This window comes from Triturus cristatus, chromosome 2_1 (genome assembly GCF_964204655.1).
Source record: "Triturus cristatus chromosome 2_1, aTriCri1.1, whole genome shotgun sequence".
In the NCBI taxonomy this organism is placed as follows: domain Eukaryota; kingdom Metazoa; phylum Chordata; class Amphibia; order Caudata; family Salamandridae; genus Triturus; species Triturus cristatus.
The window spans coordinates 1,034,943,227-1,035,087,405 of NC_140581.1; the positions used below are offsets into that span (position 1 = coordinate 1,034,943,227).

General features: G+C 41.9%; 3 protein-coding genes across 3 annotated transcripts; all 3 read left to right on the top strand.

Moving 5' to 3' along the window:
• Positions 1-28,313: 28,313 nt before the first annotated feature.
• LOC146866284 (uncharacterized) lies at positions 28,314-37,961 on the top strand. The gene is made up of 4 exons (XM_085640824.1): positions 28,314-28,359; positions 30,705-30,774; positions 33,820-33,858; positions 37,737-37,961. The coding sequence occupies exons 2-4, from the start codon at positions 30,721-30,723 to the stop codon at positions 37,947-37,949; spliced, it is 306 nt and encodes a 101-aa protein (XP_085496950.1). The 5' UTR covers positions 28,314-28,359; positions 30,705-30,720; the 3' UTR covers positions 37,950-37,961.
• A 28,791-nt stretch (positions 37,962-66,752) lies between these two features.
• LOC146866285 (uncharacterized) lies at positions 66,753-84,239 on the top strand. The gene is made up of 5 exons (XM_085640826.1): positions 66,753-66,795; positions 68,847-68,916; positions 71,901-71,939; positions 81,421-81,645; positions 84,124-84,239. Exons 2-4 carry the CDS (start codon positions 68,863-68,865, stop codon positions 81,631-81,633), a joined length of 306 nt encoding a protein of 101 aa, XP_085496952.1. The 5' UTR covers positions 66,753-66,795; positions 68,847-68,862; the 3' UTR covers positions 81,634-81,645; positions 84,124-84,239.
• Positions 84,240-109,101: 24,862 nt separating this feature from the next.
• On the top strand, positions 109,102-119,442 carry LOC146866286 (uncharacterized). Its single transcript, XM_085640827.1, has 4 exons — positions 109,102-109,148; positions 112,140-112,209; positions 115,297-115,335; positions 119,218-119,442. The coding sequence occupies exons 2-4, from the start codon at positions 112,156-112,158 to the stop codon at positions 119,428-119,430; spliced, it is 306 nt and encodes a 101-aa protein (XP_085496953.1). The 5' UTR covers positions 109,102-109,148; positions 112,140-112,155; the 3' UTR covers positions 119,431-119,442.
• Positions 119,443-144,179: the final 24,737 nt, after the last annotated feature.

Below are 144,179 nucleotides of genomic sequence, written 5' to 3' on the forward strand. Positions count from 1 at the left end.
GGTGGCCAGGTCTCACCAAACAGACAAAAGAATTTGTCCTTAAGTGCGACATCTGTCAGCAGATGTAGGCTTCCACTGTAGCACGTCGACCACAAACACCACGACTGATTTCAGACAGACCTCTCGCATGTTTCAATTTGGACCACTACTGCCCCTTACAATCTGATGGGTCTTACAAGTACATCTTGGTGGTAGTGGATTCATGCTCTAGATTCCTGTGGGTTTGGCTGCAGTGCTCGGCTGACGCCCAAACTGCTATAAAGGATATGCGAGTCTTCATAGAGACATACGCAATTTGCACATTACATTGTTACCGTGCCACGAGTACAGCTCTCAGGCTTACAAGGAAGCCATGTAAAGTTTGGGTGTGACATTGCAGTTCCCCTCTCTATATCATCCCAAGGGAAATTTGATTGTGAGCAGGAAAAACTGGGACTTAAAGCAATCCTTAACAACAAGGGCATTAGGCTCTGGTGGCAGTTGGATCAATCACTTTCATTGTGGTCCAGAGGGCACTTAATATGTGGTCCAGAGGGCACTTAATAACATGCCAGAAGCTCCATGGGAGGTCTTGTTTGGGACAAGGATATGGGTACCTGACCTCAATGGTGGCAGCACAGTGGCGGATGAAAAAGCATTTGACATTAATGATCTGTTGGCTGTTTTACAAGAACTCAATGAATTCCGGGCACTACAAAGCAATGTTCAAGTAAAATGCACCACCACTGGGGAAGTTAAATCTGTTCTGGCAAGACCTACCTGGGTCCCAAAGATCGGAGACCTGGTCAGAGGAAAGATTGTGGCCAAAAAATAATTTGGGCCATCTTACAGAATGCCTGTACCTGTCCTGGCCATCGAAGGAACAAGAACAGTACTTCTTCCACCCCTTGGCAGCAAAAAAGAAAAGAGATTTGTCTCCATTGATCTGATCAAACCACACTATATGGCCGATACTGAATAGCAGGCCACGTGGGCTCCTGGGTAGCCACTGATCTCCTCTCTCTACCATACAAGAAGTTCAGACAGAAAGACTAATAATGTTTGAAGAATCTACACTAGGAAATAACGGAGTTGCCAACAATGGAATGGTACTCGTACCTGTCGAAATTGAACAACAACAAGGCACAAATAAGACACAGATCTCATTTTTGCCTAATGCTGACATCTATGTGAATATGTCTCAAAACAAGTCATCTGCCAGTTCAACAAAACCTGCTGAGCTACCAAAAATAGATCGAACAGCATCTGGCTTCTTCATCAACTTTGATACCTTCTCACTAGATCCGAGTGAAGCTGAGTCACCGCCAGCTTCTGTTTCCTACAAAGAAAAAATATATAACATCTACCTTTGGCTGAAAAAGACTTACTTTGTTTCTCCCTGGCTACAGCTCTCGATTGCAATTGGTCTACTGTTCCTAGTCCTCTGGATGGGTGTAGTTACTGTCTTTTTCCTGCTCCTGAATGGACATTATCTACCAGAACGCTCCGCAATACAATATGTGAACTTCGTCCTGAAACCACATGTGTCATCTCATCATAAACGAAGAGACCTGTCCTTTGTGAACATTACCGCAGTTCTGATTCCTGAAGGAATAGTTTGGGATAGGGTTTCATATGATATATTCGGTCCCACTGAACTTTTGACAATACCACATACATTTAATTTAAAAAAAAATTATACCATCACCTTCAGTACATTCGCTAAAGATTGGGACTTTGAAACTGTGAATAGCATGCTGTCTAATTTAGAACAATGTGCTGCTTTTTCAAAAAATGAATTGTATGATGAAACATCAGATTTTGACACCATGTATGTTACCAACACTATGGTCGTCTTTTCTTGCACAAGACAAACATTCCATACAATGTTTTTACTTACCATCAATGGAAACATTGCCCAACACCACCAAAAGGTAGTTCACTAACATTTGCACAAATGTTTGCATGTTTTTCTGGGTTTAACACTTCAGACCCGACCTCATATTATTATAAGGTTGAACCTACATATGCGAAAAAAAATATGTTCACCAACACAAAACAGACATACACTGCTTCCTTTATTTCCCAGCTGTCTTTATGAGATTTCGGCTTTCACATGGACACTGTAGACACAAAATCTGTCTGGGGGACTAAAGATTGGCAAGTCCAGGGAAATGAGGCATTATTTAGAGCATGTCTCATACCACAGCAAATTATCATCCTGTCTTGGATTAGCCAAGATTAAGGACTTGAACACACCTCGGATTCCCTCACCTACACACTTTGAAAGTTTGCAAAATTATACATCACGTAGTGAGGATACACTGAATGACATCATACATGAAGGTTCATACAATTCTTCAGACCCTATTTGGAATGGATGGTTGGTTGGGCCTATCAACACAAATGGGTGTCAATCAAGATTCAAGGGTATCACCGAAAAGTTTAATATCCATTGGCCTGACACACGCTATGTACAACGAGAAAATGTGGGGGTGGTGACATCCTAGATTGTTGGGAAGTTATGCCTAGACTGGCTAAGAAGCTCAAAACTGTCCCAGGTGAAACAACACTTCTTACTCTCAGATGACATGGATTTAAGTGATTTTTTCGCTTGGTCCCCGGAAGCTACGTTGTAAACGCTTCTTATATGCTACTTACAACAAAGTTTAGAAAGTCTCTCAACAGGAAGCTGCACAGAGGTTGAGTGAAATTGACAGGGTTAACCTAGAAAAGGCTATGGCAGTGGTCGACAATGGCATGACCACACTAACATCTAGGATTTATTCTCTGGCCAACATTGTGTCTTCTGCAATAGATATAATGGAACATGATCTGTCCATTCTATAACATGGGCAATCACAGTTGTGATCCACTCTATTATTAAGCTGGACACTACAATCATTGCGTTCTGGTCACATGCCCTGGCGATATATTAGCAGTACATATCTGTTTTTGGCCTATAATTTAACAACAAGGCAGACAATAATGGCACAGAGAAATGCGAAGTATACAATCCTGTACAATGAAAAATTGGACTCATCACCTTTCACGGCAGCTGAGTCACCATCCACAGAATGGTTAATTAATGGCCATATCAAATTGCCAGTAACAACAATCCAATTTCAATGTTGCCTAGAATACCACCAGGTAGGCAGGTCTGAAGTGTTAGGGAAGGAATACTTCAATGAATCTTGTGACTTACCATACAGATTTAGATGCAGGAATGGGGACAATGAAGTATTTAGCCATGAGGTTTTCCACTCCCACTGCTGATCTGCCTGATTTGATCCATTTCCCAGCCCCCCTGTCCCTCGCTCCCCCTCCCATTTTTTCCCTCTTTCCTCTCCTGGGGACTTGTTTCTTCTGTATTGGATTTTGGAACTGTAAATATTGTAATCCATGTGCCCTTTACCAAAGCGCTCCTTCTCCCCTTGTTGGGGAGAGATCCAGCATTTATTCCCTGAAGTCTCAGAGACCCCTCTGAGAGAGTCCACAGAGTCAAGGGAGTAACACACAGCGGAGGTATGGGACCGACACCATTTCCACTGGGATCACAGCACACCGGACGTTGGACACTGTTTTTCCATGTCTCCTGGTTAATGTTTCCTTCACCCTCCCCCACCTCTTTCATTCTTTGTCTTCCTCCCCTGCTCCTATCCTCCCTCCCCTGAATCTCCTCCCTTGCCTCGTTTTTAACGCATGCAACTGCGCCCCATCAACTGGTAGCCATGCACTAAAACTGTGTATCTTGTAACTATTGTTATCCATGTGCCCTTTACCAAAGCGCTCCATCTTACCTTGTTGGGGAGAGATCCAGCATTTATTCCCTGGAGTCTCAGAGACCCCTCTGAGAGAGTCCACAGCGTCAAGGGAGTCACTCACAGCAGAGGTGTGGGAATGGCACCCCTTGCCAAAGCTCTCCCTATCCCCTTGTTGGGGAAGGATCCAGTATTTATGCCCTGGAGTCTCAGTGACCCCCCTGAGAGAGTACACAGCGTATAGGGAGCCACACACAGAGGAGGTGTGGAACGACACCCGGTTAAGTTTCCTTCTCCCTCCGCCACCTCTTCCCCTCTTTCATTCTTGGTCTTCCTCTCCTGCTCCTATCTTCTCTCCTCTGAATCTCTCCCATTGCCTGCTTTTCCCCTTAAGTATTAGTTTTTAACTCATGCAACTGCGCTCCAGCAACTGGTAACTATGCTTGAAAACTGTGTATCTTGTAACGATGTAACTTGTAAATATGCTATGAAACAATGCTTGTCCTTATGTAAAGCGCTCTGATACCTCCGGGTCTAGCCAGCGCTATATAAAACTTTTCAAATAAATTAATAAAATTAATTTCTTAGCGGTTCAGACTGTGACAATTTGTTAAGTGGGTCTCTAATTTGTCAGGATATTATGTTTCACGGAGCTTCCGTTGCAAACCTATCTTGCCACTTGAAAGGATCCCTAGCTGCCTTTATTCATCCAGTGTTCAACCTGCTCTCGAATGGAAGTTACTTAATGCAGAATGATCAAGGTTGTTGTGGGATGCTACCCGGCATCGCATATCTGGTCACAGTAAGTTCCAGGGTTACTTGTTGAATGCAAGTATTGTTTCCACGACCCACACAGTCAGGGAGGCGCTGCTATGGCCTTCACTGAATTTTCCCTTTATACGGTTTGATTCTCTGAGTAGACTGAAAGCCATACTTTTACAGAAGGAGGTGGCCTTAACCTCAGCTCCAGAGACTTTTGAGCTCCAGGTTGCAAGGTCTTCAGCTGAGATACAGGCCCTAGTCCGAACTAACTTCCCGCTCCATTTCGGATAAATGGTACATTGTATCTTTAACATGTCTGATACAAGTGGGATAGTACACCTATTTAAGGCCATAGGTTCTGTCCTGTTAAGCACCTTTCAGACAGTTTTAGGAGTTATTCCATCTTTAATACACTCAGTATTTGGAAATATTTTTGAAGGGCTTCTGCTGATCCTACTTCTGGTATTGGGTATCCTGATTTTAATTTCTCTGGTACGTAATGGACATCCCCAATTCCAAGGAGATGGAAAAAGCACCCTTGGACTGACGTTGCCGTGAATGCATGGTACTTCATCTGGACATAGCTCTGCTCCAGGAGCTAAGCAAGCATTGGTTTCCATCATTCAGAAGAGTCTCGGTAGACTGTGCCTTGCCTGTACTCCGCTGCTTATTCTGCGGACATGAATGCGTGTTGGGCATCTTCCTGACTCTTCTTTTGATTATGCCTGCGGATTTGGATGCACTGCTGGACCAGCGAAAAGCCCATAGAGTGCAGTGGCCTCAGCGTATTCCAATCCTTGTGTCAGCATTCTTAGAGCCACCATGGGATGCTTCAGTTCCTGTTAGAATGGACACCGGATCTGTACCAGGCTTACAGGCATCAAGTGCTTCTTCAGCAACAGCTGTGGAAACAAGAGAAGAACGCCTTTGCCCCTTTGACCTGATCCAAGAGGTGCTACAGGGACCGTCGTCTGTGAAGGCAGGAAGCAGTGATGTTGCATCTACCACGGAGGACACATAAACATTTGTCTCTTTTGTCTGCTGGAAACAATTCAGCCTTTTTTTTTTTTAAAACAATTAAAACTGGAATTCGAAAACATCATTTTTGTTTTATTTTTCCTCTTCTGTCTCACTGAGCACTATGGCTTTCAGCATGCTAAGTTGGTCTTGCAGTATATTGACTATCTAGAGGACTCATAGGACCTTCTCTCTTTTTTTACGACTACAACATTTATATTTTTTAAACATATACCATGTTTTTTGGATGTTTTTATACTCATATTTTATCAATGTTTTTATGCTTTTTAAACAGGCATATTTTAGCATTTATTATTATGGTGTCCAGTCGTATGAGGAGTGGGTGTTATGAACCCCATTGTACCCCAATATAGGCCTAGGTAGTTACACAACCTTTTACCTACATCTGTCCTATCATTGTTCTAAATAACAGGTCTGGCGCTGACCTTTTACCTAGTTAGGTGCTACATGACTATTGTGTGATTTTCTATGAAAACTAGCCTAATGTATTATGCATGAGGATTCACAGCATCACAGTAGGATTACCAGCTTCTGCATAATAACTCTGTATAAGGGTCACCTCTATCATCATCCTTGCCCACATGCCCATAGTACGCTTCTAGATAGAACCCCTGAGGGTACCTTTTGGGTACATAAGCACTACATCGTCGCTGGGAAAACCAGAGGCGAAAAATACTTCCATGCTGACACTCTGATGCGAGATGCTGAGGTTCCTGCACACAGACACTCCAGCACACAGTGGTCTGACATCCCTTGCGGGGTGTTCATCTCAAGCAGGGTCCTTTATTCTCTCCCATGAGGTAATGGGGTTGGCTTTATCCTGGGGGGATTCTTGGCTACACACCTACATGCATGCTTGTACACTTAGGTACATCTAGTTAGAGTTTGCATCTCAGTAGTACATATTGTTACTGTCATGTATCCATATGCCTGCATATCTTCATTGTTTTAGCACTATGGTATAATTCTACATTTTCTTCACTCTGCTTGTGCTCATAATCGTATATATCTGTTTCTGTCTAATGGTTGTTGCAGCACACGTATTTTACACTAGAATGACGCTTGTTCAATAAATGCTTATTGAAAACATCACCACCGTTTATTTCGTGTATCTCTCTGAGACAAAGTAAGCACAAGTGACAGAGAGGAAAGTATCATACTGTTTGCATGATGCCTGAGGGGTCAGGGTTGTCATGTTCGATTGTTGCCAGAAGCTATTTGCTCCTTGGTAAAAGGGACTCATGGTGGGACTGTGAGCTAGCCGGACTAACAGACTAACAAATCCTATGAGGTGCCTGGCATCAGTTTGGACACCAATCCCTTAGTTTATGTTGTCTAAACGCGCAAATGCTATATAGATTTGTAGGAACTACACAACAGTTATGGTAAATAGTTAGATTGAGTCATATTTTTGAAAGGGAAAGAGCTTCAGGTAGGAGCTAAGTCAACGACACCTTGGCTAGTCACAGTCGATACAAGGATGCCATTGGCCACCACTTCAAATGCTGACCAGAGATCAAGAGTGGGAAACATTGATGAGTTGGTTTTATTGCGCAATGGTAAAGAATTAGGCAACATGCTAAAAGTGAGTGGGTCAGTAAATTCTGACATGTGCATAAACCCATGTGTATGCACTGATTGGAATTACGAGTTAAAAGGTATTCAACTTATCAGAAGATTTTAAAACTTCGGGCCTCCTTTATAAGCCCATTGCGATTCCAGTGAGTCACTTTTTTTTGATGCACGGCAGTGCAATGGGCTTGCCCATATTTACCAAGCCACGTAAAGTCACACTGTGTGACTTTTCATGGCTTTGTAAATGTGGGACCCTTTCACGCATTACTTTGCATGAAAGGGACATTGCATGGGTTTTGGTGTTCCCACGCAACACCCATGGAACCCGACACATTCCCAGATTTGCACAGTTTTTTAAAGATTGGAATGTGTCAGAATCCTACTCCTTCCCAGGGGGGGCTTAGGAGTGGTGCATCTAGGAGAAATACTTTTATTTCTCCTTGTTTTTTCCTCTTACTATGTGTGCTGAATTATGCAGCATGCATAGATAGAAAAAAATGCCATCACTGATTGCTTTTGTGCAGGAAGGTGCCGCTTCCTGCAAAACAACATTCATCCCCGCAACACAGGCACCCTTGCAACATGACAAAAGGGTGTCTCCATTGGCGCATGGCTGTTGCTGTGTGCCGGTGCAGGGAAGAAGGACAGGTATGCACCATACCTTGTAGATGCGTGCCATTCCTGCCCTTTTTTTTTGACACACGGCATCACAGAAAGAAGGCTTGCAGTGCTGCCGTGCGTCAAAATATAGTAAATGAGTCCCTTCATGTTTCGTAAAATTTTGGCAGGTCAAATCTGATGAAATTTAACAAGGGACATGTGTGTGGTATTCACCGTGCTATTCGGATTTTGGTGTGTTAAGCACCAAAATCTGCATGTTATTCCCCAATAGCTCGTAATAGGAGCTATTTATCGCACCCTATAAATAAAGTACGCCGTGGTAGCTTTATTTATCAGTTACACTTAATAGCACCTACACTCGTAATTAGGCCGTAGTGTCTTATTTTGTCATCAACTTTCTGGGAGGCTTTAAACATGTTACAATAATTAAATACCCAGTCCAATTAAATCTAATTATATTTAGGCAAATCAATATTTGTTGATTTCATATATTTTGCAAAGTTTTCCCATGATATTGAATTGCCAAGTTCCGTCACCCTTGGCTCAGGCAACAATTTTGATTCAGCTCTTAAAGGAAACTCTTTTGCAGTTTATGAATGGATAGAGACAGAGCTGTATAATACAAAGAAGTGACTGTGACTCTGTGGAGGCTTCTTTCTGAAGAATTTCCAGGAACCAAGAAGTATCCCTTGTCTAATATCTGCCCAGAGATATTATGTTCAGAATTAGCATTCAGACAACGCCTGAGTTAATGATTGAGGTCCTGCTTGAAGCTGAACATTCTCCCCACAAAGCCCCACCTACCTCCCTAAAGGCCAGAGATTTTGCAACAGTTTATTCTATTTGAGTAGACAACGAAACAAGACACAGACTCATCAAGAAAGGATTATTTCACGCCTACTTTTAGAGGTGTGTCACAAGGTGCCATAATCTGGGTAAGCCAGGCTCTTAAAGAAAACTAGAAATATCACACCCACCTCTACAGGTGTGTCCTAAGGTGCCCCACTCTTGGTAAAACCAGACTCTTGAAGGAAAACAATAAATGTAGAATACTTTTATTGACAATTAACATTGCACTCACAAAAGCACCTGACAATGAACCTTGTCAGTGCTCTAATAATGTACTGTTTGCTTGTTACTACATGGATTGCTTGATATGTGAAAAGGTGATCAGTAAATACATGTTTTAAGTAATAATATGAGTTCACTCTGGCTTTATGTGTTGTTTGCTCTGAGCAATGACTCGGGGGCAGATAATTGTGCATCCTACTGACCACGTTAATGCTCTGTAGCATGTTTTCTCACATCATTTTGCATGTTGAAGATTCAGTGTCCACCCCACTCTATTTAATTTCGAATTTTCGAATTCTGTAATATTGCCGATAACTTGTTTGACCCCATATAAAATAATTTACAATTACATCTGAAATCCTTCACTGTGTTTGTTTTATCATGAGCATGTGTGTTTCATTTATCATGTGCATGTGTTTTATCATGTGCATGATGTATTCATAACATTCTGTCTTGAAATCATGGTACAGTACCAAGACTGCTCACTTGGCTCACCTTACACATCATAGACAGTGCTCTTATGACAAGCAGGCCTTTTCCATATATGCACCCAGGATCAGGAACAACATCCATGTATCCATCATGACTGCCCCAATGTTGCTCCAATTTAGGATAGAGTTGAATATGCACCTCTTTAAAGAACACAGTATCCCAATGCAGTAACGGGCCACTCCTCCTAGAAACCAGCTACTATTCCCATCAGCCATTGACTTTAATCATGTCTTTGACCATGTATAGCACTCCACTGCCTTTTGACTGGCTTCATCTAATAGACATACCACATGCATCCATGCATAACTAATACATACTAGGACCAGGTAACATTTCTGAAATGTTGACATAATCTATTATAATTTTGCACATTTCATAATACTCTTGTGCTGGACCTGGGCCTCTATGCAGGGTCATTTCAGATATTTTTCTTCCTTCCCTGAACCCGTTTTTGTTGGCTTTAAGACTAGGTGCACCTTTCCATGCTACCAGTGACAAGGCTCTTCTACTCCCTCTTTCAAGCATGGCAAAATCGCCCAACACCTGATTAGAACTTTTCATTTTCTTGTTATTTCCTGTTAAAGGATTAAAGGACCTTACATATACTTAGGGCCTGTAAATTAAATGCTGCTAGTGGACAGCAGCACCATTTATGCCACCTACTAAAGTAGCCCAGTAAAAAATGTCGTAGGCGTGCCACTTCACCCTGTAGGGCAGTTTGAAACTGCCATTAAGACTGGCAAAATAAACCTTTGTCAGACCAAAACCTTCCTTTTTAATACACATAAGCCATCCATTAAAAAGGCTCTAAAGGCTCATGGAACAGGCTACATGGTATTCAAATAGTAGGTCATGCGTGCTTAGGTTTTACCTGCCTTGCCAAAGAAAAACTCAGAAAGTCAATCAATCATTCAATATAAACTGCATTCATTTTTTTACAGTTAAAACCATAAAAGTCACTGAATCAAAACAAACATCCATAAAAATTCCAACAAAATACAAGGAGTAGTGCAGTATGGTCAACATAGTCATATGATTACAAAGTTAAAAGGAAAGGCCCCACCAATAAGGTAAGTCACAGCTGAACCTGAGCCTGATAGCAGGCCTTAAAAAGCTAAGCGTGTGCAATACTGAATCACTTGAAAGCAGTTGTAAAAAAAAAAAAGCAGGTCTAACCTTCTTAAAACATACTTTCTTAAGAATAGGAACAATAAAAGACCTTCTGTGAACCTCATAAAAACTAGAAAACATAAAAAACTCAGAAAGTCATTTTTTAGCTGTAAATGTATCCCTCCAATATACCAACAGTGGATTACCTTATCACACTTAAAAAGTGATAACTTCAGTTTGGGAAAAGATAGGAAATGCTTCCTCCATTAAAATGAATTGTAATGTAAATTCATCTTTAATGGTAAAATTCGATCTTAAGTTAGTATTTTGCAAATGTCATTTTTAGAACATTGGCATTTTTCTTCTCAAAGCAACTATGCCTCTCTGCCAGTGCCCTGGGTCGAATGTCTCCTGTTGTGGGATGTTGTGGGTTCCAGACACTGGTACAAAGGAGGCCTAATAAGTAAGGGGAGTGAGTCTTCATGACAGGATCGCTGGGAGAAGCTATATTCTGCCCTGATTGCATTTCAAAGGGTTCTTCCTTCATCCCACAAAAAGGAACCTGAAACCACACCTCTGCTTGCCTATATCACCCTAGATGGTTTAAATTCAGGACTAGGGCAAGGGGATAAACTGACCAGAACCAGGTTTGGAGGTAGGTCAGAGAATTCCAACACATAAAGGCTGACACCTTCAGAACCTCTCATAAGAACAATCCTTGACCTGAAGAAGCTGTCCTTAAAATGAAGACCGGACTTGCTTACCTTGAACCCAGGGTCCCCAGAAGTGATTCCAAGGGTCAGTTGGCTGACCTCCTTTTTGAGCTGCTACAGGGGCATAACAAGCTTCCAGAGGCCTTCCTGCAACTGCTCAGATGACCAAGATCAACTGTACCTGCCTGAGTCCTGTTGCTGCCCTCTGCTGTAGCTGTGCATTGATCCCCAAGAAGTGCCCCAATGTCCTGGACCTTGGCTGGCATCAGAGTGTGCTCCTCCTGAAGAAAATGTAAAGATACTGAAGCTTTGGGCTCTTTGTGACTGCGAATCGGCCTCTTCGTGCCAAGAACTGACCACACACAACAACTGCCAATGCAATGCTCCTGAGGGACCTGTACTTCAGTGTGAAAACAACCGTTGGCTGTGACTTCCAATACAAAATCCTAACGAAACCTTCACTTTGAGCCTACATCATGTGACGACCACCAATTCATGGCTTCAGCGTTGACTAGCTCTTCTTATCAATACAGCAATTATTCGCTACAGCCGACCTACTCCGTGCGGCGATTACGACCTCCTTGCCGCCCCTCATCAATGGGAATGACAGCTTATCACGCAAACATAAGAAGGTAACCCTTCAGCAGGATCAACCTGGTCTCTGTTTCCTGGTACAGGGTGACCAGCTAACCACAGGTGGTATTTTGTGCTTTTTGGTGCTATTTTCACGAAAACTTTGAAAACGAATGTCTCCAGTTCTATTGATTGGATTTTTGACATTTTGGTGTCATTTTATTTTTTGAAATTGTACACCATTTTTCTAAATTGTTTTCGGATTTTTTGAGTTGTCTTTTTACCTTCTTACTGTTTAAATGCTGCGTAAATACTTAACACATTTCCTCTAAGTTAAGCCTGATTGCGTTTGTGCCAAGTTACTAGATGGTTAAGCACAGGTTTATTTAGTGACTTTTGTGGTTTATCTTGACAAGAATTGTGTTTATTATTTGTGTGGGGCTTCCACCCTCCTCAATTTCTCAAAGCTTTTTATGTGAATTTTGCAAAATTACACAAGTACACCATGCAGAACAGGAGCACAGGAACAACCAGAATGCCAGTGGCCTATATTGTGCATTTACAGGAAAGCAATTTACTCAAATTTTGCAAACATTTAATGTTGCAAATATACATACATAAATACACACATGTACATATATAGGAAGGCAGAAAATGCATGAAACACGTCTTTGTGGTCAGTTTCATTGACAAATGCAAAACATTAGGAAGAGAATAGTGCCAATCTATTCACTCTTCAAACAAAATAACTGACAGTAATAGCATTTTTTCTTTTTTCAATTTTAAAAACATTGCAAGTCTTTTTATTGGGCCCAATGTAGACTGATGCAACTTTCTAAACCTTAAAACTGCATTCCTTAATAGGGAATTATTTTGGACAGAATTCCTCTGATGTACACGGACAGAAAGAGGTTAGTCACTTGTCATCAGCATTTCACATTTACATGCCACATGGTGTCTGAAATATGCAAGTTTTATTCATATCCTTAATTTTTTTTCAGAATTCAGCACCTGATTTACAGAGAATCATGCAAGGTATGCAAATATTTGAAATAGTACATCTGCACACACAATTAAGACGTTAAGGTAAGTTGTAGTTAAGAGGTTTATTCAAAACACCTCATCCAATGGCATCTCACATCTAACTGTCATCGCCTCATCTAATCCATCACCCCCAATTCCATGATCTATGTTCCATGGAATCTATGGCGACAACCCAACCATGGCTAGAGGCCACGGGGAGCATGGGCAGAGGAAAAGAAAATCCTCACGTAAGTCCAGTACGGGTTTAGACAGGGCAGGGGAACCATAAAACAGTGTCTTAATTTGACACTGATGTTAGAAAAGCACACCATGGTAAAAAAGGTCCAAATATATATGGCTTTCATGGACCGGTCTAAGGATTTCAATTACGTGGCACATAGCAAACTTTGGTTTATTTTGAAGGACATGGGAGTGGACGACGCCATTATAAATTTTATAAGAGAGCTTTATTCGGACGCCACCGCCATGGTACGCTATGGGAGGCATGGCAAATGCACAAACCTATTTAAAATTGAAAGGGGCATCAGACAAGGATGCGTTTAGGCCTCTTTCTTGCTCTTCTTTCCACCGACAAATTTAATGATGCCCTGATTAACATCTTGAAAGACGCTCGACAAATATTGATGTCTCCCCTCCCTATCCTCCTCTACGCAGACGATGCAGTTCTATTGGCAAGCACTCCTCTGGCACTTCAAAATCTCATCATATAATACACAGCATTTATGCATGATGGGGACCTATACGTAAACAAACCCAACACTTATATTATGGCAATGGGTGGTGATAAAAATAAGACAATGAGATACCATTTAGATGGGGGAAAAATAGTGCAAGTCCAGTATTTTAACTATTTGGCGGTTGTTATTGACTATAAACAAAATTGGAAGGAGATGTTGCAAAGTCAAGCTAACTTAATGGCCCAAAGTATTGTTGATATATTTAGATTTTCCCCAAAAATGGTCTGTAAGCTGATAACAGAAATGTTTAAAATGTATTTGACTAAAACATTATGAACTGCCATATATGGGGCAGCAATCTGGGGAATAACTGACGTGACATCACTCCAAGTTTTAGTAGGTACATTTATCAAAAGGTTGTTGTCAGTCCCACTAGCATGTAATAATTTTGTTGTACATAAAGAAGCCAGTATGCCCTTCATTACTGATGTCATTAAATTTGTGTCACTCTCTGTTTGGTTATCAGTACAGAAAAGGGGCACTGTGGGTTTGAACCAGAAAATCTTGAAAGATATCCTGAACCTGGACCATGCTCATAAAATCCCCTGGCTATCATTTGTTAGACAAACCTTAACGTATATGACACCCCAACCCTTTGTGAACATTTTCCCAAATCTAGATTGAAGGACATTTTCTTAACGAAAGGTATTCTTGACAGGTGGGATACTCATAGAGAGAAACAATCTGTAAAGTTTTACGATAGTACTCTGCAGATACAAACATTTTCATTCTTATCTAGGGCTTGTTGAGAACAACCAGCATTGTTTCATTCTGACCAGATTTCGATTAAATCTAATTCCGTTAATGTTGGGCTAGAAGCAATCTATCGTCCTGTCCGTATGTAATAAGGCGACCAAATTGACCTTACATTTCTATTTTTCTGTCCTTTGTATATAATAGAGAGGAAGATTTGTATTGTCCCACTTTTAAGTAAATTCTCCTTGCGTGCTCTAGCCCCAGCTCTCTCTCTATTTTATCAATTAGAAACTCCACTGGTTTGTTATGCACTGGCTTCTTTTTTATTGGCTGCCTTGAAAACCCATAAGGTTTTTAGTATAACACCTATCGCACTTTAAGACCATTGCTTCAATCGATGTAGTTGGTTTTAATACTCATGATCGCTGCTATTTGACTCCATTTTAACTCACATAAACAGAGCGGCATACATTCTGGAACTGGCCCAGGGCACGTGCGCCGGCCCCATTTATTGGCATGGTCACCTGACAGGTGACACCTGGGATAGATGAGTGTGGGGTGGGTGTGGAAGCCATCCCTCAAGGAGGGGGGGGTGGAAACACAACATTTGTAGGAACACTTGATTGACCAGCCGGTCACAACATCCCTCCCAAACTTTATTAAAAATGGACAACAAGTCTAACCTGTGGGAGAGAACAAACTAGCATACAAAACTCTGCAGAGTCTATTCAGGCTGCTTGCAGGACAGGATAAGTGGCCAGGTGCAGCTTGTAGGAGCACCAGGCATCATGACTCGCCTCCGTTGTTTTAACCGGACTACTCTGGGCATGAATGGCAGTGTAGATGAAGTCCAAATTACACATTTGCCAGTCCAAGGTGTCACAGTCCACCTGGGCACTGTAGGTCCTGTCCCACTTGGTCTCACTGTGTGGTAGTCTATTTAAAATGTGCGCTGTGAGGGTGCCTTTGGAGCGATAGTTGAGTCTGCTGCTGATATGTCTGCTAAAACACACTAGCTCCATGGATAGCAAGCCTCGAAAGACAGATGGCATCACCGCAACTGTTGAAGAATTTTATCGGATGCCTCAGTGCTCCCAGCTGCCAGCTGGTGGAGCAACTTCAGGCTTCCCTCTCTTACCAGGATTCCCTTCTCACTGGAATCCCCTGAGGTCCTCTTCACCAGGCTTCCACAGGACTGTGTTTGGACTGTGCAGTATCCCTTCCATGCCACACTTTTGGGCCATGGAGGAATTGCCACCAGTCGCACCTTTAAATCACTCACTCCACCTCAAAGGTAGAGGTTTTAGGGTCGATGTACTCCTACCATCCAAACTATGGTACACAGACATTTCCAGGGCAGTCTTTGTGGTGACCCGGTCTCCATTTGTGCTTTTGTTAATTCCTGATACCTGCCGTGGAGTGGCTTCAGACACATCTCTCTTGGCGGGACTCCCATCTCATGGGAATCCTTGAGGCCCTTGCCCCTGGATTGCCACGGGACTGCATGAACTGTGCAGGCCTCACATAGGCATTGCCAAGGGGTTACTAAAGAACTCTCAACAGGGCCACATCCAAGCCTCATGTGCAATCCCAAGAGTGAATCATCCAATGGTCGAGATTGCTTTCACCAGCAGGCGTCAGGTTCACCAGTACTCACAGCTGGTTCCTGGGCAGCCAGCCTCCCACAAAGCCAAATCTTTCTAATTGACCTGTGGGTTTTTAATAGACATAGGGCTTCACTCTAGATGTCCAGTGCTCCTTGGACGTTCTTAGAGATCCACTTGATTGCAGTAACACTTGCAGTTCTTAGGGGCACATGCATCAGCCATTTTTGCGAGCGCAAACGGTGTGATTCGCAAAAATCGGCCGTTTGCGCCCGCAAAAAGAGCATTTCCGATGCATGAAGGGTCAAGGCACTCGCAATTTGAGAATTCACAATTAATTGCGAGTTCTCAAATTGCGATTGCATTTAAGGAATCGCAAATTGAGATTCCTTAAATGCAATGCATTAAAGTAAAATAATTAGCATGTTGAACTTCATGGTAATTTGCAAAAACCTTGAAAAATGAACGAAAGTGCATTTTTCAAAGTGGTAGGTTACACACACACATGTCCTTTGGACATGTGTGTGTGCAAACTTTGTACACAGATCGATTTCAGGGGTGCAACAGGGTGTCGTTTTGACACCCTTGCACCCTTGAAATTGCATTCTCAATTTGCGATTCTCTAATTGAGAATCGCAAATTGAGAACTTCCTCCCATTCATTCCTATGGGCCTCTAGGCCCATAGGAATGAATGGGGAGGTATTCCTTAATTGCGACTCGCAATGTGCGACTCGCAATTAAGAAATATTTAGAAATCGCTATTTTGTAAGCGATTTCTACATGCATAGGCTTTTGCGATTCCTTATTAGCGAATCCTTATTTTTCGCTAATAAGGAATCGCAAATGGCATTTTTGATGCATGTGCTAGCAAGTCTGTAATTTGCGGTGAGCCAGGTGCCTACTACACAACATTCTCTTCTTTTTTCGTCACGCTTTAGTGCTGTGGACTGGTGCTTCACTTTTCTTCTCCTCTTCCATCTTCTTTTCTTCCCTTCTTCTCCTCTTCCGTCAGACCAGGCTCTCCATGTGACATGCACTTTACTTTGTCCTGAGGGGTAGGACGTAACCAGGAAGGTCCGACTCTCTTCTCTTCTTTCTTCCCTGACCAGTCCTCTCGCTGTGATCTTCTTTTCACAGGGACCTCCCTGGTCACGTCCTGTCCTACCTGTAGGACTGGAAACCTCTTTGAGTCATGGACCTTTCACATATCTTCCTTTAATGGACCTGTCACAGGTCTCTTCATGCACCTCTCATAGGTCTCCTCTTCGTGGACCCCTCACAGGTCTCCTCTTTGTGGACTTCTCACAGGTCTCCTCTTCATGGAACTCTCACAGGTATCCTCTTTGTGGACCTCTCACAGGTCTCCTCTTTGTTTGAGGGTGCACCCCTTGCACTCGCTCCTGCCTCCACTTAGGCAGGATTTGCAGGGTCTGTCCCTGACGATATTGGTCCTCTTCCTCGCAGGGCTCTCACTCCTGTGCTGTCTGATTTCCAGACGTGGCTATCAATACCTCTCTGACTTTTCTTTCTCTTCTTGAGCGGTCTCTACTGGCATGTTCACCACAAGGGCCTGTCTCCGTTCCTTGCTGATGGGTGACCTCTGCACTCTGACCAAATGCACACTGTGCAGTTTGTGTGGACAAACACTAATCTCATGCTGCATTCACAGTTGTTTTACTCTCTTCAGCTGCCTTTCGGGTCACTCCCTTTTCTGTCACCGTACTCTTGGCAGATTTCCAGGTGGGGGCCACTTTGGGCTTCCTGGGGCTCCAACAGGCTCTTCCCCCAAACGATGAGCAGTTCACAGGGAGCATGCGGCTCTGTCTAGGCCAGTCTCTTTCTGTGGTGCCGCATGTACTTTCTTCTAAGTCCTTGGCTCGCCCTATGGGCTGTGTATCTCTTGGGAGAGGGGATGCCTCATTATCAGTGGTCCGCATCAGCGTACCTTAGTGCCGCAAGCCACTTCACTGTCGAAACTGCTCCCCTTTCACAGGCGCAGAAACCACCATTTGCCAGTGGGTGGCATTGCAGCACTATTCTCTCCCGGCCACGGAAGTGCTGGCAGAAGCTGGGAACCACGCTGGGGTTAGCGGTGCAGGTGCTGGGCCATTTGCAATGCCAGCACGGCCACAGTTTTCCTATGCTGCTGTTCCTGGTGAAGAAACCCAACCCCCCTGAATTTCCACTGATATGTAGTGCTACCTCATTGCCACAGCAGGCCATGGCAGACTGCTTCGTACTGCCGGCCGCCTCCTCACTTGTGGAATGCTGAAAATGCATGACTTGGCACCTAGCGTGCACTCCTCTCCAGGCCGCAGTTCATATTCACACTGTGAACCCCCTATCGGGCAACGCACCCTGTCTCTAGGACCTCAGGGCTGGGGCGCGGTGTGACTACCAGCCGCTAGTGGGGCTGTAGCCAGTTCAGGAAGCTACAGCAGCTTCCATCACTCTGCACGCCATGTGGCGCATCTCAGACTCCGGCAGCATGTTCCTTCCTCCATGGGGCTCCCACATCCACCATGCGTCCCCAGGACAAAGGAAGCAGGCAGCGGGAAGCTCACAGGTGCTTCTCCTATCAGACCACAGCAGGCTCTCTGGGGCTGCGGGCCATGCCCTACTACGCTGGCACAGTCTCCATCAGGGAAAGGTAGGTGATGTGCGCACAGGGCACAGCCGTTGGGCTGATCCACTCTACCCTCATCTGCCGGTCGTAACTCGGTGCACTGTATGCCTGGTGGTGCACTTCCTGCTTTGCTTCGGCACCAGCTCTACTCTCCCAGTTTACCTCGCCAGGCCAAGGTGGCATATCGATTACCATCTCTTACAAAGGAGTCCATTCTCCTTTCCTGTCACCTTGAGTCAGCTCGTTTCTGACCCAAGCATGTGTGGGCCTCGACATACCTCGCTGTACCAGGGCACGCCCGAGGTCGGCGCTGCCATCTCCATCTTGTCTACAATTCAGCGCCATCCTCTAGCCCCTCATGGGCATTGCAACTGCTGGGACGCCTCTTGTGGTGCAGGTCAACAGACTACAGGCATCTTGATCACAGTACTTGCTGGGACACTTCACTCCATCACTGTTGCCAGTTACTAGGAGCAGGCTCAGGGGTGACCTAGGCATGGGCTATCCTATCCCCCTCACCAAACTTCAGGGCTGCTGCTGCACGCCTTTCAAACCTGCTCTTCACCAATGTAAGAGTCGGGCCCTTGGCCCCCATGCAGTTATAATAAACACATAGGCACAGTGGGATACATTCTGGAACTGACCTGGGGCACGTGCGCCCAGCCCCTTTTATTGGCAGGGTCACTTGACCCTGACAACAGTGATGGATAGGTGTGGGGTGAGTGTGGAAGCCAGACCTCAAGGATAGGCTGGTGGAAACACAGCATTTGTAGAAACACTAGACCATGACCAGCCAGCCACTACAGCTGGTAGGGTTCCGTGGGTGGTGGCCGAGCATGGACTCAAATACTGCAGCTACCCCAATTGCTGATCTATTCACTGAGCGATCTAGTGCCTTTTGTGTGGTGGTGTGCAGGTTTGCTAGGTTTCCTAAGTGACAGTTAAGCTAGGGCCCAAAATCAACAGCTACCCACATTGGGAAAAAGGTACGTTTTCAGTGCAAAAATGTGACGTGTGTATGTTGTGTTTGGGGCCTTTTTCTATTCAGGGTACTTTGCCTAACCACGCAAGTGAGGTACCACTTTTATCAGGAGACATTTGGGAAATGCTGGGACTTAGGAAATATGTGGGTCACCTCAGATTCCAGAAGTTTTCCTCACAGAAATGTGAGAAAAATGTGTGTTATTAGTCAAAGTTTGAGGTTTTCAAGGGCTTCTAGGTAAAAATACCTGGTAGGAGCCATGCAAGTCATGCACCCAGGGACTCGCCTGGTTGTCTAGTTTTAAAAAATGTGCAGGTTTGACAGACTTCCCTAAGTATATCAAACCAATAATCCGCGGGTCTGACGAGCTCGAAACTGCTCTGATGCACAATCAGTACAAGCCTATATTTAGGGAGGAGTCCTTTTAAGAGGACGGAATCCCATCACGCACTGAGGTGGATCTCCTCTTGGTTGCAATCCCTAGTGCAACTAAAGGCTACAACCACCTCACTGTGAGGGAGGAGCTTAGGGATGTTTTATTGATCAATGAGTCGGATCTCCTCAAATCCACTGGATGCGAAGCATAATGAGTATTACGGATGATGGTTGCAGTGCAAGAAATAGTGATATGAAAAGTGATAGATAAAATTGGCAACCAAGAGGAAAAAGAGTTTATTAGTTAACTCTTGGTGTCAAGGTTAAAAAACAATGCATGTGCAGTTTAAGAAATAATGACTGCACTGGTCCGAAAAACCATGGATGTATGGGTGAACACCTCTGGTTGCAGCTTGTGTAAGGTCCAGGGTACCAACGGAGAGAGCGGTGCCTCACGTCCTTAGCTGTTGCCAGGTGAGGTGAGGTGTTCACCCATACATCCATGGGTGACACCAACATTCTTGTGAGGTCTTCCCATACAAGACACAGGTTTATGTAGGTTGTATTTTTTCCAACAGCAAAACACACAAAATGATGGACGGAATGTTGCACATTGACATTGTTCTGTATTCTGCCCATCAACTGTTGTTTTTGTATTTTTTCCAACCACATCACTATCATATGCACCACTTTTTGCAGTAGCAATCACTATCTAGGTCTTGAGGAATGCCACGATCAGAGCGTGTTCACCATGGCTAAAACATGTAGACCAGTTTTTCGGATCTCGGTGGGTCATGGGATTCCATCCTCTTAAAAGGACTCCTCCTTAAATATAGACTTGTACTGATTGTGCCTCAGAGCTATTTTGAACTCGGCAGACCCGCGGATTATCGGTTTGATATATTGTTGTTTGTGGGGAATAAATCTGAGCAGGTCTTTAAACTTTTCACTTAGACCCTCTATCTAGCGTTTTGTGTTGTTTAGACTTCCCTAAGTGCCACGTGTGCTAGGGCCCAAAATCCAAAGCTATCCACACTGCAAAAAAGGGATTCGTTTTCAGTGCAAAAATATAATGTGTCCATGTTGCTTTATGGCCCACCTCCTGTTATGACCATTACACCTAACCACCCAAGTTAGGTACCATTCTTATTGTAAGACATGTGGAAACCTAGAATATTAGAACATAAGTTATTATCAATTGGAATTCAATACATTTTTGGCTTCCAAATGTCAGCCAATGTGCAAGAAAGAAGACATTTTTAAAAATGTCCTCTGAATCACTTGCTAGTATGGATGCCCACAAATTCAGAGATGTACAAATACCTACTGCTCCTTAATCTCCATATCCGATGCCCATTTCAGAAATCAGAGGTTTTCTTGATACCCATTTTTCACTCATATTTCACCATGTGAATTAGTCTATACTTGGTACACAAGGAAAACCCATTGCATGGTGCAGCTCAATTGTTATCACTGGGTGCCTCTGGTTCTTGGACAAACTACAAACCCTATATATCCCCGCAACTGGAAGGGTCTAGAGGACATGTTGGTATATTGGTTTTGTAAATCGCCCATTTTGACAAACAGTCAGAGATTATCTTTTCTCCTACACATTTTCAATATTTCTTTATTTCAACAGTTAATTTCCTTGAGAAACCCTTAAAGGATCTACTCGCATGACCTCCTTGCTGAATTCAGAATTTTGTCTACATTTCAGAAAACTGTAACTGTCCTGGCTCACCCATAGGTTTCACACCGGTTTTCACCACAAACTGGAAGATGAAAGCGCACAAATTAGGAAAAATAGGCTACCGCTTAAAAAATTAGAAAACTGTGATAAAAATAGGTATTCTGATTAATCTCAGCATGTTCCTGAAAGCTGGGATGATTGTGATTTTAGCACAGCAAACCTTTGAGCAATGCAATTTTTAGGAAAAAAACAGACACTTTTTTATGGTGCATTTATTTCCTAGTTTTCCCACAAAAAGTCCACAGTTTACTATATTTTGCCTATTTTCCCGGTCCCCTTCAGGCAAGTTTAAAAACCCTGTGTACCTTTAGAATCCCTAGGATTCTAAACATATACAAATTTGGCATGGATATCTTGTGTGGAAAAGTTACGGAGGCCTAAGTGTGAAGTACCCCAAATAGCCCCAAAAAAGCTCGGTATTGGGATGAAAAAGCCTTAGCAGTTAAGGATTAAATTTTTGTGGTTTAAATTTGGTAAAATTTAATTTCCATTACTAGGCATTGGAAAGTGGAGCAAAATGAATTGAAAATGTGCTTGCTTCAGAGGTAGTCTCTGACTGTAATGGCAACCCCATCACCAATTCTTTCTTCCCGGTCTAGGTGAATAATAGAGGACGTCCACAATAGTTTCCAAAGTTTCATTTGGGCTTGCCTCTGGAGGTGTTATAGTGCCCAGTTTCTGTATGTTGATAGTGTTGGCTATTTCTACACTATGTTTGACAGCCACCCTGCAGTTGTACAGTAGGCATAAAAGAAAGAAGAAACTTTCATTCCAATGGATAGGAATGGGGTTGGGGTCCATTAGATTGAAATCAAATTGTTGTGCTCAATCTTCCTCAACTGAGGAAAAGTATAAATAATCCTTGGCGGAAACAAAAGGATCCTGTACATCAAGAGGGAGGCCAATATAGAATTTTAAGTGTGATTTGTTTAGGATACATCCATGGCCTAGCTGCTAGAGATGAGGTTAAAGGAGAATTGCTCCACATACCTGAAAATGGTGTTCAAGTTTCTAGGGAGACAGCAGCAATCTGATGACGTAGGGGTATTTTGAATGCCAAATCCGTGGTTCCCTGACTAACTTGAAGTTGGGGGTACCATTAAGTTTCATATAACAAAGCCTCATCTGACTCTGCAGTTGGAAACGTATGACTAATGTAATAAATGGGGTTGTTGGTTGACTAAGATGTGAGCCCTGGTCAAGCAGCAACCAAAATCCTTGTCAGGGTAAGGTACAGGCAAACCCCAAATGAACCTGTTCTCACCCGCTTTGTAGCTTCACACAGAGCAGTCAGGCTTAACTCACAGTCAATGGGTCCAATTCACAAAGGCAATCTGAGACAACAGTCTATGAATTTTGGTATTCGCGGAGGTAATTTGCGAGTTGTATCTTTACGCCCACAGTCTGGCCGGAATCTCGGACTTGGGCCATACTCTCCATACTAGGGCCGTACTCCTTGGCTCGGGCTGTACTCTCCGGATCTGGCCTGATGAAGTGTAAACAATGGGCCGGAATGCAATTTTTACAAAAAGGAACATTAGGAACGGGCAATAAATGGTAGAGACGGTCATGAAAATCAGTTTGACAGAGAAAAAGGTGTGGCCAGACACTACATCACATTCCAGAAAGGTTTGCTCCTTTGCATCCTGGTACATCCAGTCCACAATTTGCGCTCCCTGCAGTGTTGACAGCCTGAGCCGGAGAGTATGGCCGAAGCCGGAGAGAATGGCCAGGTTGCAGAGAGTACAGCCCAAGCCGGAGATTCCGGCCCGACTTCGGACATAAAGATACGACTCGGAAATGATCTCTGTGAATACCAAAAGTCTTAAAGTTAGACTTTTGTCTCAGATTGCCTTTGTGAATTGGGCCAATGTTATGTTATAAATGGTATGCTATAAATTGTATAGAGCACATAGCTGCCACAGCAACTGGGCTTCCGAGCACTAGTCCTGAAATCTAAATGTTCTGCAACAATGTTCGGGTAGGCAGAATGCCCCAAGGAAAATCCTAAGTGGAGAAAAGCCAGGTCTTCAGAAGCTTCCTGAAGGATGAGTGGTTCTGGGCGTTCCTGATAAGGAAAGGAAGCAAATTCCAGAGAACTCAAACTTTTGCACAAAAAGAGTGGCCTCCTGCTCTTACTCTCTTAACACAAGGAACAGTGGCCAGCTTAGGGTTGGCTGAGTAAAGGGGCCATGAAGGTCGATACAGGAATAGCAAACTGGACAAAATAGAGGGCTCCTGGGAAAGTAAGGTCTTATGGGTGATATTCAAGGTCTTGAGGTGCACACGCTTTTCCACATGGAGCTAGTGCATTTTGGAAAGGAGGCAAAAGCAGGGCAGAATTTTGGAAGGGAGAAAAGAATCCAAACCGCTGCATTTTGAGTCCACTTGAGTTTTGCAATCACTGACTTGTTCACTCCTCGGTATAGAATGTTGCAGTAGTCTAGCCAGGATAGGATTGCTGCCTGAAGGATGGTCTGTCGCATGCATGGATCAAAAACAGAAACATGTGCCTGCCAACGATTTCGCCTGCGTTTCCTAGTTGAAGGTGCAATCCACCCAGAGGCCTACATTTTAACAGTGTTCTTGGATTGGGGGAATGTGTAAAGTATTTGTGCAACACTTCAAACAGTAAAACAGTGAGAACGCGACAGCAGGTAGAAGAATAGAGCTTAATTTAATAAATAAAACAAGGCCAAATGACGAAAATCCAGTTTGCAGAACTGGAGATATTACATTTTTAAGGTTTCAGTGAAAATAGTGCCAACAAGCACAAAGCACCGAAAAGGGACACAATCACAAGTTCTGGTCAACTGTGATGGAGTACGGGTCAGCTACAGGGACCCAGTTAGGCCTGCTGAAAAAAGTACCTTAAATTCTGATTGTGGAGCATTGCAAGGGTCCTTGTCTAAGATGCGCTGCATAGCAAAAGTGATGAGGGGAGACTGCTATGCGAGGTGGCGCGCAGTCAGGACAATGCATTGGTTTCAAAGTCCTGCAAGGCTGCAATATGGAGTCCATTGAAGGAGGCCATCTAACTAGCCCTTGGAGTCACTCTGGGTTTGGGATTGAAATATGTAGGTCCAGTCCTTCTCACTCATGCAAGAACGCAGCAGGTGGCAGGTCAGCACAGCAAAGCAGGAGTCCAGCAAAGTGCAGGTCAGCAGAGTGTCAGTCCTTCAGTGTCACAGCAGTCCTTCTTCCTGGCAGAGTATCCAAAGGTCTAGAAGTATATTGAAGAGTTGGTGTTTGAGGTCTTATTTTTATACCTTGGTGCCCTGGTTCTGAAAGGTGGGAAAGGAATTCCCTACCTCCCCTGCCCTGGATGGGGAAGTGACAATTCAGGGTCGTTAGGCCCTTTAGCGACAGGACACATCCTATGCAGGTGTAAGGGAGGCTGGGTCCAGCTCCTACCTCCCATCCTGCCAGTGATGACCCACCAAGTCATACCTAAGCTCAACTGTCAACTACACAAGTCATGTGAGCAGAGACAGGCTGCAGGCACCAAATGGCAAAGACAAGGAAATGCCAACTTCACCATAAATTAGGATTTTAAATTAGGATTCCAGAGACACCAAACTTGAATGGGTCAATTCTTCCCATTTGGAAATGCAGTAAGGCAACTCCAATGTTATCCTATGGGAGAGATCGGCCATGCTGTATTGAAAAACGGATTAAAGAGTTTGTCACTACCAGGACATGTAAAACTTAAAAGCACATTTCCTACTTTTTAAATACATTGCTCCCTGTCCTAGGGCTGTCCAGGACCTACTATAGGAGTGACTTATATGTATGAAATAATAAGGTTTGGACAGTGGCCGCTCCTCTGCTAAGGCGGAGGCGTGTCAGCCCACTGCTTTGATGCAGCAAAAGAAAGGAAAAAATTAAATGATAATAACGTAATGTTATTATCCTTTTATTTTGTCCTCCTGCTGTGGCAGCTGGCAAGAGGGGGTGGGGCTGAAGAGCAGAGGAGGAGGGTACAACTCTTGTACTGTTGGTCCACCCAAAACAGTCATGCGCACTTTCCCTGTTCTCCATGCAGGATGCATTACAGCCTGCATGGAGAACATGCCCACCCCTCCAGCCACTGGCTGAGCACCACGTAACGACGCTCAGACCAATCACAACGATGCATTGCTGTGTTGTGATTGGCTGTGGGGAGCGTGGGAGCCCTGGCGCTTCCTGCTTCCTATTTCTCCACAGAAGGAAGAGGAAGCAGAAGAGGCGGCAGCAGCCAGCCAGGCAGCCGGCCAGGAGAAGTGTTTTGTTTTTTAATCCTGCACGCTCCTTCTGCACCCACCCACCCCACTACGGGTGGAAGGTAGCAGCCACGACTGGGTTTGAGCAAGTCAAAAGGTTTATTTTACCTGATCAAAATGGCAGTTTAAATTGCACACACAGGCTTTGTAATGCCAAGCTTGAGCATGTTTAATGGGCTACTTAAGTGGGTGGCACAATAAGTGCTGCCGGCCCACTAGTAGTATTTAATTTACAGGTCCTCAGCACACTTTACTCGGGATTATAAGCAAAGTGAATATGCCAGTTTGGTGTAGGCCAATTTTGCCATTTATAGAAGAGAGACAACCAGCACTTTAGCACTGGTTAGCAGTGGAAAAGTGCTCAGAGTCCTAAGCCCAGCAAAAATGAGATCAGGAAAACGTTGGGGAGGAAGGCAAAAGGTTGGGGGAAGACCACCCTAAGGCTGACAGATCTAAGAACCATACATCCAACTGGCCACAAACATGATGGATCCATGCATTGCCTGGCCTGACCAATCTTGGGATTGGTAGATAGACAGCTACCTACATTGCCTGAATGAATTAGTCTGAAAGGAAAAATCTTGATAATTCCTCATTGAATTTTGGGCCTTTACTGCTCAGGGTGATGGTCCCATCCATACACATAGGGTACCATTTTTATTGGGAGATGTGTAGGCACATTGTATGGTGGGAATTCGGTCGCTCGCCACAGATTCGGGGGCATTTCCTCATTTAAATGTGAGGAAAATCTGATATTCTATTCAAAGTTTGATGTTTGCATGACATGATGGTTAAGGAAAGGTGGTGGAATCCATGTAACCCACCCAGCTTGACAACCTTGAGTGTCTATTTTTCGAATATATCTGAGTTAGGTCGTTTTCCATGGGTGCCTGCAAGCCCAAGCTTAAATCATCAGTTACCCATATTGCTCGAATGAGTGCATTTCAAAGGAAATATCCTGATGTTTCATTGTTGTATTTTGAGGACTTCCCTATTGCAGGAAATAGGCTCACCTTCACAAATGGAGTGCCATTTCTATCTGGAGAAGTGTGAAATACAGAGTAATAGAATATTTGTTATTAGTAACAGACATTTTTTCCATTTGTGGCCTTCAAATGTAAATGTAAATGTAAATCCAGTACTTGTATAGCGCACAAATCACCCCTGAATGGGTCTCTCGGTGCTGGGGGCCTTTGGGAAGATTAAGCGAGCTTTTGCCCAGAGTCACATGGTGCTGGGCAGACCCCTGCCATCGGAGCAAGGGATCGAACCGTGATCCCCAGCGTCCAGTATCAGTCGCCCTGGCCGCGGTGCCACACCTCTCCCCTGAAAGGTAGTTTGCAAGAAAGAACACATTTAACAAAATGTCTTCTGACTTACATGGTATTATGGTTAACCCCAAATATAGATTTGCACAAATAACCATTATTCATGTACTTATTATCAGGCATATATGCCCCCTGCCATGTCATTGTTGTCAATGGAGATCCAAATATTTCAATGTTCTGAAAAACTTTCAGTCCTTTAGCATTCTGCCATTATCGGGTTCGTTCTAAAACACTTTTATTCATTGGGTACTTTTCTTGTCTTGCATATTTAGGTTTTCTGTCTATGTTTTTATTTAACTTCCCCTCAAAAGTAGAAAGACTGCTTCTCTAATGTATTTTGGGAGAATAGCATCTTCTTCCCATTTTTTAAATAACCCTTGTAGATGAAATGTTACATTTTGCAGAAGACTTAGATCTATCCAAATGTTAATTTTGTTTTCATAAAATGTATTCTTTGTACTATATTTCACCAATCATCGACTTGTGGTTTTAATTACTTTCCCATTTCACTATAATTTCTATTCAGTATTGTACTATGAAGTTGATGGTTTTGTGAAATTAATTTCCTCAATTAATGTGTTTAATACTTCATAATAATGATCTGAAACATCCAATGAAATTGTCAGTAACTCTAGAGAATTAAACTAGGAAGGAATTATTTGTTGATATGTTATATTTTTCTAAATTTATATTTTTGTTTATTTCCTCTATGGCAACGAGCTGTAACTTTTGACCCACAGGTACCTAGCTAGAGTTTTAATTCAGTTCATAATCGCCCTGTCTAAATTGAGCTGAATGTGGTGAGCAAGAAGCAGGAACAATACCAAAGGATCAATCATTCTAGTACTGTGTAGGTTTCAGCACCCGGTTCCTAGAATCAAAAAGCCACCTGTCTCAAAATGTGAAGGGCATTATTGAACTCACAAGTACCAGACAACACCTTAATTGTGGTTTGAATGGCCACTGAAACTTCAACAATTCAAGTGTGGAGTTTCGTCTGCGTACATAGTTTATTTAACAAAACAGAGGGTTTTACAAAATATTGCACTTTAAGAGCAGCAGCCAAGGAAACCAGAGCAGGAGTCATCAAGGGTGGATTATTAACCTCCTACTTTAGCCTGTATGACACAATGAACCCTAATCCTAGTAAAGCCAGGCCCTTAAATGAACACTATAAATGTGCAGACATGGTAACACCAAACACCACTTCACCCACAAAAGCATCAGAAGACAATCAATCCTTGTGCAAGCTGCTCCTGGTAAGTTATTGCTTTTAACCTTCAGATTGCTTTTTCAGAGCTGCATGAAAGGGTAACCAGTCGAATGGATTTAGGTTTTGATCATTTCTGAGTTATTTTAGGGTAAACTTGAATGGCCATTACTAAAACAGTTTATAATTACATCTGAAAAACCCACACCGATGTACTTTATTGCACACATAGAAAGCCTGGAATCAATCCATATAATACATGTCTTTCTGGACCAAATGATCCACAAATGCAAACCTAGGAGTAAGGTGGACATATAGCTGTTCAATTTTGAACCACAATCCCTGTCAATGATAGTATGTATATGCGTTATACATTTTGTGTAAAAAGCATACCATGCATATCTGTTCGACAATCTTGATTTAGAAGACTGTAAAGCTGTTGAAATTAAAACAGCACAATTTGGGGGTGAAATATCCATTTGGAAATGATTCTTCTAAAGTTTGAGCTCGCAGATGATTGTTTAAGTCTCTTGCTTATCCATATGTTGCACGGACAAGCAAAGCCTCTTGCTGACTGATTTACGAATTTTAAAATTAATAAAATGACTGACATACGGATATTTTGCTTATATCCTCAATTTGAAATCAGGATTCTGGGCTTAAGTCTCAAAAAAAGGCAGGTTAGAATCTATGAATTATTGGTTTTAGTAGTATGATTTACATAGATTTTAAAATGTCAGGAAATTCACCAAAATCCAAAGAACTTTACATGGAAATCTATACAAATCACATTTTTCCATGCCTATATTTAGCCTAATATTTAACAGCCTGATTTGCCATTATTGGAAAATCTGATTGTTTCCAGTAGTATTTAAGTTGTAAATGACCCTTCGTCTTCTTTTTTCCCACATGGAGCGTTGCATCTGGACGGAAGCACTCCCCATGTGCCTTATAAAGCATATATATATTAGGCCAGCGTTGATGACCCTAACTTAGGTGCCTAAATTGGGTGAAAAAAACACACAGGGCATGATTCACAAAGGTAAACTTAGACTTCAGGTCTAAATTTACCTTTGTGAATTGAGATTTTAGACTTCAGGTCTATAGTTTGACTTCTGGTCTAAAGCTAGACTTTGGGTCTAAGTTTACCTTTGTGAATCGGACCTTTGGAATGTGTGTGAATGCCGTCATATTTTTTTTATTTCATTAAAAAACACAATTGCGTTAAAGCAAAGTGGAAAAAAGACAACAAAAGGCGAACAATTCAGCTAACAAAAGGCTAAATATATTTGTGTGTTTGTTAAATTTGTCCATTTTGTCTCAATCTATTAAATGGCACTATCTCATATTTATCATGCACATTCATATGCAAAATTCAATGAAAGGGCTTTCCAACTGTAAGGCAAACATGCATCAATATACAAAAAATATATGGCATAGCAACAACATTTCTGCAGAAATAATAGTTAGCTGCTCCAGCCACGTAGTTCTTCAAAAGCCGAATAATTTAAAGATTCTAAAAATAGTTTCTGTCTCTACCGATGAAAAGTTATTAAAATGTAGCAAACAGTGGTGCAACACAGTGATTCACATTTTATTGCGCCAACAGGTCACTTTTCAGCCCCTGGATGCTGTATTATGCATGCAAACAGGTGAAAATGTGTCAAGATGCTGGATACACCTTCTACAATTGGGCTGTCAGAAGGGATTTTGTCTGTTTGCAGGGGGATTTCTGTTAATGAATAGAGATGTTACAAGAGGTCCTACTGCGTGAGATGGAGCAATCACAAAACTAAAGAAAAGTTGTAAAACATATCTGCGAGGTACTGAATAAGTGAGGCAACCATTTATCGCAGGAAATCTGAATAGATGAGCCTGTTTTCTGTGCGGTGCCCCACAGCGACTGTTTCACACAGTGCCTTACTCTGGGTTGTGGAGAGGCGAATGTCCATATAATTGCGCTTCTACACAATATTCTTTTAAATTCTTCTTGAAAAACCTATGTGAATATCATGTGCTAAATCTATATATTTTTTTTTAAATTAAAAAACCAATGTTTTCGCACTGGGATCCATTTTACATGAAAGTGTGCTAAATAGTAAAATAGCTATATAATATTGCCACAAAGTGTGCCGAATAGTTACCTTTCAATGCCTCAATGCCACAAAATTGGCTGTGCCTTGCTACTTAATTTTCTTTTCACTACTGTATAGTTTAGTGCCTAACTCCACTGGTACTGAATATAGGTCACATGTATAACTATGGAGCCAATTTTAACCTCCAACATAACGAAACTCTGGTGCAAGTGTTCTGCCAATCACTATCAGAGATCATGGCTGGTACTTCAGAAATGTACTCTTTATTAACCATTCGTTTTATCATATTTCCTTGTAGATACCATTCATAAAAGATGAGGACCTTGGTTGTGGTGTCCTGCCTTCTGGCCTTAGCCGTCTGCATTGCGGTGAGTGATGATGTGTGGGACATTAGTGGACATGTAGTACTTTGTTAGTCTCACTTAACAATGCTTTTAGGGAAAACGTCTCACGAGTTTCTGTTGATAAGCTGATATTCCACTTTCATGTGTCCCTAAAATGGGAATCGGAAACACATCGCACTGCACTCTTAGGGTTCAAGAGATACTTTTGGATTGTCTGGGTGTTTGAAGCATTTCAAAACTTGTCTATTTTTAAAAATGACCTTCAATATTGATCAGTTTGAAGTGATCATAGGGCATGTGCAGTGTGCAATATTTCGTTTGGACAGCACCAGTTTATATATGTGTTTCGAATAACCATTTTGAAAAATCCATGGCTAACATAAATGATAATACTGTATTGGTTGTTAAAGCCTCTACTGTGCAGTGCAGGCTCATAAGGGGAGAAAGTACATTAAACTACCCTTGTGATTCTTTTATTACACATCTAGAATTAGGAACAAAATGCTGTTTACTTAAAGGGGAAACAAAAAGTGTAATATAATGGTTAAAGTACCCTCTGCCGTACATTATAAGGATATTGCAAGTCACTGAGGAGTTCAATAACCATATAAAGGAATGAGGCTGAAGGACAAATTCTATTATGAAGTTATTGAACTCAGAGTAGACTTGTAATTCCCTTATCGTGTACCCCAGGGGCTACTTAATCCTATTTAATACATGGTCACACCATCACCTTTCCCACAAACCACTTAAAACCTTGGTTCGCAGCTTGAGCATGTTTGCAAACATGAAGTAAAAAATAAAACCTCTAGGGCAAAATTAAATATATCAACGACCTGTTAGATATTTATTGCAAACAGATATTAGAAAAAGTTCAACACAATTACGTGTAAAAAAAAAGCATTAAAAAAAGCTGGTGTCGCTGAGAATGAGTAAAAACACGCAGAAAGATTCTTGCTTTTCTCTATCTAAGGAGTGCAAAAAGTAAACATATTCTTTCTGCTTGTTATTGTAACCTATTAAACAGACCAGAATTAAAAAAAAGCAATGTTCTAGTTTGGTGCTTTAAACAGCTGCTTCAACAATGCTTGGTGAGCTGACCTGCCTTTCACCTTGGCTGCTTGCTATGGCAGCAGGCACTGCGACATCAGAACTCGACTGGAATAACATATAAAATAGAGTTCTGATGTCTCTTCTTTATAATCGGCAACTGAGTGCATCACTAGGCACCACTTATAAAGAAATTAGAAACATGCCTTTAAACAGGGATTACAGAATCCCATGAATTATATTAGAATTTAAAGGAGAGGACTTTTATCTGCCATTGTTCTCCCTCTATGCTGTGGTCTTTTGTGGGGATTCCAATCTTCTATACTGGAAAGGTTTCTTGCTATCATGCAACCACACTGCTTAGAGTGTGGTCATAACACATTGCCACTTGATATAATTACACGGTCTGAGAATGAGCAGGAGCTGCCTGCATTGAAACTGTTGCTCCTGCACTTTAGCCTAATGACCCACCCATTTCTTGTTCCATCTTGCCCCCTGCCATCAACATTTTGCCACTGCACTTCCTCTCTCTCTCTTGCTTTGGGATTCTGTATAGGAGTGTTCTTCCTCACATGACTTAGGTACAACAGAGGGTCACAATACTGACAAAGTCCTATACATTATTATTCTTGTAGAGAATTAATAATCTACACTCCCTTGCCCTACTTTTTCCATTTCACTTTCAGTGGTGCCCTGTCTACTATGGAATTTCCACATCAAAGGTGCTTCTTTCTGACTTTCTCTTCATGATACGAAGATTCCACCAATAGCAGAATTAACTCACTTTTTATTTGCAAAAGTTGATTCATTGGACGATAAGATCTGATCACAAATTAGGCATAAACCTTTATGTAATACCTTGTTTTTCAAAGATGTTTTTGCAACAGGAACAAACATGTGGGCTTCACAAATGTACCAATTTTCCCATCTGGGTTCTAACAAGTGCAAATAGTCTATGAGAGTTGCAATATGGTGGAAGGTGTACCCGTCGTGTTCTGAAAGAGTATCTTGTCTGTCGAACTCTAAATAAAGTTGTTCTTTCTTGCATTTTCCTCACTGTTGAGTGGAAGGATTGAAGTATGCAGTATAATTCTGACTCACTAAGTGATGCTCAACTAATCATGAACTATGATTGGCTGTGACTGACTCAGGACATAGATATGTCAAGGTTCATGTTTCAGATTATAATTAAATTGAAACCCTCATATGAACCCATGGAGACTGAAAACACAGAGGACCCTATTCTGGAAGGATTGGCAGCTATAATCTGCCAACCCACTACAGTCTTGAGCAGAAGGAAATGGAGACAGCCAGGGTAACTTTGATCTCCAGGGATTAAAAATAAAAATATGGAGTATGTGGGATGTCTCTCTCAGTTCTCGAATAAGTATTGAGCACTCGTAGGTAATTGCACAGGTTTTAGCACATTTGAAGGTCAACCTTTAGTGACGCCCCAGTCTCCTGTAGATAGACAGCCAGTGCTACTGCAATTTCTCTGCCACTGGGCACTTAGTGAAATGCAATTCATTGCTGAAATGTGTTTTCAACCTATTTAATGGGCAGTATGTCACTACTGGTGGTATTCACCATTTATCATATAACATTACCGCATTTTCTGTAAGGGAACTTCTACAATACACTGTTGATAATGTCACGCTCCCAGAATCTTAGTGAATGAGGAAAAAGTGTGTGAAATGCACATGGCAGATTTGACCTCTTATTGGTCCTGCTTTGCAGCAGTTATAAATCAGAAAGGGCTCATTGTCAAAAGAGTGGCATCTGAGATGATGGTTGGGATAGCAATTCAAACCTTGTCTATAATAGCAGCTGGAATCAGCGTGGGAGCTGATGGAAGAAACAGCAGTGTTCTGCCACTGAGATAGGTTTAGAGGTTAGCAGAATATTTCAGTGACAAGTGGTAAGGGTAACCATAAGGGAATGGTTGATAAAAGTGTCGCTCTTACATTACATTGCACCTCAACTACACCTGACAAAATATTTATCTTCCCTCCTTTCCAGGCCTTTGAACGGGATGAGAGGAGTGCAAGTGACAGTGGTGTAAGTATGAGACATTCTGCAATAGTTTCTTACATCCTGCAGTGACCACGGCATTCTACCTTTGAAATGCTTATATTTCTCGTCAGTACATTGTATCTGATTTGCCAGTCTTTATAAAATATTTTTCTGAACTTTCTGTGGATAATATTCAGGCTTCTGTGATTGAATGATTTTAGGGTCTACAACATCTGGACCATGAATAAGGCACTTCGATAAAATAAAAGGAAGGAAACTATTCAGTTTGAACCAATGGTACTTACTTTGATTAGTACTATTAGTGACATGGACCAACCACATCTAAATTGTTTGTGACATTCTTTGAGATAGAACAGTACATCTCCACTGCTATTTCTCTAGAAAGGAACACAAGTAATCCCAGATGGGCAAGAGAGACTGTGTCTGACTCCATGTTTGATCTTTGACATTTCTCTTTCTTACTTTTTCTTTACATTATTCCTAGATACATTGGTCAAACATGCAACATATCAGCAATTCATCTATAATAGTTAATTCTTGATGTGTTTTCCTATTGAATCTGCCTATATAGGTCCACTTCAGAGGTGAAGCGCAGAGTCCAGCAACTATTTTATGAACCTGTGGGGCCTAAAGTGAATTCATTTAAACCAATATTTCTCTGAGTTAGTATGTTATTTTCAGACAGCATAGATCAGAAATTTAAAGAGGCAACCCTCGCTCACTGTTTCAAAGCAGTTCTGTCAGAAATTAAAGCAGTAACTCAGAAAATAATCAGGTTAAATTAATTAACTATATCCCTTACTGAAACATAAACTAGGCGCTGGGATTTGAGCTGCGCCATTAAAGCTCATAATGATATGGAGTCCTTTTAGCTATATTCCTATGAATAGCTCATATAGTAAAAGGCTTGAAGCATAAGATCTATTTCACAAGTGTGCTCTAATGTCCTGGGGCCAGCTAAGCAGTCACATTTGTATATTTCTATATGTGCATTGTGTTTCCCTTCTCAATCCTGGACAAGTGAATCCTCTCACTGCATGTCGTTGAAAATCAAGTCATGATGAGGGATGAAACAAACAGTATAAATCAAAGCTCCGATCATCAGTAGATTTGATGTCAGATGCTTCAAACCATTGTGTTTTTAGACTGAAATCTTCAGACTCTCATTTGTACAGACCTATGCGTGGGAAATAGGCAACTGTAATGCGTGAATGTGATCAAAGTCGATGTGATAAATGAATATAGAGCAGTGACTTTCTGCTGCAAGAAAATGTTTGATGATGGACTCAAAAAATTGACTCTTTTGTGGGTGTAGGTCTTACTTGTATTAATGACTGTAATTTCAAGTTTGGTATTCTAAAAACCTGAAGTTACACTCATAAAGGGATTTACACCTGCATAATATTAGCCCAAGTTGGTTAATACTATACATTGTTATTCCCCAGAGAAAGGGGGTGGGCACTCTAGCAAAAGGATGCCCTGAAATCTTAGGAACAACCCACACACCAATGATTTTCTGAATATGGTAATATTAACATTCACATACTTGTAACCTATTGCAATCTTAGCAATGCACAGAGATGTAATCCTGTGAAAAGAATAAGTAAATCCCTTTCTTGAGTCCAAATGTGAACTCAAAATCTTCAAAACTGATGGAAAAGGAGAAGCTCTTTATCAGTTGTGAAAAATAATTTCCTTTGGGGGAAAATGAAACAAACTGAAATATGTGATTGTACGCATGGGAGGGTATTGTGCCATGTACACTGGTACACTAAGAAAATTACAATTATGGAAAACATTTAACATTTATGTAAGAAGTGATTAATATACAGAATAATATATGGGCAACAGTGAACATCAGAGATGTTTTTCAGCAAGAGGTTCTGAGTAACATGAATTAATAACAAGTGTTTGTAATGTCTATGGTGTCAGTCAGAACTTCTTGATGAAAAACATCAGTGTTATTTACTGTTACTAAGCTTTATTTTTATTATATGTATGGTCCCCAGAATCATCTGCTCCTCCTTTCAACTGTTGCTCAATGACATAGGTTTGTCTGGGAGCCATACATAAGATGACCTCTCCTCCCTGTTCCAGATTCTGTAATAAAACTGGCTTCCTGCTCCCCACCAACCCCAGAGAGCTTCCTGCCACTTCCTTACCAAAGCAATGTGAGAACAAGTGCTGCTCTCAAAGGCTCCCAGAGAGCAATGCCACTGTAGTCTGGAATTACTTTATGACGTAGCAACAAAGGGAAATAACTTTTCTCTCTCACTCGTGTTATGTCATAGCAGTGGGTAATGAAAGTCTGGTATTATGATAGAGACTTCAAATGAAAGAGATAAATCATATACGGAATTATAGATGGTAGATGGGTAGCAACCTCATAGACCACTTTTAACCCAGCTATAATTTCATTTCATGTTTGGCCTCTAAATACATCTGGCCCTGATTTCAACTGCTAGAGACAGAGAAGTAATGAGGAGGCCATGGGCTCTCTTCTCTGTCCCAGATTTGAAAACAAAATTCATGGCCTCCTACAACCCATCCCAAACAACTCTCTATGCCTTCCCTTCCAACGCATCAAGAAGGTGTGCACACTGACCTCCAGTGCTTCTTTGGCAGGCTCTTAGAGAGCGCACACAGAGCAACCTGGAATTCTTTTGTGACATAGCAACTGTGGTTAACAAGTTCTGTTACCCATTGTTTGTATGTCTTAGTAGTGAATTACTAGATTTAGAATCCAGCTGTTTATTTCAAAGTCTCTGTTTAGGTGTCATACATGACATGTAGAATTAGAGATGGTTAACATGAAGTATAGAGATGTTTTTCAGGAAGGTGTTCAGAGGGAAATAAAATTAACAACAAGAGCAAAGCTCGAGCTGACTATAATGTCACTCAGAACCCCAGGTGAAAAAACATCACTGTAATCCACTTTTCACCCAGCTATAATGTCATGTTATATATGGCTCCAAATGTATCTGCCCCTGCTCTCATCTGCTATAAAGGGACAGAGGAGTAAAACGAAACCATACAAAATATGGCCTGTTCTCCCCGTCCAAATTAAACAAAATTAACAATAAGTGGCATCCTGCCACCCAACCCCTCTACTCTGTGCCTCCCCTCTCCTCCAGAAGCTGTGCTCCTTGCTTTCCAGCACTGCTCTGACAGGCTCTCACAGGGCTCAGCTAGAGCAGCCTGGAATTTCTTTTTGATGTAGCAACTGTGTTCAATACATTCTTTTACCCACCTCTGTTTCGTTATAACAATGAATTATTAGATTTAGAGTCCAGTCATTCATGCTAATGGCGCTCTATGTGAGCCACAGAAATCAAACCTTTTTCAGGACTGCCTTTGTAAACATTTGTGAATTCCTGCAATTCGGAAATCTACATCCATGCAAAGGAGTCTACCTGCAGTCCAAATATCAAGGCTAATACATTTGGTGCCTACATAATGTGAAGGAAAACAGCAGCTCCTTTCATAAACATTCACAATTAGGTCACTCTGTGATCAGAATACATTGAAGGCCTGTGTTTCCCATTGCAGTTGTTACGGACTCAACAATTCAACACACACTTTCATACTTCCAGTCCTTGAAGTTTTGTTTTTTTGGGGGAAGGATGTGAATGGTTCCAAGCCACACCATAAAAAGCTATATTTATGTATCAGAAAGGGTGACTACCTGCAGTGAATGTGCTTTGAATCCTAAATTATAGGGTGTTGTTTTGATGTCCATGAAAATATACCTTTGTTGTTATGTACTGCTTTGTGTGCCTCTACTGAGCAAAAACCTTGATAAATGTCTCCTATGATTATAGTGTGATGTCGTGTTATGTACATCTGTATTATAAGTTATTTGAGTGTAGCATATTTTTTATTGTGTGTTCTCTATTTTCCAGTCGCATGAAAAAAAATGGCACAAGAAGAAGCATCATTATCATCGTCGTACAACAACTCCAACCACTACTACTCGAACTACCACTACTCCAACCACTACCACTCCAACCACCACTACCCCAACCACTACCACTCCAACCACTACTACTCCAACCACTACTACACCAACAACAACTACTCCCACTACGACCAAGCCTGCCACGGCTCAAGGTTAAATATGAAATCAGGTATGTGATGCATGCACCAGTAAACATTATAGAAATATTTAATCATTTTGTGTGGGGACAGTCTTCTAAACAACAAGAGGCCAACAATCAGAAATCACAACAATCACACTCTTTTTTCACCATTGTCCTCATTTTTAACGTTGATAAATATGGGAATAATGAAATATGAAAGAAATCTTTATGGTGGTTATAAAAACAAACATGTTCACCAAAGTATGTGTTAATAGCACCAACCTCAAGTGCATGTGTACAAATATACCTAGCAGCTCTACACTTTTGTGATAGCAGAATATTGTACATAGTCCTACCGTGTTGGTTCCCTAGCATTGTGAGTGTTATAATACAAGTTTTGATAACCCCACCCTCAGAAACAAGCATGTCTTTAATAAAATATTATTAGACACATAAAGAGAAAAATAGTTATTCACATGCTTATTTAGCATGAGGCCATGGAAAGGAGGGGAAATGAGGTTGCAGAAAGTCAATGATGCATCAAGCACATTCTATCACTGTATTTCAACAAATCCAACATTTCTCAAAAAGAAATCTCAATTTAAACAGTGGGAAGCAAATGAAGAGACAATATAAACATAGCTGGCAAACGCCACTCTTCACTCTCCAGCTGCTTCACAGCACCAGCTTGAACATCAGAAGATGTGGATTAAACATTTGAGGGTAGTTTATTATCAACTGGATTCATATTGTTTAATAACTTGGCAAAATTATTGAAAATTTGAAACACCATGTACAGCTTAGAACATTGGAGAACAAGTACTCCTGCCTAGATATCCGCTGTTTTGAGCTGCAAAGATGAATGATATGGAAACATTGTCTGGGCAGAATAGAATCCGGTTGCATCTGTATTCCCCCTGCCCATGTGGCATATTGTGTAAGGTGTTGTTTTGATCTATTGTGCAACTATACACAACAGGCTGAAATTCTGTAGGTGGGGGGGTCTCAATCTGAACAGCATTGAAAGATAAATAAGCATCACTGAAAGTAAAATATCACTAAAAGAAAGGTATGTATGACAGCAGCCCTCTCTTATGGGAATTTGCCGTGCAATGTGACCACCATTCACAGCCCGGTCATTGCTTGTAAATAGAAGGTCCACAGTGGGGAAGAAATGCCACCTCATCTTCCAATTTAGTGATGCTGTAGTCAGGTGGACCAAAAAGGTCACCAGGGAGCCTTTGCCAAATTATGTGAAAAAGAAACTTGTACAGCTTTATCATGTCCCCTTAGTAAACATTACCTTCCTACCTTAGACAAACATACTGTATATTGCATTGAGCAAATTTGTAGCTAATTTACAATGGGTTGCATTTTAATTTGTTTAAAGCCACAATCATCCTGATTTTGCACCCACAAAAATGTTTTGCACAACTGTTCCTTAAAAATGTCCATGTTGCGCTGCCACGGGGAAGCATGAGATGGGAAGAAAACAATCTGTAGCAGCACTTCTTTGGATGATCACAATTTAGGAATCTTGGACAGTAAAGACTTTTTTTTATATTTCACCCTTTGAAATGTTGAGTCGAAAGATGCATTTCCTCTCACCCAGAATTCACAGCACCCACTGGGTGACAAGAAAACCTTTATTAACAATTTTAATCGATGACACCCCAGTCATTCCCAGGCATGATCCTCTCAAAGACATTTATGCTTAACTGTGCTTTTTATGATTTTGTCTTTGCCAATTTTATTTATACACTTCTATAGCTTTCACCAATGTTTTTCAAACTGTTATTTCTCATCTCAACAATATATTTATTTAATAAATATATTCAGCAAGATTATTAAAAGTTTTGACAAAAAATTCTGTGTATACCCAAAGAATCTGGGTATAAAAGGTTATATACAGCTTGTCTGAAAGGGATGCATGATAGCTAGTGATTGAAAGTCCAGATACAGGATAGACAACCTACTATATTTACATATATACATCTCAACATATTTACACTAAGGGGTAAAGGGAAGGAATGGGTGTGCAAGAGAATTAATTATGACCACCATCAATCCAAGGCCGGTAGAATCTCAGAGTCATTTTGACAGTGGGTACAGAGGAGATGGAGTCCTGTCCAAATAGGAGTCAAGTCCCTAGGTATGATCTGAGTAGCTTGAATGAATAGACTTGTGAATAGACTTGTGAAGCAGCAGGGTGAGATTAGGGGGAACGAGAAAGGTTAAGATTAGTCATGTGAAAGGTGCAATAATTTGCATATGGAGTTAGCATTGTACATTGGTTTCTAGAATACAGATCAATTATAGCTTTAAAAAAACAAATCAACACCACATCCTCAATATACTATAAACTAATATGACTATGTTTCTTTACAGAAAGAGAAAAGAAGTTCATCTGAAGTGAAAAGAAACATCTGCTCTTTACTATCAGAAAGAAAACATCCCTTTTGAAATAAGTGGAGGTCTAATCTCCTAAATAGTTTAAAAAGCTGTATCTTATGTTCAGACTGTTCTTTTTAGTAAGATTTTGTTTCAATAAATAATTTCTTCACAATAACATTGTGTCTCAATGTGTTTTCTTGTTTACTCTTCTGGGAAAAGCATCTGCAAGTAGATGTTTCAGGTATACTTATTTTACATTTAATAAGCAGCAACTCAACCAGAGCTCACTGCAATATGTGGCTTTAGGCATAACCTTTCAGCCACAGGATTTTAGGATATCTTGAATAAAATAACTGCCACATTGGTCAGGGTATACAAACAGGTAAAGAGCCCTAGATCCAATAGAGCTGTTTTTTAGGATTTTTTGCCCAATTTTGTTCACAAGAGAATCATATCTCCAGATAATGATAGTAATTAACGTTTTCTATCTTCTTTGCCTGACCTCTGGCTCCTGCTACAGTTATGAGTTGAATCCCAAAATGCCTTCCATGTGAAACATCTTTAGCCACTTTTTCCCACCAGGTTTCAAGGATGAATTATTGGACCAGTCAACACTTTTGAATGTAATCCCAGCACTTATGTTTAGCCAGTGGTTGCAGGTAAGGCCTACCAGCGCTCATTTGGCTGGACTGGCACTTCTGCTTCTCATTAGAATTTGACCAAGTGAAAGGTGGGAGGGAAATAAGAGAAATCCATGACAAAGATAGAGAAAGCGGATGAAATAACCTGCAAGAGTGAGGAAAAGGGGCAGGGAGTGTCTGCTAGAGCATTAAAGAGCCATGAGGTGGAAGCAAGAATTCATAATTTTGGCATTTGGCACAGTGACATTCAAGAGACCCGGCCCCTGGCTTAAGACCAAAACTTTGAGCCCTGGCACTTATTCTTTTATGATTAAGTACTGTGTAATCTTGGATTACACAAATCCAGTGAAGGACGATGCGAACATCAAGTTGGTTCTATTCTTTGCAGAAATTTCCAATTTTCTTCTGCTGTTGTTAAATGTACTGACTTCACAGTGGCCATTAGGACAAGGCTTTAGTCTCATACTGTATTTGAAACTACCAGAAAGTTTAAACCCACACTCCTTATCCAGTTGTTTTCAGATGCTGTCAGGGTATGCCACTGGGTGTGCCACTCCAGTCTCAAGAACATGAAGAATCAATGGATATATTGCTCTTCCATTGACCCTAAGCAACAGCTACCACCTACCGAGTTCACCATGGAAGAGCAATGTAATAGATCATAATGACTTCACTTCTGATGAGGAAGATGGAGGGTTGGTATAAATAAATTGGAGTTGAACATAGAATATTTGATGACTCATCTTTTATACTGTCACCTGGGGTTCACTCAATTACAGCGCAAAGCCTAACTAGAGATGATACACCTGGTTTTGAGCTGTTACTTACAACCCTGATGAAGTCCGTTTAGGCCGAAATGTGTTGGCTGGGCTGAATTCATGTTTACATCTACAAAAAAAATAGAAATAAATCAAGATTTTTTCATCAAGATTCCATGGCTCCTGTGCATTACTAATGTACAGTCCTGTAATTACAGGTTGGACAATTTGTATACTTGATCTATCTTAATTATGATGTCTGGGCATGATCAATGACAGGAAAAAAAGATTAATGACATTATCAATGATAACACGTGTAGATAATACACCTCTATCCTGTATGTGTTAAGTATTAAATATTAAGATAAAGCAATGGTCACCTTGATACACTTAATTAAGAAAACTTTTTTTCACATGGAGGATTACAGATCTGTGAAGCTTAACACATGTTGCGATATATCGATAAATTGTGCAGCATATTTAACTCAGTTTGCAGCAGTTGTTGGTAAACCAAAGCTGCCCTACACTATATAACATTTTAAGTCCTGAGCAAAGGCCTAAGTATAGATTTCCTAGGTATGCTATAAAGGTCACAAAAGAAAAAAGGGAAGTTTTCATTGGGCTGTTTGCGTATTGCAACAGCAACAGCAAGGTCAACATCCCAATTTGCGGCTGATGGATATGAAACAAGGAGATGTGCCATGTTGAGACAGAACCTAACAAGTAAAAACGCTGTACACTGGGAATGCTAAGTAGAGTGGTGTTGTCTAGTTCCTACTAATCCATAGGATCTGCGCATTTCTTTGAACAACATAAACTAACGGCTTGGTACCAAGACTGATTCATGATACCACTAGAGGATATTTTAGCCAATACACCATTTAGCTCATAGTGAGGGTATGGCTATGTAGAGAGCTATGTTGCCCCGTGGATGAAGATAGAGATGACATTTGTACAAAAGAGACCTTGAACATGATGTTCAGGGCATTATGATAATGTTGTGCGAAACTCGATGTGTAAACAAGTTTCGTTTCAGGGAAACTAGCCCAACATTGCTGTGCACACAAATATGTGCAAAAGGTCACAGCTGACATTTTTTTGTGAGGACAATGTAGAAAATAAGCTGCTTCGCTACATGGGCTCAACCCAGGAATATACCAGTAGATTAGGTTCTATGTTGTTAGTTGTTTCCAACAAAGCAAACATCCCTACTGTCTTTTTTCCATACTCCCCCCTCCTCTCTCTCTCCCTTCGCATATGGTCCAAAAGGGGTTTTTTGATTGGCAACTTCATCGGCTTTATTGTATTCTGTGGCTTATCAATAAACATTTTGGTGGCCTATTTTGACTAATTAATTTTTCATGAACTGTAGCTACTGAATATTACAGGCTCTATCCAGGGCCAAACAGTCCTTAATCACCGCTCTCTTCAATGTTGCTTCAGTGCGGGACCAGGTAGACAGCCATAGCTTGATTGGCACTCGCTGATAGTATCACACAGATATCTGCTCCCTAATTCTGCATGACAGATGGAGGCAGGCACACATCCCGGTAAATGCAAAAGCCTGCGGAAGAAAATATTTTATGCAGATTGTAAAGATTCCAGGTGATGCCAACCCCATATGCCTGCTCCCCAGGTGGCCGCTGCAATGTGTCTGGACTTATAAATATTTAAAATTGCAACCAAAGGTCCAGCTTATTAGTAAACGTGTGGAAGGGTGCATATTTTGATCAAGATGGGTGCCTTTAACTTTGAAAAGATGATTCCAGTTCATTTATTTTCAAATGGGAGTCCTAGATATGCAAAGGTGTTTACTGTATGTTTCTGAAAAGGTCTTGCCATACCTTTAGGTCTGCCACATACCATAGTAAATGATTTTGACTTATTTGTTTGATACCTTAGTGAATCCATAATCTGCACAAACCTGTCTAGTAACCTCTGTAGGCCAATTTGCATTTGACACATTAGTATGCTGTCATCTTCAAACATGAGTACGGGTCAGCCTCTAATCCCCAACATATGGGGGGGCAGCCGCTATCTTCAGTAGGTGAAGGTCCAAATCATTGTTGTATATTCTCAACAAAAATGGAGCAAAGACACAGCCTTGCCATACTCCCTTACTGATGTAAATCAGAGGAGTACATTTGCCGTTTGGTAAATACCTAACACACCCTATCACCTTCTCATAAGGATGTGCAATGGCCTTGCCTCCACTCCCAGAGTCAGCAACTTCAACCAGAGTTCCCCTCTGTTAATATTATCTAAAGCTGCGCCAAGATCTATGAAGGCAATGTACAGGCCTTAACCCTTATATACTTATTATACAAAAGGTAAAGGTCCGGGCACTGGTCTATAGTGCCTAGACGGTGTCTGAATCTATATTACGTGGGCAATAAAATGCTCTCCTCGGTTGACCAGGTCTCTTTATAATCTAAGAGTATCCTGCCCAACACCATTATTGTGGAATCTATGAGTGAGATGGGCTGTCGCATTTGGGGACCCTTCTATCATCCTTTTTAAATATTAGTGCTATTATGGCTTTTGATCATGACATTGGGGACCCCTAGCCATTGTGCTATTCAGGAAATTCACTAGGATTGAGACCCACAGATCCATATTGCTCTTAAAAAGGTCTATTGAGACTCCATCTGGGCATGGAGCTTTGCTGTTAGGGCATCTCGCCATTGCACAATCTACCTCATTTAAAGTTACTGTGCAAGGCTCGCTTATCTCTAGGGCTGCGTTAATATCTTTGCCTTGCTTACCCTAGGTTTCCATAGGCAGGGCTACAAATTCCTTTGTAAAATAGGCTACCCATGTAGAGGACAGGATAGGAATATCCATGTTGGTATAATGGCCATTTTTAAAATATGGGGCATTAACCACTTTCCAAAATGTTATTGTATCTTTGGACAGACCGGCTTTCCTTAGCTTATCCTGCATTTCCCTTCTTATTGTATCATTTCTTTCACTAAGGACGTCTACAGGACGGCACTTCCTCCATATCCCTTGGAAATTTCTTCGGAGTACCATTTAACTGATTTTGGGCTTTTGAACAAGGACCATCAAACCACTTATGGATCTTTACTGCACAAGGATCACCAGGATTTGATAAACGTTTAGAGGTTCACCTGCATAGATCTATGTAAGCGTCCGGTATATCCCCTGGGGTTGCATCAGTGTCCAAACAAGTCGGCATTTCATCTCCATTACTTCCTACCAAACTTCCGAGCAGTTCCCTAGATTCCAAATCTACCCACTTACGCCTAATACCTATATTTTTGGAGTATTCAAGTAATGGCATGGTGTAAGTATGTATTGGGGCTTCTGGTCTGAAGCATAGCAGAAGCACTAATGAATTCTGGTCCTTATTATCTCAATGCTGAATTAAAAAATAACACTTTCCCTTTCATCTCTAGTGAAACTGCAATATAATCATTTAAACTGCCCTTACCTCTCCCCTAAACAATACTTGTCAACCAGCTGTGTCCTTCAACAAGTCAACTGTGAGTATGAGATTATGTCTAACCAGTATATTATTCAGCGAATCACCACATGGATTATGCTCAAAATGTTGGGGATAATCAAGATCGATATCCCGCAGGACACACATAGAGACACAGAGAATTGCATGAAATTGTACACATTCTTCAATTAAAGGCTCCCCCCTCCAAATAATATAATAATCATGCCTTAATCTTCCTACAACTTTAGTTATCACAGTGACCAGTTAATCCACAGTTATCGAATCACCACACTTAAAATTATTGTGATAGCATTTTATCAACACTATAACATGAAGCGAGTCAAAACTTCAAATCGGATAGTATGGTGAATCAAGAACCCTCTCTACTATCTGATAGGGCAACGTTTTTCTAATCATATCTAGCATTACAGCTCTGTTATGCCCATGAGCAACAGGCAACTCTGGAGTAGTTATTGCAAAAAACCCATTTCACATGTCCAAGTTTCCTGTAGATAAATTATGTGATAATCACCAATCTTGTTTGCCCATTCTGGACCTGTCAACTTCTGAGCAATCCCAGCAATGTTCCATGATAGAATACTTGTATCTTGGTAGGTATGGGACTGGGTGGACCGAAGCTCTGTGCACACGCATTGCTCCTTTGTCTCGAAAGGGGTGGGGAGCGAGCCACAACCTGAATAAAGTTGTTACCTACCATACCTATATCAGCCCGTTCTCCATCTCATAGCCCTTCCTCTCTGCCCAGTCCAAATAGGGAAGGAGACTAGACCTAATATTGTCCTCCACATTTTCCAGGAGGTCTTCAGATATGTTCCACATTTGCTATTTCACAAGTATTCAATATTCCCCAGTCAATCAACTTTAGCCAGGGTCGAAAAGAGGTTATACATAGGTATGACAAAAGGCACATCCTGGGATCTTCCCAATGAAGGATCCATACCATCAGACACAACTGGTGCCAGAGAGAAGGGCTATAGGAAAAACTCAGTGATACTGCTGTGATGGCACAGTTGCTTTTGGGCCTCTGCTAGCCTATGCAGTATGGTGGTGACTATATGAGCACTAGAAAAGTTGATGAAAATACAGTCACCCTTCTCCCTCTTCACTGTATTGCCCAACGAAGATATTTTCTGCACTAAAACAATGTTCTGTTAGGCACAGTTGCTACTCATATGCCCCAAGGACGAACATAACCAATGTATAGCCTTGGTTTTATGTGGGTCTCACGTGCAGTTTGGCCATGATACAGTGTTGGTAATTTTTTAGGATAATCACCAGTGGTGCCACCTCAGGTGGCAATTGAAGCACAAGTTGCACAATTAGTCACGCTTTACCAGAAATACTTTCAGCGGCAAGGGGGGGGCAGGAGGTAAAAGACTTGAATTTAGCTGTGGAGTTGGAGGGTGTTTAGCAGGAGCAATACCATGAACAATTTTCCCAAGTGGGTACTCCAGACGTTGCCACACTCACAGAGCCCTGACAATCTCTAGGGCTGATATTCTGGTCCCTAGTGCCACTGGCATATAATTTTTCCCTTATGCATGCAGGCCTGTCTCTCACTGCCAAATCTAAAAGATGCCCCTTGATATTTCTCATTGTCAAATCATTGCACGTCAGAGCTACCACTTTTGGGTTAATTAGTATAAAAAATAATGTGTTCTATACTTTTAAAGTCAAATTGAGGGCTAATAGTCTCTTTCACCGCAGGTTTTAAAACATGTTAAGAAGAAAATCCCTAGAGCCTGGTCCCTACTCCGACATATCCCCTCTCTTGTTGAGTTGTCTGGTTGCTGCGGCATGTTTCCTTATACCTGTTTTTGGCTGATTCATGCTCTACTGCTTCATTGTTGGAGGTGACCCCATTGGATCACTGGTCCCCTGGGGTTACTCCCATGTATCAAGTCCAAGGGTCCCTCACAAACACATGGTCTGTTCTTCGCCCGAATGCTGCTTTTTGCCTGTTGGCTCTGCACCACCGTCAACATCTCATCATATATGTGCCTATACATATTCTCTGTGCTCGTGAAGGAGGGCAAAGGGATCAATTCGGGTAGAGCTATTAGGTGTAGCCAATTTTAGGGCTTTCTTTGTGACTCCCAGTCTTTCCCCAGCACTTTCAATTTCTGTATTTATTGCCCCCATAGTGTTACTCAAGAAACATTTACTTGTTAAGAGGGGATATTTTTTGGCTACTGTAGAGGCAATAGAGGGTATTGATTTTCTCAGTAAAGTTCTTTGAGGTAGCCATAATACACTCCTGTTTGCTCCAAGTTGCTCCCTTTTCATCCATTATATGTATCAGATTCTCCCCATTGGTTTCTTTTCTCAGTAATCAAGCCAACATTTTACCTTATCCAGCTCTTTCCTTTAGAGACCCTGGGCCTTATTTAGATGTTGGCAGGACCGCGACAGAGTGGGCATTTTTGGTGGTTTTATCGGCAACCTAACTAGTAGTCAACCAACCCGATTTAGATGCTGCATTGCAAAGGACAAGAAGACCGCAGTGGTTCTGCTAACGCCACAAGAATTTCGCTCCCCGACCTCCTGGCACGATTGGCTGTAGGAGGCTGTAACAGGACTCCAGCCAGGATTACCATTGTTTGTAATTGGTTCTGGCTTGTTTGGGAGGGAATTTTAACAGGAATCCCTCCTATTTCGAGTCAGTAGAAATGGATGAAAAGGTTTCATGCTGCGGTTTCCTCCTGTTCTCCTTCGTCCAGGTCCCCCTGTCCTGTTGCACCTTGATTGTGACGGACCGGCACCATGTTTTGACGGACTGGAAGGTAAGTGTTGGTGGTGTGTATCGATATACATTGCAAGGTGTGTGTATGTTGGTGGAATATAGTGCAGAATACACATAATGCACAAAACACATATCCCACAGACACATATGTACACACACACAACATATATGTGATATACGTAAAAAAGACACTTACCTGTCTCCCTTCCTTCAGGGTCACCCCTCGTCAGTACTTCACTGACAGGACACCACCAGGCCAACAGATACTTCTAGATCTGCTTGATGAAATTGTCAAGCCTAGAATCTCTGGAAAAAACAGACATATTTATTACATTTGGGGTATATACTTGACAAAGTTCTTCCCAACCCAACTCCACATATGCCATTAAGTATCTTTTTTCTCTGTCCCTCTACATCAAAGTTGTCCTAAATGGGATGTATAATAAAGTCAAATTTCTACCTACCATGAAAAGGTAGAGTAGGAAAAGAAATGTATTTTCTATCATTTGCAACGGATGTTATGCAGTTATAATTTCCTGCTCAAATCATCAGTTTTCCTATCCATGAAATTTTGAAGCCTTGCATCTTTTGAAAAATCGTACATTGGTTATACTTGGGGCAAATAGGCTTACAAAGTAGAATTCAACTGCCACATACTGTGACATATCTCCCTTCGCATCTCTCTAAATCAATGTAGCTCTAACTGGGGCTACTATGGAACCAAACTGCTATACCCCTTGAAAAGTTTGAATAGATTATCACTTTGTTAACAAAGGGTCATGTGTTGTGATACTAATTTGTGTTTCTTGCAAGAAAGCAATTCTGACATTGAATATTCTTGTAAATGGTAGTATGCTATGGAATGTAGGCTAGTTGTAGAAGCTTCAAATGTTCCTAGAGTTTTACGGCCTGCCATACTACCCTACTTGCAGTTTTAGTCCCTGTAGCCTGGATTCCAGTTCAACCTGTTGACTGTCATATTTATTGCACATTGACATCACTAATGTCAACTCATTGAAGTGCCGCTCAAAAATCACAAAAATCAACAACTTAAGAACCCAAATCAATCCCCTACCAAGGATACAGACTGTCACATCTCACAAATCTCATTCAAAATCTAAACCTATTTCCCCCAAATCCACACAAATAATCTTTTTAGCAGAGATCCTGGCAATAATTCCTCACACGTCTGACTTTCCAAACCTGATTCTACCAATAACCCAACCAAGCTGTCAAGAAACATCAGCAAACAAAGAAAGAAATAACATTTGTGGAGCACTTGAGGTCTAATCCCCCCGATGTTTAATGCCCATCTAATCAGGCATCTAAGTTCCAAGCACAGTACTCCGCATAGTTCAGGCAGGGAAAAGGTGATCAGATAAGGGTGCACAGAGGCAATCTACAGTTATATCTGTTTCATCTCAGTGTGCCCACCATGAGCTTGTTAGAGCAATCATAAGGTTCAGGAGCAATGCATACACCCTGATACAATTACTGTCTATAGACACATTTAAAGCCCAGACTTGAGTCAGGTTCACCCAGCCACACCAAGAGTTACATGTAAATTCACCAGGAATCTGTACAGTGAGCTTGGAGCAGGCTCTTGTGCTTTAGCTTTGTCAAATCTTTTGTAAGTGGTAGTGAGGGCACATCTGCCATTTGTTAATAAATTCCTGTCACCTCTCATTCTTTTTTGCATCTTCCAGTCCTCAAGCCAAGCCAGCCTGCATCTGGAAATATGAAAAAGTGTGTTCTGCCAGCTTTATTCACCCTTAGCTTTGTGAGGAAAAGGAGCATGTATTTCAGGTTATCATCATGAGGTCTTAATTTTACTTCTTCATAGGACTTCCTCTGTTGCTGTGCATGCCACATATATTCAGGATAGATCTGAATTGTTAGGCACTCTTACTGTGCCCTCGTTCCCATTCCAGTCACTGCAGAATGGCGGCTCTATCTAAATAATTCAATACATGAGCTATAACACCCCATGTAGGAGCCCCTGGTATCAGAGAGGATGTCAAAACACTATGGACCTGGGATTTCAAAGAGTCCAGGAACCAAGTTTCTAGGAATAATATCCCGGTTTAACCCAGAATACACTCCTCAATTCCCAGAAAACAGCTTGTTTCTCCTCCTCTCTGTGTATTCCACACTCATCTACAATATTATTATGGCTTCTTATGATTGAGCTTTGCATTATGGCCACATTATTCATGATGATTTCTACAGATTCCGCTTTCACTTTTGCTCTATCTGCAACATTCCTAAGAACAGTTCTGATAACTCCTATTCCAGTCAATCATATCTCCTTGGTCGCTTCTAATTCTGCCCTTGAAGGTGATCAGAGATGGCGTAGATGTTACATTCCTGGAACCTGAGGAATGTAACATCTCTTGTGTACCAGTAATAATGGCCTGCTTCAATTTTTGGGCCTTACCCGTAAATATGGTTGTGTCCAGATAGTGTATTAGTTGTGGACTCCTATGCTAAGGTTATTCTACTATCTGCATCTGGTGCAGGCCCACAACATTCAGTCATTGCAGAGATTCTATTGATCTTCATTGACAGTTGTTCTCTCTGGTCACCGTGGAACAGAGTTCAGTTCACCTCCGAGTTTAGTGGTACTGATATCTTCTCCACAAGTAGCTATCCCTCTCCCATTTGAGGCACTAGAAATGGTCTTACACCCACAACATGAAGTGGCTCAAAGGTCCCAGGCACAGGAGAAACAGATGCAGGAATACTAGGGGACAGTTCATTTCCAGCTGCAGGGGACCCACACCCATTGGAGAGAATTAAAGAGGCCATCCCATACCTCACCAGGCACAGTTACAGCCTGTTTTCTCTTTCCATCACTTCACAGTGGGGCCAAGAGCAGAGCATCTCCTCATGTGGACATGTCAACAAGGGCTGTCTTCTCCCCATCTCCCATTTGGAGCATTGTTGCGTCTCCAGAGTGAAGTCTCAGCACAATAGGCTCTCATCTCTTTTCCAGTAAATCCATTCTTCTGCCTGGCCCACACCCTCTGCCACATGCCATTCAGCCCCTTTCTAACTCAGTCAAGGATGTCCGCAGGTGCACAGTGGCATAGCTAGACCATTGGGTGCCTGGTGCGGCCCCGGTGATTGCCGCCCGCGACGGCTGCTGTGAAGAGTGGGGGGTGCTGACAGATTCTGGGGCAGTAAAAAAGTTAAAACGAGGGATAAATGCCCTAGTAAGAGAAAAATTTAGGCAATCTTATTTGGTTAGGCAATGTGAAATTAGTAGATTAAAGCAGATAAGCAAGAGAATGCAGCCGTCTGAACGTAGAGAGGTGGAGGACTCAAACTGGATTAAATGAAGAGAGGATGCAGTCTGGTGACTTGCGCAAATATTGGGCTTTAATAGCCAAATACTGTGACAGTGGAGTTAAGGCAAAAGCCAATTTAATATCAGACAGTGGCGGTGCGTCCATTGGGGGCGTTGGGGCGTAGCCCCCCCACCCGTAGCTCCCGCCCGTAGCTCCCTCGGCATTTCTAAACTTGTCTTAAGTAAACACTTAAGTTCAAAGACGCCGAGGGAGAACCAACTGACAATCATGTCAGTCAGCATGACGTCGGACCGCCCACCCCCTTCAGAGTCTGAAGGGGGTGGGCGGTCCGGCGTCATGTTGACTGACATGATTGTCAGACCAGGGACAACAGGCAGCAGCACAAGTGCGCATGAGTGGGGAAGGTGAGCGAATTTTCACCCATGCCCAGTCATGCGCACTTGTATTTGCACTGGCTTGCGCATGCCCATTAGGAGCCCCTCGGTCTCCTAATGGGCAGACGGCGGGCGTAGCGTAAGCTGTGCCGTCAGCCAATCCTGGCGCTGCTGGCAGCGCCAGGATTGGCTGAGAGGGGTTGGCAGGCCCCTCCAGTGCCGTTCGTGAAGGCGCCAAGGGGAGCAGAGGTCTGAGAGGTGGCGTGGACCGGCTGTAAGGTAAGTTTAGTTTTTTGTTTAATACTTAATTTCCCCCGTGCGCGACCCCCCCCCCCACGAGCCGCGACTGCCTTCAGACCCTCAGTCGCTTGATCTTTAAAAACTCCGGTGACCCGATGTACGAAAGATTTTTTTCTGGTGCAAAGTCTGTGATTTGCAAATCTGTATAAAACACAACGTCACAACGAATCAAAGGTACATTACGAGTTTCAAATGCTTTTGTAACACGCAGCGTGCACTTAGCGAATCATTGCGAGTCGTTAAGCGAAGGGAGCATCAAACTGGGTCCCCATTTCCTTTGCGCTTTGCAATGTAATGTACAAAATGTTTGCTACTCTGTTGTGGTCACAAACCATTGGGTGGTGTCAATTTGAAACGTAGAAGCTGTCCACGAGGAACAGCTTCCACGCTATGAAAGGGGACTGTGGTGGTAGGAGGGTGTGTGTGTGTGAGGGGGGGGCACCCAGGGCCCGCACTGTTGAAGCACACAGCTGTCCAGGAGACCCCTGCGTGCTCCCCCAGTTGCAAATCTAATTTTTTGATTAGAGCCCCACCCCTTTTAAGGAACAGGGGTTGCAGTAGTAGAAATACTTTATTGCATGATTAGCTAAAAACATTGCAACATATCTAAATGGCATCAAGTCCAAATTTACATGTTCCATAAAAAGTTGCCTCTTTGTAAAATACATACTTAAAACAAATATAAGTGAGATATCATTGGGACATACAAAAGTGGCCGGATTGACATTTTACTAACGTGGTGCTATTATGTCTAGTGCATGCATGAGTAAATTAAAAAAAGTCGGGGAGTTCACATTGTTGCACTGATAGAAGAGTGAGACAGGTTTAAGTATAGAGGTTTGTAAACTTAGCTAGACACCTGCGCTTCCTTACCCAATGGTGTCAGCTGGGACGTGTCTGATAGTGCCATTAGGGGAGTGTCATTGGGGGGGTGTAATCAAAGTTCTCACCAAGAGTATTCTGCCAAAACGTGAATATATGCGTGGTGATAGATATGCGTCACATCTTGCTCCCTTTCTGGTTTATATACCACCCTTTCAGTTCAGAGGCCTTTGTCATCAGTCTGGGTTTACATGCTTCTCAGAACACGAGCGCGCAGACATGGTATTGCTGAGTCATGCCAAGCCTCCAGCATTTGTGGTCAGAGTCATAGTGGAGCAGAAGTATTGAGGGCTGGCTTCAAACGGGATCCTTTTCTGGGCGAAAGTTAATGTGATGTGTGTCATTGTGAGTGATTTTTGTGCTAAAGTGTGGTTTTTTTCTCAACAGAAGAATATTGACTTTCCCCGGCCTTAATTCTTCATTAAATGTCAGAGGCCGGTTCACTTGATTGCTTCAAAAATCCCCTCTGTTTAGTGATCTAGCGGCGCCTTCGGGAGAGCCTTGAAGTGAACAGTTGTAACGTTACGTGCCTTATTATCTTAAGCAGAATTACATTGTTATTCACTTGTGAAAAGAGGTTCGTCCGATTGCGCACTTTGTATTAGGATATGATGTGGCATTATGCGCATATTGTTCAAAGAATTTGACATTTTCATCTGCATAGTCTGAGGTAATTTTCGAAAAAAATGCTTGTCTTTTTCTTCTGCAGGACATGATGGTAAATTACAACGTATGCGTTACTTCCCCATATCGGAATGTGTGCATGTGAAAGGTAGTAATCAGCAATGTTGTCACTCTGTAAAGAGCCCATGCTATAGTTATTGTAGTTTACACTTTGAGACAATACCAGCTTTCTATTTTCAATAATTTAAGTAGATCGTCCACCGTGGTGGCAATTTCCATGATCAGTCCACGATGTTACATCTACTTGTTTTGGTCTCCTTGTCTATGGTGACACTCACAGCCCTACAGTGGATAACACAACACAGCCTTGTTGTTAACTACATATGTGCACTTCTATATGTGTAGATTTCTGTGTTTATCACTATATATTTCTTCCCATTCTAGGTACCCTAGATTCAGTAGATTGTATATAGACCCTTCACTAATGTATATCATTTTAGTTGATAAAGGATTTCTTGATTGTGCACAACTTCAGCATAAATACTCTTTTTGGTCTGTAAGCAAGAGTACCAGCCTTACCTCATTTCATGGGAACTTAAGCAGCACACATTGCTGACCAGGAAGGCCAGGGCACAGACTATTTTTATGGCGAGAGTGCTGAACATGTAAGCAGATGTTAGAAAAATGTAAACAGAACCACGGCAAGCAAAGATAGACGGTTTCATTTTTATTTTGACATATTTCCCATTCGAGTTAATCATTAGTTTACGCAGAAAAGGCTTCTGTAACAGGTTTTGGGTTAACGTACTATCTGTTTTAATGTTTGGTGCTTTTCACTTATTCGTTGATGCTTACAGATAAAATGAGCACCACCAAGTGGGGTGATAGCAAAATGTGTGAGCCTGAGGCAAATGTGTGCTTTATTAAAACATCTGGTGTCATTAGTCAAACACTTCGTTTTATGGATAAAGCACTAAGTGAAGTGGCCAGTAGAAGCGACATGTTTCACTTGCTGATATTTTGTTCCTACTGCTATGGTCTCAGCACTAGAAGTCGAGGGTAAAAAATATTTTAATATTTTATGAGCTTCTGGTATACTGACTATGACTTGGACAATGCTTCTTTCGCTTGGATACTAGTATATGCCAGGTTCCTTTGTTGTCACTTACTATCTTTAGAACTGAAGCAGAATTTAAATAGATGCTGAACAACTGGAGACAGGACTGCACAGTCATGGAGTTTCCTTCCTAAGAGCTGTCATATCACCGGTGTCTGGTGGTTCTGCTGTTGTTTGCAGTTGTCTTTTAATCATTGATAGGTCGATTAGTGTTATTGCTGTGGCCAACGTTCTTGTCGAAGCATTTGGCTGGTGTTCTGGTTTCTTGCCTTCCCATTTCCTGGCATGATGTGAGTACATTAACTCTCCATCAGCACAAAACATTTTTGCTCCCTCTGTCTCTTTGTCATGTTCTTCATTATGTTGAGTCTCAAGATGTGCCTGTGTATGTCTGTATGTGTGTGTTATGGTATGTATGTCTGTATGTGCGACTGTGTGTGTGTATTTGTGCTTTATTGTACGTGATTCTTTTTTTTGTTTTTACAATGTGCTTAATGCATGTGTGGATGGTCTATGAATGTTCCTAATTTTGTCTGAAAATGTAATGAAGAAACAGGATGGGGAACTCATTTTCTGGGGATGACTCTCTTTGTTAAGTGGGGAAACTGAGATTATAATGTTAATGCATTTTAGTTTCAGCAGGACTTCACCTAAGAACATACCCTCTGCAGTGGGCTCTATGTGTGTATGCAGCTCTAGTCTCTGTGCTTCTCAAATTTGCTTGAAAATGCACCCTTTACCCACTTCTTTTTCAAAATTCAAAATAAGGTGGTTGAGCTCGCTCGCTGCGCTCGCTCGCCACGGTTCACTCCGACAGAAAGTTTACGCCCCACCACTTTCAAATGTCACCATCCACCACTGATATCAGATGCAGAGTGGACCAATACATCTCACAATTATATGCTCCAAATATAAGAACCGGGTCCAAGTTAGTTGTACTCAAGGAGTTTCCGGTGGGGAGTGACTACGGTCCCCCTCCTTGTAAAGAAATAGTTTCATTAAAGGTGCAAGGTATTTAGGCGCGATGGGCCCTGACCATCTTTCAATAGCTGTAATCAAACAAGATAGCTCTGTATGTGCTCAATTCCTTTGTCCGGTATTCTCTTATTGTTATGCACATGGGATTATTCCATCTTCTTGCAGAAGAAGTATTGTGGTTCCAGTATATAAAAAGGGTCCCAAAACGTCCCCTGCCAGCTTTAGGCAAATCGCGCTGCAAGATGCGACTGGAAAATTGTTTGCTAAAAGCAACCTTATCCACCTTCAGGACTAGGCTTTTGGAAATAACTTCATCCCTACAGAGCAAGCAGGGTTTTGGAAGCATTGCGGCACATTAGATAATATTACTGCCTTGCAAACCGAGATTAAAAAATACCCAATGGGTAAGGGAATGGCCCTGTACACTGCCTTTATAGATTACTCCACGGCTTTTGAGCTGGTAGACCGGGGGGCGCTGTTGAGGAAATTGGCCACAATGGGGATTCCCATGCTTCTGTTCAGATTGATTATAGCATTGCACTCCTCAACTTGGACTCAGGTTTTGATGGGAGGTAATCAGGGCCTGTCAAATAAAGTAGACACTCATAATGGCTTGCAGCAAGGGTGCTTGTTAGCCCATCTCCTTTTCTCTCTTTATATTAATGACTTGCCGAGCAGGTTGGGGCTGTGTCAAGGGATTCCTCAACATTAGGAATAATGAAATTGAGTTGTCTGCTTTATGCAGATGACGCCATCCTGATGGATCTAACCTTGATAGGACTTCAAAGGCGCCTTAATGAATTAGCCCGCTAAGCGGGTGATCACTTTCTAAAAATAAATACAGCAAAAAGTAAAATTATGATTTTTAGATATCGGAGATCTAGAGTTAAAAATATATGCATTGGTTCTTGGGAAACGACAAACTTGATGTAGTGAAGTTGTACCCGTACCTAGGAAGAATTTTTACAAGAAGGTGCTCTAGCAGTGATTACACTGGCCAATGTAGAAATAAGGCAATATCTCAGGCATGCACAATTGATAGATTTTATGAATATTGCCAGGCAAAGACACTTTGCACATGTTTTATCAGTGTAAAAAATTAAAATCCCACCCGTACTGAGCTACCCTTGTGAACTAGTGGACGAACAGCAGTGGGTTTATTTTGAGACGGTAGAGTGGCCCATTTGGTGCCAGATTTGTAATTTGTACTGAGCAGCCCCCATAGCGGCGATCCAGCTTGAATTCGGGTTCCTTTCGACCTATGTGTTCACCATGGCTGCATGTTTGAGATGGAGTAGTGCCTTACTGAACAGCGCTGAAAACCCTCAACGTGCAGCGCTAAGAAAGTAAATATTTGCAAGCCTGAAGGGGAAAACCGTTGTTTTCAGGAATTACGAGAAAGCGGCAGATTTATTTGAAATTGAGCTTAGTGGCGTAGGCTCTTTACCAAAACAAGCTGTGAAAATGCTAATATAAAAGACAATTTATGAAGTCTGTTGTAAAAGAGATACGGCCTTGTGCTTAGGGCATTCCAGCAATGATACATTAGTTGGAGCAGTATTTATAAACAACCTCAACCGTACGCTGTATGGAATCTCTCCCAAGGAGTGCGCAGACCTATCCTGTTGTTAAGGATGATTCTGCTGCCCCTACAAATCATAACAGGGGTGTGTGAGGGATTAGCCAAGCAGGATAGGCTTTGTCACCTATGCAGAAGCTGGGTACAGGATTTAAATCATGTTTTATTTGTCTGCCCCCTATCACAACCAGTACGACGTCATTTGCTGAGACCACAGTATTTAAAATACAACATCGCTACAGACGAGGAGGCACGAAATTACCTCCTGCCTCCCCCCCTCTTCGAAGAAGAGTGCTTTAAAATTCAAATTTTTTAAAACAATTTTTCAGTATATTTTAGAGAAGAACTAATGTTAAGTAGTTGGCTGTGGTATGCTGAAGAGGGTCCTTTGTGGACAATATTCATTCCATATAATAATTAAAATTGCAGGATCCTCGTATTACTTATTTGATGTTATTATAGTATCTAATGGTACAATCCAAACTACACCATCCTAGTTGGTTGGCTCCCTAAAGGATTAATGGATTTGGTATAGTACTTACGCACTTGTATTTTTGACATCATGAATGCTGCTATGTATGAATGAATTTTGCATTTTTAGGCCATTGCTTGTATTTCTGCATGGGGTCCATCGGAGCAAAATTTATTTTACATTTTAAATCGAATCCGTTACTGGATGTGTGATATTGTTACCATATTCGGGTTGGCACTTTTAATTATCTTGTATGCTGTTATGAATTTAGTACGCACAATTAAATCTGTAACTGTTAGGTCTCTGCATATACCTTGCACAGGGTTTTCTCTGGGCAAAATCTACTTTATATTGAATATAGAATTTTAGGATGTTTGTATAATGTAGTTAAAATTATTGTAGCATTTCTGGGTACAGCTCGATCTGCACTGGTCTAATTTTTGCATATTTTCACATTTAGTCTTAGCTTGTTGATTGTATCTTGAACTGTCCAACAAAATTTATGAATTTATGGTTTTGTATGTATTTTATTTTGTTATTGTTATTATAGCTGTGGATGATTTGATATATCAGAGCCTTTTATTCACATACATTTATGTGGAACTCCTAGGAGTTACAAATCATAATAAATACATTGAATTGTGCCACCTACTCTCTGTTCAGGCAAGCATCCTGCAATACTCTATCACATGAGTGCTGTTGCTATACTAACCATCTCTGAGTTCTGAAAGCACTGAAAACACAGTCAACCTTAAAGTAAAATCTAACTATTAAGGCATTAATTATAGAAAGTATATGTAGCTGTCAGATGTAGAGTAATGCAGTTTCAGTAAAAGCACATAAGCAATGTGTAAAATGGTTGCAACAATACACACATTAGAAATTACTAGAACTTAGATTCTGATCTACACACATGCAATGAATGCAGGAGTCTGACCCCTTGTATGTGCCAAAAATAAACAATGGCGTACATTTCGCCATTAAAAATAGGAAACAAAAATAGTATTTATCCTGCAGTAGTATTGAATGTAACAAGTTCCTGAGGTAGAGTCAGGCACACAATTAAAATCGCCCCTGCAGAGCCTGGGGTGAAATGGATGATGGCAGAGAGCTGAGATAGATGCATCTCGAAACCCCATTTGGTTGGCGTTGGGGGCATTCAGAGCCATCAGAGTAAGGGGAGCCCCGTGTAGGTGTCCCTCCAGAAGCACATACCATCCATGCCCACTAGTTGAGTGCTCAGGGCAAAGGCAACCCCTGGGGCAATCCAAATGAGCACACCCCTTGCATAGGCTGCCATAGTGGTCCTGTAAGTCTGCTCTATCCATTTAGCATGCACCCTATGCAGTTCTGGCGACATGAGATGGGTCTCCTCGAGCATGGCAATGTGAGTGTGACAACGTTTGAGGTATGCATAAATGTGGTAACGCATGAATGTGGCCATGCTGCGCACATTTCATCTAATGATGTAATATTATAGAGCGTGGTAATCAGGTGTCGGTCTAGGCATTATGATGGGAAAATAGGAGCAGCACAGGCAGTGTGTGAGGGCATCTCCACTTCCCTGCCATGGCTATTCCTCACCTATTTAAGCCCTCCCAGGATGGTGTAGATACCCTTGTGGGGTATGCATAAAATCAACACTTTCTGGCAGAAGCAGACTCACAGCAAAACTTACAAACAGAAACATTATCTAGTTAATTTGTCATCTCCCCCCGCCCTTACGGGGGAAGATGACAAATTGACTAGATAAACCTCAAAAGGGTCTGCGCATTAATCCCCATATTGAAGCACTAACAAAAGAAGAATAAAAAAACAGAAACAACAGTCCACATTGGAACATTGGCCCAGTACCCCAGCTCCTGTAGAAAAGGAGTCAGCGTAGCCAAATACCACACTTAGTTTGATGTATGTTGCGCAAATGATTACCTTGAGTTGGTTTCCTGATTGGGTCCTATCATGCATGGTGCTACACGAGTAGGATTCAGATTTCTGTCGGAAGGAATCTTGTCTGTATGTAGGAGCAAAGATTGAATCCTCTCAGGAAATCTATGAACTATCAGACCTTGGAGGGCACACTTTATAGCATCCATAAAAATGCACAATTGTCTCTCACGCTGGACTCCTCCAAAAGTTATTCTTAATATAGTGTGGGTTGCATCCATAAAAATTATGTTTAAAAAAAAAAATATATGTTTGCTTTTCAGTGGAGAAGAATGGAGCAAATGCGTCAATCTAAAATGTAGCTAATGGAAGCACTAATCTGTGTTTCTGGAAGTAAGGAATAGCAGTTTATATGGACATCTGATGATAAGCGTTCCTCCTTCTGTAGGGAAACATTGGGAAATATTGAAAAGGATCTATTGCCGAGTTAATGGCACATTATCGCAGCCAAAGTTGCGATAAACGTATCGCCCCAATCACAAGCTGGTGTTAACAGCCCACAGCACCAGTTTACCCGCGATAGCAGCCGCAAAAAACATCGCCACAGATGACCACTGCAACTATCGCTAATGAAATGCAGAGTAGGCGTTCCCGTGCCAAAAGTCGCGATAACACCACTCCACAACATTCACAACGATCAGACAGAACTGCGATAAGAACACAAAACATGCGATAAGGCACGTTAGCAGCAGGAAAATAACACCTTCTCTGACCTGGTGCAAAGTCGGACCACAGCCTGCACCACAGAAGGGAGCACAGCTCACAGCCAAACCTGAGGAACAACAGATGCTCCGGGGCAACTGAACATGCAGCCCGGAGGGCCGAAAGAGCAACAACACCCGCCACCACCACCCCCAGGACCCCCCTCCCCATCACCCCCCACGACCAAAGACATGGCACATCAGCTACACCTAAACATGTACAAAATTATCCGCTTGATGTCGCACAATCACAACTGGTGACATGCATGTGTCGTCACAGAAATGGGCATCACACATTTACTTTCGAAGCAACAAATGAAACTTTATTAAAATGAACACTCAAAATAAGTGAAGACACATAGCGGCTCCCCTCGGGACAATCCGTAGGTCACAGCCTGCAAGACAAAATTCATGATGAGAAGGTGTGTCCTGCGCACATCAAAGGACAGAGAGCGAGTGAAGGAGACAGAGAGGAAGAGAGGGGGAGAGAGAGATAAGAAGAGAGGGGCAGAGAGATATAGAGCGAGAAAGAAGAAGAGAGGGAGCAAGAGAGAGAGAGAAGAAGATGGGGAGAGAGAGAGAGAAGAAGAGAGGGGGAGAGAGAGAGAAGAAGAGGGGGGAGAGAGAGAGAGAGAGAAAGAGAGAAGAAGAGAGGGGGAGAGAGAGAGAGATAGAAGAAGAGAGGGGGAGAGAGAGAAAAAGAAAGGGGGAGAGAGAGAGAGAAGAAGAAGAGAGGGTGAGAGAGAGAGAGAGAAGAAGAGAGAAGAAGAAATGGGGAGAGAGAGAGCGAGAGAAGAGAGGGGGAGAGAGAGAGAGAGAGAGAGAGAGAGAGAGAGAGAGAGAGAGAGTGCCGCCCCTGCACACCCAGGCCACACTGCTCACCTGCTGCCACCGGTGTGTCTCCAACCACTTGCCGGTATGTATAGCAGTACACCAGGTCACACATCTGGGACAGAGCCGTCATTGGAAACAGAGTCCAGATACATGATTGGCACACTTGCACAAGACAACATCGCCTGCCCGCCCATGCACACCCAGGCAGAGGCACTCCTGCCCCTCCCGCCACCCATCGGAGCATGCCCGCCCATGCACACCCAGGCCTCACTGCTCACCTTCCGCCACCTGCGTGTAGACAGGAGGTCCCACCACGTGCCTCTGCAAGACACAAGCCCAGGGCCCGCGGACATGGCACCCTCCACACCATGCAGCCACGCTCCACAGGCCACCAGGTCTCACGTTTGGTGCAGGGTCTTGATTACTCCATGGCATAAGACATACCAGTGCACCCGGCATCATAGCAGGCTGCATACCTGCTCAGCCCAATAGGTGCCACTAACTCTGAGATCCCGGAAGCGACGCTACGTGGTGGTAGGCCTGCGCTGCCTGCTGGTTGTGGCCTACTCTGCGGTCCAGCAGGGCACACAAAACCTGAGCTGTCCGGACCGCCGGGACGTGTCAACATCGCAGGCTGCACACCCGCTCAGCAGCTTAAGGTGCCACTGACACCCAAAGTCACCGTCCCATGGCGGGGTGCCTGTGCCGGCCACAATGCTCCGGGTGCCACTAACCCTGGGCGCAACAAGTCATGGGCCCTTTATGATTGAGGACCGTGAATTGTCTGTCATCCAGTCACCACCGCCAGAGGGGAATGTGATGTTGTTGGCCCCTTATGTTGGTGGAGTCACATGGCCTGTGACGCCTGTGCCAGATGGGTGTGGTGTGTGTGCAAACCTGCCCTCAGGGAGTGGCTGTGACATGCTGACAACTAGACCAATGACATGCACACCACCTGTGAGTACGCCTGCGACAGGTAGCAATGAGGGCCCCCCTCGGAACGTAAGCGGAGTGGTCTGGCCTGCCGTACACCGGACCAGCGCAGGGTTTGCAACAATGACTCGTGGGCTCTGGGTGTGGTTCAGTCCATGTCTGGACAAGGAAGTGGCTGATGCGTGTGCCCCTGTTGTAGTGTTCATGGGACCCGGTACACAATATGCAATGTAGCACCCTCTGACTGGCATCTCAAAGGATGAGCATCATTGACGCAAGGGAAATCACTGTCCCTATATTCATCCACACATTCATACATGAATGATGAAAGACATAACACAGCAGTGTGTCACTGGATGATTATTGCCCATCCAGTGCAGTTCTGCAGCTGGAGCGGTACAGGGCAATGCTGAGCACACTACACAATGTGGGCCCGTGGAGGGCCAGCCAGAGTCCATCCGGGGATTTCAAGTACTGCGGAAGACGAAGGGTACAGTCCGCAGTCTGGTCGCCGTGTCATTGGTCATCAAACAGGATATGGCAGTCCATGTTGCTCTCCAAGGTGAGTGCATCGGAGTGTATCGGGGGTCAGTAGAAGCTCATGAGGACATATGCGGCACCAAGCAGAAACAGGCCAGGTGGCGGAAATGAATGCTAGTGCCTCCTGATCACAAATCCATCCACGTCCTCATCCCCGGATGTGTGCTCTGCCCGACCTGTGGGTGTTGCAGTACCGGCTGAGGCACTGTGTGCCACTGACACATCATGTGCTGGAGTGGATACGTCTGCTGCACTGTGAGGCAATGGCACACCAGGGGGCGGAGATGTGAATGGTGTGGGGGCAGCAGCATTCATCAGCGCCACACCTTGTGGCAGCAATGACATGATGATGATCTGCAGGGCATGTTAGATCCCAGCTACATTTCGCCTATGTGCAGCGGTGGCTGCCATCCTTCCGCCTCCATCCGCACCATGTCCTCCATGAGCCTCAGCATGTGTGCCAGCTCACGGATGGTATCGCTGGTGCCCCTCTGAGCAGACAGGTGTTCTTCTCTCCACATCAGGACTCCAGCGATGTCAATCAGGGCTCGTTGGAGACCATGGAGCGGGCCTAGACAGCCATGGATGGTGTCCAGTTTGGTGGCCATGAGGTCGAAAGCCACCCGCACCTGGTTAACTGTCTCCCTCTGGGCCTCCAGCACACGGCGTTGGAAGGCCGTGTGTTGTTCCTGGGGGTCTTGGGAGACTGCCGGGACTGTGGGTGCCTCCTGCTGGGTGGTTTGGGTGGTGGGTGGGGTCACCTTGATGCAGCTGGTCAGCCCTGATCCTGGAGGTGAGTCGCGGATGATATCAATGATGTCTAGGAGGGCTTTTGCATCTATGCTGGGGTTGTCCTCCTCGTCATCAATGAAGAGTAGCTGGGACTGCTCTGCAGGGGGTATTGATGCTGATCCTGCAATGTGAAGGGGAGATGGTGTATTGCAATGTGTCCACATGTATGTAGCCGCATGATACATGTTGACATTCAGACAGCATGGCATTGTACATTGTGACAGTCTATAGATCTTGGCGATGACCCAGGGTCATTGAGAGTGTGCACTGTGTTCAGCTTGATTGTGCATGTGTGCCATTGTGGCCATCTCCAACCGTCCCCCCAGTACCTGGTGGTCACTCACCCTGTTGCGGTTGTGTTGTGTCCTGTCGAGCAGTGTCCGATCCCCCGACTCCGGCCCCAGTATCCACACTGATGACTGTCGACACCAGCTCCTGCATGTCATCCAGCACGAGCTGTGGCGCTGGGCCCCCACCTCCAGTCTGCATTGCTGCCTTCTGGTTGGCTGCGAGTCTCTTGTTGGTCTTCCGCTTGATGTCATTCCATCGCCCCTTGACCTCGTCCATTTTCCTCTTGTGCTCTCTGATGGCAATCACCTTGTCCACGATGTCCCGCCATATTCCAGTTTTGGTGCCCAATGACACGTTGGAGGTGACAAACAGTTGTTGATGGTGTTCCATCATCTCCGTGACTATGATCCTGTTCGCCTGCAGACTGAACTTCATCTTCTTCTTCTTGTGCTTGCTTTTCCGTGTCCCCGAGGTCCCAGGCTTGTCGTCCGGGGTGCTTGTAGGGTTGCGCTTGTCCTCTGTGCCTGCTCCGGCTGCCTCCATGGTGCTTGGGTGTTGGTCAGTTTGTGTTTGAATGTTTTTTCTACTTTTATGGTGATTTTTCCCGCCTGCCAGGTGTGTATTGCAGGCCTGGCATTGCTTATCGCTGATCTCCTCATCGCGCTTTGGCCCATCGCACGTTTTTTTGTGTTGTGGTTTGTGTTTTTATCTCCATCGAGGTAGTTGTATCGAGGACATTGTCTGCGAATTCGCCAGACTATCGCATGGTACAGCCTTGTTGTGAATGCCACGTTGACACCAGGTTATTTTCCCGCGATGGGCTGCGATGTTGAGAGTTGCATTAAGCTACTCTTGCGGTAGTTATCACACGTTCTTGTGAATATACCCCATAATCTTTAAGCAGAGATGAACGGGTTATAGTGTATGAGGGTGAAGTATTGAACTGAAATGTTTTTACATATCAGCCATTGTTTATGTTAGATTACCGGGGATGGACTTTGCGTAACCTAGTATTATAAATTAAATAATATGCTTTCATATTGATTTCTAACTTTTTTTAGAGCTTTAATTGATCTGTCTCTAATTACTATGGAAAACGTTAACACAATATATAACTTTTTAATCTCTTGTGCGCTAAGCTTTCTTTTTTTCCCCAATCACCCTGTGGAGCACCTCTAGTTCACTCATTTCAGTCGAATTATTCAAAGAAGCTTTCAGTTTAACTGTACTCCACCGCCTCTCTTACCACTCTCAAAATTACTCTAAATTCACACTTACTTTTGTATGAAAACTAGTCACAACTAATTACTATGAACTGAATCATGCACACACAATATCTCTCCTTAAACCTTAATGTAAATATGTTAGAAATATATATTTACATAAACTGCATATGTCCTTTTGTGCCATAGCTCTGTTTGTATTTACAGAAACAGCTAAAGTTTGGAGATGGAAAAAATACAAATGGCATACTCATATATACACATAATATGTTGTCAGTCTCGTTCTATAGAAGAAGGTAAAATCATAACAGTATCTATGAAATTAAGCATGTTTGAGAGAACCAACCTAACCCTGACAATCATGAGTGTCTATTTCTCTGAAAGGTTTCCATGGGTGCCGGCCATGCACAGCCTCGACTCCATTGCCAGAATGAGTGCATTTCAAAGGAAATATCCTGATGTTTCCCTGTTGCATTTTGAGGACTTCCCCGTTGTAGTAAATAGGTTCACCCTCACAAATGGGGTACCGTTTTTATCTGGAGAAGTTTGAAACACAGAGAAGTAGAGCATGTGTTATAAGTAATAGAATGTTTCTACTTTTGTAGCTTCTAAATGTAAGCCAGTTTGCAAGAAGGAACACATTTAACAAAATGCCTTCTGACTAACATGCTATTATGGTTAAACCCTAATACAGAGTTGTACAAACAATCATTATTCATATGCTCATTATCAGACATTTGTGTCCCCTGCCATGCTCTTGTTGTCAAGGGAGGTCCAAATATTTCAATGCTCTGAAAAAACCTTCAGTCCTTTAGTATTTTGCCATTACTGGGTTTGTTCTGAAACGCTTTCGTTCATTGGGTAAATTTCTTATCTTGTATATTTAGGCTTTCTGTCTATGCTTTTATTTATGTTTGTTTCAAAAATCGAAAGCCTGCTTCTCTAATATGTTTTGGGCAAATCTTCCCATTTTCTTTTATGGCATCTTCTTGTTCCCATTTTATAAATATCCCTTGAAGCTGAAATGTTCCAATTTGTAGAAGACTTGGATGAACCCAAATGTGACATTTATTTACATAAAAAATATTATTTGTACGATGTTTGACCACTCATCTGCTTGTAGTTTTAACTGTTTTTCCATTTCACAATAATTTGTATTCAACATTGTAATATGAAGTTGATGGTTTTCGCGTACCACTCTTCAAACTGAAATGCATCAGAAAAATATTGATGTAGGATAGAGTCATATTTTGAAATTAATTTCCACAATTAATTTGTTTAAAATGCCATAATGATGAATTGCAACATCTAATTAAGTCCACTGAAACTCTTAGGAATTGAAACTAGGAGAAGAATATTGGTTGATTTGTTATATTTTGCTAAATTTATATTTTTGATCATTACCCCCATGGCAACGAGATGAGATTCTGACCCACAGTTACCTAGCTAGAGTTTCAATTCAGTTCATAATCACCCTCTCTGTCTCGGCGACAGACAGAGCCTTAAGCAGTGAGCAAGAAGCAGGAACAATACTAAGGGATCAATCATTCTAATACTGTGTAGATTTCAGCACCCAATTCCTAGAATCAAAAAAAGCCCTTGTCTCAAAATGTGAAGGGCGTTATTGAACACACAAGTATCAGACTACGCCTGAATTGTGGTTTGAAAAGCCACTGAAACTTTGACTACTCAAGTGTGGAGTTTCGTCTTCCTACCTAGTTTATTTAACAAGACCGCAGTTTTTACTAAATATATCACTGAAAAGCAGCAGCCAGGGAAACCAGGGCAGGAGTCATCAAGGGTGGATTGTTTACCACCCACTGTAATTTGTGTGACACAATCACCCCTAATCCTGGTAACGCCAGGCCCTTAAACGAACACTATAAATGTGCAGGCATTATAACACCAAATACCACTTCACACACAAAAGCATCAGAAGACGATCCTTGTACGAGCTCCTCCAGGTAAGTTATTGCTTTTAACCTTCAGATTGCTTGTCAGATCTGGATGAAAGGGTAACCAGTCGAGTGGATTTAGGTTTTGATCATTTCTATATATTATTTCAAGGTAAACTTGATTGGACATTAATGAAACAGTTTATAATTACTTTTTAAAAGCCCACACCGATGTGTTTTATGACACACATACAAAGCCTGGGATGAATCCATATAATACATGTCTTTTCTGGACCAAATTATCCAAAAATGCAAACCTAGGAGTAAGGTGGGCGTCCAGCTGTTTTTTTTCAAACATAATCCCTGTCAGTCATAGTATTTATATGCTGTATCCTTTCCGTTTATAAAACACACAATGCATATCTGTTCAGTGGTCTCGATTCGAAATGCTGTAAAGCTGTTGAAATTAAAACGGCATATTTATTAGATTAAACATGCATTTGGACATGATTCCTCTAAAGTTTGAGCTCGCAGAAGGTTGTTTAAGTCTCTTGCTTATTCATATGTTACACGGACAAGCAACGCCCCTTGCTCATTGACATATAGAAATTCTGCTTATGTCCTCAATTTGAAAACAGGATTTTGTGCTTGACCCTGTATCATATCTTTTCCCAGGAGGGAGTGTTGCCTCTGGAAGGAAGCACTTCCCAGCTACCTTATAGAGCATATATATATTAGGCCAGGCATTGAGGGCCTAACTTAGGTTTCTAAATTGGGTGAAAAAAACACTCATGGTCTGATTCACAAAGGTGAACTCAGACTTGAATTGGACCTTTAGCCTTCAGGCCTATCTTCAGACTTCAGGTATAAAGTTAAACTTCTGCTCTACATTTAGACTTCAGGTCTAAGTTTACCTTTGTGAATCGGACCGTCAGAATGTTTGTGGATGCCATCATAAATGTTTTCAATTTCATTAAAAAAACACAATCTGGTTAAAGCACAGTGAAAAATACAACTAAAGGCATACTGTTCAGCTAACAAAAGACCAAACATATTTGTCTGCTCGTCATATTTGTCAATTTTGTCTCAACCTATTAAATGGCACTATCCCATATTAATCGTGCACACTCATATGTAAAATTCGATGAAAGAACTTTCAAACTGTAAAGTAAACCTACATCCCTATAGGCAGGGCCTGTAGAAAATAATGATGGAAGAAAATCAACATTTCTGCAGAAATATTAATTAACTGCTCCAGCCGCATAGTTCACCAAAGGCTGAATATTTTAAAGATTCTAAAATAGAATGAAAAGTTATTAAAATGCAGCAAAGAGTGGTGCAACACAATGATTCACATTCTATTGTGCTAGCGGGCTACCTTTCGGCCCCTGAAAGCTATATCACGTATGCAATCAGGTGAACATTTTTGGCCAGATACTGAAAATATCTTCTATAATTGGGCTGGCAGAAGGGATTTTGACTATTTGCAGGGGGGTTTCTGTTAACGAACAGGGGTGTTACAACAGGTTCTACTGCGTGAAATGAAGCAAACACAAATCTGTGATGTACTGAATAAGTGAGGCACACCATTTATCTCAATCTGTATAGATACGCTTGTTTTCTGCACATTGCACCACTGCATCTGTTTCACACAGGGCCTTACTCTGGGTGGTGAAGAGGCAAATGTTAATTAAATTATGCATCTGTGCTTATATTTTTTTTTAATCTCATGTGCTAAATCTTTATATTTTTGTAAATCAAGAAAACAATGTTTTTGCACTTTGATCCATTTTATATTAAAGTGTGTTAAATATTAAAATACCTACTTAATATTGCCACAAAGTGTGCTGCATAGTTACATGTCATTGCCTCAATGCCACAAAATTGCCCATGCCTTGCCATATAATTTTCTTTTCACTACTGTATAGTTTAGTCCTCCATTGCTGCAAAACCTGATTGGTGCTGAGAATAGGTTACATTTATAAATATGGAACCAATTTTAACCTCCAACAAAATGAAACCTAGGTGCAGGTTTCCTGCCAATCACCATCGGAGATCATGGCTGGACCTTCAGAAATGTGCTCTTTATTAACCATTTGTTTTTTCATATTCACTTGTAGATATCATTCATAAAAGATGAGGACCTTGGTTGTGGTGTCCTGCCTTCTGGCCTTAGCCGTCTGCATTGCGGTGAGTGGTGATATGTGGGACATTAGCAGACATGTAGTACTTTGTTAGTCTCACTCAACAATGCTTTTAGTGAAAATATCGTTTGTGCTTCTGTTGATAAGTAGATAGCTCCAATGTCATGTGTGTGGTAGTCAGTTTCCCTAAATTGGGAATTGGAAACACGTCCTACTGCACTCCTATGGCTCAAATGGTGCTTTTGGATTGTCTGGTTGCTAGAAGCATTTCAAAATGTGTCCGTTCTTGAGAATGACATTAAATATTCAACAGTCTTGAAGTAATGATAGGGCATTTGCAGTGTGTAATATTTTGTTTTGAAACCAAATAAGCTGCAGGTGGACAGCACCAGTTAATATCAGTATTCAGAAAAACCTCTCTGAAAAATCTATGGCTAACATAAGTCATATTACTGTGCTGGTTGTTAAAGCCTCTACTGTGCAGTGCGGGCTGATAAGGGGAGAGAGGGCATTAAACTAGCAGCGATTCCTCAGAAGATTCTTTTAGCACACGTCTAGAATTAAGAACAAAACAATGTTCACTAAAAGGGGAAACAAAAAGTGTAATATAATGGATAAAGTACCCCCTGCCGTACATAATTGCAAGTCACTGAGGAGTTCCATAACCATATTGAGGAATAAGGCCGGAGGCCGAGTTCTATTATGAGGCTATTGAACTCAGAGTTGACTTGCAATTCCCTTATCGTGTACGCCAGGGGGTACATCATCATATATAATACATGGTCACACCATCACCTTTCCCACAGACCTCTTAAAACATTGAATCGTAGCTTTATCATATGAAAGAGTGAGCATGTTTGCAAACATGAAGAATACAAATAAATCCTCTAGGGCAAAATTAAATATATCAACAACTTGTTAGATATTTGTTGCAAACAGATTTTAGAAACAGTTCAATACAAATACGTTTAAAAAAAAAAGCTGAAGTAGCTCGTAATGCATACAACCGTAGAAAGATTATTTATTTTCTCTATCTAAGGAGTGCAAAAAAGTAAACATCTTCTTTCTGCTTGTCATTGTAACCTGTTAAACAGATCAGAAAAAAGAAAAGCAACGTTCTGGTCTCGGTGCTTTAAACAGCTGCTTCAACAATGCTTAGTGACCTGACCTGCCTATCACCGTAGCTGCTGGCAGTGGCGGCAGCCATTGTGAAGTCAGAACTCAACTGGAATAATATATAATAGTAGAGTTCTGACGTCACTGCTTTATAATCGGCGACTGAGTTTGTCACTAGTTGCTGATTATAAAGAATTTAGAGATGTGCCTTTAAACAGGGATTACAGAATCCCATGTATTATATTGGAATTTTAGAGAGGACCTGCATCTGCCATTGTTCTCCCTCTTTAATGGAGCGCTCAATCTTCTGTACTGGAAAGGTTTCTTGCTATCATGCAACCACACTGCTTAGAATGTGGTCATAACATATTGCCGCTTGATATAATTGTACAAATTAAGAATGAACAGGAGCTGCCTGGTCGGGTCGCAATACTGATAAAGGCCTACACATTATTTATATGGTAGAGAATTATCAATGTACACTCCCTTGCCCTACTTTTTCCATTTCACTTTCAGTTATGCCCATAACATAGACAAGGTCAATCATTAGAATTTCTCATTGGCCGCTCAGTCTACACACTGTAATCTGTCTAATTTGGTATTTCCACATCCAAGTTGTTTCTTTCATTGCTTCCTCTTCAAGATAAGAAACTTTCAACAACAACATAATAACTCACTTTTTATTTGAAAAAGTTAATTCATTGTACAATAAGATCTGATCACAAATTAGGCATAAACCTTTATTTATTATTTTGTTTTTCAAAGATGTTTTTGCAACAGAAAATACATGTAAGCTTCACAAATGTACTGAACGTCCCATCTTTCTTATAACAAGTGCAATATAGCCTATGAGAGTTTCAATATGGTGGATGGTGCATCTGTCCTGTTTTGAAAGACTATCTTGTCTGTCGAACTCTAAATAAGGCTTTTTTTGTCTTGCATATTATACACTGTTGGGTGGGAGAATTGAAGTATGCAATATAATTCTGACTCACTAAATGATGCTCAACTAGGCACGAACTATGATTGGCTGTGACTGACTCAGGACATATATATGTCAAGGTTCATGTTTCAGATTATAATTAAATTGCAACCCTGCTATGAACCCATGGGGTCTGAAACACATAGGGTCCTATTCTGGAAAGATTGACAGGTGTAACCTGGGAACCCACTGTAGTCCTGATCGGATGGAAATGGAAACAACCAGGGTAATTTTTTATCTTCAGGGGTTAAAAATAGACATATGGAGTGCATGGGATGTCTCTTTCCGTGAGCACTTCTAGGCAATGACACCAGTTTTAGCACATTTGCAGCTCAACCTTTAGTGACGCTCCAGGTTCCTGCAGATGGAAAGCCAGTGTCACTGCAATTTCTCTGCCACTGGGCACTTAGTGAAATGAAATTCGTTGCTGAAATGTGTTTTCTACCTATTTATTGGAAAATATGTCACCACTGGTGGTATTCGCCATTTATCACATAACATCACCACCTTTTTTGGAATGGATCTCCTACAATACACTGTTGATAACGTCACACTCCCAGAATCTTGGTGAATGAGTGAGCTGTGTGTGAAATGTACATGGCAGATTGTACCTTATTTTGGCCGTTTTGCAGCAGTTGTAAATCAGAAAGGGCTCATTGTCAAAGGAGTGGAATCTGAGATGATAGTCGAGATAGCAATTCAAAACTTGCCTATAGAAGCTGCTGGAATCAGCGTTGGAGCTGATGGAGAGGAACGCAGTGTTATGCCATTAAGGCAGGTTTAGAGGGTAGCTGAATATTTCAGTGACAAGTGGTAAGGGTAACTTTAAGTTAATGGTTGATAAAAGTGTTGCTCTTACATTACATTGCACCTCAACTACACTGACTAAGAGCACTTTTTTCTTCTAAATTTGTATCTTCCCTCCATTCCAGGCCTTTGAACGGGATGAGAGAAGTGCAAGTGACAGTGGTGTAAGTATGAGACATTCCTCAATAGTTTCTTACATCCTGCAGTGAACATGGCGTTCTATATTTCTATGCTTATTTTTCTTGTTGGTTCATTGTATCTGATTTGCATATGCTTTATAAAATATTTTTCTTGACTGACTGTTGATAATATTCAGGCTTCTGGGATGAATGGATTTATTTCAAATAAAAGTAAGGAAACAATTTAATTTGAACCAATGGTACTTACTTTGATTAGTGTTCCATTCCATGTTTTCCAGGACTATTAGAGACATAGACCAACCATATCCACATTGTTTGTGACATTCTTTGAGATAGAACAGTACATCTTAACTGCTAATTCTCTGCAAAGGAACACAAGTAATCCCAGATGGGCGAGAGAGACGGTGTCTGACTCAATGGTTGATCAACATTTCACTTTCTTACTTTTTCTTTGCATTATTCCAAGATAAATTGGACAGATATGCAATATATCAGCAATTCATGTATAATTAAGTCTTAATGTATTTTCCTGTTGAATCTGGCTAAAGGGGGCCACTTCAGAGGTGAAGCTCAGAGTCCAGCATCTATTTTATGCACCTTTGGGGGAATAAAGTGAATTCATTTAACCCGATATTTCTCTGAGTTACAATGTTATTTTCAGACAGCACAGACCAGAAATTTAAAGAGGCAAACCTTGCTCACTGTTTCAAAGCAGGTCTCTTATAAAATAAAGCAGTAACTCAGAAAATAATCAGGTTAAATGAATTAACTTTATGCCTTGCAGAAACATAAACTAGGTACTGAGATTTAAGCTGTACCATTAAAGCCCATCATGATATGGCCCATGGTGTCCTTTTAGATATTTTCCAATGAATAGCTCGTATCATAAAGGCTTGAGGCATAAGATCTATCTCACAAGTGTGTTCTAATGTCCTGGGTACGGCTAAGCAGTCAAACTGTAATATTTCTACATGCTTATCATGTTTCACTTCTCAATCCTGGATGAGTGGATCCTCTCACTGCATGTAGTTGGAAATCAGGTTCAAGAAGAGGGATAAAACAAATGTTATATATCAAAGCTCCGATCATCAGTAGATTTGATGTCAGATGCTTCAAACTGTTGAAAACTGGAATGTGATCAGTGGCGATGTGATAAATGAATGGTGATCAGTCACTTTCTGCTGCAAGAAAATGTTTGATGATGGACTCCAAATATTTCCCCTATTTTGGTTGTAAGTCTTACTTGTATTAATAATTGTAAATTCAAGTTTGGTATTCTAAAAAGCTGAAGATACACCCATAAAGGGATTTACACATGCATAATATTAGCCCAAGTTGATTAATACTGCACATTATAATTTCCCAGAGACAGGAAGTAGGCACTACAACAAAAGGATGCCCTGAAATCCTAGGAACAACCCACATAACAATGATTTTCTGAATATTGGTAATATTCACATTCACATACTTGTAACCTATTGCAGTCTTAGAAATGCTCAATGATTTAATCCTGTTCAGAAAATTAGTAAATCTCTTTCTTGAGTGCAAATGGGAAATCAAAATCCTCAAAACTGATGGAAAAGGAGAAGATCTTCATCACTTGCGAAAAATAATTACCATTGGGGAAAAATGATAAAAACAGAAACATGTGATAGTACGCATGGGAGGGAATCATCCCATTTGCACTGGTACGCTAAGAAAATTACAATTGTGGAGAACATTTCACATTTATGTAAGAAGTGATTAATATTTTGAATTATAGATGGGTAACAGAGAACATCAGGGATGTTTTTCCCCAAGAGGTTCTGAGTAACATCAAATAATTACAAGAGCAATGTTTGTGATGTCTATGATGTTAATTAGAACCTCTTGATGAAAAACATCAGTGTTATTTACTGTTACTAAGCTTTAGTTTTATGTTCTGTATGGTCCCTAGACTCATCTGCTCCTGCTTTCAACTGTTGCTCAATGACGGAGGTTTGATTGGGAGCCATACATAAGATGACCTCTCCTCCCTGTTCCAGATGCTGCAAAAAAAAAACGGCTTCCTGCTCCCACCAACACCAGAGACCTTCTTCTCAACTCCATTCCAAAGCAATTGTCTTGCCTTGCCTTCAAAATACTACCACCCCACACGATGGCCCAAACACGATGAGGCAGAAGACATAAAACACAACAACATCTAGAAAGGGGTTTCGCTTTGCAAAATACAAAGACTATCTTTTTCGAATAAGGCTTGGGGTTTTATTTACAACATTAAAAAAAAAATATATATATATATATTCACTTAAAAAACCATAGGTTTCACACATGTTATAGTTAGCTGGATATTTCACTCGTGAAAAACCATTGAAATTCCCCCGTTATAGTTAGTGCAGGCAACTATAACTCACGCGACCGCAATCCTCTGCTGATGACGTCAGATATTACATCACTGTATTTAGACACCTATTTACCCATGTCTTCTTCCATTAATCTTTAGCTATACATATATTACAAATATTTTTTTTTCAGAAAGACACATATGTCATCAGTGATGTAATATCTGACGTCATCAGCAGAGGATTGCGGTCGCGTGAGTTATAGTTGCCTGCACTAACTATAACGGGGGAATTTCAATGGTTTTTCACGCGTGAAATGTCCAGCTAACTATAACATGTGTGAAACCTATGGTTTTTTAAGTGAATTTGCAAGGTTTTTTAAATGCTAATTCCTAACTATAACGTGTGTGAAACCTATGGTTTTTGAAGTGAATTTGTACGTTTTTTTAAATGCTAAGTTATGTATTTATTAATTTTTTTTTTTTTCAAGAATTTTCACCGTGCGCGCACGGTGCGCGCACTTTGGGCGGACGGTGCACTGCGCGCACCCCCGCGATTTTATTCAAAAATAATAAAATGTTTTTTTCACCCTTGGGGGTCCTTCTGTGACCCCCTGACAAAGGCTAGGGGGTCAGGTACCCTCTTCCCTGCCCCCATTTCACCTTTTCCCACCTTTTTTCCAAGTTTCCTTTTCAGTGCGACAGACAAAATCGCGACCGACACTTCCTGATTTCGACCGATTTGAATGTTTACTAACATCTATCAACCAATCAGAATTTCGCTCGCGCACGGCACCGTGCGCGCACTGTGCGCGCACGGTGCGCGCGTATAGATATTTGCATGCTTTTAAATGCTATTTTCTCCGGAAATACTGAACAGATTGACACCAGACCTGCAAAAGGCACTTCCCTGACCTGAGGACTACCTCTCTGCCAAATTTCAAGTAATTCTGTTCAGCCGTTCGGGCTGTATCTTCGACTAAAGGTCCTATGGAAAAATGCATGGGGAAAACGCGTTTTGGGACCCCCCTTTTTTCTCGGCCCCCCCTTGACGAATCACCCCGAGACTTTCAGGGTAGGAGCTGAGCGGAGCGCCCCATTAGTTTTGAAAATTTCGCAAGGATTCGTCAACCGGCGCCAAAGTTATTCAAAATAGAATTTTGAGATTTCCTATGGAAACACGATCCTAACTATAACTATCTACTGGCGACCGCCAGTAGATAATATATATATATATATATATATATATATATATATATATATATATATATATATATATTTCTTCTCAAATTCTTCAAGCATGAGCCACACGATCCAGTTTCATCAAAGTGTATTTATTTTTCGGGCAAAAAGACGCGTTTCGAACTGTTCAGCTCTTGGTCATATGACCTCAGTTCAGAGTTCAAGAATTATATAAATATAGGTAAAACTAGAGAAAAGACTTCGGAATTAATTCATCTCCCAACTTAAACGTGTGTATTACAATACATTTCATTCTGTATATGTATTACTATTCAATTAACTGTTAATCTTACAATTGAATGTAAACGGATAGTTTTAAATAACACTCTGTGCACAGACAGTCAGTTTGCAATCAAAAACTTTTTTTCTTTTTAAACAAAAACTTTATGTAGCGGTGACCGGGTTTAGTACCCAGTAGTACTTAGCTAAATCTAGCTTTTCTATTAGTACGCGGTCCCATATCTTAATTGGGAACCCAGAAAAGGCTGATACTGAGCATATATCAATCTATATATAATGAAGTGAGAGCTCGTGTTGGGTAAAGTACCCAAAGAGTGAACAAAAATCTAACTCAAAATATCTCAAAATGTTGTTTTTACTAACCTAAACGTGTCTAATATTCAATAGCTCAAAATAGTGTCTAGAAAAGGTGAGTGTGGTTGCAAGAACAAACACCTAATGCTCCGTGCTCATAGCTCATAACGGTAGTTGGTGATCCACACACTTCATTCGTCCAATCTCTATAAAGGCAAACAGAAACAAAAGATAGGTTAGTCATATCTTCGAAAACAAGATTAGGCTATGTACATTCAAGCTTCATAACCTTTTTGTCCACTTCATAACAATATTGTTCAGTATCGTAACACCTGTTTTAGTGAAATCACAATTGCTTTCGTAGCTGGAAAACAATTGATTCATGTTAAGTTAAAACACGGCTTCCTAATGTGATTGTACTTCGGGCAAACATGCTATACAATGTGAGGGGATACAATATATATAGTATATATACCAAAACTGCTCCCAACGGATTCACGCAGGAGACGGCACTCCGTAGAGACAAAATAGATATTTAATAACACAAAACAAAGGCAGACAAAGTCTGCGCGACTCGGATGTGAAGCCCTGTTCATATAGATGTGTATATATATATATATATATATATATATATATATATATATATATATATATATATATATATATATATATATATATATATTACCTACTGGCAGTCGCCAGTAGGTAGTTTTAGTTAGGACCTATTATCCATAGGAAATCAGCAACATACTATTTGGAATAACTTTGGCGCCGGTTGACGAATCTTCGCGAAATTTTCAAAACTTTTGGCCAGCTCTGGTCCGCTCCTATCCCGAAAGTCTCAGGATGATTCGTGTTGCAGGGGCCAAGAAAAAAGGGGGGGTCCCAAAACGTGTTCTCCCCATGCAATTTCCCATGGAAACTTTAGCCGCAGCTACAGTCCGAACTGCTGAACGGAATTACACCAAATTTGGCAGAAAGGTAGACCTTGGTTAACACTCATGCCTTTTACTTAAATGGTGTAAATCCGTTCAGTAGTTCCTGAGAAAATCAAAAGTAAAATCACATATATATCTATGGGCGCGGTGGATCCATGCACCCTGCCGAGCACGAGCTGTATGCTAATTGGATGTCAACACTCCAAACCAGGAAGTGTTGGCAGCCATCTTGTGCCTCAGTAGAACCGAGGCACAAGAAACCTAAGAAAAAAACACGCAGAATGCAAAAAGGGGGCAGGGTAGAAACACCCCGACCCCCAGGCCTGCTCAGGGGGTCCCACAAGGACCCCCAGGACCAAAACACTTTTTTTTTTTTTTAATCGGCAAAATCTGCGCTGGGTGCGCAGATCCTGCCGTGGGGCCAAATCCTGAATTACCGCCACCCCGGGGGGCTTTATGTAAATATGTGGGGGGGCTCTCTGCCCCCCCAGCCCCAGGGACCGCCACCCCCTGGGGCTTTCGAAATTGGTGGCCCCAATGATGGCCCTGGGGACCGCCACCCCCCAGGGCCAGCTCCTGCAGTGTCCCAGGGTGCCCACCCCGGGACACTGTAGTTTGCTATGGCAGGGCGGGAGCCTCACGGCTCCCGCCCTGCCATAGCAAACTTGGTTTGAATTTTGAAAGTCACAAAGTAAAAGATTATCAGATACCAGGAAAGAAAGAAAGGACTCCAATCCCAAAACTTTTGAATTGCAATTCAGATTTTACAGTTTATTGTTTAGTGTGCCCATGTGGTAAGCAATATGTGGGCAGTACGATCCACCCAACAAAGAAAAGAATTCTAGAACACCTGAGGGCAATAAACAATAGAGATCAAAACTATCCAGTTGCACGCCACTTCGAGATGAAACACAATAGCAATAGCAATCTTCTTACGTTCTTCTGTCTGGATCAGATTGTAAAATCTGAAAGAGGGGGAGACCGAGTGAAGAAATTGCGTATACTAGAATCGAAATACATTATCAAAATGCAAACCAAATGTCCAAAAGGACTCAACAATGAAGAAGAAATGTGAGTCCATATAGGATACAATGGAGTTCAATTAAATCAAACAAGAGTACTTGATAAATTGAAAAGAGGGTATCTTAGATATTCAATATATGGCCGTACATATATCAATGTATAAATATGGGATTGTCGTAATTATGTAATTTGTTTTATGATTGCGAATGCTCGTGTCAGATAGACACATCATCATATAGATTAATTTTTGCGGAATAGCCAGCCCATTCAGAGCTTAATGAAAGAAAGAAGAGAAAAAAATACGGCAGGCAATAGTAACACTTGAGTTTTAAAAGTGTACAAACTATTCTTTAATGTTAGAGAAAAATACGGCAGGCAATAGTAACACTTGAAATTTAAAAGTGTACAAATAAGTGTTAGATGTTGCTGCTAAAAAACATTTATGTTTAAATGACATGTTTTGCCTGCTGTATTCAGTGATAACCAGATGAGGTTGACTGTTACAAAATGGCCGCCGCGAAAAACGATAATGTTCAATGCATATGTGCTTTCTTTTGTTTCTACTGCAAATCACAAATCACCCGTTTTTCATTTCATGGTACAACTTTATTTAAAAGGTACATGTTGAATTAGTTAAGTAGACACTGACGAAGGCGGTCACGCCGAAACGTGTTTGTCAACTTTAAATGCGAAAAGGACAAAAATAAATTGCAAATCTTGCTTGTAAAACAGATGGCTCTTGTGTGCGCTCTATTGGAAAGGTTCCTTCGATAAGTGAGCCTGGGGTGAGGAATATATATATATATTACCTACTGGCGGTCGCCAGTAGGTAGTTATAGTTAGGACCCTGTTTCCATAGGAAAACCGCAACATTCTATTTGGAATAACTTTGGCGCCGGTCGACGAATCCTCGCGAAATTTTCAAAACTAATGGGGCGCTACGCTCCGCTCCTACCCTGAAAGTCTCGGGGGGATTCGTCAAGCGGGGGCTGAGAAAAAAGGGGGGTCCCAAAACGCATTTTTCCCATGCATTTTTCCATAGGACCTTTAGACACAGCTACAGCCCGAACGGCTGAACAGAGTTACTTGAAATTTGGCAGAGAGGTAGTCTACAGGTCAAGGAAGTGCCTTTTGTAGGTCTGGTGTAAATCTGTTCAGTAGTTCCTGAGAAAATAACATTTAAATCAATATATATATCTGTGGCAGCTTACGGTGCGCTTACGGTGCGCTTACGGTAAGCTTACCGTACGCGTACGGTGCCGTGCGCGAGCGCGATTCTGATTGGCTGTTAGATCTTAGTAAACATTCGAATCGGTCGAAACCAGGAAGCGGCGGCCGCCATTTTCTCTCTCGTACTCTGAGGGGGGGAGGAAAAACAAAGGGTGAAAACATGTAAAGGGGCAGGTTAGACAGCTCCCAACCACCTAGCCTTGATTAAGGTGTCCCAAAAGAACCCCCAAGGCAAAAAATGTAATTTAATTTTTTTTCGAAAAAACGCCGATTACGCTTACCGTACGCGTACGGTAAAAATTAATTATAAAAAAACAGTATCCACAATTTCCCACCCCCGTGTGCCAAAGGTGCCCGCAGGCCACCTTTTGTGCATGACATAATGATCTATTGAACATTTAATAGATTACCTTTCATAACGAAGCGCATAATATGTCCTCCGCGAGCTGACGGTGCGCGAAGCGCATCGTGCGTACATTGCCCATCCAACGTAACGGCACTAACTGCGTAAAGTGGGCGCGCGGTGCGCGAAGCGCACGGCGTGCTCACCGTGCGCGCACCGAATGAAGTGCGTTAAGTGGGCGCGCACGCCACGAACGGCGTAAAGTAACTTAGCATTTGAAAAACCGTACAAATTCACTGAAAAAACCATAGGTTTCACACACGTTATAGTCAGGAATTAGCATTTAAAAAACCTTGCAAATTCACTGAAAAAACCATAGGTTTCACACATGTTATAGTTAGCTGGAGATTTTACTCATAAAAAACCAATGAAATTCCCCCGTTATAGTTAGTGCAGGCAACTATAACTCACGCGACCGCAATCCTCTGCTGATGACATATGTGTCTTTATGAAAAAAAAATATTTGTAATATATGTATAGCTAAAATTTAATGGAAGAAGACATGGGCAAATAAGTGTCTAAATACAGTATTAGCATCAGCAGAGGATTGCGGTCGCGTGAGTTATAGTTGCCTGCACTAACTAAACGGGGGAATTTCATTGGATTTTTATGAGTAAAATCTCCAGCTAACTATAACATGTGTGAAACCTATGGTTTTTTCAGTGAATATATATATATATATACAAGCAATAATAACACACTTGGTAAATGCAACAGTTAAATGCATGAATAATAATAATCAATAAACAAGCAGCAAATAATACTGGATGTCCTGCAAGAAGTCAGAAAGATATATACACTAAATACAGCAAATGATTACTTAGGATGTGCACTCTGACTCACTCACACATCACAAAGAAAACACCGTAAATGATCATAGCCGCTAGCCACACATCACAATGGCAATAAGCAAAACTCAAACACTTCACCTGGCGCAAACATTACATCTGCATCTTAGCCCACTTCAGACCAGGCGATTTACAGCCGGGGATAAGAGCCTCAGCAACTAGGGTTCTGTTGTACTGAAGTAGCCACCCAACCCCTCTGCTCTGTTTCTTCCCTCTCCTCCAGAAGCTGTGCTCCTTGCTTTCCAGCACTGCTCTGACAGGCTCTTACAGTGCTCAGCTAGAGCAGACTGGAATTGCTTTTTGATGTATTGAGTATTAGATTTACAGTCCAGTCATTCATGCTAATAGCGCTCTATATGAGCCAAACATATCAAACCTTTTTCAGGAATACCTTTGTAAAGATTTGTGAATTCCTGCAATTCAGAAAATCTACATCCATGTAAAAAAGTCAAACTACAGTCCAAATATTTGTTTTCTTGTTCTAATCAAGGCTCCTACATTCTGTTCTTACATAATGTGGAGAAAAGCAGCAGCTCATCCCAAAGAATTCACAATTAGGTCACTTTGTTATCAGAATACATTGAAGGTCTATGTTTCCAAATGCAGTTATTACAGGGACAACATTTCAATACACACACTTTCATACTTCCAGTTCTTGAATTTTTTGGGGAAGGATGTGAATGGTTCCAAGCCACACCATAAAAAGCTATATTTATGTATCAGAAAGGGTGACTACCTGCAGTGAATGTGCTATGAATCTTAAATCATAGGCTGGTGTTTTGATGTCCCTGGAAATACACCTTTGTTGGTATTTTCTGCTTTGTGTGCCTGTAGTGAGCAAAAACCTTGGTGTATATGTTCCTTGATGCCTTTCGCCAAAGATTATAGTGTGATGTCTTGTTATGTACATCTGTATTATAATTTATTTGAGTGTAGCATATTTTTTATTCTGTTCTCTATTTTCCAGTCGCATGAAAAAAAATGGCACAAGAAGAAGCATCATTATCATCGTCGTACAACAACTCCAACCACTACTACTCCAACCACCACTACTCCAACCACTACTACTCCAACCACCACTACTCCAACCACTACCACTCCAACCACTACTACTCCAACCACTACTACACCAACAACAACTACTCCCACTACGACCAAGCCTTCCACGGCTCAAGGTTAAATATGAAATCAGGTATGTGATGCATGCACCAGTAAACATTATAGAAATATTTAATCATTTTGTGTGGGGACATTCTTCGAAACAGCAAGAGGCCAACAATCTGAAATCACAACAACCACACTCTTTTTTCACCATTGTCCTCATTTTTAACGTTGATAAATATAGGAATAATGAAATATGAAAGAAATCTTTTTATAGGGGTTATAAAAACAAACATGTTCACCAAAGTATGTGTTAATAGCACCAACCCTTAAGTGCAGGCATATAAATATACCTAGAAGCTCTACACTTTTGTTATAGCACAATATTGTACATAGTCCTACCACGCTGCTTACCTAGTGTTGAGAGTGTCACAATACAAGTTCTGATAACCCCACGCTCCCAAACAAGCATGTCTTTATTAAAATGTTATTAGACACATAAAAAGCAAAATAGTTATTCACATGCTCATTTAGCATGAGGCCATGGAAAGGAGGGGAAATGAGGATACAGAGAGTCAATGATTCATTAAGCACATTCCATCACTTAATTTTACAAATCCAATATTTCTCAAAACCAAATCTCAATGTAAACAGTGGGAAACAAATGATGAGACAATATAAACATAGGTGGCAAATGCCACTGTTCACTCTCCAGCCGCTTCAGGACACAGGCTTGAACATCAGAAGATATGGATTATATATTTGAGGGTAGTTTGTTGCCAACTGGATGCAGATTGTGATCCCTATCTAATACTGCTTGGTCACAGTTTATGTCAGTATGGCTAGTACTCAGGGCCGGACTGGGAACAGCAACCAGGCCTGGCAGATTGCTGACTGGCCGTAGAAACACCTACTGCCTAATTTTGAGTGCCCCATAATCTCGATTCTGAAACAAACTCCAGTTTGTGTCTAAATTAGGATTATCAGCGGTACATAGTCCTTTCCCACCCACAAGGAAGAACTTGGCACAATTATTGCAGATTGAAACACAATGTACAGAGCTTTGCAGCTTGGAACATTGGAAAGCGGGTAGCATCACCTAGCTATCCACCATTCTGAATTGCAAAGTGTAATGATATGGAAACATTGTCTGGGCAGAATAGAATCCGGTGGCATCTGTATTTCTGCTGCCCAAGTCAGGTCTTTTTTTCACCATTTGTACAACAATACACAACAGGCTGAAAAATTGTAGATGGAGGGTCTCAATCTGAACAGCTTTGAATGATAAATAAGCATCATTTAAAGCAAAATGTCACTAAAAGAAAGGCATGTATGACAACAGCCCACTCTTTTGGGAATTTGCACTGCAATGTGGCCACCAATCACAGCCCAGCCACTGCTTGTAAATAAAAGGTTCACAGTGGGGAAGAAATGACACCTCATTTTCAAATTTAAGGATGCCGCAGTCAGGTGGACCAAAAAGGTCACCAGGGAGCCCTTGCCATATAATGTGTAAAAGAAACGTGTACAGCTATATCACGTCCCCTTAGTAAACGTTACCTTCCTACCTTAGACAAACATATTGTATGTTGCATTGAGCAAATTTGTAGCTAATTTACAATGGTTTGCATTCCAATTTGTTTATGGCTACAATCATCTTGATGTTGCACTCACAAAAATGTTTTCCACAACTGCTCCTTCAAAATGTTCATTGGGTGATCACAATTTATGAATCTTGGACATTAAAGACTTCTTTTTATATTTCACCCATGAAATGTCGAGCAGAAAGATGCATTTCCTCTTACCCAGAATTCACAGCACCCACTGGGTGACAAGAAAATCTTTTTTATTAACCATTTTAATCGATTAACCCCCCCCCACAATCATTCCCAGGGATGATCCTCTCAAACACATTTATGCTTAACTGTGCTTTTTATAATTTGGCCTTTGCCAATTTAATTTATTAACTTCTATAGCTTCCACGAATGGTTTTCAAACTGTGCTTTCTCATCTCAACAATATATTTATTTAATAAATATATTCAGCAAGAATAATAAACATTTTGACAAGAATGTGCATACCCATAGAATCTGGGTATGAAACGGTTATGTACAGCTTGTATGAATAGGATGCATGATAGCTACGGATTGAAAGTCCAAACACAGGATAGACAGCCTACTACATTTATATGTATACATCTCAACATATTCACACTCAGGGAGAAAGGGAGGGAATGGGTGTGCAAGTGAATTAATTGTCAATCAAAGGCCAGTGGGACCTCAGAGTTATTTTGCCAGTGGGAAGAGATTCAACTGAGTTCTGTCCAAATAGGAGTCACGTCCCTAGGTATCATCTGAGTAGCTTGAATGAATAGACTCGTGAAGCAGCACAGGGAGATTAGGGGAAACGAGAAAGGTGAAGATTAGTCACGTGAAAGGTGCAAGAAGACGCATATGGGGTTAGCATTTTACTTTGGTTTCTAGAATACAGACAATGAATAGCTTCAAAAAACAAATCAACACTACATCTTCAATATACTATAAACTAATATGACTGTTTTTCTTTACAGAAAGAGAAAAGAGGTTCATCTGAAGTGAAAAGAAGTGTCTGCTCTTTGCTATCAGAAAGAAAACATCCCTTTCAAAATAAGTGAAGGTCTATTCTCTTAACGAATGTAAAAAGCTGTATCTTATGTTCAGAATGTTCTTTTCAGAAAATTTTTCTTTCAATAAATAAATTCTTCAGAACAACATTGTGGCTTGATGTGTTTTCTTTTTTACTTTTCTTGGAAAAGCATCTGCAAGTATATGTTTCAGGTATACTTGTTTTACATTTAATAAGCAACAACTCAATGAGAGCTCGGTGCAATATGTGGCTTTAGACACAACCTTTCAAACACAGGCTTTTAAGATACCTTGAATAAAATAACTACCGCATTTGGCAGGGTATACAAACACAGGTAAAGAGCCCTGGATCCAATATAGCAGTTTTTTAGGATTTTATTTACCCGATTTTGTTCACAAGAGAATCATATCTCCACATAATGATAGTAATTCACGTTTTCTATCTTCTTTGCCTGACCTATGGCTCCTACTCCAGTTATGAGTTGGATCCCAAAATGCCCTCCATGTGAAACATCTTGGCCACTTTCTCCCATCAGGTTTCAAGGATGATTTCTTGTACCAGGCAACACTTTTGAATGTAATCCCAGCGTTTACGTTTTAGCCAGTGGTTGCAGGTAAGGCCTACCAGTGCTCATTTGTATGGATTAGCACTTATGATTCTCATTAGAATTTGACCAAGTGAAAGGAGGAAGAGAAATAATTGAAAACTATTATAAAGAAGAGAAAGTGGATGAAATAACCAGCAAGAGTGAGGTAAAGGGGCAGGGAGTGTCTGCTAGAGTATTAAAGAGGCATGAGGTGAAGCAAGAATTCATAACCTTGGTATACGGCACACTGACATTCAAGAGACCCGGCTGCCGGCTTATGACCAAAACTTTGGGCCCCGGCACTTATTCTTTTATGATTAAGTACTGTGTAATCTTGGATTACACAAACTCAGTGAAAGCCGATGAGAACAGCAAGTTATAGGGTTTTTAGGTCTCGCCTGAGCCAGCGCTTTAGCGCTGCTCTGGCGAGAGATTTTGTAAACGGGGGATTTGGAAGTGCAAACTAGTGCTTCTCAGGCCTCCAAATACAGTGCATGTACGCAGGGCGCGCGCACCATTTGGCAGCCTGCCTGGTCACTTTCGCGGCCGCTTTTGATGTTCTCAGTGAGCCGCGCGGCCACTGAGAACATCAAAGAGGCCGTGAAAGTGCTCACCATTTGCCACCCCTCCCTTATCCCACTTCCTGCTTGTTTTTATTTACTGCCAAAAGTGGAGACCATTGATATTGAAGGGGATAACAAGCGAAGCAGTATTTATGACCGATTTGCACACACCATCAGCTCATTTCACATATTATCCACTCGCTATTGTCAGCAATGAAAATCTGGTTCAAAAAGTGAACAAATTTGAGGCCACCTGGTCGCCAGGGCAAAAGAGGTTCCAAATATGTGTGTCTGTTTTCTCACCAAGATCTGTGCCAAAATGGACAAGGAGGGGTGCGGACTAAATTACGGGAGGTACCTAAGGAAGCGATAGATGTTTGACCCGGGAACTGCAATGCAATTTAGTTTAACATCCAGAAGGTTGCTCTGTTTTGGGTATTCACAAACATGCAGAAATGAATTTGGAGTTACTTTTCCGACTAAGACAAGGCATGACTGGGGCAGTGTAGGAAATTCCTTCAAACCGCTCAATTTAATAGGTCATGCTAAGGGAGGCGTGCAATTCATTATAAAAATGGAGGGCACGAAAAAAAATACTTTCATGCATTATTAAAAAAATTGCACAATGTTCCTAACCGTATGTATGAGCAAAGGACAAGTCGTATAAAGCACATACATGCAAAATATGGAACACAGGTATGTGTCAATATCGTGAGTACCATTGCACACGTGCATTGCGACATGAACGTTTTCTGCATTGATAGAAGTAGAGTGTATGTGAATACTTAAACAATAACACGCAAGCGCGGGCAAACGTTTTGCATGGCACAGTTCACTTCACGCGTGTAACACCTACTTACCTCCAAGGGTCGGTCCCACGCTGTTTTGCCTAACACCCTTTGGGCGCATGTTGCAACTACCTTGCATAGAGGTTGTAATAAAATCCAGCAGAATCTAACAAATGCTTTAACAAACATGAATGACAGACTGCTTGGCACCTTGTGTCAGTTCGCAAGAGGAAGAGAGCGAAGAGTGCGTGTTTGAAATGCACCCGTCTCTGGCATGTTTTTACGAGGTCTGTGCTCGGGCTGCAGTCGCTGTCACAGAGCATGATTTGCTAGGCCCCAAAACCGGCTTCAGGGCCTGACCCCGAAGAGCTGACAAGACCACTTGCTTACTCCGGTTCGAAATGTGGTGTCAGGCGATGCCCTAACGGTGCCATTTCTTCCCGTTTTGTCTGGCCGGGTTGATGGTGATGATACGGGAAGGGCCACGCTTCGAAGTTGAAATGGCTGGGTGAGCCACTTCTGAAAAGTGTGATGCTGACAGACGGAGGCAACGCTGGGGAGTGATATTACACTGTAGCTGCTTTTTCCTCCTGCAGCAACAAGCAGCATCCTTTATTATTCACCTAATTGCAATATTGGTCCCAGGAACTCAAATAGCAAGCATTGGCATAGCCAATAGGTCTCGCCTTTGGGACCTTATAAGTGTTTAGCCATGCAACAGTTGATGTTGTTTCTCCAAGGATATTGTGCTGCATAACTAAATACTTATAAGGTCCCAAAAGCAAGACCTATTGGTTATGCCAATGCTTGTTCTGGTTCTATTCTCATTTCCTACTCCTGTTGTTAAATGTACTGTCTCCACAGTGGCCATTTGGATAAGGCTTTAGTCTCATACTGTATTTAAAAATACTAGAAAGGTTTAAACCCCACTCAATATCCAGTTGTTTTCCGATACTGTGAGGGTGTGCCACTCCAGTCTCAAGAACACGAAGAATCGATGGAGGTGCAACTATCCACAATTTCAAACAAGTGCCTCGTTCATAGCATATCTCATGGTTCTCAGACTTGCATGTTTGTCGGAGCCGCCAAACATGCAAGTCTGAGAACCATGACGAAAGCAGAACGATCCATCGTGTCAACTTCAAACTAAAAAGCAACAAACGCGCACAGCGTCTGAAGAGCCCATCGCCCCCGACAAGAAACGCGGTCGTGGCTTAAACTAAATTACTGCACACAGTGACGGAACGGCTAAGAATTCTCCAAAGTTTATGCAGCTACACGTTCTTACCGAACACTCTCTGCAGCGATAAAGTGGGAACTAATCTGTCAAACTTAATGCAGTTGACGTAAAACACAAAATTAATTAAAAGGGAACATGCTGGTATCTAAAAAGGTCAAAAGCTAACAATAAACAAAGAATCTCTAACAAGAATTCAGATTACACCGTGTTACAGCCCTGATGAAAATTCCATGATTAGTCTAGGGATTTGAAACGCGTCGGCACTATTTTATAAGGTTTCATGAGGGAAAACCAAATTTTTTTGTAGCCCAAAGTCTTTAAAAGGGGACATTGAACATTGATTTACTCCTAGAACTACAAGCCCAATCCCCATGGGTAGCAACACTCTTGAAGAAAACAAAATAGATGATAAGAGAGAGCTTATTGTTGATTTTGTGTGACAAATCATAAATTGGTGTAATATGTAATTAATTAAGGTTTGTGAATAATGCACTTTTCAAGAAGTTTCATTAACTTTCTGTTTATTCACAATGTATATCATGTATTGCTTAATGTTTGTTTAAATTGTAAGAGTGTATCATTTTATGCTCAGGCTTGCTAGCAGAAATGACTCAAAAGAAAGTTTAAATAAGGGTGAAATAAAAAAACAAGTCCTTTGACTTTTATACATTGGTCTTAAGTCTGCTTCAATAAATAGCAAGCAAAAGACGGTGGCTGGATTCCTTTTGGTAATACAACTTTAAGCTCGTCTCACTTGGCCACTATTAAGGACGTAACCCCTATTCTTAATCATTAAAGAGCTTGTAAGCAGTATACACATTCATCATAAATTGGACAAGTGGTAACAGGTTCTCTAGGTTCTGCATTCCTTGATCTTAAAGTAGATTTTATACTGGAACCCTTTCTTCCCAAAAGAAATAAAAGTGTAGTTGTGATTGGGCAGTGTGTGTATCACAGCGGCATACTACAACGTTGCCATCACAATTTGCGGCTGCCATACCTCCCTGGAATCCCCCGGGTGTCTAGTTTTCAGAAATGTGTGGGTTTGGTAGGTTTCCCAAGGTGGCCGCTGAGCACCGGGCCAAAAACCCAAGTGACCACCCTTGCAAAACCAGGTCGTTTTGAGATAGGCAATTTTCATGTCGCCTCACTACGTTGTGAGCCCTTGCCTGTCGCGGGTACTTGGGCCTCCAACACGAGTGAGGCACCATTTTTATCGGGAGACCCGGGGGAACGCTGGGTGGTAGGAAATTTGTGTCAGCCCGGTGATGCCACAACTTTCCCACACAAAAATTTGTGAAAAAGGTGATTTTTTTCAGCTAAATTTGAGGTGTGTAGGGCATTCTGGGTAAGGAAACATTGGAGGATCCACGGAAGCCATACCTCCCTGGAATCCCCCGGGTGTCTAGTTTTCAGAAATGTGTGGGTTTGGTAGGTTACCCTAGATAACCGCCAAGCCCGGTGCCAAAAACTCATGGGACCCCCTTTGCAAAACCAGGTTGTTTTGTGATAGGTAATTTTGATGTCTCCTCAATTGGTTTTGGGCCCTTGCCTGACACGGGCACTAGGCCTACCCACGCAAGTGAGGTACCATTTTTCTCAGAAGACTTTGGGGAACGCGGGGTGGGTGGAATTTTGTGGACCCACGCAGATTCCAGAACTTTCCACCACAGAAATGTGAGGAAAATGTGTTATTTTGGACACATTTTTAGGTTTGCAATGGATTCTGGGTAACAGAACCTGGTCACCCCATCCTGGATTCCCCTCGGTGTCTAGTTTTAAAAAATGTACAGGGTTGCTAGGTTTGCCTACGTGCCAACTGCACTAGAGCCCAAAATCCACAGGCATGCACATTGCTAAAAAAAAGCCGGAGCCCAGTGGGCTTTCTGCCACCCTGGGGGGGAATCGGGGAAGGGGGTTTCATCCTGATATGCCCCTAAAGGGGCAGAAAGACTGTGGCTATTTTTTGTGGGGGTGGGGGCATTGGTATGACCATTTTGGGCAGCCCCCACGCATAAAAAAAGCCTGCGTACTCGCTGGCGCCTAGTGGGCTTTCTGCCCCCCCAGGGGGCAGATCAGGGGCCGCTGCCACCAACTACCCTCCCAGGGGGGAAGAAAGACTGGAGTTTCTCTGGGGGTGGGGTGGGGGTATTGTCATGCCCATTTTGGGGAGCCCCTACCCCTACACTAATAAAACAAAAAAATCCATGGTTTCTAGTGGGCTTTCTGCGCCCCCCCGAAGGGGCATATTGGGGGCTACTGCCCCATCTGCCCCCCAGGGGGGGCAGAAAGGCTGTAATGGTGGCGGGGGTGGGGGCATTGCCGTGCCCGTTTCGGGCAGCCTCCACCCTAAATAAAATCCATCACCCTAAAGAAAATTGCGCGAAAAAAATCCCTGGCGTCAAGTGGGCTTTCCGCCCCCCGAAGGGGAAGATTAGGGGCAAATGCCCCATCTGCCCCCCAGGGGGGTAGAAAGGCTGTAATGATGGTGGGTGGGTGGGTAGGGGCATTGGCGTGCCCGTTTCGGGCAGCGCCCACCCTAAAAACAATCTACAAATAAATGCCCCATCTGCCCCACGGGGGGCATAAAGACTGTAATAATTGGGGGGGGCATGGGCCTACACGTTTTGGGAAGCCCCCACCTCTATCTTTTATTTTTTTTTATTCCCTGGTGTCTAGTGGGCTTTTTGCCCCCCCCCCCGGGTGGGCAGATTGGGGGCCGATGCCCCATCTGCCCCCAGGGGGGGCAGAAAGGCTGTAATGGTGGCGGGTGGGTGGGGGCATTGGCGTGCCCGTTGCGGGCTGCCCCCACCCCAAAAAAAACCTAAAAACTAATCCCTGGTATTTAGTGGGCTTTCCGCCCCCCCGAAGGGGCAGATTAGGGGCCAATGCCCCATCTGCCCCCCGGGGGGGGGCAGAAAGACTGTAGTAATTGGGGGAGGGGTGGGGGCATGGGCAGCCCCCACCCCTATTTCTTTTTTTTTTTTAATTCCCTGGTGTCTAGTGGGCTTTGTACCCCCCGGGGGGGCAGATTGGGGGCTAATGCCCCCATCTGCCCCCCAGGTGGGGGCAAAAAGACTAAATGGTACCAATGTTAGTTGGGGGGAGCAAAGGCCCTTGCCCAAGGGGCCGCTCCCCCCTCCCTGGTGTCTAGTGGGTGGATCCCTGCTTGGGGATCGCCCTCCTGTGGCGTGCTCAGGGGGCACGTAGAAAGTTAAACTGAAATGAGCCTCTTGGCTCATTTCAGTTTCACTTTCACTGTAATGACGTCGGCGCGACGTGCGCGCCGATCGTCATTACAGTGAAAGAGGGGGGGCCTCGGGAGCTGGGGAAGCTCTTCCCCAGCTCCCGAGGCTATTTTTAATTAAAGGGAATCCCTCTGATGCCCGCACCAGAGGGATTCCCCAGGGAACGCCTCATGACGAGCTAGACTCGTCATGGGCACAGCGCGACTGTGCTCCATGACGAGTCCAGCTCGTCATGGGCACACAACGGGTTAATAGCACCTACACTCGTGATTAGGCCGTAGTGTCTTATTTTGTCATCAACTTTCTGGGAGGCTTTAAACATGTTATAATAATTAAATGCCCAGTCCAATTAAATCTAAATATATTTAGGCGAATCAATATTTGTTGATTTCATATATTTTGCAAAGTTTTCCCATGATATTGAATTGTCAAGTTCAGTCACCCATGGCTCAGGCAACAGTTGTGATTCAGCTCTTAAAGGAAACTATTTTGCAGTTTATGAATGGATAGAGACAGAGCTGTATAATACCAAGAAGTGATTGAGACTTTGTGGAGGCTTCTTTCTGAAGAATTTCCTGAAACCAAGAAGAATCCCTTGTCTATTATCTGCCCAGAGATATTATATTCAGAATTACCATTCGGACAACGCCTGAGTTAATGATTGAGATCCTGCTTGAAGCTGAACATTCTTCCCACAAAGCCCCACCTACCTCCCTAACTGACAAGGCCAGAGATTTTGCAACAGTTAATTCAATTTGAGTAGACAACGAAACAAGACACAGACTCATCAAGAAAGGATTATTTCACGCCTACTTTTAGAGGTGTGTCACAAGGTGCCATAATCTGGGTAAACCAGGCTCTTAAAGAAAGCTAGAAATATCACACCCACCTCTACAGGTGTGTCCTAAGGTGCCACACTCTTGGTAAAACCAGACTCTTGAAGGAAAACAATAAATGTAGAATACTTTTATTGACAATTAACATTGCACTCACAAAAGCACCTGACAATGAACCTTGTCAGTGCTCTAATAATGTACTGTTTGCTTGTTGCTATATGGATTGCTTGATATGTGAAAAGGTGATCAGTAAATACATGTTTTAAGTAATAATAATGAGTTCACTCTGGCTTTATGTGTTGTTTGCTCTGAGCAATGACTGGGGCGGCAGGTAATTGTGCATCCTACTGACCATGGTAATGCTCTGTAGCATGTTTTCTCACATCATTTTGCATGTTGAAGATTCAGTGTCCACCCCACTCTATTTAATTTCTAATTCTGTAATATTGCAGATAACTTGTTTGACCCCATATAAAATAATTTACAATTACATTTGAAATCCTTCACTGTATTTGTTTTATCATGAGCATGTGTGTTTCTTTTATCATGTGCACGTGTTTTATCATGTGCATGATGCATTCATAACATTCTGTCTTGAAATCATGGTACAGTACCAAGACTGCTCACTTGGCTCACCTTACACATCATAGATGGTGCTCTTATGACAAGCAGGCCTTTTCCATATATGCACCCAGGATCAGGAACAACATCCCTGTATCCATCATGACTGCCCCAATGTTGCTCCAATTTAGGATAGAGTTGAATATGCACCTCTTTAAAGAACACAGTATCCCAATGCAGTAACGGGCCACTCCTCCTAGAAACCAGCTACTATTCCTATCAGCCATTGGCTTTAATCATGTCTTTGACCATGTATAGCACTCCACTGCCTTTTGACTAGCTTCATCTAATAGACATACCACATGCATCCATGCATAACTAATACATACTAGGACCAGGTAACATTTCTGATACGCTGCCATAATCTATTATAATTTTGCACATTTCATAATACTCTTGTGATGGACCTGGGCCTCTAAGCAGGGTCATTTCAGATTTTTCCTTCCTTCTCTGAACCCGTTTTTGTTGGCTTTAAGACTATGTGTACCTTTCCATGCTACCAGTGACAAGGCTCTTCCACTCCCTCTTTTAAGCATGGCAAAATCGCCTAACACCTGATTAGAACTTTTCATTTTCTTGTTATTTCCTGTTAAAGGATTAAAGGACCTTACATATACTTAGGGCCTGTAAATTAAATGCTGCTAGTGGACAGCAGCACCATTTATGCCACCTACTAAAGTAGCCCAGTAAAAAATGTCGTAGGCGTGCCACTTCACCCTGTAGGGCAGTTTGAAACTGCCATTAAGACTGGCAAAATAAACCTTTGTCAGACCAAAACCTTCCTTTTTAATACACATAAGCCATCCATGAAAAAGGCTCTAAAGGCTCATGGAACAGGCTACATGGTATTCAAATAGTAGGTCATGCGTGCTTAGGTTTTACCTGTCTTGCCAAAGAAAAACTCAGAAAGTCAATCAATCATTCAATATAAACTGCATTCATTTTTTTACAGTTAAAACCATAAAAGTCACTGAATCAAAACAAACATCCATAAAAATTCCAACAAAATACAAGGAGTAGTGCAGTATGGTCAACATAGTCATATGATTGCAAAGTTAAAAAGAAAGGCCCCACCAATAAGGTTAGTCACAGCTGGACCTGAGCCTGATAGCAGCCCTTAAAAAGCTAAGCGTGTGCAATACTGAATCACTTGAAAGCAGTTGTAAAAAAGAAAAAGCAGTTCTAACCTTCTTAAAACATACTTTCTTAAGAATAGGAACAATAAAAGACCTTCTAGGAACCTCATAAAAACTAGAAAACATAAAAAACTCAGAAAGTCATTTTTTAGCTGTAAATGTATCCCTCCAATAGACCAACAGTGGATTACCTTATCACACTTAATAAGTGATATCTTCAGTTTGGGAAAAGATAGGAAATGCTTCCCCCATTAAAATGAATTACAATGTAAATTCATCTTTAATGGTAAAATTCGATCTTAAGTTAGTATTTTGCAAATGTCATTTTTAGAACATTGGCATTTTTCTTCTCAAAGCAACTATGCCTTTCTGCTAGTGCCCTGGGTCGAATGTCTCCTGGTGTGGGATGTTGTGGGTTGTGTATTTTTTCCAGACATTGGTACAAAGGAGGCCTATAAGTAAGGGGAGTGAGTCTTCGTGACAGGATGGCTGTGAGAAGCTATAGTTTGCCCTGATTGCACTTCAAAGGGTTCTTCCTTCATCCCACACAAAGGACCCTGAAACCACACCTCTGCTTGCCTTTATTACCCTAGACGGTTTAAAGACAGGACTAGGGCAAGGGGATAAACTGACCAGAACCAGGTTTGGAGGTAGGCCAGAGAATTCCAGCACATAAAGGCTGATTCCTTCAGAACCTCTCATAAGAACAATCCTTGACCTGTAGAAGATTCAGCAAAAGAGCTTCCCTGCTGTCTTAAAAATGAAGACCCGACTTGCTTGCCTTGAACCCAGGGTCCCCAGAAGTGATTCCAAGGGTCAGACCTCCTTTTTGAGCTGCTACAGGGGCATAATAAGCTTCCAGAGGCCTTCCTGCAACTGCCCAGATGACCAAGATCAACTGTACCTGCCTGAGTCCTGCTGCTGCCCTCTCCTGTAGCTGTGTATTGATACCCAAGAAGTGCACCAATGTCCCGGACCATGGCTGGCATCAGAGTGTGCTCCTCCTGAAGAAAATGTAAAGATACTGAAGCTTTCGGCTCCTTGTGACTGCGAATCGGCCTCTTCATGCCAAGAACTGACCACACACAACAACTGCCAATGCAATGCTCCTGAGGGACCTGTACTTCAGTGTGAAAACAACCGTTGGCTGTGACTTCCAATACAAAATCCTAACGAAACCTTCACTTTGAGCCTACATCATGTGACGACCACCAATTCATGGCTTCAGCGTTGACTAGCTCTTCTTATCAATACAGCAATTATTCGCGACAGCCGACCTACTCCGTGCGGCGATTACGACCTCCTTGCCGCCCCTCATCAATGGGAATGACAGCTTATCACGCAAACATAAGAAGGTAACCCTTCAGCAGGATGAACCTGGTCTCTGTTTCTAATTTGCGCTCAATCACAAACTTTGTCCTGGTACAGGGTGAGCAGTAAACAACAGGTGGTATTTTGTCCTTTTTGGTGCTATTTTCACAAAAACTTTAAAACGAATGTGTCCAGTTCTATTCATTAGATTTTTGACATTTTGGTGTCATTTTATTTTTTTAAATTGTACACCATTTTTCTAAATTGTTTTCGGATTTTTTGAGTTGTCTTTTTACCTTGTTACTGTTTAAATGCTGCGTAAATACTTAACACATTTCCTCTAAGTTAAGCCTGATTGCGTTTGTGCCAAGTTACTAGATGGTTAAGCACAGGTTTATTTAGTGACTTTTGTGGTTTATCTTGACAAGAATTGTGTTTATTATTTGTGTGGGGCTTCCACCCTCCTCAATTTCTCAAAGCTTTTTATGTGAATTTTGCAAAATTACACAAGTACACCATGCAGAACAGGAGCACAGGAACAACCAGAAAGCCAGTGGCATATATTGTGCATTTACAGGAAAGCAATTTACTCAAATTTTGCAAACATTTAATGTTGCAAATATACATACATAAATACACACATGTACATATATAGGAAGGCAGAAAATGCATGAAACACGTCTTTGTGGTCAGTTTCATTGACAAATGCAAAAAATAAGGAAGAGAATAGTGCCAATCTATTCACTCTTCAAACAAAATACCTGACAGTAATAGCATTTTTTCTTTTTTCAATTTTAAAAACATTGCAAGTCTTTTTATTGGGCCCAATGTAGACTGATGCAACTTTCTAAACCTTAAAACTGCATTCCATAATAGGGAATTATTTTGGACAGAATTCCTCTGATGTACACGGACAGAAAGAGGCTAGTCACTTGCCATCAGCATTTCACATTTACATGCCACATGGTGTCTGAGATATGCAAATTGTATTCATATCCTTAATTTTATTTCAGGATTCAGCACCTGATTTACAGAGAATCATGCAAGATACGCAAATATTTGAAATAGTACATCTGCACACACAATTAAGACGTTAAGGTAAGTTGTAGTTAAGAGGTTTATTCAAAACACCTCATCCAATGGCATCTCACATCTAACTGTCATCACCTCATCTAATCCATCACCCCCAATTCCATGTTCTATGTTCCATGGAATCTATGGCGACAACCCAACCATGGCTAGAGGCCACGGGGAGCATGGGCAGAGGAAAAGAAAATCCTCACAGAAGTCCAGTACGGGTTTAGACAGGGCAGGGGGACCATAAAACAGTGTCTTAATTTGACACTGATGTTAGGAAAGCACACCATGGTAAAAAAGGTCCAAATATATTGATGTCTCCCCTCCCTATCCTCCTCTACGCAGACGATGCAGTTCTATTGGCAAGCACTCCTCTGGCACTTCAAAATCTCATCATATAATACACAGCATTTATGCATGATGGGGACCTATACGTAAACAAACCCAATACTTATATTATGGCAATGGGTGGTGATTAAAAGAAGACAATGAGATACCATCTAGATGGTGGAAAAATAGTGCAAGTCCAGTATTTTAACTATTTTTCGGTTGTTATTGACTATAAACAAAATTGGAAGGAGATGTTGCAAAGTCGAGCTAATTTAATGGCCCAAAGTATTGTTGATATATTTAGATTTTCCCCAAAAATGGTCTGTAAGCTGATAACAGAAATGTCTAAAATGTATTTGACTAAAACATTATGAACAGCCATATATGGGGCAGCAATCTGGGGGACAACTGACGTGACAGCACTCCAAGTTTTAGTAGGTACATTTATCAAAAGGTTGTTGTCAGTCCCACTAGCATGTAATAATTTTGTTGTACATAAAGAAGCCAGTATGCCCTTCATTACTGATGTCATTAAATTTGCGTCACTCTCTGTTTGGTTATCAGTACGGAAAAGGGGCACTGTGGGTTTGAACCAGAAAATCTTGAAAGATATCCTGAACCTGGACAATGCTCATAAAATCCCCTGGCTATCATTTGTTAGACAAACCTTAACGTATATGACACCCCAACCCTTTGTGAACATTTTCCCAAATCTAGATTGAAGGACATTTTCTTAACGAAAGCTATTCTTGACAGGTGGGATACTCATAAAGAAAAACAATCTGTAAAGTTTTACGATAGTACTCTGCAGATACCCAAACATTTTCATTATTATCTAGGGCTTGTTGAGAACAACCAGCATTGTTTCATTCTGACCAGATTTCGATAAATCTAATTCTGTTAATGTTGGGCCATCCAAATTATTTATTCTCTAGAAGCAATCTATTGTCCTGTCCGTGTGTAATAAGGCGACCAAATCGACCTTACATTTCATATTGTTCTGTCCTTTGTATATAATAGAGAGGAAGATTTGTATTGTCCCACTTTTAAATAAATTCTCCTTGCGTGATCTAGCCCCAGCTCTCGCTCTATTTTGTCAATTAGAAACTCCACTGGTTTGTTATGCACTGGCTTCTTTTTTATTGGCTGCCTTGAGAACCCATAAGGTTTTTAGTATAACACCTATCGCACTTTAAGACCATTGCTTCAATCGATGTACTTGTTTTTAATACTCATGATCACTGCTATTTGACTCTATTTTAACCCACGTAAACAGAGCGGCATACAGTCTGGAACTGGCACAGGGCACGTGCGCCAGCCCCATTTATTGGCATGGTCACCTGACAGGTGACACCTGTGATAGATGAGTGTGGGGTGGATGTGGAAGCCATCCCTCAAGGAGGGGGGGGTGGAAACACAACATTTGTAGGAACACTAGATTGACCAGCTGGTCACAACATCCCTCCCAAACTTTATTAAAAATGGACAACAAGTCTAACCTGTGGGAGAGAACAAACTAGCATACAAAACTCTGCAGAGTCTATTCAGGCTGCTTGCAGGACAGGATAAGTGGCCAGGTGCAGCTTGTAGGAGCACCAGGCATCATGACTCGCCCCCTTTGTTTTAACCGGACTACCCTGGGCATGAATGGCAGTGTAGATGAAGTCCAAATTACACATTTGCCAGTCCAAGGTGTCACGGTCCACCTGGGCACTGTAGGTCCTGTCCCACTGTGTGGTAGTCTATTTAAAATGTGCGCTGTGAGGGTGCCTTTGGAGCAATAGTTGAGTCTGCTGCTGATATGTCTGCTAAAACACACTAGCTCCATGGATAGCAAGCCTCGAAAGACAGATGGCTTCACCGCAACTGTTGAAGAATCTTATCGGATGCCTCAGTGCTCCCAGCTGCCGGCTGGTGGAGCAACTTCAGGCTTCCCTCTCTTACCAGGATTCCCTTCTCACTGGAATCCCCTGAGGTCCTCTTCACCAGGCCTTCCACAGGACTGTGTTTGGACTGTGCAGTATCCCTTCCATGCCACACCTTTGGGCCATGGAGGAATTGCCACCAGTCGCACCTTTAAATCACTCACTCCACCTCAAAGGTAGAGGTTTTAGGGTCGATGTACTCCTACCATCCAAACTCTGGTACACAGACATTTACAGGGCAGTCTTTGTGGTGACCCGGTCTCCATTCGTGCTTTTGTTAATTCCTGATACCTGCCGTGGAGTGGCTTCAGACACATCTCTCTTGGCGGGACTCCCATCTCATGGGAATCCTTGAGGCTCTTGCATCTGGATTGCCAGGGGACTGCGTGAACTGTGCACGCCTCACATAGGCATTGCCAAGGGGTCGCTAAAGAACTCTCAACAGGGCCACATACAAGCCTCATGTGCAATCCCAAGAGTGAATCATCCAATGGTCGAGATTGCTTTCACCAGCAGGCGTCAGGTTCACCAGTACTCACAGCTGGTTCCTGGGCAGCCAGCCTCCCACAAAGCCAAATCTTTCTTATTGACCTCTGGGTGTTTAATAGACATAGGGCTCCACTCTAGATATCCAGTGCTCCTTGGACGTTCTTAGAGATCCACTTGATTGCAGTAACACTTGCAGTTCTTAGTCTGTAATTTGCGGTGAGCCAGGTGCCTACTACACAACATTCTCTTCTTTTTTCGTCACGCTTTAGTGCTGTGGACTTGTGCTTCACTTTTCTTCACCTCTTCCATCTTCTTTTCTTCCCTTCTTCTCCTCTTCCATCAGACCAGGCTCTCCATGTGACATGCACTTTACTTAGTCCTGAGGGGTAGGACGTAACCAGGAAGGTCCGACTCTCTTCTCTTCTTTCTTCCCAGACCAGTCCTCTCGCTGTGATCTTCTTTTCACAGCGACCTCCCTGGTCACGTCCTGTCCTACCTGTAGGACTGGAAACCTCTTCAAGTCATGGACCTTTCACATATCTTCCTTTAATGGACCTGTCACAGGTCTCTTCATGCACCTCTCATAGGTCTCCTCTTCGTGGACCCCTCACAGGTCTCCTCTTTGTGGACTTCTCACAGGTCTCCTCTTCTTGGATCTCTCACAGGTATCCTCTTTGTGGACCTCTCACAGGTCTCCTCTTTGTTTGAGGGTGCACTCCTTGCACTCGCTCCTGCCTCCACTTAGGCACTTCAAACCTGCTCTTCACCAATGTAAGGGTCGGGCCCTAGGCCCCCATGCAGTTATAATAAACACATGGACACAGTGGGATACATTCTGGAACTGACCTAGGGCACGTGCGCCCAGCCCCTTTTATTGGCAGGGTCACTTGACCCTGACAACAGTGATGGATAGGTGTGGGGTGAGTGTGGAAGCCAGCCCTCAGGGATAGGCTGGTGGAAACACAGCATTTGTAGAAACACTAGACCATGACCAACCAGTCACTACTGCTGGTAGGGTTCCGTGTGTGGTGGCCGAGCATGGACCCAAATACTGCAGCTACCCCAATTGCTGATCTATTCACTGAGTGATCTAGTGCCTTTTGTGTGGTGGTGTGCAGGTTTGCTAGGTTTCCTAAGTGACAGTTAAGCTAGGGCCAAAAATCAACAGCTAACCACATTGGGAAAAAGGTACATTTTCAGTGCAAAAATGTGACGTGTGTATGTTGTGTTTGGGGCCTTTTTCTATTCAGGGCACTTTGCCTAACCACACAAGTGAGGTACCACTTTTATCAGGAGACATTTGGGAAATGCTGGGACTTAGGAAATATGTGGGTCACCTCAGATTCCAGAAGTTTTCCTCACAGAAATGTGAGAAAAATGTGTGTTATTAGTCAAATTTTGAGGTTTGCAAGGGCTTCTAGGTAAAAATACCTGGTGGGAGCCATGCAAGTCATGCACCCAGGGACTCCCCTGGTTGTCTAGTTTTTAAAAATGTGCAGGTTTGACAGACTTCCCTAAGTTTATCAAACCAATAATCCACGGGTCTGGCGAGCTCAAAACTGCTCTGATGCACAATCAGTATAAGCCTATATTTAGGGAGGAGTCCTTTTAAGAGGACGGAATCCCATCACCTACTGAGGTGGCATGCTTCATCATCTGGGATCTCCTCTTGGTTGCAATCCCTAGTGCAACCAAAGGCTACAACCACCTCACTGTGAGGGAGGAGCTTAGGGATGTTTTATTGATCAATGAGTCGGATCTCCTCAAATCCACTGGATGCGAAGCATAATGAGTATTACGGATGATGGTTGCAGTGCAAGAAATAGTGATGTGAAAAGTGATAGATAAAATTGGCAACCAAGAGAAAAAATAGTTTCTTAGTAAACTCTTGGTGTCAAGGTTAAAAAACAGTGCATGTGCAGTTTAAGAAATAATGACTGCACTGGTCCGAAAAACCATGGATGTATGGGTGAACACCTCCGGTTGCAGCTTGTGTAAGTTCCAGGGTACCAACGGAGAGAGCGGTGCCTCACGTCCTGAGCTGTTGCCAGGTGAGGTGAGGTGTTCACCCATACATCCATGGGTGACACCAACATTCTTGTGAGGTCTTCCCATACACGACACAGGTTTATGTAGGTTGTAATTTTTCCAACAGCAAAACACACAAGATGATGGACGGAATGTTGCACATTGACATTGTTCTGTATTCTGTCCATCAGCTGTTGTTTTTGTATTTTTTCCAACCACATCACTATCATATGCACCACTTTTTGCAGTAGCAATCACTATCTAGGTCCTGAGGAATGCCACGATCAGAGCGTGTTCACTATGGCTGAAACATGTAGACCAGTTTTTCGGATCTCGGTGGGTCATGGGATTCCATCCTCTTAAAAGGACTCCTCCTTAAATATAGACTTGTACTGATTGTGCCTCAGAGCAATTTTGAACTCGGCAGACCCGCGGATTATCGGTTTGAGATATTGTTGTTTGTGGGGAATAAATCTGCGCAGGTCTTTAAACTTTTCACTTAGACCCCCTATCTAGCGTTTTGTGTTGTTTAGACTTCCCTAAGTGCCACGTGTGCTAGGGCCCAAAATACAAAGCTATCCACACTGCAAAAAAGGGATTCGTTTTCAGTGCAAAAATATAATGTGTCCATGTTGCTTTTTGGCCCGCATCCTGTTATGACCATTACACCTAACCACCCAAGTTAGGTACCATTCTTATTGTAAGACATGTGGAAACCTAGAATATTAGAAGATAAGTTATTATCAATTGGAATTCACTACATTTTTGGCTTCCAAATGTCAGCCAATGTGCAAGAAAGAAGACATTTTTAAAAATGTCCTCTGAATCACTTGCTAGTATGGATACCCACAAATTCACAGATGTACAAATACCTACTGCTCCTTAATCTCCATATCCGATGCCCATTTCAGAAATCAAAGGTTTTCTTGATACCCATTTTTCACTCATATTTCACCATAAGAATTAGTCTATACTTGGTACACATGGAAAACCCATTGCATGGTGCAGCTCAATTGTTATCACTGGGTGCCTCTGGTTCTTGAACAAACTACAAATCCTATATATCCCCGCAACTGGAAGGGTCTAGAGGACATGTTGGTATATTGGTTTTGTAAATCGCCCATTTTGACAAAAAGTCAGAGATTATCTTTTCTCCTACACATTTTCAATATTTCTTGATTTCAACAGTTAATTTCCTTGAGAAACCCTTAAAGGATCTACTCGCATGACCTCCTTGCTGAATTCAGAATTTTGTCTACATTTCAGAAAACTGTAACTGTCCTGGCTCACCCATGGGTTTCACACCGGTTTTCACCACAAACTGGAAGTTGAAAGCGCAAAAATTAGGAAAAATGGGCTACCCCTTAAAAAATTAGAAATCTGTGATAAAAATAGGTATTCTGATTAATCTCAGCATGTTCCTGAAAGCTGGGATGATGGTGATTTTAGCACAGAAAACCTTTGAGCAATGCCATTTTTAGAAAAAAAACAGACACTTTTTTTATGGTGCATTTATTTCCTAGTTTTCCCACAAAAAGTCCACAGTTTACTATATTTTTCCTATTTTCTCGGTCCCCTTCAGGGAAGTCTAAAAACCCTGTGTACCTTTAGAATCCCTAGGATTCTAAACATATACAAATTTGGCATGGATATCTTGTGTGGAAAAGTTATGGAGGCCTAAGTGTGAAGTACCCCAAATAGCCCAAAAAGAGCTCGGTATTGGGATGAAAAAGCCTTAGCAGTTAAGGATTAAGGGGCATATCAACAACAACCGGCGATAATTATCACTGAGCGCACTTAGCGCTCGGATAATTATCGCCGGCTAGCGCCGATTTTTATCGCTGAGATAGCGTGCTATTAGCAACGCTTATCTCATCAGCGATAAAAATCCTAGCGCTAACTGGCTAACGTGAGATTATCGCTGGAAACCCAGCGATAATCTCACGTTAGCTAGTTGATAGGGACTCACAAACTTAGCCATGATATCCTCCTTCCATAGGATATCATGGCTAAGTCAGTCCTGAATCAGGTGTTAGGAAAGTAGCGATAACAGGTGTTATCGCTACTTTTCCTGACGCTATGCTTCATAGCGTGGGGCTTGATGATAGGAGAAATGTCGCTTAGCGACATTTCTTCTATCATGTCAGGTCAGGAACGCCCACTTTGCATCTCATTAGAGACGCAAAACTGGGCGTTAGAAATCCCCACGCTAAAGCAAGGTTTCACGCGTTAGCATGGGCTTGCTAATATAGCGATCAAATGATCGCCGCTTTTCGGACGAAAACAGCCGCTAGAGCGGCGATAATTTAGCGCCTCGTTGTAAATATGCCCCTAAATTTTTGTGGTTTAAATTTCGTAACATTTAATTTCCATTACTAGGCATTGGAAAGTGGAGCAAAATTAATTGAAAATGTCCTTGCTTCAGAGGTAGTCTCTGACTTTAATGGCAACACCATCACCAATTCTTTCTTCCCGGTCTAGGTGAATAATAGAGGACGTCCACAATAGTTTCCAAAGTTTCATTTGGGCTTGCCTCTGGAGGTATTATTGTGCCCAGTTTCTGTATGTTGATAGTGTTGGCTATTTCTACACTATGTTTGACAGCCACCCTGCAGTTGTACAGTAGGCATTAAAGAAAGAAGAAACTTTCATTCCAATGGATAGGAATGGGGTTGGGGTCCATTAGATTTAAATCAAATTGTTTTGCTCAATCTTCCTCAAGTGAGGAAAAGTATAAATAATCCTTGACGGAAACAAAAGGATCCTGTACATCAAGAGGGGGGCCAATATAGAATTGTAAGTGTGACTTGTTTAGGATACATCCATGGCCTAGCTGCTAGAGATGAGGTTAAAGGAGAATTGCTCCACATACCTGAAAATGGTGTTCAAGTTTCTAGGGAGACAGCAGCAATCTGATGACGTAGGGGTATTTTGAATGCCAAATCCGTGGTTCCCTGACTAATTTGTAGTTGGGGGTACCATTAAGTTTCATATAACAAAGCCTCATCTGACTCTGCAGTTGGAAACGTATGACTAATGTAATAAATGGGGTTGTTGGTTGACTAAGATGTGAGCCCTGGTCAAGCAGCAACCAAAATCCTTGTCAGGGTAAGGTACAGGCAAACCCCAAATGAACCTGTTCTCACCCCCTTTGTAGCTTCACACAGAGCAGTCAGGCTTAACTCACAGTCAATGGGTCCAATTCACAAAGGCAATCTGAGACAACAGTCTAACTTTATGACTTTTGGTATTCGCGGAGGTAATTTGCGAGTTGTATCTTTACGCCCACAGTCTGGCCGGAATCTCGGACTTGGGCCATACTCTCCGTACTAGGGCCGTACTCCTTGGCTCGGGCTGTACTCTCCGGATCTGGCCTGATGAAGTGTAAACAATGGGCCGGAATGCAATTTTTACAAAAAGGAACATTAGGAACGGTCAATAAATGGTAGAGACGGTCATGAAAATCAGTTTGACAGAGAAAAAGGTGTGGCCAGACACTACATCACATTCCAGAAAGGTTTGCTCCTTTGCATCCTGGTACATCCAGTCCACAATTTGCGCTCCCTGCAGTGTTGACAGCCTGAGCCGGAGAGTATGGCCGAAGCCGGAGAGAATGGCCAGGTTGCAGAGAGTACAGCCCAAGCCGGAGATTCCGGCCCGACTTCGGACATAAAGATACAACTCGGAAATGATCTCTGTGAATACCAAAAGTCTTAAAGTTAGACTTTTGTCTCAGATTGCCTTTGTGAATCGGGCCAATGTTATGTTATAAATGGTATGTTATAAATTGTATAGAGCACGTAGCTGCCACAGCAACTGGGCTTCCCAGCACTAGTCCTGAAATCTAAATGTTCTGCAACAATGTTCGGGTAGGCTGAATGCCCCAAGGAAAATCCTAAGTGGAGAAAAGCCAGGTCTTCAGAAGCTTCCTGAAGGATGAGTGGTTCTGGGCGTTCCTGATAAGGAAAGGAAGCAAAATCCAGAGAACTCAAACTTTTGCACAAAAAGAGTGGCCTCCTGCTCTTACTCTCTTAACACAAGGAACAGTGGCCAGGGTTGGCTGAGTAAAGGGGCCATGAAGGTCGATACAGGATTAGCAAACTGGAAAAAATAGAGGGCTCCTGGGAAAGTAAGGTCTTATGGGTGATATTCAAGGTCTTGAGGTGCACACGCTTTTCCACATGGAGCTAGTGCATTTTGGAAAGGAGGTAAAAGCAGGGCAGAATTTTGGAAGGGAGAAAAGAATCCAAACCGCTGCATTTTGAGTCCACTTGAGTTTTGCAATCACTGACTTGTTGACTCCTCAGTATAGAATGTTGCAGTAGTCTAGCCAGGATAGGATTGCTGCCTGAAGGATGGTCTGTCGCATGCATGGATCAAAAACAAAAACATGTGCCTGCCAACGATTTCGCCTGTGTTTCCTAGTTGAAGGTGCAATCCACCCAGAGGCCTACATTTTAACAGTGGTCTTGGGTTGGGGGAATGTGTAAAGTATTTGTGCAACACTTCAAACAGTAAAACAGTGAGAACACCACAGCAGGTAGAAGAATAGAGCTTAATTTAATAAATAAAACAAGGCCAAATGACGAAATTTCCAGTTTGCAGAACTGGAGATATTACATTTTTAAGGTTTCAGTGAAAATAGTGCCAAAAAGCACAAAGCACCGAAAAGGGACACAATCACAAGTTCTGGTCAACTGTGATGGAGTACGGGTCAGCTACAGGGACCCAGTTAGGCCTGCTGAAAAAAGTACCTTAAATTCTGATTGTGGAGCATTGCAAGGGTCCTTGTCTAAGATGCGCTGCATAGCAAAAGTGATGAGGCAAGACTGCTATGCGAGGTGGCGCGCAGTCAGGAAAATGCATTGGTTTCGAAGTCCTGCAAGGCTGCAATATGGAGTCCGTTGTAGGAGGCCATCTAACTAGCCCTTGGAGTCACTCTGGGTTTGGGATTGAACGATGTAGGTCCAGTCCTTCTCACTCATGCAAGAACACAGCAGGTGGCAGGTCAGCACAGCAAAGCAGGAGTCCAGCAAAGTGCAGGTCAGCAGAGTGTCAGTCCTTCAGTGGCACAGCAGTCCTTCTTCCTGGCAGAGTATCCAAAAGTCTAGAAGTATATTGAAGAGTTGGTGTTTGAGGTCTTATTTTTATACCTTGGTGCCCTGGTTCTGAAAGGTGGGAAAGGAATTCCCTACCTACCCTGCTCTGGATGGGGAAGTGACAATGCAGGGTCGTTAGGCCCTTTGGAGACAGGACACATCCTATGCAGGTGTAAGTGAGGCTGGGCCCAGCTCCTCCCTCCCATCCTGCCAGTGATGGCCCACCAAGTCATACCTAAGCTCAACTGTCAACTACACAAGTCATGTGAGCAGAGACAGGCTGCAGGCACCAAATGGCAAAGACAAGGAAATGCCAACTTCACCATAAATTAGGATTTTAAATTAGGATTCCAGAGACACCAAACTTGAATGGGTCAATTCTTCCCATTTGGAAATGCAGTAAGGCAACTCCAATGTTATCCTATGGGAGAGATTGGCCATGCAGTAGTGAAAAACGGATTTAAGAGTTTGTCACTACCAGGACATGTAAAACTTAAAAGCACATTTCCTTCTTTTTAAATACATTGCTCCCTGTCCTAGGGCTGTCCAGGACCTACTATAGGAGTGACTTATATGTATGAAATAATAAGGTTTGGACAGTGGCGGCTCCTCTGCTAAGGCGGAGGCATGTCAGCCCACTGCTTTGATGCAGCAAAAGAAAGGAAAAAATAAAATGATAATAACGTAATGTTATTATCCTTTTATTTTGTCCTCCTGCTGTGGCAGCTGGCATGAGGGGGTGGGGCTGAAGAGCAGAGAAGGAGGGTACAACCCTTGTACTGTTGGTCCACCCAAAACAGTCATGCGCACGTTCCCTGTTCTCCATGCAGGATGCATTACAGCCTGCATGGAGAACATGCCCACCCCTCCAGCCCCTGGCTGAGCACCACGTAACGACGCTCCAACCAATCACAACGATGCATTGCTGTGTTGTGATTGGCTGTGGGGAGCGTGGGAGCCCTGGCGCTTCCTGCTTCCTATTTCTCCACAGAAGGAAGAGGAAGCAGAAGAGGCGGCAGCAGCCAGCCAGGCAGCCGGCCAGGAGAAGTGTTTGGTTTTTTAATCCTGCACGCCCCTTCTGCACCCACCCACCCCACTACGGGTGGAAGGTAGCAGGCACGACTGGGTTTGAGCAAGTCAAAAGGTTTATTTTACCTGTTCAAAATGGCAGTTTAAATTGCACACACAGGCTTTGTAATGCCAAGCTTGAGCATGTTTAATGGGCTATTTAATTGGGTGGCACAATAAGTGCTGCCGGCCCACTAGTAGTATTTAATTTACAGGTCCTCAGCACACTTTACTAGGGATTATAAGTAAAGTGAATATGCCAGTTTGGTGTAGGCCAATTTTGCCATTTATAGAAGAGAGAGAACCAGCACTTTAGCACTGGTTAGCAGTGGAAAAGTGCTCAGAGTCCTAAGCCCAGAAAAAATGAGATCAGGAAAACGTTGGGGAGGAAGGCAAAAGGTTGGGGGAAGACCACCCTAAGGCTGACAGATCTAAGAACCATACATCCAACTGGCCACAAACATGATGGATCCATGCATTGCCTGGCCTGACCAATCTTGGGATTGGTAGATAGACAGCTACCTACATTGCCTGGATGAATTAGTCTGAAAGGAAAAATCTTGATATTTCCTCATTGAATTTTGGGCCTTTACTGCTCAGGGTGATGGTCCCATCCATACACATAGGGTACCATTTTTATTGGGAGATGTGTAGGCACATTGTATGGTGGGAATTGTGTCGCTCGCCACAGATTCGGGGGCATTTCCTCATTTAAATGTGAGGAAAATCTGATATTCTATTCAAAGTTTGATGTTTGCATGACATGATGGTTAAGGAAAGGTGGTGGAATCCATGTAACCCACCCAGCTTGACAACCCTGAGTGTCTATTTTTCGAATATATCTGAGTTAGGTCGTTTTCCATGGGTGCCTGCAAGCCCAAGCTTAAATCATCAGTTACCCATATTGCCCGAATGAGTGCATTTCAAAGGAAATATCCTGATGTTTCACTGTTGTATTTTGAGGACTTCCCTATTGCAGGAAATAGGCTCACTCTCACAAATGAAGTGCCATTTCTATCTGGAGAAGTGTGAAATACAGAGTAATAGAATATTTGTTATTAGTAACAGACATTTTTTCCATTTGTGGCCTTCAAATGTAAATGTAAATCCAGTACTTGTATAGCGCACAAATCACCCCTGAATGGGTCTCTCGGCGCTGGGGGCCGTTGGGAAGATTAAGCGAGTTATTGCCCAGAGTCACATGTGCTGGGCAGACCCCTGCCATCGGAGCAAGGGATCGAACCGTGATCCCCAGCGTCCAGTATCAGTCACCCTGGCCGCGGTGCCACACCTCTCCCCTGAAAGGTAGTTTGCAAGAAAGAACACATTTAACAAAATGTCTTCTGACTTACATGGTATTATGGTTAACCCCAAATACAGATTTGCACAAATAACCATTATTCATGTACATATTATCAGACATATATGCCCCCTGCCATGTCATTGTTGTCAATGGAGATCCAAATATTTCAATGTTCTGAAAAACTTTCAGTTCTTTAGCATTCTGCCATTATCGGGTTCGTTCTAAAACACTTTTATTCATTGGGTACTTTTCTTGTCTTGCATATTTGGGTTTTCTGTCTATGTTTTTATTTAACTTTCCCTCAAAAGTAGAAAGACTGCTTCTCTAATGTGTTTTGGGAGAATAGCATCTTCTTCCCATTTTTTAAATAACCCTTGTAGATGAAATGTTTCATTTTGCAGAAGACTTAGATCTGTCCAAATGTTAATTTTGTTTTCATAAAAAGTATTCTTTGTACTATATTTCACCAATCATCGACTTGTGGTTTTAATTACTTTCCCATTTCACTATAATTTCTATTCAGTATTGTACTATGAAGTTGATGGTTTTGTGAAACACTCTTCAAACTGAAGTGCCTCAGAAAAAATATTGATGTGAGCACAGTGTCAAATTTTTGAATTAATTTCCTCAATTAATGTGTTTAATACTTCATAATAATGATTTGAAACATCCAATGAAATTGTCAGTAACTCTAGAGAATTAAACTAGGAAAGGAATTAGTTGTTGATATGTTATATTTTTTCTAAATTTATATTTTTGTTTATTTCCTCTATGGCAATGAGCTGTAACGTTTGACCCACATGTACCTAGCTAGAGTTTTAATTCAGTTCATAATCGCCCTGTCTAAATTGAGCTGAATGTTGTGAGCAAGAAGCAGGAACAATACCAAAGGATCAATCATTCTAGTGCTGTGTAGGTTTCAGCACCCGGTTCCTAGAATCAAAAAGCCACCTGTCTCAAAATGTGAAGGGCATTATTGAACTCACAAGTACCAGACAACACCTTAATTGTGGTTTGAATGGCCACTGAAACTTCAACAATTCAAGTGTGGAGTTTCGTCTGCGTACATAGTTTATTTAACAAAACAGAGGGTTTTACAAAATATTGCACTTTAAGAGCAGCAGCCAAGGAAACCAGAGCAGGAGTCATCAAGGGTGGATTATTAACCTCCTACTTTAGCCTGTATGACACAATGAACCCTAATCCTAGTAAAGCCAGGCCCTTAAACGAACACTATAAATGTGCAGACATTGTAACACCAAACACCACTTCACCCACAAAAGCATCAGAAGACAATCAATCCTTGTGCAAGCTGCTCCTGGTAAGTCATTGCTTTTAACCTTCAGATTGCTTTTCAGAGCTGCATGAAAGGGTAACCAGTCGAATGGATTTAGGTTTTGATCATTTCTGAGTTATTTTAGGGTAAACTTGAATGGCCATTACTAAAACAGTTTATAATTACATCTGAAAAACCCACACCGATGTACTTTATTGCACACATAGAAAGCCTGGAATCAATCCATATAATACATGTCTTTCTGGACCAAATGATCCACAAATGCAAACCTAGGAGTAAGGTGGGCATCCAGCTGTTCAATTTTGAACCACAATCCCTGCCAGTATGTATGTGCGTTATACATTGTGTGTAGGCCTGGGCGAAGCACTACGCTACGCTCGCGTAGTTTGCGAAGTTCGCGCTACTTCGCGCTACGCGAACTGCACGTAGCACAGTGCGAACACGCGTAGCGTAGTGTTGCGTAGTGCTGCGGTCATTTTTTGCTTGCTCGCGGTCCTCAACGTCAAGTTGGCGACCGCGAGCAAGCAAAATGACATCCTGGCGAGACTTTTTCCTTGTTCGCGATCGCGAGCATGGAAAATAAACCTCCCGGCGAGATTCCCAACGCAAGAAGGTCAGGTTTCTCATTGCGAGGGGTCGCGTATGCTCGCGACCGCTCGCGATGAGAAACTACCAGTTCGCGTTGAGAAAGCTGCAGCTCGAGTAAAAATCTACTCGAGCAGCAGAAAACTACAGCTCGCACTGTGCAAGATGCCATTTTCAATGATTGCACAGTGCCGGTTGCTTGTCCGCACTGTGCAATCATTGAAAACAACATCTTGCACAGTGCGAACATGTTACTTCGCAGTTCGCGAAGTGCTACGCGTAGCTCGCGTAGTGCGAACTTCACTTTGCGTAGCTTCGCGAAGTGCTACTTCGCGAACTACGCCCACCCTTAATTGTGTGTAAAAAGCATTCCATGCATATCTGTTCAACGATCTTGATTTAAAAGACTGTAAAGCTGCCGAAATTAAAACAGCATATTTTTGGGATGATATATCCATTTGGACATGATTCTTCTAAAGTTTGAGCTCGCAGATGGTTGTTTAAGTCTCTCGCTTATCCATATGTTACACGGACAAGCAAAGCCTCTTGCTGACTGATTTACGAATTTTAAAATGAATAAAATGACTGACATCCGGATATTTTGCTTATATCCTCAATTTAAAATCAGGATTCTGGGCATAAGTCTCGAAAAAAGGCAGGTTAGAATCTATGAATTATTGGATTTACTAGTATGATTTACATAGATTTTAAAATGTCAGGGAATTCACCAAAATCCAAAGGACTTTACATGGAAATCTATACAAATCACATATTTCCATGTCTATATTTAACCTTAAACAGCCTGATTTGCCATTATTGGAAAATCTGATAGTTTACAATAGTATTTACGTTGTAAATGACCCTTCATCTTCTTTTTTCGCACATAGAGTGTTGCATCTGGACGGAAGCACTCCCCATGTGCCTTATAAAGCATATATATATTAGGCCAGGCTTTGATGACCCTAACTTAGGTAACTAAATTGGGTGAAAAAAACATTCAGGGCCCGATTCACAAAGGTAAACTTAGACTTCAGGTCTAAGTTTACCTTTGTGAATTGAGCCTTTAGACTTCAGGTCTATAGTTAGAATTCAGTTCTGAAGTTAGACTTCTGATCTAAATTTAGTCTTCAGGTCTAAGTTTACCTTTGTGAATTGAGATTTTAGACTTCAGGTCTATAGTTTGACTTTTGGTCTAAAGCTAGACTTCGGTTCTAAGTTTACCTTTGTGAATCGGACCTTCGGAATGTGTGTGAATGCCTTTATATTTTTTTTATTTCATTAAAAAAACACAATTCTGTTAAAGCAAAGTGGAAAAGACAACAAACAATTCAGCTAACAAAAGGCTAAACATATTTGTGTGTTTGTTATATTTATCCATTTTGTCTCAATCTATTAAATGGCACTATCTCATACTTATCATGCACATTCATATGCAAAATTCATTGAAAGTGCTTTCCAACTGTAAGGCAAACATGCATCAATATACAAAAAATATATGGCATAGCAACAACATTTCTGCAGAAATAATAGTTAGCTGCTCCAGCCACGTAGTTCTCCAAAAAGCCGAATAATTTAAAGATTCTAAAAATAGTTTCTGTCTCTACCCATGAAAAGTTATCAAAATGTAGCAAACAGTGGTGCAACACAGTGATTCACATTTTATTGCGCCAACAGGTCACTTTTCAGCCCCTGGATGCTGTATTATGCATGCAAACAGGTGAAAATGTGTCAAGATGCTGGATACACCTTGTACAATTGGGTTGTCAGAAGGGATTTTGGCTGTTTGCAGGGGGATTTCTGTTAATGAATAGAGATGTTACAAGAGGTCCTACTGCGTGAAATGGAGCAATCACAAAACTAAAGAAAAGTTGTAAAACATATCTGCGAGGTACTGAATAAGTGAGGCAACCATTTATCGCAGGAAATCTGAATAGATGAGCCTGTTTTCTGCATGGTGCCCCACAGCGACTGTTTCACACAGTGCCTTACTCTGGGTTGTGGAGAGGCGAATGTCAATATAATTGCGCTTCTACACAATATTCTTTTAAATTCTTCTTGAAAAACCTATGTAAATATCATGTGCTAAATCTATATATTTTTTTTAAATTAAAAAACCAATGTTTTCGCACTGGGATCCACTTTACATGAAAGTATGTTAAATAGTAAAATAGCTATATAATATTGCCACAAAGTGTGCCGAATAGTTACCTTTCAATGCCTCAATGCCACAAAATTGGCTGTGCCTTGCCACTTAATTTTCTTTTCACTACTGTATAGTTTAGTGCCCAGTAGCTGCATAACTCCACTGGTACTGTATATAGGTCAAATTTATAACTATGGAGCCAATTTTAACCTCCAACATAACGAACCTCTGGTACTTCAGAAATGTACTCTTTATTAACCATTTGTTTTTATCATATTTCTTTGTAGATACCATTCATAAAAGATGAGGACCTTGGTTGTGGTGTCCTGCCTTCTGGCCTTAGCCGTCTGCATTGCGGTGAGTGATGATGTGTGGGACATTAGTGGACATGTAGTACTTTGTTAATCTCACCCAACAATGCTTTTAGGGAAAACATCTCTCATGCTTCTGTTGATAAGATGATATCCCACTTTCATGCGTCCCTAAAATGGGAATCGGAAACACGTCTTACTGCACTCTTAGGGTTCAAAAGATGCTTTTGGATTGTCTGGGTGTTTGAAGCATTTCAAAACTTGTCTGTTTTTAACAATGACATTAAATATTGATCAGTTTGAAGTGATCATAGGGCATGCGCAGTGTGTAATATTTTGTTTTGAAATCACATAAACCGCAGGTGGACAGCACCAGTTTATATAAGTGTTTCGAAAAACCATTCTGAAAAATCTATGGCTCACATAAATGATAATACTGTACTGGTTGTTAAAGCCTCTACTGTGCAGTGCATGCTGATAATGGGAGAGAGTACATTAAACTAGCCGTGTGATTCTTTTATTACACATCTAGAATTAGGAACAAAATGCTGTTTACTTAAAGGGGAAACAAAAAGTGTAATATAATGGTTAAAGTACCCTCTGCCGTACATTATAAGGATATTGCAAGTCACTGAGGAGTTCAATAACCATATAAAGGAATGAGGCTAAAGGACAAATTCTATTATGAGGTTATTGAACTCAGAGTTGACTTGTAATTCCCTTATCGTTTACCTCAGGGGCTACTTAATCCTATTTAATACATGGTCACACATCACCTTTCCCACAAACCACTTAAAACCTTGGTGCGCAGCTTTATTATATGAAAGAGTGAGCATGCTTGCAAACATGAAGTATAAAAATAAAACCTCTAGGGCAAAATTAAATATATCAACAACCTGTTAAATATTTATTGCAAACAGATATTAGAAAAAGTTCAACACAATTACGTGTAAAAAAAAAGCACAAAAAAAAGCTGGTGTCGCTGAGAATGAGTAAAAATACGCAGAAAGATTCTTGCTTTTCTCTATCTAAGGAGTGCAAAAAGTAAACATATTCTTTCTGCTTGTTATTGTAACCTATTAAACAGATCAGAATAAAAAAAAGCAATGTTCTAGTTCGGTGGTTTAAACAGCTGCTTCAACAATGCTTGGTGAGCTGACCTGCCTTTCACCTTGGCTGCTTGCTAAGGCAGCAGGCACTGCGACATCAGAACTCGACTGGAATAACATATAAAATAGAGTTCTGATGTCTCTTCTTTATAATCGGCAACTGAGTGCATCACTAGGCACCACTTATAAAGAAATTAGAAGCATGCCTTTATACAGGGATTACAGAATCCCATGAATTATATTAGAATTTAAAGGAGAGGACTTTTATCTGCCATTGTTCTCCCTCTATGCTGTGGTCTTTTGTGGGGATTCCAATCTTCTATACTGGAAACGTTTCTTGCTATCATGCAACCACACTGCTTAGAGTGTGGTCATAACACATTGCCACTTGATATAATTACACGGTCTGAGAATGAGCAGGAGCTGCCTGCATTGAAACTGTTGCTCCTGCACTTTAGCCTAATGACCCACCCATTTCTTGTTCCATCTTGCCCCCTGCCATCAACATTTTGCCACTGCACTTCCTCTCTCTCTCTTGCTTTGGGATTCTGTATAGGAGTGTTCTTCCTCACATCACTTAGGTACAACAGAGGGTCACAATACTGACAAAGTCCTATACATTATTATTCTTGTAGAGAATTAATGATCTACACTCCCTTGCCCTACTTTTTCCATTTCACTTTCAGTGGTGCCCTGTCTACTATGGAATTTCCACATCAAAGGTGCTTCTTTCTGACTTTCTCTTCATGATAAGAAGATTCCACCAATAGCAGAATTAACTCACTTTTTATTTGCAAAAGTTGATTCATTGGACGATAAGATCTGATCACAAATTAGGCCTAAACCTTTATGTAATACCTTGTTTTTCAAAGATGTTTTTGCAACAGGAACAAACATGTGGGCTTCACAAATGTACCAAATTTCCCATCTGGGTTCTAACTTCTAACAAGTGCAAATAGTCTATGAGAGTTGCAATATGGTGGAAGGTGTACCCGTCGTGTTCTGAAAGAGTATCTTGTCTGTCGAACTCTAAATAAGGTTGTTCTTTCTTGCATTTTCCTCACTGTTGAGTGGAAGGATTGAAGTATGCAGTATAATTCTGACTCACAATGATGCTCAACTAATCATGAACTATGATTGGCTGTGACTGACTCAGGACATAGATATGTCAAGGTTCATGTTTCAGATTATAATTAAATTGAAACCCTCATATGAACCCATGGAGACTGAAAACACAGAGGACCCTATTCTGGAAGGATTGGCAGCTATAATCTGCCAACCCACTACAGTCTTGAGCAGAAGGAAATGGAGACAGCCAGGGTAACTTTGATCTCCAGGGATTAAAAATAAAAATATGGAGTATGTGGGATGTCTCTCTCAGTTCTCGAATAAGTATTGAGCACTCGTAGGTAATTGCACAGGTTTTAGCACATTTGCAGGTCAACCTTTAGTGACGCCCCAGTCTCCTGTAGATAGACAGCCAGTGCTACTGCAATTTCTCTGCCACTGGGCACTTAGTGAAATGCAATTCATTGCTGAAATGTGTTTTCAACCTATTTAATGGGCAGTATGTCACTACTGGTGGTATTCACCATTTATCATATAACATTACCACATTTTCTGTAAGGGAACTTCTACAATACACTGTTGATAATGTCACGCTCCCAGAATCTTAGTGAATGAGGAAAACGTGTGTGAAATGCACATGGCAGATTTGACCTCCTATTGGTCCTGCTTTGCAGCAGTTATAAATCAGAAAGGGCTCATTGTCAAAAGAGTGGCATCTGAGATGATGGTTGGGATAGCAATTCAAACCTTGACTATAGTAGCAGCTGGAATCAGCGTGGGAGCTGATGGAAGAGACAGCAGTGTTCTGCCACTGAGATAGGTTTAGAGGTTAGCAGAATATTTCAGTGACAAGTGGTAAGGGTACCCATAAGGTAATGGTTGATAAAAGTGTCGCTCTTACATTACATTGCACCTCAACTACACCTGACAAAATATTTATCTTCCCTCCTTTCCAGGCCTTTGAACGGGATGAGAGGAGTGCAAGCGACAGTGGTGTAAGTATGAGACATTCTACAATAGTTTCTTACATTCTGCAGTGACCACGGCATTCTACCTTTGTATGCTTATATTTCTTGTCAGTACATTGTATCTGATTTGCCAGTCTTTATAAAATATTTTTCTGAACTGTCTGTGGATAATATTCGGGCTTCTGTGATTGAATGATTTTAGAGTCTACACCATCTGGACCATGAATAAGGCACTTCGATAAAATAAAAGGAAGGAAACTATGCAGTTTGAACCAATGGTACTTACTTTGATTAGTACTATTAGTGACATGGACCAACCACATCTACATTGTTTGTGACATTCTTTGAGATAGAATAGTACATCTCCACTGCTATTTCTCTAGAAAGGAACACAAGTGATCCCAGATGGGCGAGAGAGACTGTGTCTGACTCCATGTTTGATCTTTGACATTTCACTTTCTTACTTTTTCTTTACATTATTCCTAGATACATTGGTCACACATGCAACATATCAGCAATTCATCTATAATAGTTAATTCTTGATGTGTTTTCCTATTGAATCTGCCTATATAGGTCCACTTCAGAGGTGAAGCGCAGAGTCCAGCAACTATTTTATGCACCTGTGGGGCCTAAAGTGAATTCATTTAAACCAATATTTCTCTGAGTTAGTATGTTATTTTCAGACAGCACAGATCAGAAATTTAAAGAGGCAACCCTCGCTCACTGTTTCAAAGCAGTTCTGTCAGAAATTAAAGCAGTAACTCAGAAAATAATCAGGTTAAATTAATTAACTATATCCCTTACTGAAACATAAACTAGGCGCTGGGATTTGAGCTGCGCCATTAAAGCTCATCATGATATGACCCATGGAGTCCTTTTAGATATATTCCAATGAATAGCTCATATAGTAAAAGGCTTGAAGCATAAGATCTATTTCACAAGTGTGCTCTAATGTCCTGGGGCCAGCTAAGCAGTCATATTTGTATATTTCTATATGTGTATTGTGTTTCCCTTCTCAATCCTGGACAAGTGAATTTTCTCACTGCATATAGTTGAAAATCAGGTCATGATGAGGGATGAAACAAACAGTATAAATCAAAGCTCCGATCATCAGGAGATTTGATGTCAGATGCTTCAAACCATTGTGTTTTTAGACTGAAATCTCCAGGCTCTCATTTGTACAGGCCTATGCGTGGGAAATAGGCAACTGTAATGCGTGAATGTGATCAAAGGCGATGTGATAAATGAATATAGAGCAGTGACTTTCTGCTGCAAGAAAATGTTTGATGATGGACTCCAAAAATTGACTCTTTTGTGGGTGTAGGTCTTACTTGTATTAATGACTGTAAATTCAAGTTTGGTATTCTAAAAACCTGAATTTAAACTTATAAAGGGATTTATACCTGCATAATATTAGCCCAAGTTGGTTAATACTACACATTGTTATTCCCCAGAGAAAGGGGGTGGGCACTCTATCAAAAGGATGCCCTGAAATCTTAGGAACAACCCACACACCAATGATTTTCTGAATATGGTAACATTAACATTCACATACTTGTAACCTATTGCAATCTTAGCAATGCACAGAGATGTAATCCTGTGAAAAGAATAAGTAAGTCCCTTTCTTGAGTACAAATGTGAACTCAAAATCTTCAAAAATGATGGAAAAGGAGAAGTTCTTTATCACTTGTGAAAAATAACTTCCTTTGGGGGAAAATGAAACAAACTGAAATATGTGATTGTACGCATAGGAGGGTATTATGCCATGTACACTTGTACACTAAGAAAATTGCAATTATGGAAAACATTTAACATTTATGTAAGAAGTGATTAATATACAGAGTAAATATGGGTAACAGTGAACATCAGAGATGTTTTTCAGCAAGAGGCTCTGAGTAACATGAATTAATAACAAGTGTTTGTGATGTCTATGGTGTCAGTCAGAACTTCTTGATGAAAAACATCAGTGTTATTTACTGTTACTAAGCTTTATTTTTATTATATGTATGGTCCCCAGAATCATCTGCTCCTCCTTTCAACTGTTGCTCAATGACAATGGTTTGTCTGGGAGCCATATATAAGAGGGCCTCCCCTCCCTGTTCCAGATGCTGTAATAAAACTGGCTGCCTGCTCCCCATCAACCCCAGAGAGCTTCCTGCCACTTCCTTACCAAAGCAATGTGAGAACCAGCGCTGCTCTCAAAGGCTCTCAGAGAGCAATGCCACTGTAGTCTGGAATTCCTTTATGATGTAGCAACTAACGGAAATAACTTTTCTCTCTCACTCTTGTTATGTCATAGCAGGGGGTAATGAAAGTCTGGTATTATGATAGAGACTTCAAATGAAAGAGATATATCATATATGGAATTACAGATGGAAGATGGGTAGCATCCTCATAGACCACTTTTAACCCAGCTATAATTTCATATCATGTATGGCCTCTAAATACATCTGCCCCGCTTTCAACTGCTAGAGACAGAGAAGTAATGAGGAGGCCATGGGCTCTCTTCCCTGTCCCAAATTTGAAAACAAAATTCATGGCCTCCTACAACCCATCCCAAACAACTCTATATGCCTTCCCTTCCAACGCATCAAGAAGGTGTGCACACTGACCTCCAGTGCTTCGTTGGCAGGCTCTTAGAGAGCCCAGACAGAGCAGCCTAGAATTCTTTTCTGATGTAGTAACTGTGGTTAACAAGTTCTGTTACCTATTGTTTGTATGGCTTAGTAGTGAATTACTGGATTTAGAATCCAGCTGTTTGTTCCAAAGTCTCTGTTTAGGTGTCATACATGACATGTAGAATTAGAGATGGTTAACATGAAGTATAGAGATGTTTTTCAGGAAGGTGTTCAGAGGGAAATAAAATAAACAACAAGAGCAAAGCTCGAGCTGACTATAATGTCACTCAGAACCCCAGGTGAAAAAACATCACTGTAATCCACTTTTCACCCAGCTATAATTTTATGTTATATATGGCTCCAAATGTATCTGCCCCTGCTCTCATCTGCTATAAAGGGACAGAGGAGTAAAACGAAACCATACAAAATGTGGCCTGTCCTTCCCGTCCAAATTAAACAAAATTAACAATAAGTGGCATCCTGCCACCCAACCCCTCTACTCTGTGCCTTCCCTCTCCTTCAGAAGCTGTGCTCCTTGCTTTCCAGCACTGCTCTGACAGGCTCTCACAGTGCTCAGCTAGAACAGCCTGGAATTTCTTTTTGATGTTGCAACCGTGTTCAATACATTCATTTACCGACCTCTGTTTCGTTATAACAATGAATTATTAGATTTAGAGTCCAGTCATTCATGCTAATGGCGCTCTATACGAGCCACAGAAATCAAACCTTTTTCAGGACTGCCTTTGTAAACATTTGTGAATTCCTGCAATTCGGAAATCTACATCCATGCAAAGGAGTCTACCTGCAGTCCAAATATCAAGGCTAATACATTTGGTGCCTACATAATGTGAAGGAAAACAGCAGCTCCTCTCATAAACATTCACAATTAGGTCACTCTGTGATCAGAATACGTTGAAGGCCTGTGTTTCCCATTGCAGTTGTTACGGACTCAACAATTCAACAAACACTTTCATACTTCCAGTCCTTGAAGTTTTGGTTTTTTGGGGGAAGGATGTGAATGGTTCCAAGCCACACCATAAAAAGCTATATTGATGTATCAGAAAGGGTGACTACCTGCAGTGAATGTGCTTTGAATCCTAAATCATAGGGTGTTGTTTTTATGTCCATGAAAATATACCTTTGTTGGTATGTACTGCTTTGTGTGCCGCTAGTGAGCAAAAACCTTGATAAATGTCTCCTAAGATTATAGTGTGATGTCGTGTTATGTACATCTGTATTATAAGTTATTTGAGTGTAGCATATTTTTTATTGTGTGTTCTCTATTTTCCAGTCGCATGAAAAAAAATGGCACAAGAAGAAGCATCATTATCATCGTCGTACAACAACTCCAACCACTACTACTCCAACTACCACTACTCCAACCACTACTACTCCAACCACCACTACTCCAACCACGACCACTCCAACCACTACTACTCCAACCACTACTACACCAACAACAACTACTCCCACTACGACCAAGCCTTCCACGGCTCAAGGTTAAATATGAAATCAGGTATGTGATGCATGCGCCAGTAAACATTATAGAAATATTTAATCATTTTGTGTGGGGACACTCTTCTAAACAACAAGAGGACAAAAATCAGAAATCACAACAACCACACTCTTTTTTCACCATTGTCCTCATTTTTAACGTTGATAAATATAGGAATAATGAAATATGAAAGAAATCTTTATGGTGGTTATAAAAACAAACATGTTCACCAAAGTATGTGTTAATAGCACCAACCTCAAGTGCATGTGTACAAATATACCTAGCAGCTCTACACTTTTGTGATAGCAGAATATTGTACATAGTCCCACCGTGTTGCTTCCCTAGCATTGTGAGTGTTATAATACAAGTTTTGATAACCCCACCCTCAGAAACAAGCATGTCTTTAATAAAATATTATTAGACACATAAAGAGAAAAATAGTTATTCACACGCTCATTTAGCATGAGGCCATGGAAAGGAGGGGAAATGAGGTTGCAGAAAGTCAATGATGCATCAAGCACATGCTATCACTGTATTTCAACAAATCCAACATTTCTCAAAAAGAAATCTCAATTTAAACAGTGGTAAGCAAATGAAGAGACAATATAAACATAGCTGGCAAACGCCACTCTTCACTCTCCAGCTGCTTCACAGCATCAGCTTGAACTTCAGAAGATGTGGATAAAACATTTGAGGGTAGTTTGTTATCAACTGGATTCATATTGTTTAATAACTTGGCAAAATTATTGAAAATTTGAAACACCATGTACAGCTTAGAACATTGGAGAACAAGTACTACTGCCTAGATATCCGCTGTTTTGAGCTGCAAAGTGTAATGATATGGAAACATTGTCTGGGCAGAATAGAATCCGGTTACATCTGTATTCCCCCTGCCCATGTGGCATATTGTGTAAGGTGTTGTTTTGATCTATTGTGCAACTATACACAACAGGCTGAAATTCTGTAGCTGGAGGGTCTCAATCTGAACAGCATTAATTGATAAATAAGCATAACTGAAAGCAAAATATCACTAAAAGAAAGGTATGTATGACAGCAGCCCTCTCTTATGGGAATTTGCCGTGCAATGTGACCACCATTCACAGCCCGGTCATTGCTTGTAAATAGAAGGTCCACAGTGGGGAAGAAATGCCACCTCATCTTCCAATTTAGTGATGCTGTAGTCAGGTGGACCAAAAAGGTCACCAGGGAGCCTTTGCCAAATTATGTGAAAAATAAACTTGTACAGCTTTATCATGTCCCCTTAGTAAACATTACCTTCCTACCTTAGACAAACATACTGTATATTGCATTGAGCAAATTTGTAGCTAATTTACAATGGGTTGCATTTTAATTTGTTTAAAGCCACACTCATCCTGATTTTGCACCCACAAAAATGTTTTGCACAACCGCTCCTTAAAAATGTCCATGTTGCGCTGCCACGGGGAAGCATGAGATGGGAAGAAAACAATCTGTAGCAGCACTTCTTTGGGTGATCACAATTTGGGAATCTTGGACAGTAAAGACTTTTTGTTATATTTCACCCTTTGAAATGTTGAGTCGAAAGATGCATTTCCTCTCACCCAGAATTCACAGCACCCACTGGGTGACCAGAAAACCTTTATTAACAATTTTAATCGATGACACCCCAGTCATTCCTAGGCATGATCCTCTCAAAGACATTTATGCTTAACTGTGCTTTTTATGATTTTGTCTTTGCCAATTTTATTTATACACTTCTATAGCTTTCACCAATGTTTTTCAAACTGTTATTTCTCATCTCAACAATATATTTATTTAATAAATATATTCAGCAAGATTATTAAAAATGTTTACAAGAAATTCTGTGTATACCCAAAGAATCTGGGTATAAAAGGTTATATACAGCTTGTCTGAAAGGGATGCATGATAGCTAGTGATTGAAAGTCCAGATACAGGATAGACAACCTACTATATTTACATATATACATCTCAACATATTTACACTAAGGGGTAAAGGGAGGGAATGGGTGTGCAAGAGAATTAATTATGACCACCATCAATCAAAGGCCGGTAGAATCTCAGAGTCATTTGACAGTGGGTAGAGAGGAGATGGAGTCCTGTCCAAATAGGAGGCAAGTCCCTATGTATGATCTGAGTAGCTTGAATGAATAGACTTGTGAAGCAGCAGAGTGAGATTAGGGGGAACGAGAAAGGTTAAGATTAGTCATGTGAAAGGTGCAATAATTTGCATATGGAGTTAGCATTGTACATTGGTTTCTAGAATACAGATCAATTATAGCTTTAAAAAACAAATCAACACCACATCCTCAATATACTATAAACTAATATGACTGTGTTTCTTTACAGAAAGAGAAAAGAAGTTCATCTGAAGGGAAAAGAAACATCTGCTCTTTACTATCAGAAAGAAAACATCCCCTTTGAAATAAGTGAAGGTCTAATCTCCTAAATAGTTTAAAAAGCTGTATCTTATGTTCAGACTGTTCTTTTTAGTAAGATTTTGTTTCAATAAATAATTTCTTCACAATAACATTGTGGCTCAATGTGTTTTCTTGTTTACTATTCTTGGAAAAGCATCTGTAAGTAGATGTTTCAGGTATACTTGTTTTACATTTAATAAGCAGCAACTCAACCTAGGCTCACTGCAATATGTGGCTTTAGGCATAACCTTTCAGCCACAGGATTTTAGGATATCTTGAATAAAATAACTGCCACATTGGTCAGGGTATACAAACAGGTAAAGAGCCCTAGATCCAATATAGCTGTTTTTTAGGATTTTTGGCCAAATTTTGTTCACAAGAGAATCATATCTCCAAAAAATGATAGTAATTAACGTTTTCTATCTTCTTTGCCTGACCTCTGGCTCCTGCTACAGTTATGAGTTGAATCCCAAAATGCCTTCCATGAGAAACATCTTTAGCCACTTTTTCCCACCAGGTTTCAAGGATGAATTATTGGACCAGTCAACACTTTTGAATGTAATCCCAGCACTTATGTTTAGCCAGTGGTTGCAGGTAAGGCCTACCAGCGCTCATTTGGCTGGACTGGCACTTCTGCTTCTCATTAGAATTTGACCAAGTGAAAGGTGGGAGGGAAATAAGGGAAATCCATGACTAAGATCGAGAAAGCGGATGAAATAACCTGCAAGAGGGAGGTAAAGGGGCAGGGAGTGTCTGCTAGAGCATTAAAAAGCCATGAGGTGGAAGCAAGAATTCATAATGTTGGCCCTTTGGCACAGTGACATTCAAGAGACCCGGCCTCTAGCTTAAGACCAAAACTTATTCTTTTATGATTAAGTACTGTGTAATCTTGGATTACACAAATCCAGTGAAGGACATCAAGTTGTAGGGCTTTTCTGGTTCTATTCTTTGCAGAAATTTCCAATTTTCTTATGCTGTTGTTAAATGTACTGACTTCACAGTGGCCATGAGGACAAGGCTTTAGTCTCATACTGTATTTGAAACTACCAGAAAGTTTAAACCCCCACTCCTTATCCAGTTGTTTTCAGATACTGTCAGGGTATGCCACTGGGTGTGCCACTCCAGTCTCAAGAACATGAAGAATCGATGGATATATTGCTCTTCCATTGACCAAAAGCAACAGCTACCATCTACCGAGTTCACCATGGAAGAGCAATGTAATAGATCATAATGACTTTACTTCTGATGAGGAAGATAGAGGGTTGGTATAAATAAATTGGAATTGAACATAGAATATTTGAAGACTCATCTTTTATACTGTCACCTGGGGTCCACTCAATTACAACGCAAAGCCTAACTAGAGATGATACACCTGGTTTTGAGCTTTTACTTACAACCCTGATGAAGTCCGTTTAGGACGAAATGCGTTGGCTGGGCTGAATTCATGTTTACATCTACAAAAAAATTAGAAATAAATCAAGATTTTTTCATCAAGATTCCATGGCTCCTGTGCATTAAAAATGTACAGTCCTGTAATTACAGGTTGGACAATTTATATACTTGGTCTATCTTAATTATGATGTCTGGGCATTATCAATGACAGGAAAAAAAGATTCATGATATTATCAATGGTAACACGTGTAGATAATAGACACCCCTATCCTGTATGTGTTAAGTATTAAATATTAAGATAAAGCAATGGTCACCTTGATACACTTAATTAAGAAATCTTTTTTTCACATGGAGGATTACAGATCTGTTAAGCTTAACACATGTTGCGATATAGTGATAAATTGTGCAGCATATTTAACTCAGTTTGCAGCAGTTGTTGGTAAACCAAAGCTGGCCTACACTATATAACCTTTTACGTCCTGAGCAAAGGCCTAAGTATAGATTTCCTAGGTATGCTATAAAGGTCACAAAAGAAAAAAGGGAAGTTTTCATTGGGCCGTTTGCGTATTGCAACAGCAACTGCAAGGTCAACATCCCAATTTGTGGCTGATGGATATGAAACAAGGAGATGCGCCATGTTGAGACAGAACCTGAACAAGTAAAAACGTTGTACACTGGGAATGCTAAGTAGAGTTGTGTTGTCCAGTTCCTACTAATCCATAGGATCTGCGCATTTCTTTGAACAACATAAACTAACGGCTTGGTACCAAGACTGATTCATGATACCACTAGAGGATATTTTAGCCAATACACCATTTAGCTCATAAGCTACCACGGAGCGAATGGTATCTGGCAAGCATTGAACTTGACGACCCTGACCTCTCAGGGATTGTGAAAACAGCAAAAAACCTTTCACTAAGTCACTCATGCTCCATTATTCTCAGAGAAGTATACAGAGAATACACAGTGGGATGGTTACAATCCAGTTTATTGAACTAACGTTATTCTTGTATAAAATACATGTGCTGCAATGTTTAACAGATAGAAGCAGATAAACATGATTACAAGCACCAAATGCGTAAAGAGTAAATATAGTTCTACCATGGTGCTACTAAAGTGTATATATGCAGGTATATAAATCAAGAAGTAATCAAGCGTACTCCTATGTTGCGAACCCTACTCTAAGATTACCTAGAGTGTGTGTAGGTGTAGAGACAAGAATCCCCCACTGGACGATCCAACCCTAGTACCTTATGGGATAGAATGAAGGACCCCGTCCTGCTTACAAACTGGACACCCCTGACGAGATGTCAAACCACTGCATGGTGAGTTCTCAGCATGCAAGGACCCTCGGTGTCAGTGGAAGTGCCTCTTCTCCTAACCTCTCGGGATGCTAATCTTTTATAATAGAAAGCAGACTTGTGATGTGCATATAGATTAGTGAGGGTATGGCTATGTAGAGAGCTCTGTTGCCCCGTGGATGAAGATAGAGATGACATTTGTACAAAAGAGACCTTGTACATGATGTTCAGGGAATTATGATAATGTTGTGCGAAACTCGATGTGTAAACAAGTTTCGTTTCAGGGAAACTGGTCCAACATTGCTGTGCACACAAATATGTGCAAAAGGTCACAGCTGAAATTTTTTTGTGAGGACAATGTAGAAAATAAGCTGCTTCGCTACATGGGCTCAACCCAGGAATATACCAGTAGATTAGGTTCTATGTTGTTAGTTGTTTCCAACAAAGCAAACATCCCTACTGTCTTTTTTCCATACTCCCCACTCCTCACTCGCTCCCTTCGCATATGGTCCAAAAGGGGTTTTTTGATTGGCAATTTCATCGGCTTTATTGTATTCTGTGGCTTATCAATAAACATTTTGGTGGCCTATTTTGACTAATTGATTTTTCATGAACTGTAGCTACTGAATATTACAGGCCCTATCCAGGGCCAAACAGTCCTTAATCACCGCTCTCTTCAATGTTGCTTCAGTACGGGACCAGGTAGACAGCCATAGCTTGATTGGCACTTGCTGATAGTATCACACAGATATTTGCTCCCTAATTCTGCATGACAGATGGAGGCAGGCACACATCCCGGTAAATGCAAAAGCCTGCAGAAGAAAATATTTTATGCAGATTGTAAAGATTCCAGGTGATGCCAACCCCATATGCCTGCTCCCCAGGTGGCCGTTGCAATGTGTCTGGACTTATAAATATTTAAAATTGCAACCAAAGGTCCAGCTTCTTAGTAAACATGTGGAAGGGTGCATATTTTGATCAAGATGGGTACCTTTAACTTTGAAAAGATGATTCCAGTTCATTTATTTTCAAATGGGAGTCCTAGATATGCAAAGGTGTTTACTGTATGTTTCTGAAAAGGTCTTACCATACCTTTAGGTCTGCCACATACCATAGTAAATGATTTTGACTTATTTGTCTGATACCTTAGTGAATCCATAATCTGCACAAACCTGTCTAGTAACCTCTGTAGAGCAATTTGCATTTGACACATTAGTATGCTGTCATCTTCAAACATGAGTACGGGTCAGCCTCTAATCCCCAACCTAGGGGGTGGCATCCGCTATCTTCAGTAGGTGCAGGTCCAAATCATTGTTGTATAGCCTCAACAAAAATGGAGCAAAGACACGGCCTTGCCATACTCCCTTACTGATGTAAATCAGAGGAGTACATTTGCCGTTTGGTAAATACCTAACACACCCTATCACCTTCTCATAATATTGTGCAATGGCCTTGCCTTCACTCCCAGAGTCAGCAACTTCAATCAGAGTTCCCCTCTGTTAATATTATCTAAAGCTGCGCCAAGATCTATGAAGGCAATGTACAGGCCTTAACCCTTATATACTTATTATACAAAAGGTAAAGGTCTGGGCACTGGTCTATAGTGCCTAGACGGTGTCTGAATCTATATTACGTGGGCAATAAAATGCTCTCATCGGTTGACCAGGCCTCTTTATAATCTAAGAGTATCCTGCCCAACACCTTTATTGTGGAATCTATGAGTGAGATGGGCTGTCACATTTGGGGTCCCTTCTATCATCCTTTTTAAATATTAGTGCTATTATGGCTTTTGATCATGACATTGGGGACCCCTAGCCATTGTGCTATTCAGGACATTCACCAGGATTGAGACCCACAGATCCATATTGCTCTTAAAAAGGTCTATTGAGACTCTATCTGGGCATGGAGCTTTGCTGTTAGGGCATCTCGCCATTGCACAATCTACCTCATTTAAAGTTACTGTGCAAGGCTCGCTTATCTCTAGGGCTGCGTTAATATCTTTGCCTTGCTTACCCTAGGATTCCATAGGCAGGGCTACAAATGCCTTTGTAAAATAGGTTTCCCATGTAGAGGACAGGATAGGAATATCCATGTTGGTATAATGGCCATTATTAAAATATGGGGCATTAACCACTTTCCAAAATGTTATTGTATCTTTGGACAGACCGGCTTTCCTTAGCTTATCCTACATTTCCCTTCTTATTGTATCATTTCTTTCACTAAGGACGTCTACAGGACGGCACTTCCTCCATATCCCTTGGAAAGTTCTTCGGAGTACCATTTAACTGATTTTGGGCTTTTGAACAAGGACCATCAAACCACTTATGAATCTTTACTGCACAAGGGTCACCAGGATTTGATAACGTTTAGAGGTTCACCTGCATAGATCTATGTAAGCGTCCGGTATATCCCCTGGGGTTGCATCAGTGTCCAAACAAGTCGCTATTTCATCTCCATTACTTCCTACCAAACTTCCGAGCAGTTCCCTAGATTCCAAATCTACCCACTTATGCCTAATACCTCTATTTTTGGAGTATTCAAGTAATGGCATGGTGTAAGTATGTATTGGGGCTTCTGGTCTGAAGCATAGCAGAAGCACTAATGAATTCTGGTCATTATTATCTCAATGGTCAATTAAAAAATGACACTTTCCCTTTCATCTCTAGTGAAACTGCAATATAATCATTTAAACTGCCCTTACCTCTCCCCTAAACAATACTTGTCAACCAGCTGTGTCCTTCAACAAGTCAACTGTGAGTATCAGATTATGTCTAACCAGTATATTATTCAGCGAATCACCACATGGATTAGGCTCAAAATGTTGGGGATAATCAAGATCGATATCCCGCAGGACACACAGAGACACAGAGAATTGCATGAAATTGTACACATTCTTCAATTAAAGGCTCCCCCCTCCAAATAATATAATCTTCCTACAACTTTAGTTATCACAGTGACCAGTTAATCCACAGTTATCGAATCACCACACTTACAATTATTGTGATAGCATTTTATCAAGACTATAACATGAAGCGAGTCAAAACTTCAAATCGGATAGTATGGTGAATCAAGAACCCTCTCTCCTATCTGATAGGGCAACGTTTTTCTAATCAAATCTAGCATTACAGCTCTGATATGCCCATGAGCAACAGGCAACTCTGGAGTAGTTATTGCAAAAAACCCATTTAGATGTAAACTTTCACATGTCCAAGTTTCCTGTAGATAAATTATGTGATAATCACCAATCTTGTTTGCCCAATCTGGACCTGTCAACTTCTGAGCAATCCCAGCAATGTTCCATGATAGAATACTTGTATCTTGGTAGGTATGGGACTGGGTGGACCGAAGCTCTGTGCACACGCATTACTCCTCGGAAGGGGTGGGGAGCGAGCCACAACCTGAATAAAGTTGATACCTACCATACCTATATCAGCCCGTTCTCCATCTCATAGCCCTTCCTCTCTGCCCAGTCCAAATAGGGAAGGAGACTAGACCTAATATTGTCCTCCACATTTTCCAGGAGGTCTTTAGATATGTTCCACATTTGCTATTTCACAAGCATTCAATATTCCCCAGTCAATCAACTTTAGCCAGAGTCGAAAAGAGGTTATACATAGGTATGACAAAAGGCACAGCCTGAGATCTTCCCAATGAAGGATCCATACCATCAGACACAACTGGTGCCAGAGAGAAGGGCTATAGGAAAAACTCAGTGATACTGCTGTGATGGCACAGTTGCTTTTGGGCCTCCTTGCTAGCCTATGCAGTATGGTGGGGACTATATGAGCACTAGAAAAGTTGATGAAAATACAGTCACCCTTCTCCCTCTTCACTGTATTGCCCAACCAAGATATTTTCTGCATTAAAACAATGTTCTGTTAGGCACAGTTGCTACTCATATGCCCCAAGGACGAACATAACCAATGTATAGCCTTGGTTTTATGTGGGTCTCACATGCAGTTTGGCCATGATACAGTGTTGGTAATTTTTTAGGATAATCACCAGTGGTGCCACCTCAGGTGGCAATTGAAGCACAGGTTGCACAATTAGTCACGCTTTACCAGAAATACTTTCAGCGGCAAGGGAGGGGCAGGAGGTAAAAGACTTGAATTTAGCTGTGGAGTTGGAGGGTGTTTAGCAGGAGCAATACCATGAACAATTTTCCCCAGTGGGTACTCCAGACGTTGCCACACTCACAGAGCCCTGACAATCTCTAGGGCTGATATTCTGGTACCTAGTGCCACTGGCATATAATTTTTCCCTTATGCATGCAGGCCTGTCTCTCACTGCCAAATCTAAAAGATGCCCCTTGATATTTCTCATTGTCGAATCATTGCACGTCAGAGCTACCACTTTGGGGTTAATTAGTATAAAAATAATGTGTTCTATACTTTTAAAGTCAAATTGAGGGCTAATAGTCTCTTTCACCGCAGGTTTTAAAACATGTTAAGAAGAAAATCCCTAGAGCCTGGTCCCTTCTCCGACGTATCCCCTCTCTTGTTGAGTTGTCTGGTTGCTGCGGCATGTTTCCTGATACCTGTTTTTGGCTGATTCATGCTCTACTGCTTCATTGTTGGAGGTGACCCCATTGGATCACTGGTCCCCTGGGGTTACTCCCATGTATCAAGTCCAAGGGTCCCTCACAAACACATGGTCTGTTCTTCACCCGAATGCTGCTTGTTGCCTGTTGGCTCTGCACCACCGTCAACATCTCATCATATATGTGCCTATACATATTCTCTGTGCTCGTGAAGGAGGGCAAAGGGATCAATTCGGATAGAGCTATTAGGTGTAGCCAATTTTAGGGCTTTCTTTGTGACTCCCAGTCTTTCCCCAGCACTTTCAATTTCTGTATTTATTGCCCCCATAGTGTTACTCAAGAAACATTTACTTGTTAAGAGGGGATATTTTTTGGCTACTGTAGAGGCAATAGAGGGTATTGATTTTCTCAGTAAAGTTCTTTGAGGTAGCCATAATACACTCCTGTTTGCTCCAAGTTGCTCCCTTTTCATCCATTATATGTATCAGATTCTCCCTATTGGTTTCTTTTCTCAGTAATCAAGCCAACATTTTACCTTATTCAGCTCTTTCCTTTAGAGACCCTGGGCCTTATTTAGATGTTGGCAGGACCGCGACAGAGTGGGCATTTTTGGTGGTTTTATCGGCAACCTAACTAGTAGTCCACCAACCCGATTTAGATGCTGCATTGCAAAGGACAAGAAGACCGCAGTGGTTCTGCTAACTCCACCAGAATTTCGCTCCCCGACCTCCTGGCAGGATTGGCTGTAGGAGGCTGTAACAGGACTCCAGCCAGGATTACCGTTGTTTGTAATTGGTTCTGGCTTGTTTGGGAGGGAATTTTAACAGGAATCCCTCCTACTTCGAGTCAGTAGAAATGGATGAAAAGGTTTCATGCTGCGGTTTCCTCCTGTTCTCCTTCGTCCAGGTCCCCCTGCCCTGTTGCACCTTGATTGTGACGGACCGGCACCATGTTTTGACGGACTGGAAGGTAAGTGTTGGTGGTGTGTATCGATATACATTGCAAGGTGTGTGTATGTTGGTGGAATATAGTGCAGAATATACACAAATGCACAAAACACATATCCCACAGACACATATGTACACACACACAACATATATGTGATATACGTAAAAAAGACACTTACCTGTCTCCCTTCCTTCAGGGTCACCCCTCGTCAGTACTTCACTGACAGGACACCGCCAGGCCAACAGATACTTCTAGATCTGTTTGAAGAAATTGTCAAGCCTAGAATCTCTGGAAAAAACAGACATATTTATTACATTTGCGGTATATACTTGACAACGTTCTTCCCAACCCAACTCTACACATGCCATTAAGTACCTTTTTTCTTTGTCTCTCTACATCAAAGTTGTCCTAAATGGGATGTATAATAAAGTCAAATTTCCACCTACCATGAAAAGGTAGAGTAGGAAGATAAATATATTTTCTATCATTTGCAACAGATGTTATGCAGTTATAATTTCCTGCTCAAATCATCAGTTTTCCTATCCATGAAATTTTGAAGCCTTGCATCTTTTGAAAAATCGTACATTGGTTATACTTGGGGAAAATAGGCTTACAAAGTAGAATTCAACTCCCACATACTGTTACATATCTCCCTTCGCATCTCTCTAAATCAATGTAGCTCTAACTGGGGCTACTATGGAACCAAACTGCTATACCCCTTGAAAAGTTTGAGTAGATAATCACTTTGCTAACAAAGGGTCATGTGTTGTGATACTAATTTGTGTTTCTTGCAAGAAAGCAATTCTTACATTGAATATTCTTGTAAATGGTAGTATGCTATGGAATGTAGGCTAGTTGTAGAAGCTTCAAATGTTCCTAGAGATATTTTTTTTACAGCCTGCCATACTACCCTACTTGCAGTTTTAGTCACTGTAGCCTGGATTCCAGTTCAACCTGTTGACTGTCATATTTATTGCACATTAACATCACTAATGTCAACTCATTGAAGTGCCGCTCAAAAATCACAAAAATCAACAACTTAAGAACCCAAATCAATCCCCCACCAAGGATACAGACGGTCACATCTCACAAATCTCATTCAAAATCTAAACCTATTTCCCCCAAATCCACACAAATAATCTTGTTAGCAGAGATCCTGGCAATAATTCCTCACACGTCTGACTTTCCAAACCTGATTCTACCGATAACCCAACCAAGCTGTCAAGAAACATCAGCAAACAAAGAAAGAAATAACATTTGTGGAGCACTTGAGGTCTAATCCCCCCGATGTTTAATGCCCATCTAATCAGGCATCTAAGTTCCAAGCACAGTACTCCGCATAGTTCAGGCAGGGAAAAGGTGATCAGATAAGGGTGCACAGAGGCAATCTACAGTTATATCTGTTTCATCTCAGTATGCTCACCATGAGCTTGTTAGAGCAATCATAAGGTTCAGGAGCAATGCATACACCCTGATACAATTACTGTCTAGACACATTTAAAGCCCAGACTTGAGTCAGGTTCACCCAGCCACACCAAGAGTTACATGTAAATTCACCAGGAATCTGTACAGTGAGCTTGGAGCAGGCTCTTGTGCTTTAGCTTTGTCAAATCTTTTGTAAGTGGTAGTGAGGGCACATCTGCCATTTGTTCATAAATTCCTGTCACCTCTCATTCTTTTTTGCATCTTCCAGTCCTCAAGCCAATCCAGCCTGCATCTGGAAATATGAAAAAGTGTGTTCTGACAGCTTTATTCACCCTTAGCTTTGTGAGGAAAAGGAGCATGTATTTCAGGTTATCATCATGAGGTCTTAATTTTACTTCTTCATAGGACTTCCTCTGTTGCTGTGCATGCCACATATATTCAGGATAGATCTGAATTGTTAGGCACTCTTACTGTGCCCTCGTTCCCATTCCAGTCACTGCAGAATGGCGGCTCTATCTAAATAATTCAATACATGAGCTATAACACCACATGTAGGAGCCCCTGGTATCAGAGAGGATGTCAAAACACTATGGACCTGGGATTTCAAAGAGTCCAGGAACCAAGTTTCTAGGAATAATATCCCGGTTTAACCCAGAATACACTCCTCAATTCCCAGAAAACAGCTTGTTTCTCCTCCTCTCTGTGTATTCCACACTCATCTACAATATTATTATGGCTTCTTATGATTGAGCTTTGCATTATGGCCACATTATTCATGATGATTTCTACAGATTCCGCTTTCACTTTTGCTCTATCTGCAACATTCCTAAGAACAGTTCTGATAACTCCTATTCCAGTCAATCATATCTCCTTGGTCGCTTCTAATTCTGCCCTTGAAGGTGATCAGAGATGGCGTAGATGTTACATTCCTGGAACCTGAGGAATGTAACATCTCTTGTGTACCAGTAATAATGGCCTGCTTCAATTTTTGGGCCTTACCCGTAAATATGGTTGTGTCCAGATAGTGTATTAGTTGTGGACTCCTATGCTAAGGTTATTCTACTATCTGCATCTGGTGCAGGCCCACAACATTCAGTCATTGCAGAGATTATATTGACCTTCATTGACAGTTGTTCTCGCTGGTCACCGTGGAACAGAGTTCAGTTCACCTCCGAGTTTAGTGGTACTGATATCTTCTCCACAAGTAGCTATCCCTCTCCCATTTGTGGCACTAGAAATGGTCTTACACCCACAACATGAAGTGGCTCAAAGGTCCCAGGCACAGGAGAAACAGATGCAGGAATACTAGGGGACAGTTCATTTCCAGCTGCAGGGGACCCACACCCATTGGAGAGAATTAAAGAGGCCATCCCATACCTCACCAGGCACAGTTACAGCCTGTTTTCTCTTTCCATCACTTCACAGTGGGGCCAAGAGCAGAGCATCTCCTCATGTGGACATGTCAACAAGGGCTGTCTTCTCCCCATCTCCAATTTGGAGCATTGTTGCATCTCCAGAGTGAAGTCTCAGCACAATAGGCTCTCATCTCTTTTCCGGTAAATCCATTCTTCTGCCTGGCCCACACCCTCTGCCACATGCCACTCAGCCCCTTTCTAACTCAGTCAAGGATGTCCGCAGGTGCACAGTGGCATAGCTAGACCATTGGGTGCCCGGTGCGGCCCCGGTGATTGCCGCCCGCGGCGGCTGCTGTGAAGAGTGGGGGGTGCTGACAGATTCCCTCACTGGCTGGGGGGTGCTGGCATGTTTCCCACGCCAATATGGCCACTGGTACAAGCGAGGGAGTGGGGGGAGACCACTGCTCCCAAAACCTGTGGCATCCGGGGCTGTCCGCCCCTCCACCCCTCCACCCCTACTTGCTACACCACTGTGCAGGGGTCCAGGACAGATTCACACCCACTGTGGAATTCAGGGTCAATTCAATTCAATTCAGCTTTATTTGGTGTAAATAGTATCACCATAAAAGCATTCTATTAAGAGGGAACAATTATAGTTACAGTTTTTAAAAACCTAAAAGTATGGAATTCAAAGATAGGATCAACATTTCATTGACATACAATATGTCAAGCTACAGTACAAATTTATGTGCAAAAAGTGCAATCTAGCCAATAGCTAGAAGAAATACAATCAAGAGGGTACAATCAGCAATTCATTCAAGTACATAAAGGGCAAAGTGTTCAAATATATAATTATAATTCTGGCTCCATATCTTCTACACGATAGGGAGCAAGCATGTAGACTTTTACCATACGAATTTTTAAAGTGCTTAGTGCTATTAAGTATACCATATCTATGTTCAAACACAATGGGCTGCAGACATGATTGCTTTTGTTATGGAGATATATAAAGTGCGTAATGCTGATATATATACCTCAACTACGAGCCATCATCTGGTTGTTTGTAAGACAATGTGTCCAAAATGCCTTTCTTCTCCTTATTGCCAGTTGTATGTACAGAATAACTGCATTCGTAACATTCTGATTTTCCAAGCTACATACAGAATTAAAAGCATGCTTATAGTAAAAAAGCCTCTTAGATAAAAACAAAGGTTTTAAAATGGATTTCCGAATATCCATATAAAAACTAAAAAAAAAGTAATAAGCGCAACGTAGATCGTGTGGACTTTCCATCACACGGGCAATTCGGGTATTTTTTAGCACCACTTTTCCTGTTTAGGAAAAGCTGTTAAGTAGTGGGGGGTGCCAAGCCTAAGCCTTGTCAGATAAAATCTATGTTGTGTATTCTGCACCTGTATCAGATATGGTTGAGTGAATCTTAAAGAGGGAATTTCACAGTAAGAGTTAACACTGTATTTTTGTCTAGCTTCAACCTCTCTGGCTTCTTCCGTAACTTCCATATAGGTTGTCTTCAGGTCTCTTTTACTGTAATCTGCGATCGCTGCAGGGTTCTTTCTATCAATGTACACCCTACAGCGTGCCAGAAGGATATGTATACACTCAAGCCAGGACATTTTGCTACTGTGATCAAGATATAGACAATCTAAAATTAGGTCCTTTGTGAATTTAGTCTCATCTTTAGCCCATATTCCTTGCCAAAGAGTGAGACCAGCCATATTTGTTAAATCTGTTAAGAATGGTACAGATAGTTCTTTGTGTGTTATATAATTCACAGTCAAACTAGGGACCACCAGCAATCTATTTAAGAATTTATTTTCGTAAGTTTGTAAAGGGGCAATATTGGCTCTCCCCCACAGTGCAGCCCCATAGCAAACGGCTGTGACACACTTGCTACGGTACAAGGTAAGAATATCCCGTGTGGGTTTATTTCCTATTTTGGCAGAGAACCTTAAAATGCCCTCAGTGGTTCTTAAAAGTTTCAGATTGAAAAGTTCAATGTGAGAATTCCATGTGCCATTTCTGTTAAAAATAGAAACTCAAATATGTAAAGGTTGAGACTCTATTATTAGCTACCTCTCCCACAAGATGTTGTCTGTTCTTCAATTTAGAGCTCCCGCATGTCATAACACATGTTTTTTTTAAATGTATCTGAAGATTTTTTCGGACATGAACAGTGCAAAATTGTCTATTATACATTGCAGTCTGTTTGCAGTCCTTGATAACAGGACGGCATCGTCTGCGTAGAGAAGAACAGGGGTTGGACGGGCACCTACTTTTGGTGCATCCACATGTGGGTTTGGAAAAAGGAGTCTACATTATTAACATACAAAGAAAATAAAAGGGGCGCTAGAACACAGCCTTGCCGGATTCCACGTGTTACTCTGAAATCCGGGGTACATTCCCCCATTGTGACGAACCTCATTCTGGAGGTTACAAAGGTGTAAATCTGGGCCAAGTATGTGATTATGTCGATAGGGGCACCTAGCGCGTTGAATGTTTCCCATAATTTGGCATGGTTAACAAGATCAAAGGCGCTTGTTAAATTGACAAAGCAAAGGTGCAAAACCCTGTCCTTGGCTAAGGTGTACTTCCCTATTAATAAATCCAGGTTGACGCATTGTTCCACCGTCCCAATACCCTTTCTGAATCCATACTGGGCCTCGGTCAAAAAGTTATTATTATTGGCCCAGTTTTCTAATCTTTCCAACATTCTTCTCCCCATCAATTTGGAGGTGGAGTCAAGAAGGGATATGGGACGGTAGCAATTACCCTTCCCTCTGTCCCCTTTTTTGAATATAGGCACAATTACGCTTTCTACCCAAGATGCACGCAGCACTCCACCTAAGGTGGCATTAAAAACATTTGATTCAATTGGAATCCAAAAATCCATATTGTGTTTAAAAATATCAATAGGGACCCCATCTGGTCCTGCGGCTTTACCATTAACACTTTTTTGTAGGGCAGATGTTATTTCGTCTGGCATTATAGGGGATGATGTTACTGGCTCCACTAAGATATAATTAGCGTTACTACTTTTAGTTATTTTGACAGTGTCAGGATTAAAAATGCTCTCAAAATACAATATCCATTCTCCTGGCGAAACAACAGTATCTATTTTTACGGCAGTATTTTTCCTGAAATATGAATGGTCAATTGTTTTCCGAAACAGAACTGAGTCTCATGTCTCAGCAGCCTATATTAGTGTATGCCAAGCCTCCTCACGGATCTCTTGTTTCCTATCTTTCAGGACATTTTTGTAGCTTTTCCTTAATGATATAATCCTTGCGCTGTCTCTTGGTCTTAAATTCAGGACCTTTTTTAAATCCCCATTTAGCCTTGAGCATACCCGATTGAACGATCTGTGATTAGGATCAGAACCATTTTTTTTCCTCTTAGTGGTCAAGTTGTTTGCTATTTCGGTAGTAATTCTGCAGAATGCGTTTATGACAACGGGTTTGTTGAGGTACAATCGGAACATATAGCTATTTCTCGCTGTTTTTGTCCCATAAGATTATCCATATAGGAGATGGAATCAACACATGACCACCGCATGGTAGTGCCATTATTACCCTGAGCCCTAATGTTCGAATCCATAGCCTTACCCCTTTCTTGGCTTGTCAGGTAATCCTCAGGGTCAAGATTAGCTGGTGATGGTCACTTAGAAGGCTCTCACGAATCAAAAGTTTTTCCACCAAATCTCTACAATTTGCCGAAACAATAAAGTGATCAATGTTAGACGATGATCTAGCCCCCATAAATGTTTGTAAATTTGTTACTCCATCAGGAATAAAAGGATCCATGGCAACTAAATTATATTTATAAACAGCATTGTTAATTGCCTCCCCATAGGGCTTGTATGGAAAATGGGGAATTCTGTCACCGAAGCTGTCACAAAATTTTCATGGTTCTCCCGCTTCGATATCACATTTATCACAGTTAAAATCACCAGCCCAAATATATAATAAATCCCCTCCAGCATCCTCCAGAAAGAGTTCCAAATCTTCTTCCAATAGCTTGATAACCCTATCTCTAGTTTTAAAATATTATTATAAAAGTTGATAACAATAATAGACTGTTTTCCCTCTAAAGAAAAATACAGAAATTGATAAAACTCTGATGTAGTGTTGGCTTTCTTTAAAATTAAAGACGATGTTATAGCGATTAACAGAGAACCTGTGAATAGGTGGCAGAGAACCTTAAAATGCCCTCAGTGGTTCTTAAAAGTTTCAGATTGAAAAGTTCAATGTGAGAATTCCATGTGCCATTTCTGTTAAAAATAGAAACTCAAATATGTAAAGGTTGAGACTCTATTAATAGCTACCTCTCCCACAAGATGTTGTCTGTTCTTCAATTTAGAGCTCCCGCATGTCATAACACATGTTTACACCTGTTACAAGTTTCAGATTGAAAAGTTCAATGTGAGAATTCCATGTGCCATTTCTGTTAAAAATAGAAACTCAAATATGTAAAGGTTGAGACTCTATTAATAGCTACCTCTCCCACAAGATGTTGTCTGTTCTTCAATTTAGAGCTCCCGCATGTCATAACACATGTTTACACCTTTACTTCTCCCCATTCTTGATCGGGTGGCATTGGTGCAAACAATTTGAAAGCCATCAATAAAGAACGGCTATGCCAAGTGTCCTGTATTAAAATTAAAGAACATCCCTCTAACGTTTTTAACCATGCTTCATTATCAATGTTGTTTTTAATCCCTGCAATGTTCCATGTCATGAAACAGAGAGGCTCATCAGGTTGTTTTGAAGGGGGACCAGTGTCTGATTGAATACAATAACCAATTTCCAAATGATCACAAATAAGTGGGGGGTCCTTAGCATTTGTCTGTGACTCGCCTTTGGACTCCTTCAAAGTGTTTTCACTTGATTCAGCCAGCAACTGATTACGCACAAAAGAGTGAACCCAGCCCCGAGACTGTCCCGTATATCCCTTCTCATCTTGTGGGTTAAGGTCAGCATTTGGCTCTTTACAGGATGCCATAGATTTAAATTTCTCAGCTGGTGAAACAACTATCCCCCCTAACAGTCAGTCGATTTCACTGCATCTGCGCAGGGGCGCATACCTATTAAACAGTGGAAGCGGCACACTTTAGTTATGTGTAGGTATTGAATTTGCTGTACTATGTCTAGGTCTATAAAAAAGTGTAGTGGTGTAACTGTTATGTGTTCCTTGTTATTGGGACCGGACTCAATTGCATTATTAACAAGGACTTCCAACAGATTCCCTACAATTTCTCTACTTCGGAAATTCACCACAACACAGTCGCCCTTGTATAATTTTGTAGAGCTACCCACCCGGTTCACCCTCTTCAGCATTATAATGTTCGGTGTAACACATTTATACCAAAGTTAGACCTTCCGGATATCCCGGTTTTTTAATGTCTCGTAAGATTCGCTCTGATCTGATGGTAATGTTGGGATATTATTCAGGACTATAACGTACAGAGTAGCTTGTGGAGGAAGATGTAACAGCTCCTCAGCATTATCATCCTGACGCCTGGCTCTAGTTATTTTATCCTCCAGGTTAGGTTTTACAGAACCCGAGGGGGGAGCCATTGTATCTTTATTTCTTCTTAAATCCTGAGTGGGTTGGTCAGTCCGGCATCCCCTAATCGGAGGAACAGGGATAGACTCTCTTTTGTTACTATCACCGGCAAACGTGCATATGGGCATGCCTACTCCTTCTTTTGGTTCATCCATTGGTTTGTGCGTTTTGATATTTTTGTTCACAATATGGAGGGGCAGTTGTTCAGTAATCATGTATGTTAAAAAGGTCACATCCTTTTGAACTAACTTAATTTCAGCCATTATATGTCGTTCAATGCTATCTACTATGTAACTTTTTGAATAACATTTCATAATCTCCGTGTGTTATTTTTAGTGTCAAAGTCCTCACTTATAACCCCCATGTTTCTCCCTCCCTTTTTATGCTTTGGTTTAGTTTTACCCTTCGCCAGCTGTTTCTCTACAGCGCCATTATCCTTTAGTGAATGTTGTTTAGCTTTTTTTGTTGGCGGGGATGGCAGATCAGAACTGTTCGATAGTACTGTGATTTCCAGGGGGGTTGTGAGTATGCAGGGGTTAGCCAAATTACATATTGGGTCCTTGCTGGTGGGTGCAATGGGTTGTAATAGTTCTAGTTCAGTGAACTCAACTGTCTTGTCTCGCTCTTTGTTCATAAGAACTGAGGGTTCAGGCCTCTCTTTGGGTACAGAGGCCTTTTGGGCAGAGTCAAGTGCAATTTTAGTAGCTGCCAATTGTTCCTCTACGTGCACTATCTCGCTGTTGATCAACCCTATGGCATTTTTCAGATACTTAGTAATAGGTGCACTCTTTGTTGGCCTTTTCTTCTCACAAGGCGGCAGTTTCATTTTCCCAATATAGCACAAGGATGTCCAGTTAAAGTAAATATACAAACAGGAGAGGGTTAAGCTTACCCTTATTCAAACTATAATTTACGTCTCCTGTGATTCAAAACCAATAGGAGTGACCCAGCCCAGTCTCGGTCAGTCGCGGATGGGCGCAGATGGGCTCTCCCATGGGGCACGGCCTGGGCACGTCCGTGCACGTCCCGCGCTGCAGGAGTGCAGGCGCGCCTTTATGGCATTGAGTGTGTGTGGCACCACCCCTTTCCAGGATGCGTGTTGAGCGCGTCCACCCCAGCGATGGCGGCGTTGTTTTGCGGTTGTGAACCAGGAGACAACTGTCTGCCGCAACACTCCGCCAGGGTCATGCTGCCCTGTGCCAAAGTCAGGCCAAGCAATCTGTACCTGTTCCTTTTCATTCACATAGTTACAGACACCATTTTACCTTCAACCACAGGAGGATTGGACTCATTTCCCAGGAGAATTATCACTGCATCACGGCTCCAGCAATCGGTTTCAGGGTATTCTGTGACAGCAACAACATATGCTTTCCAGGAAAGCGTTTATAGTGTTTACAATGCTTCAAGTAATTCAGGACAAATAAAGGATTCTGTTTTGGTTACACAAGCTGCAGATTTTCATGTTATGTTGGGAATGTGATCGGCCACGCTACTTGCCCCAATCATCCTGTGAGGCATTTTCTCTTTCTATGTGTGCTGCAAAATGCAGCACACATAGAAGGAGGAAAAACAAGGAGAAAAAAAGATATTTCTCCTTGTTACGCCTAACCTGAATGTGTAGCATTTTGGCACTTTCCCAGTTCTAGCAATAATGGTAAATCTGGGAATGCGGCTAAATCCATCGGTGCTGCATGGGAACAACCACGCACCACCCAACAAACACCTCCATGGGGCAGAATAATGCAATGCATGGATTTGCGACGCATTACATTACTCCAGATGTATCAAGCCACTCGGAGCCATGCAAGGTGGCCTTGCGTGGCTTGAGAAATCTGACTTAGTTGTTGTTTCGCCCTTCCGCCCCTTTGCGATGCACAAGGGCAACACAACTACTTGAGAAATATGCCCTTGAATGTTTAGTGCCACCTTTGTTTCTTCGTTCAGGGCCGCCGAGATGCCAGGAGGCCTCGAGAGATCGCCAGAGTTCACAGGGGACGCCGAGTGGCCGCAAGGAGGGGAGAGGAGCCGTGGCCGTTACCTTCGAGCCCTCAGGCCGGGTGCTGGTTTTCCTTTTCGAGTGCGGAGTGTGGAGTTTGGTCCCCATCGGGACAGAGGTTGCTCCGGGAAGGAGGCAGAGGTTTCTGGGTGAGTGCGGCTGCCGAACAGGGCCGGACAGGCCATAGCGGGCACCAGGCAATCCCCCGGTGCGCCGCACAGGTGGGGGCCGGTTTTGGGCCCCTGGGGGCCGTTTTTGTTAAAGGGCCGTTATCGGCCCTGTAACAAAATCGGCCGTAAACCGGCCCTGGCAAAGAACTCGGCGGCACCCCCAAGCCCTTGGGGGCCGGCTGAGCACTTTGCCAGGGCCGGTTTTGGGTCCCAGTCCGGCCCTGCTGCCGAAAGTCAGAGGACGCGGAGAGTGTGCCACAGGCAGCCCACGGAGGTGGGCCAGTCAGTCACGGGTGCAGCCTGTGGTGCACCTGGTTGGCCCCACTTGCCATTGGTGGTCCAGTGCTCCAGTGCTTCGGGACTCCAATGTAGGAGCCAGTCTTGTTGGTCTTCATCTCATCAGGGGTCTTGCCCTGTACCCTGATCCCTGCACCCACACCTACATTTATTCCGATATCGGCATCTGCAACAGCCTAACCAAGGTCCAGGCAGAAATTCGGCCGGCCGAGATGATTCCGTGTAGGTGCTGCCGTAGGCGCCACAGTATTGTATTGCACGTGTACTGCACTGTTGTATTGTGTTCCACCCGCATTGCCAGTATCGCCTCCATTTTTGCAGGTGTTACGCAGGGGGTGAGCCTGTAATAAGCCTACATTTAGACTGCATCTAGCCTGCGCCTAGGCTGTATAAATTTGGGAAATTTGGGAAAAATTCAGCAAGAAGGGCAGAGGAGACTTGGTTGACTGAGAGCAGAGGAGTCTTCTACTTGTATAAGAGAGCGGAGTGGGGATGACGGGCCCCCTGGGGAATTCATCTTGCTGGTGGTGCGAAAGTGTGTAAAGTCTGTACCTCCTGGGGCTGATATCAGTTGCCTGGCTTTGAAGGAATGTGTTGCAGTGTGAAGGGGGCGAAAGCAGCAGTAGATCACCAGTGATATTGGTGGATCACTAAGAAGGGTATCATTTTTGGTGGATTAATAAAACGCCCTCCAGGTGCTTGCGCTCTTGTCACTTAATCGCACCCTCAGGGTCCTCAATAGAGTTGCCAGGGTCTATCCCTGGCCTACCAAAACTGCTAAAGACTATCAGGCGGAAGAATCCCGGAGCTCGCCTCTCCCACCTGAAATCTCATCCCTCTGGTTGTCCATTTTCACGAAGGGTTTGAGAAGCACTATATTAAAAAATAAGGAACCAGGAATGGCCCTAGGTGCTGCTGATGTGGACATAGTAGGCATATGTACTGTTCTCCTTGAGCCGACAGTTTTGCATCACCTCAAGTTTTCCAAATTGCACACACTTGTATCAACCCTTCCAATTCAGAACGTGTTTTATTTTTAGAAGTTGGAAGAACTGAAATGGAAATGGATGAATGTGCTTTATTTACAGAAGTTGGAAAAACTGAAATGGAAATGGATATTGACTTAAATGATAATAAGGTTACATTTGAGGCAAATGTTGTTGGTGTTAAGCTGCTCTTTGAGCCTGTGGTTACAATGGAACACCCAGTCTTGTCTGTTATAACTAGCCCCTTGAAAGTTGTAGAGCCACCACCAGGTCCCTTACATGTTGAAGTGAGCCCACAAGTGACCAAGATTGATTATTGCAGTTTGATCATGAGGATTTGGAGGATTTTACACTGCCAGATCTGTCCATAAATATGGAAAAAAAATCGAATTACATTGCGCGCGCTGCAACGCCAAATTGGCGATGCAGCGCGCAATGTAATTGGTTTTATTTATTTCTTTACTCAACTCAGTTCGGCCCAATTCCGGAGTTTACTACCCCCCACCCTACCCCGGCCCACCGCCCCGCAGCACTCCCTCGAGGAGCTGCCACTGCCTATAGGACAAATGCCTGAGCCAGGGGCTGAGTCAAGGCTGAGTGATAGAGTACATGTAGGACATGGGCAAGGACAAGTAGTGAACACCTTGGTTTTTGCTTCATTATTTGATAGAGAACTGGGCCCACTTAATAAAAGTTTTCTTTTGCAGCTATTATCTGAAATCGAAGATTTGAGATTGGTAATAAGTAAAGATGCTGAGCGTGTATTTTTAGAGCCAAGAAGTGAACTCCCAGTTTCCAGAGTAACTTTCAGCTCTGGAATAATTGCAATGCTAGCGTTGGCTAATGTAGATCTTTTTAGAAAAAATTGGATTGTTGTTCCAATTTAAGGAGCCAGTTTTACCAGGACATTGGTAGAGTGTTATCCAATACTAAGGGGGCTGTAAATGTGAAAGACCTTAAAATCTCGGTTTGTAGTACCTCCGGTAAAAGAGTGATTAATATTTTGGGACCCATGGTTCAAAGTACCACTGAACCCAGAGGGGAGGAGGAGGTGGCCCAGTGGAGTTGGGTAGCTGGCTCGCTGAATGCCCCAAAAGAAGATAATGAGATCCCTATGTTGCGGTGGTAGCCCTCCCAAACATGTTTTATCCTGGAACATGGCTGGGTTAGGAAATCCCTGCCCTAAACTAGACACTCTAATGATACATGATCCAATGATAATCTGCCTACAGGAAACATGGAGCTGCGCAGATTTTAATTTTGAGAATTTCTTTGTATTCACATTCAGCAAAAGCTCATGCAAGTGGTGGCTTAGCTATCTTATTTAGTTGCAGGATAAATTGGAAACCGCTGGTTTTCTTCCATCCGTCTAATCTTTGTATGGTCATGAAACTTAAGCTGGGTAATGGGAGGCTTGGTCAGCACCGGTCCTTTTTATTGGTAAACGTGTATATTCCTCCTGGGAGGGCGTCTGATTCTCTGGTTGAATCCATTTTTTCTTTTATCCATAAAATTAGTATTTCAGAAGAATGCACAATGATATTGGTGGTGGGAGATTGCAGTGCAAACATTTCAAGCTGTTCCTCCTTGGTCTTCCGTAACCAGGAGCTGTAGGATGCATGAACCATTCCTGAGCCAACGTGGCCTGGCCATATTAGGTCAGATAAGTGAGGTCAGAGTTTCTTGCATTGTTTGAGAATGAATGATCTTGTTATCTTAAATGGGAGATTCCTACAGGATTCCCCCCCCTTACTTTCCACGCTTCTCCGGTCAGTAGCTTATTGACTATATGGTGGTATCTTACCCGCTCTTCGATGCTTGCACACAATTTAAGGTAATGGGGGACAAACTTGAGTGACCATAGTATTTTATCAGTGGATGTCAGTTTGGAGCTCAAGTCCTTGGAGCCCTGGAATCCCATATATGATAGTATTGGATAATGAAACAAATGCGTGCACTATTTGGTCCAATACAAGCATTATATGCTTAAGGAGGCTGATTGGAAACGTGAGCTTTGGTCCTATACAGGAAAATCCCATCACCTGGTTTTAGAAAAACCTGCCTTTATTTAGATCATGTGGAAGGGAAAAGCGGGTCAGAGGCACTAAGAAACCTGTGGTTAGTTCTGGGGCAGTAAAAAAGGTAAAACGAGGGATAAATGCCCTAGTAAGAGAACAATTTAGGCAATCTTCTGTGGTTTGGCAAAGGGAAATTAGTAGATTAAAGCAGATAAGCAAGAGAATGCAGCCGTCTGAACATAGAGAGGTGGAGGACTCAAACTGGATTAAATGAAGCGAGGATGCAGTCTGGTGACTTGCGAAAATATTGGGGTTTAATAGCCAAATTCT

Excerpts from the sequence above, each read along its gene's own strand:
- LOC146866284 (XM_085640824.1), top strand. The coding sequence starts at position 30,721 with ATGAGGACCTTGGTTGTGGTGTCCTGCCTTCTGGCCTTAGCCGTCTGC. Across the intron at positions 30,775-33,819 it reads CCTTAGCCGTCTGCATTGCG|GCCTTTGAACGGGATGAGAG; the intron begins GTGAGTGATGAT and ends CCTCCTTTCCAG. Across the intron at positions 33,859-37,736 it reads GGAGTGCAAGTGACAGTGGT|TCGCATGAAAAAAAATGGCA; the intron begins GTAAGTATGAGA and ends TCTATTTTCCAG.
- LOC146866285 (XM_085640826.1), top strand. The coding sequence starts at position 68,863 with ATGAGGACCTTGGTTGTGGTGTCCTGCCTTCTGGCCTTAGCCGTCTGC. Across the intron at positions 68,917-71,900 it reads CCTTAGCCGTCTGCATTGCG|GCCTTTGAACGGGATGAGAG; the intron begins GTGAGTGGTGAT and ends CCTCCATTCCAG. Across the intron at positions 71,940-81,420 it reads GAAGTGCAAGTGACAGTGGT|TCGCATGAAAAAAAATGGCA; the intron begins GTAAGTATGAGA and ends TCTATTTTCCAG.
- LOC146866286 (XM_085640827.1), top strand. The coding sequence starts at position 112,156 with ATGAGGACCTTGGTTGTGGTGTCCTGCCTTCTGGCCTTAGCCGTCTGC. Across the intron at positions 112,210-115,296 it reads CCTTAGCCGTCTGCATTGCG|GCCTTTGAACGGGATGAGAG; the intron begins GTGAGTGATGAT and ends CCTCCTTTCCAG. Across the intron at positions 115,336-119,217 it reads GGAGTGCAAGCGACAGTGGT|TCGCATGAAAAAAAATGGCA; the intron begins GTAAGTATGAGA and ends TCTATTTTCCAG.